Source organism: Petaurus breviceps, unplaced genomic scaffold (genome assembly GCF_028583685.1).
Source record: "Petaurus breviceps papuanus isolate PSGF00001 unplaced genomic scaffold, PetGlider_PUasm1.0 90763, whole genome shotgun sequence".
NCBI lineage: Eukaryota > Metazoa > Chordata > Mammalia > Diprotodontia > Petauridae > Petaurus > Petaurus breviceps.
Window position 1 is genome coordinate 8,957,933 of NW_027187340.1, and position 144,179 is coordinate 9,102,111.

Below are 144,179 nucleotides of genomic sequence, written 5' to 3' on the forward strand. Positions count from 1 at the left end.
CCAAATTTGAGGGCTAGAAATAATATTGTCAAAGACCTTAATGAATTATTTACAGATTCTAATTACAGATGAGCTAGGTCCCTGCTAAAATAATAGAGTCCTGACTTGCCTTTGCTTCTGAGAATGCCTAGTTTTCTTCAAAAGTCCATTCATGTACCACCTCCTCCAAAATGTCTTTTTTGATCCATATAGCTCTTATGGCCTTCACCTGTAAAATTAGTTTAAATTTCTTTTGTATGTTGTATATACTTATATTTTCCCTTGTCTTCTCTTTGGAGGCACTATTTCATTTTTGTCTTTGAGTACCCCAAAACTAGAATACCATCTGACATATTAAGGGTCCTTAAAAGTGTATGTTGATTGGACAGTTCTAATTGCTAGAAAGTTTGTCCTTGCATGAAGCTGAAATCTGACTCTGAAACTTATAGTTATGCTTCTGTGCCCCACTTTCAGCTCTTAATCCATAACCTTAATGAATCAATATCAAACTAGAAGAAGATTTCTAATTAGGTCCAAGGGTTCTGTCCTTGGTCTGGTTCCAATTTCTTATATGAATGCACATATGGTATATTTATCAAATTTGATGAAACCATAAAACTTGCAGGAGGAAATAGCTAATATGTAAGTAAGCTGGCAATCGTAATCCAAAAAGATCTTGATAGGTTAAAAGAATGATCCATATCTAATGAAATGAAATTCAAAGTAATAAGTATAAAGAACAGAGGTTAAATATATCAAGAGCACTAGTTCTTGTGAACTAGTTCATGTGAAAGAAATATAGGGATTTTAATGGGCTACCAGCTTGATAGAAACCAAAAGTGTGACATAGAAACCGAAAAAAAAAAAAACCCTCACTTAATCTTAGGTTCTAATGAATGTAAAGAAATGGCTGTCAGGGACGGCCAGGTGGCTCAGTGAGTAAGAGCACCGGCCCCAGAGTTGGGATGACCTGGGATCAAATCTGGGCTCAGATACTCAGCACCACACCCAGAAATAACTGACCGTGTAACCTTGAGCAAGTTACTTAACCCCAATTGCTTTAAAAAAAAAAAATGGCTGTGCCCTGTACTCAGGGCTGGCCAGATATCACTTGGAGAAGTGTGTTTCATTCTGGGTACTAACTTACAGGAATGACATTGACCAACTGGAATTGCTCCAGAAGAAAGCAGTCAGTGGAATCCATGCCAAATGTAAATCTCCAGGTGGGCAGGGGAGTAGAAGCAGTTCGAAGGCATAGAGCAGTAATTGCTTGAGTCACTATCAGAAAAGAGAGATAACAAGTTGCCTCCCATAGGAGTCTTTTGTATGTACAGTCAATTCCAGCTCAGGAGCCAATCAAAGAGGTATTTTCTTTACCACATGGTAATGAGACAGGAATAATCATAGAATACCTATGCTTCCACGTGGAGGATTGCATCAGGACAACCAGGCTGTACGTGCTGTTTTGGGTGGGCTGTCCTCGACCAATTTCCCAATATGGAAGATAACACGGACTATTTGAATTATATAAAACTGAAAAGTTTTTGCAGAAACAAAATCGATTTGGTTAAAGTTAGAGGGGAAATAGCTACCTGTGAATAATTATGTTAGAACATTTCTTTGCTAAAGGTCTCAAGTCAAAGACATAAGAAATTGATTAAAATATATGAGGAATAGCCATTCCTCAAGATAGCTGTTGGAAGGGATGTAGGAAGACAGACTCATTGCTCTACTGCTGATGGAGCTGTGAATTGGTCCAACTATTCTGGAAATCAATTTTGAACTTGCCCCCAAAGTCAAGAAACTATGCATAACCTCTGACCCAGCAATATCACTAAGTTCTCTATGCTTCAAAGAGATTAAGGAAATAGGAAAAAAAAAACCCACCAATATGAATGCAAATATGAGTAGCCATTCTTTTTGTTGTAGCAAAGAGTGGGAAGCTAAGGAAGTGGATATCATTTAGGGAATGGCTGAATAAGTTATAATTAAGCCATAAGAATGTAATGGAATAATATTGCACCAAATGAAATGAAGACACAGTTTCACAGAAACCTGGAAAGACGCATAGGATGAAGTGAACGGAACCAGGAGAACAATCTATATGGTAACAAGATTGTAAAGAATAACAACAACTTTGAAAAATTTAAGAATGTTGTTCAATGGAATGACCAACCCTGATTCCAGGTGTCTAATAATATAGCAAGCTACTTACATACTAATAGAAGGATGATAGGCACAAAATACATAATGAGACACGTATTTTTGAGATTGACAAACATATGGATTTATTTTCCTTGACTGTATTTTTTGTTTGAAGGATTGTGGGTTTAAAAAAAAAACTGTGGAGGAGAAGGAAGCTGGTGATAGTGTTGCCAAAAAAAAATGAAAGAAAGAGAGAAGAGGTCATGAAGGATCTTTAAAAATGCAAAGAACAAAAAAGAAATTCGAAACACAGATAAGCATTAAAGATATGAAAGTAACATGTCCAATGACTAACATGGAATATGACTGCACATGGACAACCTATTTCAAATTGCTTCCCTTCACAATGGGAGTGATGGGGAGGAAAGGAAGGAAGGGAAAGAATTTGGAACTCAAAAAAATTTTTTTAAATGGATGTTAAAAATTGTTTTTAGATATTATGGGGGAAAATAACATATTGTATGAAAGAAGAAACATGTTGAACTTATGTACTTTATTTTAAAAGAAACTATACAAAATTGAAATTCATGATTGCATGTATAATACTATGTTTATATATAATTATACATAATGTAATTTTCTGTTATATTTTATATATGGAAATATCTTTTTGTTTTTGTTCATAAAATTAAATTCAGAAAAAAAATACTCACAAGATGCAGCTATTTATGTCACGAGATTTCCACCCCCCCCCCCCAGTTAACAATTTCTCTCTGGTTTAAAGATAATTGATTTTATTTGTGCAAAAACTTTTCAATTTTATGTAATCCAAATTCTTTGTATCTCCAATCCTTAGCTCAGTGTTTTGCACATAATAAACACAATTATTTTTTTTATTTAATCATTCACAGAATAACATAATTTTAGAATAGGGGGAGACTTCAGGGATCATCTGGTCTAACTCATATGCTTAAATGAATCCCAGAACAATGCTACCAACTGTTCACCCAAATTTTACTGGAAGAAATATAGTTAGGGGAAACCTACCATCTCCCAAGATAGTCTGTTTCCATCTATTGGGAAAGTTCTGGCTATAAGGATTTTCCCCTTTTATTAAGCCTATATTTGCCTTCTTGTAACTTCTATGCATTCCTCTGAATTTTGTCTTCTGGGGCCAAACAGAAAATCTGCATCAGCCTTTCAAGCTTTCTCCTCTCCAGGCTTAACATCTCATTTGTTTCAACTAATCCTCATACGTCATGAACTTGGGGGCCCTAAGAGAACTGCCCTGGGTACCACTGGTGGGACTAGGTGGTGTTGACAGAAGCAGCAGAAGTTTCAGGAGTACTAAAGTCAGAAATAGTAAGGGGACCAGGAAACTGGTCAAAAAGAGACTAGAAGGGACTACTGTGCTAAAACTAGATGCAGGATCAGATGCTATTTAGCAGCTCCATTACCTATACCCACTTCTAGGTCATAGTTAAAGGGCAGAGCACTGTTGGTCAAGATAGAGTGGAAGCCCTGAGGGACAATATCACTTCTGATACCAAGGGATCAGGGAACCTGAGGAACAGTATTGTTTCCAGTCTCAAAGGTGGAAGGACCCTGAAGAGCAGCATCAGTTGAAATCCCAAGGTATCAGAGGCCCTACCTGGGTAAGGACAGGAGTGTAGACCAAGAGAATAGTGACCACATCTCTCCCCAGATCACACCACCCTGGAATCAATGAAAACTTCCAGACTCCCAATACTGACTCTGAAAAGAAAAGTGGGAAAAAAAAACTTGAAGCCTGAAACAGTATGCCTCCCTGACCCACAAGCCCAGAGCGGAGCCCAATATTAAGTTCCAGATCAAGAAAGAGAGTAGGAAAATGAGCAAGCAACAACAATAAAATAAGCTGACCACAACATGATGACAAGGAAGATAAAAACACTAACTTAGAAGATCATGAAGTCAAAATAGGCACAAGCAAAGTCTCAAAGAAAAGTGCGAATTGGATAAAAGCCCAACATTAATTTCTGTAAGAGTTAAAAACTGATTTTCAAAATCAAATAAGAGCTGTAGAGGAAAAATTGGGTAAGGAAATGAAAGCAAAGGGAGAAAATTATGAAAAGGCAATTAACAGCTTGGTAGAAGAGGCACAAATAATACTGAAGGAAGTAACACTTTTAAAAAAAGAATTGGCCAAATGGAAAAAGAGATACAAAAATTCACTGAAGAAAATAATTACTTAAAAATTAGAATTGGGCAAGTGGAAGATAACTCCACAAGACAGCAAGAAACAATAAAAAAAGTCAAAAGAATTTTAAAAAATGGAAGCCATGATCAAAGACAGAGCCTAGACATTATATTTCAAGAAATTATCAAGGAAAACCACCCCAATATCCTACAACCAGAGAATAAAATAGAAATGGAAAGAATTCTTAGATCACCATCCGAAAGAGATCCCCAAATGAAAACTCCCATAAATATTATAACCAAATTCCAGAGTTCTCAAGTCAAAGAGAACATACTTCAAGCAGAAAGAAAGAAACCATTCAAATTCCATGAAACCAGTCAAGATTACACAAGATACAGCAGCTAGCACATTAAGGAAACAGAGGGCTTGAAATATGATGTTCTAGAAGGCAAAAGAGTTGGGATTATAACCAAGAATAACCTACATAGGGGGAGGAGCCAAGATAGTGGCATAGAAGCAGGAAAACTCCTTGTGCTCCCCCCATAACCACCTCAAATACCTATAAAAGATGACTCTAAACAAACTTTAGAGCTACAGAACCCACAAAGTGACAGAGAGAAACAAACCTCCTGCTGAAGACAGCCTGGAAGGCCAGCAGGAAGGGTCCATTGCAGTGTGCTGGGAGCAGATCCCAGCCACGTGTGAGCCATGGTTTTAGCCCCAGGGCAACCTGACCAGCCAAGGCTGGTGGGACTTTGGGAGAGTGGATCACCAGCAGCTGTGGCAGTTTCCAGAATTATCAACCCATAAATGCCAAAGACAAAATGAGAGGTCAGTGGACTTTGGGAAGAGGGGGTCCAGGAGTGCGGTACAGCCTCTGCCCCCAGAGGGAAAAGCGGGTGAGGCAAGGTGGCTGTGCAGCCGCCACTGCATGGCTGTGTCAGAGCTCCTGGCCTGCAGATTGTAGGGGGACCAAGCGACCATTCTGAGGGGTAATCGCTCTTGCTTTAACCTGCTTGGATCTGGAGTGCTGTCTAGGGTAGAGGTCCTAGGTTGGGTGACTAAGTGCCAGAGCTGGTGGGAGGCATCAGAGAGGGCAGCCAACTAATAGCTCCAGCATCTGTGAAAACCCCAGCGATTTGGGACAAAGCTCTCCTCTCTAGAAGCAGAGTTCTACTGTGGCAAAAAGCTCAAGAGTCAAGTAATTGAGAGGCACCATAAGCAAGCAAAGGAAGCAAAGCAAGCACAGCAATCCGACTTTGGATTCCTTTTTTGGGGACAAAGAGGATCAAAACATGGAACAGGAGGAAGAAAATGAAGTGAGAACTGCTGCACCAAAAGCTTCCAAGAAAAATAAGAACAACTTACAGGCAATAGAGGAGCCTAAGGATTTTGAAAACCAAATAAGAGAAATGGGAGAAAAATTGGGAAGAGAAATGAGAATGATGCAAGAAAACCATGAAAAGAGAGTCAACAGGGGCGGCCAGGTAGCACAGTGAGTAAGAGCACCGGCTCCAGTGTTGAGAAGACCTGGAGATCAAATCCCGGGCTCAGACACTTAGCACCCACCCAGAAACACCTGGCCATGTAACCTTGAGCAAGTTACTTAACCCCAATTGCTTAAAAAAAAAAGAGAGAGTCAACAACCTGACTGAAGAACACAACACCTTAAAAAATAGACTAATTCAAATGGCAAAAGAGGCACAAAAAGCCAATGAGGAGAAGAATGCTTCAAAAAGTCAAATTTGCTTGATGGAAAAAGAATCTGAAAAGCTCACAGAAGACAAAAATTACTTCAGAATTAGATTGGAACAAATGGAAGCTAGTGACTTTATGAGAAATCAAGATACTATTAAACAGATTCAAACAAATGAAAAAGTAGAAGGCAATGTGAAATATCTCATTGGAAAAACCACTGACCTGGAAAATAGATCCAGGAGAGATAATTTAAAAACTGTTGGACTACCTGAAAGCCATGATCAAAAAAAGAACTTTGAAATCATCTTTCAAGAAATTCCCAAGGAAAATTGCCCTGATGTTTTAGAACCAGAGGGCAAAATAGAGGTTGAAAGAATACACCAATCACTTCCTGAAAAAGATCCCAAAAAGAAAACTCCTAGGAATATTATAGCCAGGTTCCAGAGTTCCCAGATCAAGGAGAAAATATTACAAGCAGCCAAAAAGAAACAATTTGAATATTATGGAAATACAATCAGGATAACACAGGATCCAGCAGCTTCTATGTTGAAGGATTGAAGGGCTTGGAATACGATATCCTGGAGGTGAAAGGATCTGGGATTAAAATCAAGAATCACCTACCCAGCAAATCTGAGTATCATGTTTCAGAGGAAAATATGGTCATTCAGTGAAATAGAGGACTCTCAAGCATTCTTGATGAAAAAACCAGAGTTCGATAGCAAATGTGACATTCAGATACAAGAAGCAAGAGAAGGTAAATAGGGAAAAGAAATCATAAGGAACTTATCAAAGTTGAACTATTTACATTCCTACATGGAAAAACGATAATTGTTGACTTATGAAACTTTTCTCAGTATGAGAATAGTTGAAGCGAATATAAATGTGTGTATATATGTGTGTGTGTACATACATATGTCTATATAAGGAGGGTATATGGGCATATGAATACATATGTGAGTATGTGTATATATGTGAATAGGTATACATAGACAGAGGACACAGGACCAATTTAATAGGAAGGGATGATACTTAAAAGGTGAAATTAAGAGGTGAGAGAGGCATATAACGAGAGGAGAATGGGGTAAATTATCCCTTACGGAAGAGGAAAGGGAAAACTGTTACAATGGAGGGGAAGGCAAAAGAGAATGGGTCAACCTTATTCTCATTGAATTTGACTTTGGGAGGGAATGGCATATACACCAAATAGGGTATCTTGCCATACAGGAGAGTGGAGGGAAGGGGATGAGAGGGGAGATGATGGAGGGGAGGGCATGTTGGGGGGAAGAGGGAAGTTGGAAGCACACACTTTTGTAAAGGGACAGGGTCAAAGTAGAGAACAGAATAGTTGGGGGTGAGATAGGATGGAGGAAAATATAGTGAAACTTTTACAATATATGCATTGTGGAAATGTTTTGCATAGCTACACATGTACAACCTTTATTGAATTACTTATCTTCCCAGTAAGGGTGGGTGATGAGGGAGGAAGGGAAATAATCTAGAATTCAAAGTTTTAAAATCAAATGTTTTAAAAATATATTATTATTATTTTATATGCATCTAGGAAATAAGATATACAGGCACTGGGGTATAGAGATCCATCTTGCCCTACTGTAGAGGGAGTATAGGGGGAGGGTACAGGAGAGAGCAGATTGGGGGAGGGAGTATACAGTGGGATCACTGTTTTGGGGTGGTGGGTTGGGGAAAGATGGGGAGAAAATTTGTAACTCAAAATCTTGTGGAAATGAATGATGTAAACTAAAAATAAACAAAATTTAATGAAAAAAAGAGAATAACCTACCCAGCAAAACTGAGTATAATCCTTCAAGGGAAAAAAAATGAATGTTTAATAAAACAGAGGACTTTCAAGCATCTCTGATGAAAGAAACAGAGCTGCCCAGACAAAAATAGGGATTATATGAACATGATTACAAAACACTTTTTACATAGAAAAAGACATCTAAACAATTGGAGAAATATTAATTGCTCATGGATAGACTGAGCCAACGTGATAAAAATGATAATCCTCCCTAAGTTAATTTACTTATTCAGTTCCATACCAAACAAACTACCAAAAAGTTGTTTTATAGAGAAAAAAATAGTAAAAATTAATCTGGAAAAACAAAATACCGAGAACATCAAGGGACACAATGAAAAGATATGTTAAGGAAGGTAGCCTAGCAGTTACAGATTTTAAACTATATTCCAAAGTAGTAATCATCAGAACAATCTGGTACTGGCTAAGAAATAGAGAGGTAGATCAGTGGAATAGATTAGTTATACAATACACAATAGTCAATGATCATAGTAATCTAGTGTTTGATAAACCCAAAGATTCAAGTTTTGAGGGTAAGAACTCAACATCTGACTTAAATTGTTGGGGAAACTGGAAAGCAGTTTGGCAGAAATTAGGCATAGACCAACATCTCATATTATATACAAAAATAAGATCAAAGTGGATAAATGATTTTAACATAAAGTGTGATATTATAATTAAATTAGGGGAGCATGGAAAAAAATGTACCAATCAGTTCTAAGGATAAGGGAAGGATTTGTGACCAAAGAAGAGAGAGACAATCAAGTGAAGTGAAATGGATAATTCTGATTATATGAAATTAAAAAGGTTTTTTTTTTTGCTTTTTTGGAGGAGAGAGGGCAGGGCAATTGGGGTTAAGTGACTTGCCCAAGGTTACACAGCTAGTAAGTGTGTCAAGTGTCTGAGGTTGGATTTGAACTCAGGTCCTCCTGACTCCAGGGCCAGTGCACTCACTGCACTACCTAGCCACCCCAAAGTTTTTTTTTAATATAGATAAAACTAATGCAACCAAAATTAGAAAGAAAACAGGAAATAGGAAATTTTCTTTTTCAGCAGTTCTCAGATGAAGGCCTCATTTCTCAAATACAGAGGGAACTAAACCAAACTTACAAAAATAAGCACCATTTTCCATTTGAAAAGTAGTCAAAGATACAAACAGGGAGTTTCTAGAAGAAGAAATCAAAGATACCAATAGTCACATTAAAAATGCCCCAAATCACTATTGATTACAGAAATGCAAAATCAAAACTGTGAGGTACCACCTCACACTTATCAGATTGGTTAACATGACAGAAAAAGAAAATGACAACTTCTGGAGGGGATGTGGAAAAATTGAGTCACTAATGCATTGTTGGTAGAGTTGTGAACTAGTCCAAACATTCTGTAGAACAATTTGGAACTACTCCCCAAGGACTCTAAATCTGTGCATACCCTTTGACATAGCAATACCACCACTAGGCCTGTATCCAAAGAAATCAAAGAAAAGGGAAAATGACTATTTTTACAAAAATATTTACAGCAGACTTTTTGTGGTAGCAAAGAATTGGAAATTGAGGCTCAGGATACCCATCATTTGGGCAAAATGGTTGAGCAAGCTATCATAAATGATCATTATGGTATGCTATTGTATTATAAGAAATGATGAGGATGGTTTTACAAAAACCTGAGAAGACTTATATGAACTCATGCAAAGTGAAGTGAGTAGAACCAGGAGAACACCACACAGAGTAACAGCAATAGCATATGGATGATCAACTGTGAAAGCCTTAGGTACTCTGATCAACACAATGATCCAAGATGATTCCAAGCACACATGATGAAAAATGCTGTCTACCCCCAGAGAGAAAAATGATGAACAGATTGAATGTGGCTAAAATGGAACTATATTATGCATGTATAATATAGATGCATGGAAATATAACATGCATGTCTTCACATGTATCAAATTGCTTGCCTTCTCAAGAACAGGAGGACAGGAGAGAGGGAAATAATTTGGAATTCAAAATTTTTAAAAATGAAAATTTTTTTACATGTATTTGGAAAATAGTTAATGAAATAAAGAAAAAATGATTTTTTAAAAATAGTGCCTAGAACTGAAGATAATACTTCAAATGTATTTTTTTTCAGCTGCACCGTAGAGAAGACTGTCAGAACAAAAATAGAGCTTCATCAGAGAACATTTATTAAGTGCCTAATTGTATATTATACAGATTTAGGTGCTGAACAATGAAAACTACAGTGATTATTAGGGAACATGTTTGTTTACCGTTAATAAGCGAACAGTAATACTAACTGTGCTTCAGTTCCTAAATAAGCCCACAGGCACAGATAAACACAACAGATCTCCTTTCCATATCCTAAGTACCTACTATGTGCCAGGCACTGTAGTAAATGCTTTATAAATATCTCATTTGATCTTCACAACAATTATGTGAGATATTATTATCTCCATTTTACAGCTAAGGAAACTGAGGCACAGATTGATTTACCCAGGGTCATTCTTCTAAGTAAGCATCTGAATATAGATTTCAATTTAGGTCTTCCTCACTTTGCCCAGCACCCTGTACACTATGTAACCATATATCCTGGAATTTATATTTATAATATGGAAATTTATATACCCCAATCTGGGCTTCTCATTTTATTCATGTACAGATCTCCTGGTGTAAGCAGCCACTCAACCAATTCAGATTGGCAACTCGTCTATAATTTATAGTCTTAGAGAGTTGTCTGGGACACTGAGAGATTAAATGACTTCCTCATAGTCAAAGAACTGGTAGGCATTAGAGGCAGGTTTTAAACTCATAGCTTCCTGAATTTAAGGCTATTCCTCCATTCATTGATCCATGCTTACATTTTGAAGTCTATGACCTTAGAATTCACATGCACATAACATCCCAAACATGTGAAAGTTAGTTCACTTTTCCTGGGATGGAACCACAACAGCTCAATTTTTAGATTTATTCATTCATATTTATTAAGAACCTATTACATATCAAACACTGTGAAAAAGTAAGATAGATAAAATACATTCCTCATGGAATTTAAATTTAGCAAGGAATTGGAAGGAACCTCAGAAGTTACCCAAACCAAAACCCTTACTTTGTAGATGAGGAAACTGAGAGGTGTGAATTCAAGTTACTTGTTCAAGGTCACAGAGGTATCAGAGGATGGATATGAACCCAGGACTTTTACTCCAGAGCCAATGTTCTTTCCACTGATTTACTGTTGTTCAATTGTGTTGGACTTTTCGTGACCCATTTGGGATTTTCTTGCCAAAGATACTGGTTTGCCATTTCCTTCTCCAGCTCATTTTATAGATGAGGACACTGAGGCAAACAGGGTTAATTGACTTGCCCAGGGTCACACAGCTAGTAAGTGTCTGAGGCCAGATTTGAGCTCAGATCCTTATGATCCCAGGGCTGGCACTCTATTCACTGTACTCCCTAGCTGCCCTTCTTTCCATTGTAATTATTTGGGGGACATGTTAAATTTGGTGGGACTTGAAAGTAAAAATATCAAGTGACAAGTTAGAGATTCAAGCCTAGAACCCTGTGGTTGAAGTGACTAACCCAATTTAAGAAACAGAATTTGAACAAGCCATAAATGATCCTCCAAAGGGAAAAAAGGCAGAACCTGGACCAAATGGATATACAAGCATATTCAATGAAATATTCAAAGAACAAATAATTTCAATACTACAAAAGCTATTTGAAAAATATTGGAAAAGAAGGGGTCCTATACAATTCCTTCTATGAGAATGACATGGTCTTGATACCTAATCCAAAGAGAACCAAGAGACAGAAACCTATAAATATCCCTAATGAATATCAGTGTAAAAATTATGAATATAATTTTAGCAAGGAGATGATAACATAACACAAAGATTATAGTCTATGATAAACTTAGTTTTATATAAGGAATTATAGATTGGTTAAACATTAAGAAAACTATAAACATAACTGACCACATTTTTTTTAAAGACTACCAGTAAAAAAAAATAAAATAAAATACAAAAGACCAGCAACAAAATCATATGACCATTTCAATAAAGAAAAGCTTTTGACAAATCAAAGCACCAATTCCTATTAAAAAAAATAAGAATAAATTATAGGAATAAACAGAACTTTCCTCAATATGTTAAGTATTATCTATCTATCTAAAAAAGAACAGTCAGCATTTTCTGTCACAGAGATAAATTAATGTTCTTTCCAATAAGATTGCGTTGAAGCAAGAATGTGATCAGTTAGTTGACAGTGAAAAGAGTGCTGGGCCTAGAGTCGGGAAGACTCATCTTCATGAGTTCAAATCTGGCCTCAGACACATCCTAGTTGTGGGAACCTGGACAAATCACTTAACCCTGTTTGCCTCAGTTCCTCATCTGTAAAATGAGCTGGAGAAGGAAATGACAAACCCAGTGTTTTTGCTAAGAAAATAGAATGTTGCTCAGTCATTTCAGTCATGTCCAATTCTCCATGAGATTTGGACACAACTGAAATGACTGAACTGAACAACATTCCAAGCATGGAGGACAGTCAGGGAAATGCCAGAAGTCAAGAGATAGATTGCCTTCTGTGAGGAAAAAGAAGGAGCCCAATATCACTGGATCAACAAGTATGAGGGGTATAAGGCAAAAGAAGACTGGTGGGAAGGGGAGGCCATATTTAATCCTAAAGATGACAGGGAGCCCCCTGGGCATATTGAGTTGATAGGTGACATGATTGGACTTGGGCTTTAGGAAAATCAGAAACCTGAGAGAAGAATGGATTGGAGTAGGGAGAGACTTGTGATAGGCAACATCCAATTTAAGAAATACAGCTGTGAGGTGATGGTGATGAAGGCCTGCACTAGGGTGATAGGATGATGGCAGTATCAGAGAAGAAAAGGACGTGTATGTGAGAGATGTTAAAAAGTAAAAATCAAGAGACCTTGGCAATATATTGGATTAGGTGGTGGTGGTAAGTCAAGGATGACACCTAGATTCCAAGCCTAGAAGGGTGCTGGTGCCCTCAGGAGTAGTAAGGAGTTTGGAAGAAGGGAAAGGCTTCAAGAGAAAGATAATAAGCTCAGTTTTGGACATGGTGACTTTAAAATGTCTACAGGAAATTCAGTTCAACAAGCATTTGTAGATTTAAGACTGGTGACCAAAAGGTCAGGGCTGAATAAGCAGATTTGAGAAGCATCAACACAGAAATGATAACTGAATCCATGGCATCTAATGAGATCACTAAATGAAACCGTATGAAGGCGGAAAAGTAACGGTGAAATGTAAAGTTGAAACAAAACTATGCTTCAGCTGAATGCAAAACAAAACAAAAAAATAATGATTATTTCGGATATGGCAATAGTAAATATAGTCTTAATTAAAAGAGATGAAGGAAATTACCTTTTGCTGAAAGGTAAGCTAGACAATGAACTGATTTCAATCTATAACATATATGCATTCAATAGCATATTTCTAAGTATTTACAGGAAAAGTTCAGTGAATTACAAGGAGAAATAGACCATGAAACTATAATAGTAGGGAACTTTTACTCCTCTCAGTCCTACACAAATCTAACAAAAAAAAAAAGAAAAAATTAAGAACCTGAATACAATTTTAGAAATATTAGGTATGATTATCCTCTGGTGATTCCTGAATGGTAAGAGAAGATTATACATATTTTTCAGTACTTTAATTTAAATAAATCATGTATGAGGATGTAAAAACATTAGAAAACATGAAGAAAAGTAGAAATATTATAACATTTCCTGACCACAATGCAATAAAAATTAAAGAGCTGCTGGGGGAAAAAAGTACTAAAAAGCAACTGGAGGCTTTATAACTTCAAATTTGTGGCCCAAAGAACAAATTATAGCACGATTATTTCATTAAATATGACAAGACAATATATGAACATTTGTGGGATGCAGACAAAGCAGTCCTTAAAGGAAAACGTATCTCTAAATATTTTTATTAACAAAAAAGGGAAATAAAGCTAAATGAATTAAGAATGCAACTGAAATCCTAGAAAAATCAATAAATTAAAACTCCCAATTAAACTAGACCAAAACAGAAATTGAGAAACAAAAGAGATGAAATTGAAAACATTCTATATCTTCTTCAATCCTGCCAGATGAATCCTTTTTATTCATAGATAAATTTACAGGTGAGAGCTGGCTGTAACATATAATCAAGAAACTTGATGAAAAGGAATATTTAAGAACTGTTTGACAACAAGAGATAGATTGGTCACATGGCAAGAGAAAAGTATGAGAGACTGCCCAAATGTTCCACTGGTAACCTTAGCAGGGTTGGGTGAAATCTAGGAAGTCCTTCAGGATGCTGAATTGGCCTACTGCAGTGAATTTTTAGTGGACATAGGGGAAAAAAAGGTGCATACAATAAGCAGCCATGGATAGGTTGAAATTGGCATTATTGGAGAACCCCTGAATAGAGATCACAGATAAACTTGAACATTCATAGATCTGGTCATCTCCTTCCTTTCCTTAGAAGATCTCAAGGTATCAAGTTCAAACTCCTTTGACTGCCATTCAGTCTTCCATAATCTGGCATCAGTCTGCCATTCCAGAATTATCTATTATTCTGCACACCTACCTTCCAATCCCAATAGGTCATGCTTGAGTAAAAGTGAACAACTTAGCTCTTTTATCTTTGTTCTTATTGTTCTCCGTGTTTAAAATGACCTTTCTACTCTTCTTCCCATAAAATTCTGACTAGTCTTTTTAAACTCAAATACAACTTCTCTTTGAAGCTTCCCTGATCTCCCATCAGTTACTTTTGCTTTCTCAGGTCTCAAACCTTTCTTTGCTCCTCTCTGATACATATAATTTATGTTTATATATTTATAATTTATGCAAACTTACATAATTATTTGTGCAGGTATGGCAACCCTCTCTCACCCTCCCTCCTGCAAAAAGTGAACTCTATGAGAGCAGGGACTGCATCATGTGATTTTTCGTTAATCTCCCTTGATGTGCAGGTAAACACCAAAGATGTGTTGAATCATATGGGACTGTTGAAATACTAGAGAATCAGACATATTTAACTTGAGACTACTAAAACCTTCTCTAGGGCAGAACTACTCATTTGAATTTGAATGTTTGAAAATATCAAATACATAGCTTTGGTCACAAATATGGTACTATGGAATTTTTACATATGGGAATCAAAAGTTTGAATAGTTATCTTTATAAAAACTTGTTTCCAGGAGAAATTATTTATTTTTAATCAATAAACATAGCTTCTTTCACAAAATTTGCATGCTATTAGCCAAGAGTAAATGAGAGTCATCATATTATAGTACTGTTCAGCCAAGAGATTTGAATCTTCCCACTGAACTTCATGTATTCTTAACCTGGGTCTGTGAAACATGTGTTATATTATGTACATACATTATATTTCAATATTAATTTGTTTTGTAATCTTACGTATTTTATGCATTTAAAACCTTAGCAAGAAGAGATCCAGCAACTAGCCTGCCAAAGTTCGTAACACAAAAAAAGGTTTAGAAATCCTGCACTAGAGAATGTAATCCTCAGTTCTGCAAAAGCATAATTTCCCTCCAGATTGACTTTAATCCATCTCATAACTCTACCTAGATGTTGGTGGTTCCTAGAGTTGTGCATTCTCTAAAATATTTCCTGAGTCTCACAGTTACCTTGCCTTCTCTTGGTGGAGGGGGAATGTGGGAGGATGAAAGAATAGTACAATGAAAATTGGCATCAATAAACTCAGGACAACATTATCTCTTACTGGGTTGCTAGGAAAGCCTGAAGGAAACAACTGTTAGGTGCTTTAGTGAGGAATGTAATCTCAAATCTTACTAAAAAAAAGTTGACCATGTAATACATCACATTTATATGTGGCAATGTCTAATGTTCTCAAAATACATGACACTTCAAATTATATGATGAAATTACACTGCCTGAGACTGAAGCTGTTTAGTTTTCCCATCTGCTCACCAGTTCAACTCCTTACTTACTCCATCAGAGAACATGGAGGCCACAACACCCTGGAATCAGATTAAAATGTAACTGGGAATTAACAAAATAAACAAAAATGCAATTAAACTTAGGTAATACTACATTTTGATACCGTCAATGTGTGGCTCACAGGGATGCTTACGTATGGATTAATCACCCCATTTCTATTTGAGTCTGACACCACCGTTCTATAGAATCTCTTATATAATAAAATTCATACCTTTCTGGATGAGTATTCAAGTGTTTTGTTGGACTACAAGCTGTGCTTAGGCAAGAGTAAATGGGGTGGTGAATGTAAATAAAGGATTCAATTAAAGTTGGAACTTAATAGCAAGACTGACCTTTAGCAAACTATTTGGGTAATTCATCTAAGATAATTAAAAAAAAAATGGCTAATACTATTGCTTTGACAGATATTTCCATCTGAAGACACTGTATTTCAAATATTTCACAGCAAACATATAGATCCATTTTTAACATTTAGAGACATTATCTTGCCCAAAGTTAAACTAAGAGAAGGAGATTGGTTATAATTTTTAGTACATGTCCCCTCAAATTTTGATTTTGATCATGCTGGTTAAATACAATGAATAAGCAAACTAAATTGTTCATTTCTCTTTGGAAAATAACATCATCAAATGCTGATTATTAAAATCCTTCACTGACCTAATTCTGTATTATGCATTAGTTCTGTGGCTCCTCTTAAAAATATTAACATTTTAACCACTTATACATGAGAAGTCTAATAAAGGTAAGCTTCAATTATTGATCTGTATATGTCTATTCATCCCTGCTAGATTGTGAGCTCAGAGGGATTTACACAAATACTGACAGCTTTTAAATCAGTGTCACGTCCAAAAAAGATGGTATTTTATTTATATCTTGTTATTTCTTTTCCAATTCTCTCAGTACCTAACCTAACACAGGTGATTAACAGGGGTTTACTGAATGAAAGTAATTCTCATTGAGATATGTTAAAAATTTATGTAGGAGCTTGTGTGTGTTTCTCACAAAAAGCTTTCCAAATATAGGCATTTCATTTTAGTAGAAAGGAATTTATCTGTAAAATACAGGAAGAACTTTATTGAAGGCCTTTTAATTTGGCTTACTATCCAAGGATGTTATGTATGCTTGTGCCAAGCTTTAGAAGGGCCCGAAAGAGATGATTTAGTCTAACTTTGTAATCCTAAAATTACACTGAGGGCCAGAATATTAAATAACTTACCCTTCCCAGACTAGTGCTTTTTTCACTGTATATATCATATACCACTGCTGAGCCCTTCACTTCAAACATTTTTTGAAAGTTAATGTGTCTTAGTATTAACATAAATGTGATAGTCTGTGATATATCTTCTTTAAAACATTAATATTGAATTATGGTATTCTTTACTTTAGGTTGAAAGGGCTCTTATACCCCTCCTCTCCATTCTGTAAATTCATCACTACTATTTGCATTTGTTTGCATTAAGGAAATACCTGCAGATATGCTAGATAGCATGGTCAATTTTTACACTGGATGAACCTGGAGATTTTGGTAGGTTTAGTTTTTACTTTACTATGTTAGAATCACAATGTCTTGAGCTCTCAATATAAGTGGGTACCTTACTTTTATTATACTCAATATTTTTTAAAAAGACTGTATTTTCATCTTCTTGGGTTGGTCTGGGTGCAGTTATATCTGGCTTTAGGGGGTTGAGCCAAAACAATTTAAGTTCCTTCCAGACTTATTAGTCTATATACACTAATATCCCAACTGAATAGATGACTAAAATCACATTAACCAAAAGATTACTTTGACACTGTTAACTCATCTTTAGTCATGTGTTTTTTTAGGCTCAGGTTTTAGAACAAAAGTCAGAAATTTGAATCACTGCCTACTAAAGACAAAATATTAAGAGATTTTGAAACCAAATCCATTGATTAAAATGAGTTTCATTCCCTTGAGATAACCAACAGAAAATAAGTCAGAACATCTGGCTTCAGGGCAGCCAGGTGGAGCAGTGAATAGAGTACCAGCCCTGGAGTCAGGAAGATCTGAGTTCAAATGTGGCCTCAGACACTTAACACTTATTAGCCATTGTGACCTTGGGCTAATCACTTAACTCCAATTGCCCTGCCTTCTCCCCTCCAAAAAGGAAAACAAAACAAACCCAAAACAAAACAAAAACCCAACAAACCAAACAGAAAATCTGGCTTCTCAGAGGAAATATTTTATTTTAAAAAATATAAAAAATAAGTCGATGTATTTCAAATGGTGGGAATTACAATGATGAAAACCTTTAAAATTATCCACACAAAACAATCTGAATAACTTCACAGTTATGGTGTTCAAATTTCTCACAACTACATGTCCTTTCACAATGACATATTAATCCCAATTAAAAATAAATATATTACCTTGCTGTAATAATATTTGGTAAGACTTAAAGAATGATGTTTTAGAAAACTTAAATCCAGCTAGAAGATATGTTATTGGTAAAGCAAATAAGGTCATAACTGATATATAATGTAACATGAGGATCATTGAAAGATAACATTCACCTAAACAAAATACTCCTGGGATGGGGAAAAACTGTGCTTGCCTATATTTGTACGAGATGTAATATGCAACTTGTAATTAAGTTTCTAACTTGTAAAAACTGCCCAAAAAACCCCAAAAAACAAAAAAATCCCCCAATGAATAAATTCATATTATTATGTCCTCAGACCATCAGAAAATATTTACAGAAAAATAATTTTGTTACTGATAAATACACTGATTCAATGGGAATCTGACAATTTTCTTCACAAAATATAAGCAAGCATTATGTTCTTCTTTTAAACGAAAATGTTCTCTTCAAATATGTTTAACGGGAGGGGGGAGGAAGGTTTTCTGGGGGATTGGAGAGGAAAAAAAACTGATTATAAAACATCTTTCACTGAAAACCTCTTAAAAATGTATAATACAAACCAGTACTTTATACAAAGGTTCTTTCAAGTTCAGCAATAAATGTAAAAAAATTCAGTTTAGACTGAATGTAAGGCATTTATTTCAATGTTATTTTCGCCTTGCTGGAGAGTTTTCTCTTCGCTGGTCATGATTCCTCTTTGACTCTCGGGACTGCTCAGAACGTCTGCTGTGTTTTTCAGATTCCTTTTCTGTACCATTCCAGTGTCGATTTTCCTCTTCTCTGGGGTTTGGATGGCTTCTATTCCTTTCTCTTGACTTTGATCTCTCTTTCCTCCTATGATTCTCACTGTCTTTGTTTCGGTGCTTTTCTCTTTCATTTTCAGAAAAAGAATTTCTTCTTTCTCCTCTCCTCTTCTTGGTATCACCAGATTTATTTTCTGGTACTATGTATTTATCATGATCTCTGTCCTTTAAAACCCTATAATTGTTTCGTTCTATAGTAGCATCTCTATCACAGGCAGGTTTTGATGAGTTCTCTCTCCAATCTGAATCTCTTAAATTTCGGTCTGCATTTTTTTCTGATCTTCTCTCTTCTTCAGTTCTTGTCTCCTGCTGTCTTTTTTCCATTTTATTTTCCATGTGTTTCTTTTCATTTGCTTTCTTTTTCTTAACTGTTTTATCTGTTTCCTTGTTTTTCTTTTTTCTTTGTTCTTTTTTCCTTTTATCTTTATCTAAAAGTGAAAGTACATATAATTAACATTTATTTTAATCTAATTTCTTAATTTATGATAATACATAAATACATAACTATTCAAAGCTTGCTAACAGAGTAAAATTTCATTAACCTCAGGTGAATTAGAAGGAAAACCAAGTTTAACTGAGGAAAAACCAAATTATTTTGTAAGTAATGTGTGTGTCACACCAATCCTCTTTGTTTTGTTTCTTATAGATAAACTAGAGGGAAATATGGAGGATTTTATACCATTGATGAGACTTCTATGCATTCCTTTACAACTGTTTTTCCAAAATGGAATTGTGCCTGAAAGGTAAAAGAAAGACCCACATATGTTTCATTCTCTCCTCAGTGATAAGGAATCTATACTGTGCTAGATCTGCCAGGACTCAAAATAAGTGAAGGTCACAAAGAGAGCAATATTTTTGGAAGATGTGGGGGATGGAATGATATATTAAACTGTTTGCTATATTCCTCTAATCAAGTAAATATTCATGAAGTGCTTACTATGTGCCAGGCACTGCACTAGCAAGTGGGGACACACAGACAAAATGAAAAACTCATTTTGGCCCTCAAGGAACTCATATTTAACTAAAGATTCTATTATTTTTCACTTTAGAATTTTTTGTCCTACTCTTTCTCTTTCTTTTTTGAGACTGTGTCTCCTTAACTTGACCAAGCTAATGATCGGCACAGGAGCTCTGACCTGCTCTTCTGCCTCTTTTAGTGTAGACACATGATTGGCTTTAGCCCTCCTGCACTTCAGAACCCCTGAGCTCAAGTTATGCACCAGCTTCTGACTCCCCAGATGAGGGATCACAGGTATAATGCCATGATATCCAGCCACAGATGATTTTTAAAAGTCCACAACAGAGTCTTATAGGGAGGTTTGAGAGTTGCAAATTAGTTTACATTCTGATGAGAAGTAGTTCTCACAAGTAGACATATAGAACAATGATAAGAACATCTCTCATTTTAGGGCCTTGATGTGTTTCTGTTAAGTGAACCAGAACGTTACTAGCAGAGTCGCAAAAAAAAAAAAATTTTTTTCCTTCTAATTAAGATCCTTAAAATGGAGCAGCAACAGCTTTGTTTTCATGTACTATCAGAGCAGCATTAACTATACTGATGAAATAGAACATTAAGCTCAATTGAAATATAAAACCATAATTATTAATAAGCATTTGCTTTCTGAAAAAACAGCTCAAAATAACTTAGACCATTAATAAATAGTAAGTCATGAAAATAAACATGTTTATGTCAAATTTTAGCCATGACCCAATATTTCACCTTTTTTGCTGTGCTTCTCTAGTTTGGGTACATAAAACAAAGTACACTGGTGAGATGAACAAAATTATTCTCTTTACAGTACTGGCTCATACACAGCCAAATGAAAATATGGTAGAAAAATATCTTAAGTAAAAATACTGCTACTCCATACCCACCTTCATCATTCCCTTCCCAATGCTTGCCCCAGCAGACTGCAGGATCAGTCAGCTTGTCACTAAGGACTCACCTCTCTGGTTCTTATCACGCAGCTCAGTCGTGCTGCAGCTGTCCGTGCAGAAGCCATCTGGCCCTCGGCTGAACCAACGTCTCTCTGACCCTGATACACCATGCCCTCACCTTGTGCCTTACTATCATCAGCCCTCTGACTGTACAAGATAAACAATGACTTCAGGTACTGCCAACCTTATAAGGCTGCAACAGTTTCACCATGATGACGTTATGCCATATGCATAATTCACCTTGCCTATATAATGCTTACTGACTTATTAACAAAAATTTACTGTTGAAATCATATAATAAATCAAATTAATTTTGAATCAGCAAGCTTCCTTACTACAGAAGTTCATGCTGTGTTATCATCTGGTCCCAAAACAGACTCTTGAAAGAACAAGTTTTTTTTAGAGTCAGATTAGGTGCAAACATTAAATGACCACTATTTATCATATGTCATGTCAAAAACAGGCTTTTCATCAGAAAATAAAACATCTTTTCTCAAAAATATAATGGGCCCCTATACTCCTGACTGTCATATTGCTTGCTCACATCTGAAAATGAGTACAACTTTTCAGGAGCTAAGAAACATCAAGGCCACCTATCTGATTGGGTGTCGCATGGCCAAATAATGCAACGCCTCCCAGTCCACTGGACTAAAAGAACAGGCTATAATCCATGGGTATGGTAACCTAAGAAGTTGCAAAGGGAAATGACGCAAGGTGCAAACAACAGCAGCGCTCCTGGGAGAACTCAGGCTACGCCTGCTTCACACAATGCAAGCCTAAGAACCTTTGAACAGTTTCTCCTACGCCCAAAGGGACAATGATAAGGAGTGGGTGTGGACCCAGAAGCCCCTGGATCATAAACGTCACGGCACTTCAGAACCTCAAGGAAACTTTTTTTTCAACAAAATATAATCACAAACTAGCCTTTCTCCAGAACTGATAGTATTCTCTCCTTCAGGAAATCATTTTGTAACCATTTTATATTTAATATTCTATCTACCGGTTGTGTCCCCTCAAAGAGTGCAAGCTCCCTGCGGGCTACGGCAGTCTCATTTTTGTTCCTGTATCTTCAGCAACTAGTACAATGTGGTCTGGAAACAAATAATGGCTGGATGATTTATTCTCTTAAACAAAGTAAACGACAGCCTTACAAATATTATATAGGGAAAGACCAAACCCTGAAATAACCCTACTTCACACAAAACATCATGAGTACACATGGGATAGAAGGGGGAAGGTCAACTTCATATATTTGTTTCCAATACCTGAGTCAGAGCTCCGGCCACTTGTGGACGAGGACTCACTGCCACTGGATGAGTCTGAGCTGCTATCGCTGCTGTCAGAATCAGAGTCTGAGGAGTCAGAGTCGGAAGAAGAAGAGGAGGAAGAGGAGGAATCTGATGACTCAACATCCTGTTTCTTTGCTATGACGATCTTGGGTGCATTTTTTAGATGTTCTCGTAATTCATCCCTAGCCAACAAGAAAACTTCATTTAGGCTTTTTTTTTTTTTCCAAAAACAAGTACTGGTTAATTTTAACTTTAAAGAAAATACAATTAAAATGTAACAGAATTTCAGAAAGAAAGAAATGTCTTACGTTAAGCCTCCAAGACCTATGGAAGTAAAGAAGTTGATGGCAAACCGAGTGTTTCTTGGATTATCACGGGGTAGTAATCCTTCAAAAAATGGCTGCAATGTTCTAATAAAGATAAGAATCAGAACAGAAACTTAATGTAGCATATAAATTGAATATTGAAATACAAAATTCTTACAGAAATCTTCTGAAAATGTATTGAACATTTTAAAGTAGTAGTACATATACCACAACCAAGTAAGTCATTTCCTCAGCTGTATATTAGACTATGTTTGCATGAAACCAGCAACAGCAAATCATCACATGACAGGCTTGATTGTGAGACAGTATGGTATACTGAAAAGAGAATTCAACTTTCTCTTGTGGAGTCACAAGGTAATTTCAGCTGAACTCCATATTACCTGTGTGACCCTGAACAAATCATATAATACTCTATAAGCCTTTGTTTCTTCATCTGCAAAATGGGCTAAGCATTTAACACTACTACCTACATCACAAGGTTGCTGTGAGGAGCAAATCATGGGTGTGAAGCTGCTTTGTAACCATAAAGAGATATAGAGGTTGTCATTGTAGTTTTAAAGTTTAATTAGTTCAGAAGCATAAATGTTACACACTTACAAAGCAATAACATATGCAATGTTCCTTAAAATTTTAAATACTGATACGTCTCTTATTAAAACCAACATAACCACAGGGTTGCACTAGAACTGCTCCAGTCTTCAAACTCTGTATGTTCACCAGTTGATGCTCAGTGACAAAAAGGTTTGTATCTGTTATCCTAGTCTTAAGATCATCCTAAGAATGAAGTTTTGATGCATACATGACAGTTTTGATGTTACGAAAAAGTCTAATGGATCAAAGTGACCAGGCAAGATGAATTTTAATGATATGTTAGTCTGAGAAAGAGTCCTCCAGAAACTGTTGCACAACTGCATAATCATGGGGTGTATGCTTGTTAAAATTAAAACTTTATAATTTAAAATTTACCAAGCTAAATAAGTTTAAGAGAAATTTAAAAATTTAAACTTTCTAATAAAAATTTTTTTCATTTGTAGCTGTTATAATTCTAAAGTTATAAAAGATTAAAACTGCACTAAGACTTTTGGAACATGCTGGATAAATGAAAGTTTATAATAATCATGTAACAGTGATAGCATGTAGTATACAAAGGCTTTAAATCTTCCTACTAGGAAATGACTAATAATGAACAATTATAAAAAACTCCAGTGAAGGGTAAATTATAAAACAATTCTTAACTGCTAGTTAACAGAAAACTATGAAAATCTTAGAAGAGAAACATCCCATCAGTACAACATAAATGTAACTTTAAACTAGTATATTATATCTGTATATATGGACTTAAAACTATTAAATACTTGTCTTAATATTTAATGAAGCCTAAAAGCAAAAGTACTATTGTGGGGCATGGATATAAAGTTCTTTATCTGTCAAAGTATCAATTAATTTCCATCAAATTCTTTTTTTTTCTTTTTGGAGGGGGGAAGTAGGGAAATTGGGGTTAAGTGACTTGCCCAAGGTCACACAGCTTGTATGTCAAGTGTCTGAGGCTGGATTTGAACTCAGGTCCTCCTGACTCCAGGACCTGTGCTCTATTCACTTCACCACCCAGCTGCCCCAATTTCCACCAAATTCTTACAAGGAATTGTTTTAGTATTTTAATTCCAGATGAAAGTCATATACCTATCAATGCCCATAAACTCAAAAGAGAAATGGTATTACCTTAATCAATCATTTTTTACAAAATGCTCAAAACTTGTCACAATTAAAATATTATATGGATTTCAAGGGACCAGTGAGTGAATCATTTATTTGACCTTATTTAATAAAATGAAATTCCAGTATAATAAAGTATGGACAAGCTTTTGAGACTATGATGGGCATGCTCCATACGTGTACATAGAAACCAGGTATATATGAAAAAGAAGAGCAAAAACACCGAGGTCAAAATATAAATAAATAAGTAAAAAGTTCAACTTAAAGAAATAGAGTGAACCCATGTAGGCAGAATGAATTTAGTGTTCTTCCAATTTTGTTGACTTTGATTCGACTCATTAATATAGGCTATCTATTCTAAGTCATGGCTTTTAGGATTTCAAAGACATATCTAAGTGAACTTGCTATTCACGTTTCTACAATTGGGCTTTATTATGGGTGGGGAATAGGAGGCTGAGGGGCAGATGTACAAAAGGTAGGATCCCAACAGTGATAAAGAAGAATAAATAATAAAATCATTCTCTTACTCATCTTTCAGTCTTGCATTAAGCTTAGGAAGTCCCATATATTCACAAAGTTCTTGAAAAAATATTTTGACAAAAATTCTGCTGGAAGATGTAGTAGTTTCTTCACTCAATGTTATACATTCAAGAACCTGGAAATGAGAAAAAAAAAGCAGAAAATTTTACTTTAGTTTTCAAAAGATGGAAACAAAGGAAACATGAGATTCAGGTCTGACTAGATGGTCTAGAGACTGTTTCTATTTCTAAGATTCTATAATCTATACTTACAAGTGATATTAAAAATCATATTAAATATTTACCTTACATCAGAAAGTCTTTGACTAGAACTCCCTGACTTTTATACACATGACCATTTGGCTAAGTTTAAAAGTTTAAAAGAATATTTCTCTGAACTAGTTTTTAAAACACAAAGGAGATCCTATAATTGGCTCATTTTCTTCCTTGAAGAAGACAACTAGAAGTACCATGGAAGGGGACTCAGGACATCTGGGCCTGGCTCTGCTAACTGAAATGATGTGTGACCAAAAGGTTTCACAATCTTCCAAGCTTCAGTTTTTTAATCTGTCAAATGAAGGGTTCAGGCCAATGGCCTCAAAAGTTGATGTTGGTTCTAACATTCTCTAATTTTTAACACACTTTTATATCATGACATTGTTTTTTTCATTATATGACGATGAATCAGGAATTATTAACTCCTAAAAACTTAGGAGATTTACAAAAAACAGTATAAATATGCATATGGATGTGTATAGTATAGGACTAATGCAGTACACAGGAATAATCAGAACTCTTTAGCAATATGTGGCAAACATTCAAATAAGACTATAAAATCAATAAAAGTGAGGATAAGGTGAACAAGAAGCTATTAACAATACCAGTGTTGAGGGGCAGCTAGGTGGCACTGTGAGTAGAGCACCAGCCCTAGAGTCAGGAGGACCTGAGTTCAAATCTGGCCTAACAATCTTAACACTTACTAGCTGTGTGACCTTGGGCAAGTGTAATGGGAATGTAAATTAGTAAGATCTTCCCTGCCCCTAGGCTAAAGTGCACCTGAAGCCTGGGGTGGGAGGCTTGTTTTTCAGTAGATACTTTTTGATTATAAGGTTGTTACATTCTCTGAGCCAGGAGAAGGCTATATAAGCCCTGATGTGAGGCTTTGTTTTGGGGCTCACTTTGAGAAGTGTTCTGTGATTTGATATGGATTCTGGGAAGCCGTTGTTGAGAGCCCCCCCTCGGCTTTGAAAAACACAGATGTTGAAACCCATATGTTGATTTGGTATAGATGTAATGGTTGGACAGTTTGGAAATCTGTCTACTTGATCTGTTTCTGTCTTGATAATTCTGTCTATATATTCTGAAGTTCAGGGTGCTGACCTTTTTCCCCTGAACTAGGTAAATGATATATATCTGACTGATTAAAGTAAGCTTGTTAACCCATTTTGAGTTGCTTTCCTCTATCAAAGCAGATCCAAGAACCTGTGTTAGCAGCCACCCTGGGGACGCTGGGATGCTTGCTGCTACAGCAAGTCACTTAACCCCAAATGCCTGCCTTCCAACATCCAAAAAGACCTGCCCCTCCCCCCCAAAAAAGGGGAGAATACCAGTGTCGGGAACAATCCCTTGCTGCATGAAGGAATAAGATTTTACTAGAAATTAAAATAAAGGCACAGGTCCCAATATATGCATAGCTTGTACTCAAAAATTAGTCTGATGTATTAGCCTATAGAAACTATGTGATAAATGGGTGTTACAATTCAAAGCATAAAAGTCTATTTAGCTGCATGTTTGAGGATGCCTATTATTTTCAACACTGTTTCTATGGAAAAATGGAGTTCCAACTCAAGACAGGAACCTATCTCTTCCTATTTCATATTATACTGACCCCAATCATGGCAGCAGCAGAAAAATAAGGGGGCTAAGTAACTCATTCAACTATTTCTATCAACCTAAAAAATGACACTTTAAGTGAGTTGCTTCCCAGGTGATCTGCACTGAGAAATATAGGGTTGTTACTGCCCTGCTGGAATCAGGAGTTCAACATGCCAGGTATCACCCACTTTACACAGTAAACAAAAAGTTTTTTACACTAAATAGGTCCGTAGGTTGTAAAGTCTAAAAAATGGCAAGATATTTAAATTTTTTTAAAAATAAATTTACAGATTACAATGTATTGATAGTTTACTTAGAGATCTATGTAGAACATTTTTAGCTTTTTATGACCAGTGTAATGGAGAGAAGATAGTCTCCTAAAGACATCCTTAGAGCCACTGTCAGAATATCTGTCATATAAAGACCCCTGGAATGATGCTGGAAGGTATGGTACTTAATGTTAACTACTCGGTTTTTCAGAACTTTTCTTGTGAGAAAAATGCTTATAGTAGAACTTCCAATAGTAATAAGGTACAAACCTCATTTGAAAGTTTATTTCCTCAAAAGTAAAATTATGGCTAGATTTTTAAATTTTAAGAATAATAAAGAATTTGGGAGAAAACTAGGATGCAGGTCTCATTACTCACACTCCATGGAAGTGAATCAGTATATAAGAGATGAGCAAACATCTTGGCAACATTTCGCAATTTGTTTGTTTCCAAGCGATGTATGGTATCATATTGTTCCTTGAAAATACCTTCAAAGGATTCCATGTATTCCTTTTTCAGCATGCAGAAACGCTGAAGAATAAAAATGAGAATAAGTACTGAGTACAACTCCCCGAACCTAACAAATTAAAATACACATTTTCTACATCAAAGGATTTATGCACATATATGTTGATATGGAATATCTGACAGATGTAGGTAAATAACAATGAAACCTCACTGAACTGCAATAAGTTGTTTTACAGAAGAGGTAAAAAACATGTGGCCCTTACTGACCTAGAGCTTACATATATGCTAAAATAAAGCTATATCTGCAAAATATTATAGATACAGGTGAAGTACAAAGAAGCAACACTGCAGAAGGAGTTGAGCCTAGAAGATGAATGAGTACAGGTTTTAGTATTATTATTTCCTGGCCCCTTGACTATGTTGCCTGACATGAGGAACTGAGGGAAAACCAAACCAAACCTATACTTAATTAGGATAGGAAAATTGCCAGGAAGATGTAGAAATTTCCGGAAGCCTGGGAAGGATGGTGCACTGTGTCGCAATGTCAGGGTGTTCCAAGCAACGGGGTGATACATAGTGTACAGTTAGGATTGGGACTTGGAAAATGTTACAAGTGACAGTAAAATTTATACTAGCTTTGAACTTTTTTTTCCCTCATTATAACAAAGTAGTGGCTAGTCCATAATATTCATGAAAAAAACAACAAACTAGCTGTATTCTGTTATGACTCAGTATGAAATGTGAAACTCACCCCTGCCAACAAGCCAAAAAATTTCTCATATGTCCTCTGTTGGGCACAGCAGTCAAGTATCATGTTGCAAAGTTCTTTCTATTCAGAGGAAATAAAAAAAAAATTAATGCAATTATTACTCTCAAGAAAAGCTTGCATCCACATAGCATATAAATCTATCCAAATATTGGACACTTTCAACAAGTGTGACAAAACAGTTTTGTCACATGACGACAAATTGAAACTATCAAATGAACCACAATAAACCCAGTTTTTAAAGAATTAGGGGATGAATTTTCACAAAGTTTTGTATTTTTTTTCTTTTTGTAGGATTTCCTTCAACAAACATCTATCAGGCATTGGGCTAGGCCCTGGAAATACAAAGACAAAAACTGAAAATACTTTTCCTCAAGGAGTTTACATACTATTGGAATGGGAGAGGATATTGATGGAAGGGGAGTAAAGAAAAGGAAGATAGGTCTGGAGAAATAACACTTACAAAGAAAATTAAATACAAAATATATACAAAGTAATTTCTGGGGGGATGATACTTAGATATGGGGAGGGATCAGAATGGGTTTCCTTCTGCATGAAGTGACACCTTAAAGTGAGCCTAGAGAAAGTCATGGATTCCATGAAAAGGCATGTGAGGAGTGTGTCCCAGATATGGGGGTTGGGAGCAGTTTGGAGGAGGTAGAATTTTACATTTAGAGAACAGCAAAAAGGTCAGTTTAGCTGGAATGTAAAATGTATGAAGGAGAGTAATATACAATAAGTCTGAGTAAAGCAGCATGGAGTCAAATTATGAAGTTTAAGATGTCCAACAGGCAGCTGATGATATAGGACTGGAGCCTGAGAAACTGGAGCTGGATACATAGAGCTAAGAGTTGGCAAAGAGATGATGGTTAATCCCACTGGGACAGATGAAGCCAAATGCTAAGGCAGAGGGTGTAAAGAAAGGAGAAGCAGGCATAGGATAGAGCCCCAGCGGCATACCATGTAGAGAGCGAGAGATATGGAACAGAACCCAGCCAAGGGCACTGAGAAGCAGCAAGTAAACAGATGGGAGCAGTCAGGAGACAGTACTGTTGCAAAAACCCAGGGAGGAGAATTCCTAGCAGGACAGAGTGGTTTACAGAAGAGCAATACATTTGACAATGATTTGACAATTCTAACCTTGGAGAGAGCAGTTTCAGTTGAGGGATGAGGTTAGAAGACAGATTACAAGGGGTGGAGAAGTAAGTGGGAGGTGAGAAGAAGGATGCAAGGAATGTAAATAGAGATTGTTTATCTGTGAATCATAAACTTAAAAAAAATTTTTTTGGTAACCACATTTTAATATAGTTTGCTTTCTTGGTAATCCTATGTATTTCATTTTATGCACTTAAGTACTATTTTGAGAAACGGTCATTAGGTTTCACCAGAATGCCAGAAGTCCATGATACACATAGTAAAGAATACTTTTTCTAGGCTGTGAAAGGGAGCAGGGGCACAGGAACCCAGAAGTGGGTTGGGATGAGAGATGGGAGAGATCTAGGCATATCTGTAAGTGGTAGGAGACAGCTGATAACTGGAGTTCGCAAAGAGAAGAGTCAGCTTTTTCTCCAAGACTGAGGAATGAGGCAGCAACAATATTGTTTCATACTGATTTGAGGAAAGATGGCCTCAATTTTTTTCAATGGTATGAGTTAAGGTTCCCTCATACATTCAAAACAATTCAAAGGATCAAGTTTACATATACATTCTATTTGCTACATTAAGGGATACAAGGTACAATTTACAGATTTACTATAAAAGGACTACCTCTTTAATTTTTTTTTTGTTTTTGCTTTTTGGAGGGCAACTGGGGTTAAGTGACTTGCCCAAGGTCACAAGGCTAGTTTTGTGTGTGTGTGTGTGTGTGTGTGTGTGTGTGTGTGTGTGTGTGTGTGTGTGTGTGTGTTGTGTCTGGGGCCACATTTGAACTCATGTCCTCCTCACTCCAGGGTGGGTGCTCTATTCATTGCGCCACCTAGTCACCCCTCCCTCTTTAATTTTAATTAACAATTAAGAGAATGTTACTTATAATGCAGAAGACATTTAAAAATGGATAATCCTGAAATAAACTAGTTGAATACAGATTCATTAAATCCACCAGCTTTTCCTCAGTCCTCTATTTCGTTGCACTCTCTCCAGTACTGGTCACTGTCTGATGGTTCCTTCTCAGTCTTCTTTGACAGATTGTCATCCATATACCAGTCCCTAAGGGCAGGAAGCTGTTCTCTCCAAAGGTATCAACGATCTCTTGAATTGCCAAATCTAATGGCCTTTTTTTCAATCCTCATCCCTCTTGCCCTCTCTGTAGCCCTTGACATTGATCACCCTCTTCTCCATCATAATCTCTTTTCTCTAGATTTTTGTGACCCTGACCACTCTCTCAAATTGTTAACTGCTGTTAATTGTGGAAGATCCTCACAGCTGTCCTGATCCCTCTTCTTGGGTTGATGATCTCATTAGCTCCTTTGGTTCAATTAATCATCTCTATGCTGATGATTCTGAAATCAATTTATCTAGCCCTAACTTTTCTGCTAACTTTTAGCCTCCCATTCATAACTGCATATTGGATATCTGGAAATGGATGTCCTGTAGATATCCTAAACTCAAAATATCCAAAAATAAGCTTATTATCTTTCCCCCTAAATACTCTCTTCTTCCCAACTTCTCTCTTACTGTCCAAGGCACTATCATCCTCCCAGTCACCCAGGCTCATACACCACAGATATCACCCTTGACACTTCACTCTCATTCCTGCCTCTCAATATGTTGCTAAGTTCTATTGATTCTACCTCCAAAATAACTCATGTACGTACTCTTACATCTCCTCTGACATTGCTGGTGCAAGCTTTTATCACCTTAGGCCTAGACTACTGCAGTAGCATTCTGGCTGGTCTCCCTGAATTAAGTCTGACTCCAGTCTGTCCTTCATGCAGCTGTCAAAGTGACTTTCCTAAAGCACAGGTTTGACTACCTCATATCCCTACTACTCAATAAACTGCAATGGTTCCCTACTATCTCCCGGGTCAAATATACCCTGCTCCTTGGCATTTAAAACCCTTCATAACCTGTGCTATCTTTGTAGGCTGATTTCACAGTATTCCTCATCTTTATGCTCTTTATGTTCCAGTCAGATAGACCAATCTTTAAATGGTATTCTACCATCTGTCTCTGTCTTTAAATAAGCTGTCCTCCATAAGTGCAGTATTCTTTCTTTTCATATACTATGCCTCTTGAACTCCACAGCTCCCTTAAAGACTGAGGTCAAGTACATGAGGCTTTTTCTGATCCCAAATAGTCTCTTCCCATCTTTATGAAATTACTTTTTGTATATTTTGCATGTGGGTATATATTTATGCATTCTATCACCCCAGAAGAATGTCAAGTACTTGTTTCTCTCTTGTCTCTGTACCTTCAGTAACTAGGATAGTGCACTGGCCAAAGTAGGTACTTCATAAATGCTCATCTAATGATTGATTTTGGAGCAATAAATGATATTGCCCATATACTGAAGAACTTCAGAGACTTTTCAAAAAAATTAAATAAAAAATGATTTTCAATTAACAACAAAAAAACCATCCTTTTTTTTTTCTCTTAGCCCCCAAATTGGGGAAAAAGAAGAAAAGTAAAATCTTGTTTAAAATGTTCATAGTAAAGCAGAACAAATTTCTGCACTGGCATTATTTAAAAAGCACATGTCTCAATCTGCATCCTGGGTCCATCAACTCTCAGTCTGCAGGCAGGCAACATGCTTCGTGATTTGCCCTCTGGAATTCTGCTTCTTCACTGTGCTGATCAGAGTAAAGTCTTTCTAAGCTGCTCATTTTTGCAATGTTCTTATTGTATAAATCACTTTCCTGGTTCCACCCATTCCCCTCTGAATCAGTTTATACACATTTTCCTAGGTTTCTCTGAATGTGTCCCTCTTATCATTTTCTTAGTATATAATAGCATTACATTATTTTTATATACCACAATTTATCTAGCCAGTTCCTACTTGATAGGCATTCTCTTAGTTCTCAGTTATTTACCAACATATCTCCCAACAATTTCTCTAGCATTTACTCTGTTTTTGATATTCTTACCCAAATGGTTCAATATGAGGTAAAACCTCAAAGTTTTAACTTTAATTTCTTTTATTAGTGATTTGGAGCAATGTCTCATGGCTCTTGAGCTGGAAACGTTTTTCTTTCAAAAACTGGTTAGTATTCTTTGACTAGTTAAACACATAGCAATGGTTCTTGTTCTAATATATATGTATCAATTCCCTATTTATCTCAGACTTTTATAAAACCAAGATATTTGATGGGAAGATTTTTTTGTTGCTTGACAATCTTTTTTTCTTATTCTACATGTTCTATTCATGTAAATGTTTTTTTAATTATCTATTTTGGCTTCTGTGATCTTTGTCCTTTGTTTGAATACCATAGGTTTAAAAAAAGACCTCAGAAATTATAAATAGCTAAGTGAAAAGATTCTTCAAATCACTAATAGAGAAATGCAAATTAAAACAGTTCTGAAGTTCCATCTTATATACCATTAGATTGACAAAGCTGACAAGAAGTTAAATGAAAAATATTGGAGGGGATGAGGTAAAATAAGCACACCTATACACTGTTGGTAGAACTATGAATTGATCCAGTCAGTCTGGAAAGCAATTTGGAATCATGCTCAAAAAGTAACTAAAACTTTTTTGATCCAGTAGCACAACTAAAAAGGATCATACATACAGATACAGCCATTCTTTTTTTTTCTTTTTTCTGGTGGTAAACAACCCAGAACTAAGGGGAAGTAAAGGAAATCAAAGACAAGAAGAAGAATCTTATATGTGCCAAAACCAAACAGCGATACTGTTTATGAAAGCAAAAAACTAGAAACAAAATAAAAGTCCAAGTACTGGGGAATGGCTGATAAATGGATATAATGGGCCACTGCAAGAAATTATAACTTTGAAGATTTCAGCGAAACACAGGAAGCAAAGGCTCAATGAACACTTAATGGGTGTGTTACAGTAGGAATTCTTTTTTCAGGCAAGGGTTGGATTACTTGGCCGCTAAAGTTTCTTTCAACTCTGAAATTCTTTATTCTGGGAAGACTTATATGATGTGACATATATTGAAGTAAGCTGAACAAAGAGAACAATATGCTTACCATGGACTGAACAGAACCAGGTACTGTTGAATCATTTAAAAAAAAAGGAAGGAAAAGTTACAACCTCTTAGTTTCCCCAACTATACAATTAGAGAATGAAGATATTCTCTTCTAGTTCTAAATCCTAACAATCATAGAGTCATTCATCTTGGGTCTGTGTGGTCATTGTGTGAAGGATATTTCTGAGTTAATGTTTGATTTATTATCAGATATTTGGATAAATGAATTTCCCCATTTTTGGTGAACAATTTGCAAATTTTTTCTCTTAGCTAATTTTTTTTCCAAAAGCAATCTACAAATATTTTAATTTTGCGTGTTTAATAAATTGTCTCCCACTTCACAAAAGATAAAAAAAAAACAATCTGAATGAGTGATATACTGATATCCCCAACATAACTAAATGAATGAGATATTAAAATGAAACAAAGGATTTCAATAAGTTGGGCTGATTTTCTTTCAAGAATTTATGGAAACAGATGGTTAAGAACAGCACAAAACGAGGAAACATTGAGTTGTAAATCTGCAGCAGGGAAAGAGTACCCATAGATCCAAAGTACTAGGTGCTCAATATTCACCCCTGATTTCAGGGAAAGATATATCTATGACTGTATAAGTTTTGGGGTATAGTCTGCCATGGTTCACTACAGGTCAAACTATCTAAAAGTATGTTGGACTGTTAGAATGTTTAAGTGAAACAATTTTTTGGGGGGGTGGGCAGGGAAGGTGGCAGGGGAGGAAGGATTCAAATAAGTTTAATATATAGCCCCTAACTTGCATACATTTACAACCTAATTATCAATCAGGGGACTGATTTAACATATAGTACTTGAAAGTCTTGCCTCACAGAAAGTACATGTTTTGATTAAAAATGATTTTAACATTTTAGCATTTTGTTAAAAGCAAATCTTTGAAGAACAGCAGAAAGATTCTGATCACATAGTATATTAAATTTAAAATTTGTAAATGTATGAAAAAATATACTAAAACTACTCCAATCTAGTGTTAAATCAGAAAAGTATCAAAACTTAAGAGTCATAGCTTTTCTGAGCACTTCCATATTACATTATGTTGATGTATTAAAATGCATACTAGCTTTTTATGCCTCTTTCTTAAAGAGTAATACTGTAGTTAATTAGGTTTTAAACAATGAAATTCGTTAAAATGCTGATACCACTGCTAACAAAATCAGCTGTACTTGCAGCAAAACAAATTACTTTCTCCCCTCCGCCACCCCCCCCATCTAAATGCAATTACAGCACTTCTATCCCCTGTGGTTTTACAATAATTAAATATTTTAACATTTTAATTAAATATGACAATGATTTTTAGGAGAGTATCTCAAATAACTATATGCATGAAAAAAGATTTACTCAGAAAGACATTCTTGCAAATGTTATCAAGAGATTGAGGTGAGTTCTAGAATAACTATCCTCTGGATTAAAAATTAAAGTTTACAATGCTTTAATTATATTTTTTTAGTGATGCGACAAGTTCACATAGTAATTTTGTCTTCAATTATAATTTTAAAGGTTAATTCACTAATATATTTGCTTCCAATGACAATACTTGCAGTAAAAATCAAGGGACAAATATGGAGCTTTACATTCCATTATGTAGCCACTAGTTTCAGTAAGAGAGAAAAAATATTTTGTTTATTTGAATATCTTTTAACTTTCAAAAGCAAGATTCTTTGCTCAGAATTATCTGACATTTTTCTCTTAATTATTTTAACCAACTAAGAACAAAGAAGGAAGCAAAAGAGTCATTCTGTACATAATTTTAATGTCCATGATCTTATGTGACATATCTAACATGACATATCTAACAACTTGGAAGAAAAGATGGTAGGGACTAATAAAAGCAAATATCTTGCTAATAACAAGTAGTGGCTTTTAGCCTGACATCCAGGGAGGAAACAAGAGAACTCTAAAAGAGAAGATGTTGTAGGTTCCTTTCAAGATGGATCACACTCCTCTACAAATCTCAGGGTCCTGAGAGCACCACTGTATGATCTTGAGTCAATAAGAAAAGTTTATATTTAAGAAGGCAGATATCTTGCGGTTTGGAAATACGGACATGTATGTGCACACGCATGCACGCACACACACAATTTGAGGGGTTTTTTTTCCATTAAGGATTATTAAAATTTAAATATTTCTGCTTAAATGATCTAGAAATTCCACTTGGAATATATTCTCTGGTGATGCTGGATAAATGAATGTTTCTTTCCTATAAATATACTCTACATTTTAAAACACAAAAATCCATTTCAATACATAATCAAAAATAATTTGAAGTTATATTTCCACTGGCAAGGAAAAAAAGGTTTGAGACTATCTGGATAAATGCTTTTTTTTAAGATAAGTGCCAACTTTTCTGGGTGAGGAAGACATTTTAATAGGATATTTGAGTCTAAAACAACATCAAAGTAAAGATTTAGGATTGTTCAATCTGAGAGGAAGGGTTATAGACACCCCAGCTCTTCAAGGGTAGGGCCCTTTAATCAAAGAAAAACACACCCAAATGCCAGGACCAAACAAGCCCAAGAGAGATGTTCCATGTCTGTTCGCGTTCTCTTTGCCTCAAGCAACAGAAAGATCAGCACTTGTCAGGCTACTTCTGTGATATGGATTCAGCCATTCTTATTTTTGATAATATACTAAGTTCACTTGAACTATGTGTTCCTTTTTTTTTTTTTAACTACATTTTTACCTACCAAGAGACAGTACTCTATCTTGCAGGCCATCTAGTACTTGTTATACTTTCCTAATCTTTTCTCAAGAAGTTTTAATACATTGATAACATCAATTTCATTTTTCAAAAGGTAGAAAAAATAAGGAAATTGCTATTTTGGAACTATCCCAAAAAAGAAAGAAGTTGTTTGATAAATATAAATAGGAGGAACATTTGAGAGACAATGACAGTGTGACCTCAGAGTGGGCTTAGTGGATTCTTGGCTCTGGCATTTACTACTTGTGTGACATTGGGATATTTTACTACTAGTCTGACCACTTCGGTCAATTTCAGTTTCCTTATTTGTAAAACAAGAGGATTGGATTAGGTAGTTTCTAAGGTCTCTTTCAGTTTCAAATTCTATGAGCCTATGATCCTAAGAAAGTAATTCTAGCGGCAGCTAAGTGTCTCAGTGAGTAAGAGCGCTGGCCCCAGAGTCAGGAGAACCCGAATTTGGTTCTGGCCTCAGACACTTAACCCCCACACACCCCCCCCACCCCACCCCCACCCACACACCCACACACACAAAACTGGCCGTGTAACCTAGGGCAAGTTACTTAACCTCATTAATCCCATTAACCAATTGTGTTTTAAAAAAAAAAGTAATTCTGATTCTATAGCCACAAATTACTTATGTGAGGAAGGAAAGGGAGCTTTCTTCTTATAAGCTCCAATTTTTAATAGAACATATTCACTGTTCCACAATAATTAGTGGTCAAAAGATGATTTGCAAAAATTATCAACAACCACTTGAAAGACTGCTCTGTTACTATTAATGAGAGAAAGATAAATAAATTAAAATAACTCTGGGGTTTCATCCCATCAAATTGGGGAAAAAAAATTACAAGAAGCAGAAATAGATAATGCTGGAGAGGCTATAGGAAAAGAAGGATGCTACCGCTGCTGGGGGAACTGGGAGGTGGTACAATTACTCTTTTTGGAATTAGGCAAGAAAAAGTCACTATATCCTTTCTCTGGGTTGGGCCCAGAGATTTTATTGTGGAGTACTGATCCCAACGAGGGAAAGGCAGGAAGAAAGGTCCTAGAATACTAAGATAATACCTGTAATTTTTGTGTTAGTAAAAAACTAAAACAAAGTGCAATGGTAAAAGATACTGTTGCATATGAAAAGCAACGATATTATTGCATTTTAAAGAATAGTCAATTTGTGGAACTGAAACATTAGAACTTATGAACTAATAAAGGAATGACAGATGCAGATCAGGTAAATAATATACACAATGACAATAATATTATAAACAAACACTAAAATGAACCTGAATTCTATAAAACTGTTATGATTAACTCTGAATCTGGAGAAGATATAAGGAAATTTAACTCCCTCAATTCTTTTGGAGAGGTGGGAAACTATGGATGACGAAGATTCCGTACACTGTCAGATGTGGAAGCAAGGCCTATCAATTGTTTTTGCTTTCTTTATATTTGTTACAAGGGCAAGTTCTTTTGGAATTGTCTATGAAGAGAAATACAGAAATTACTGTGATGTAAAAATAATAAGCATCAATAAAACTTTTAAAAATTAAACTATAGGGACAGCTAGGTGGCACAGTGAGTAAAGCGCCGGCCCCAGAGTCAGGAGGACCCGAGTTCGGTTCTGGCCTCAGACACTTAACACCCACACCAAAAAAAAACTAGCCTTGTGACCTTGGGCAAGTTACTTAACCCCAATTGCCCTCCAAAAGGCAAAAAAAAAAAATTAAATTATAATTCTAAATTGGAATTTGATTATTATTCTTGACTTAGTAGTATTTGAAAATCTTCACTCAATCCATATAATCTTTTCCTTTGGGAAAAAAAAAAAAGAACATGGTGGGTAAAATATTATAGATTTCATTCCTCTCTACAATCTGTCAGAATGCTTTCCAAGTCTTCCTTTAGTAAACTCAATATTAGCAACTGAAATTGCTCAGCAGAAGAAAATTAAAAGCAAAGAAAATTTAAAAAGAACATCTTTCTTATGAAGGCAGTAAATATCCAAGTAATTTTTTGAAATGCTTGTGACAACACTGCCTTACACATAATAGGAATCCACTCTACACAAACACACACACACACACACACACAGACACAACTGTACTTCCTTTTAAATGTTTTAATATGTTTAGTTTTCCTATGGTAGTTGACTAAGAAATATAAAACCAGTCCTGTGACCATCAATTAAATGTATAGCTATACATACCATTTCTGTGGCCAGCTAATAGTAAACAAAGAACTTATTCAGAGCATTGCTCCACAGATGAGTGAGTTCACCTGATTCTCAGGTAGTTTCATATCATCGTAAGTGATGATGCATACACTAACAAAAGGTATATAGCCTTGCCTTATATGATTTCGAATATTACAAATTCATATGGCACAAAGAGCACTGAATTTAGAGTGAGATAACCTGGAATCTAATCCTGCCTTATTCTGAAGTGAACTTGGGCAAATCAATTAAATTCTAAGGGTCTCATTTTCCTCATTTGTAAAATAAGGGAGTTGGGCTAATTCATTTCTAGGGACCATTCCAGCTATTAATCTATGATTCTATGTACCTATGAATTTAGGGTACAAATTCAGATCAGAGAGAGGCAAATATAATTTTTTTTTCTACTTTACACTATGAATAATAGTGACCCACAAGCCACAGAATTATATATCATGTTACATAATAGAAGATACATAGATGAGACATGTTTAAGTCAAGTGTAATTTTAAAATAGCATTAAGAATTAGTTTCTCAAAAATCATTACTTTTTGCATGTATATCATATGTAGTCTACAAAGACCTACAAGGTAATGTATGGCACTCCTTACTGAGATGAAGTAAATTCTGAGCAGAGCTGAAGTATGAAAGATTCCCTGTGCATGCTGAGACCCTCAAGGTGCTCCTGCTTGTGGATGACACTGTGCTGAATGCAAAAAGCTCCAGAACAATGAAGAACCTGGAAAAGATCTATATAACCACTCATAGGAACTTTGCCTGTTTATTTATAGAGGAAACACCAAGGGGTATCTATAGAGGAAAGACCAAGGGGCTGAAAAATGTCTATTGCCAGATTTCAATATACATCCCTGATGAACATCCTAGAGAGTATCTATATTTGGGATAGACAGTGAGATGAAAAGTAACCTGGGCCCTGAGTTGAAGAGGAGAAGGAGAATAGGTTGGATTGCTTTTGGGAAACTGCAAAGCTCCTTTAGAGATTCCGAACTTCCCATGAAATTGAAAGTTTGTCTTTTATTATTAACATTTTATCTAGAGATGGAATATAAGTGTCTTGAAAGTATCAAAGAAAGGTGAAAGCAGGCTGTAAGATAAGCAATGAGGAACTTCAAAGAAAAATAGTAGTAAAATATATACTCAAGGAATTGTATGACAGGAAGAGAAGACAGGCTGCTCACATCACAAGAATAGTGACAAGTAGTGCGTCAGGTTCCACTGATACAACTGCAATATCAAGAACAATCAAATAAGGTCTCCAGAATGTTGGGTGAACCCCCAATGGCAAACTCATAGGAGAGCATTGTAATGCCAATTCAATATTCACAGTGCCCGCGGTCACTATACCATGTTTCCCCGATAATAAGACACTGTCTTATTAAATTTTTTGGAAAGAAAAACACCAAAGGGCTTATTTTCAGGGGAGGGCTTATGTTGTCCTGCCTCAGCTCTCCTCCGCGGCACTTCTCTCAATGGCGCCAGCAAGCAAATCACTGGGGAAGAACAGAATGACGCGCTCACTGCTGCAGCTATGATTGGATGCAGCTCGGAGCACGGCGTGCGTTTCACCCGGGGGGGGGGGGGACGGTGCATACAGAGGGTACCTTAATGTAGCGTGTAGCGCAGGGGATAACCTTCACTACAGTAGCAATCTCAATAGGGCTTATTTTCGGGGGAGGGCTTATTTTAGAGGAATCTTACACAGTAAGGGGAGGGCTTATTTTCGGGATAGGTCTTATTATCGGGGAAACATGGTAAATATACTTGCACAGTGCTCAATCACAAAATATAACAAACTCCCCATATAGAAGACAGAAGCAAAACATTTATTCAGATACCAAAAAACCAAATCCCAACACCAGAAAACCTAATCCATCACAGCAACATAGAAGTTAATGCACCACAACAGAGCACAGAGCCAAATCATCCTTTAGCCTTCCCACAAACTAACACAAGGCCAATATTTACTCACAAGCCTATTTGTCTCCCTCAGAAGCATCCTCTCCTCCTAATCTCTAGCTGTTGCGACTCCCGGCTTCCTGTGGACTCTGCTCCACCCTTCGGCAAACTCCTCCTACCACAGGCTCCATGTGATTACATTCAGCCTATTAGCAGGCAGAGTATATTTTCAAAGCAGGGAAGGTCTTCTAATTCCCTTAGACTTATAATGGGGCAGGAAAGATCTTCAAATTCCCATGACCATTACAAGCATGAAAATGATTCACAGTGGAAGAACAGGCACAAATGGGTTCTATCTCTATCATGGGTCGGAATTTCCAAACTGATGAGACCACATCCATTTCAGTATTTGTCTATGATATGTGGGAATGTACATAGCGATTTTCTTAGCTTTTACTTTTTCTTATAATTACATTTGAAAAAATTTAAATATATCACAGGAATTGAAAGAAAAATAGGCAGATGGTGTAGCACTGTAATAATGAACTTGTTAGTGACTCTTTACAGAAATCAATAAACTTTTCTGTACCTCCATTTTTGTATGTATAAGGTAATGGTAATTTTTGCCATTTACCTCACTTATAAAGATATAATGAGAAATTATTTGTTAGAAAGGATGTCAAAGGCCATTAGTCCAACTGTACCAAAACAAGAATATCTTCTATCATATACACCAATAACCAACCAGCTTTTTCTTAAATCCAGTGAGTCTGTTACCTCCTATAGCAGATGATAAAATTTTTGAACAGCTTATTATTATAGTTTTCCCTTGATGCAAACCTAAATTTCTACCTTTGCAACTTTCCCCCACTATCTTAAATTGTGGGAAAATGTCAATTGTCATGAATTATTTTAGAAGAGAAATCCAATAATAGTCAGTATTTCTATCAAATCCTATTTTCATTTTGAATTATTCAAAATGAGATGCAAATATATGCTATGCGCTTTAAGCTTATTGCACTGAAATATATCTTGTAGAAAAAGTAAAACCTCTATATTCACTTTCTAACTCAGGCCATTAAAAAGCAAGCGTGATATTTATGTTCTCAGTTGCTAGCAACAGATTTAATGTCTCCATAAACAGGTATTGTATACCTTCTTTCACAGATCATTGTTCAATGATCCTTTTTTTCCTAGGACATTATGTTTTCCTAAGAAAGCCACTTGGTAATGGAATAACAAACAACTATTACCAAGGATAATACAGTTTTGGCTACCAAAAAAATGATTTTAAAAGTAAAACAAAATACCTTTCAAATTTGCTAAATTACATTAAAATCTTGGTTTATGTTAAAAGGATTACAAGACTCAAAATTCAGCTTATAACTGTCTGTACTTTGCATATTCATTGTCGTCCAATTTGACTTCACTCAACTGAAAATGCTGTATCCAAGTCATCAAAGATGTTTTATGTGACAATCTTGAAATAAGTATCACTTTTATCACCTTTTGCACTGCCTAGCTAACACAATGCTAAACACCATGACACTGTAACAAACTATAACCAAGATAATCAATGCCTACTAAATATGTCTAAGTGTCATCCATGACACACAGATCCTGTGTAATTGTTGTCCATGTCCTCCTATAAATTCTCAACAAAGGAAATTTTAAGAAAGTTACTTCCTTTCTTTTTAAAAAAAATTGAGTATTTTATTTTCCCCAATTACACACAAAAACAAATTTTAACACTCATTTTTAAAACTCTAATTTTAAAATTCTCTTCCTTCTTCCCTCCCCGCCTCTCCCCATTGAGAAGCAATTCAATATAGGTTATACACATGTAGTCATGAAAAGCATTTTCATAAATCATGTTGTGAAAAAAAATGGACAAAAAAACACTTCAAGAAAAATAAAATATAAAAAATAAAAAAGTATGCTTCAAACTACTTAAACTCCTTCAGAGTTGTCCTGTATTATTGTATTGCTGAGAATAGCTGTCATTCACTGCTGATCATCTTACACTATTGCAGTTAGTTACTTTGTAAATAGTACATTTCACTTTGTATCAGCTCATTTAATTCTTTCCAGGTTTTTCTGAGAGAATCCCGTCCATCATCAGTACTATTCCATCACAATCACATATCACAATTCGTTCGGCCATTCCCCATTTGATGGGCATCCCCTCAAGTTCTAATTCTTTGCCCCTAGAAAAGGGCTGCTAAAAATATTTTTGTACATATAGGTCCTTTTCTTTTTTTTTTTTTTTGTCTCTTGTTGGGTACAGACTTAGTAGTATAGCCCTTGGGGCACAGTTATATACCACTCTACAGAATGGTTGAATGGATTTACAACTCCATCAACAATTCATGAATATCTCATTTTTGCCACATCCCCCCCAACATTTGTCATTTTCTTTTTTTGACCTAGTAACCAATCAAATACGTATGAGGTAGTACCTCAGAATTGTTTTAATATGCATTTCTCCAATCAACAGTGAGCTAGAGCATTTTTTCATATGGCCATAGATAGATTTGATTACTTCACCTGAAAACTTCTTATCTTTTGATTATTTATCAATTGGGGAATAACTCTTATTTTTATAAACTGAGTTCTCTAAATGTTTGAGAAATGAGACCTTTATCAATGAAATTTGCTTCAAATTTGTTTTCAGTTGCTATTAACTATATTTCCCTCCATCCTATCTCACCCCATTTATTGTATTCTCTCTCTCCTCTCACTGTGTCCCTCCTCAAAAGTGGTTTGTTTTTTTTCTGACTAACTCCTCCCCAATATGCCCTCCCTTCTATCACCCCCTTCTCGTTCCCCTCCCCTCCTACTTTCCTGTAGGGTAAGGTAGATTTCTATACTCTATTAAGTATGCATATTATTCCCAATTTGAGCCAATTCTGATGAGAGTAAGGTTCACTCCCTTCCCCCCTCTTCCCCTCCACTGTAAGATTTTTCCCCTCTTTTATATGAGATAATTTATCCCATTCTACCTCTCCCGTTCCCTTTCTCCCAGTAGATTCCTCTCTCAATTTTATTTTTTTAGCTATCATTCTTTTATATTCAACTCAAACTTGTGCCTTCTGTCTAAATATTAATCTTTCCAACTGCTGTTATAATGAGAAAGTTTTTCTGAGTTACAAGTTATCATATTCCCATGTAGGAATGTAAACAGTTTAACCTTATTACAAGTCCCTTATGATCTCCCTTTCCTGTTTACCTTTCTATGCTTCTTTTGAATCTTCTATTTGAAAGTCAAATTTTCTATTCAGCTCTGGTCTTTTCATCAGGAATGTGCGAAAGTCCTCTATTTCACTGAATATCTATTTTCTCCATTATACTCAGTACTGCTGAGTAGGTGATTCTTGGTTGTAATCCTAGCTCCTTTATCCTTCAGAATATCATATTCCACTATCTAATCCTTCCATGTAGAAGCTCCTAAATCTCCTCTTATCCTGACTGTGACTCCACAATATTTGAATTGTTTCTTTCTGGCTACCTGCAATATTTTCTCCTTTACTTCAGAATTCTGATTTGGCTATAATATTCCTAGGAGTTTTCATTTTGGGATCTCTTTCAGGAAGTGATTGGTGGAGAAAATTTAATCACTGGTTCTAGACTATCAGGGCAGTCTTCCTTAAAAGATATTTTTTTTGATCATGGCTTTCCAGTAGTTCAATAATTTTGAAATGATCTCTCTGGATCTATTTTTTTCCAGGTCAATTGTTTTCCAATGAGATATTTCACATTGTCTTCTATTTTTATTCTTTTGGTTTTGTCTTATAGTTTCTTGTTTCTCATAGAGTCATTCATTTCCTTTTGCTACATTCTAATTTTTAAGAAATTATTTCCTTCAGTGAGCTTTTATACTTCCTTTTCCATTTGGCCAGTTCTACTTTTTAAGGAATTTTCTTCTTTAGTGAAATTTTTGTGTATCTTTTTCCATTTGGCCAATTCTGCTTTTCAAGGCATTCTTCTCTCCATTGGCTTTCTGTATCTCGTTTACTATTTGTCCTAGTCAGTTTTTTAAGCTGCTATTTTCTTCAATATTTTTTTTAGTCTCTTTTAGTAAGCTGTTGACTTTAAAAAAAAATTCTTATTTCTCTTTCCATTTTTTCTCCACCTCTCTTACTCAATTTTCAAAATCCTTTTTAAGCTCTTCCACGATCTGAGACTAATTCATATTTTTCTTGGAGGCTTTGGGTGTAGGAGCTTTGACTTTATAATCTTTTTCTGAGTGTGTGTTTTGATCTTCCTTGTCTAAACAGCACCTGATGCACCATAGCTGCTTTGGCTTACTCACTTGCTTGACTGAACAAGGGTCCACTGATATCTGAGCAATTTCTTCAAGATCTGAGTCTCCTGAAATTGCAGATATTAATGCAACATCTAGCTTGTCTGTCCATTTATTCAACTGTCCACCTTCTCTAGTCATACATGTTTCTAATAGTATCCTTTCTTCTATTTCAGCCATAAAATCCTTGGTTGGCCTTATAACACACCTACTCACACCTCTCCACTGTCTTTTAAGGTGACCTGCAATTTTAATACTTTGGAAACATAGTTAACTCATGAAGCACAGGATGAAATGTCATGAGAAGGATGTTGTTTTAAAAATAGCCTTTGTTTTAGGTAGATATTGAGGTCATTAAAAATATTATATAATTTTTCAAATGTAATTCACTCTCCTATTCAATTCTGGCCTTGTTTCATTTTTTATCTGCAGAGTCTGTTAAATATAATGTAAGCTGAGCACTAGGTGTTCTTTATCACTACATTTTTCCTATTTGGATAATTAGGCCAAACTCTTTGCAGGGGCCTAATATGAATCTCATTTAGAAGGCTCTGAAATATTACAGGACTTGATGTAATCAGAATAACATGATACATATACATAAACATTTAGAGGGCCTCACTATCTACATGGACTCTCTCTTCAATGTGGATTCTGCCCTGAACATCCATCATGATAGTAACAAACACCTTTGGGGAATACAGCTTTCACTGTTATAAGCCTTCCTTTGTATTAGTGATAAGACAATCATAAAACAAAATAATCGGTTTCATTTTTCAAGGAACCTAATAACATAATTATGCTATATTCATGGAGATATCTTGTCTAAGGGGATTTAAAGTAACATTTTGCTCCACTAAATAAAATGCTGCCCCTCACTTTAAATAGTCAACAAACAATAACCACACTGAGAATCCTATTTTTTCTACACCAGTCAATTGTAGAATTGTAAAGAAGTGACCACACTAAAACATTGTTTGTGAAAGCTTGCATGTTCCCTTTTTATACTTTCATCAATGATAGCCTCAATACAAGTGTAGATTGTTCTCATAAAGATTTTGTAGAGATGAGAGGACCTGATAGGTCAGTAGTTATTCATATTCTCATGGCTATCTTTTTTGGTTATCAGCAAGCCCCTGATTATTTCTAAGCATCTGGTATTCTCCCAGTTTTCAGATAACCTAAAGATCTATGTCTCAACTTCATCAAAACCGTAGAGTTCAAGTATATTTTCCCATTTTTGTTTTCTTTAGAGTCATTTCTTCTTCATATAGCACACTGGAGACTGTGCTATTAGAGTGCAAAGTGGTAGCTTCAGTGTAGTTGTTATTTGTAAAAATGTTGATAGATCTTTTTCCATTTTTCATGTTTGTTGACCTCTCTAAAGCTTCATCTTTAAAGGTCCTCTGAATGACTGTGTTTATTTGAGGCTCTGGCCAACTGTTTATAAATATGTCTTTCCCCCTTTCTTCTGCTTGTTACTGCTTATAACCTTCCACCAAACCAAGCTGCCTTTGTCTACCATTTCTTTCTGTGAGGCAAGAAGATTGGCTATTTCATGGCTAAGGAGATTTCAAGGATTTTTTTTTGGTCTCCTTTCTGTAGTGATTTAAATAGACTAAATTTCAATTCTTTTAAGCATCAACATACCTTGTTTAAATAGGAAAAAGGAGTAGTCTCAATGTTATGTAATGCTTTCTCATTTTAATTCTTTCTTCTCATGATACTTATTTTGATCTCTAATACAGTAAGATGATCATCTTAGACATCACTCAGACAACTTATTTAGAAATGACTACCACATTGATAACTGCTTTTTTTCCTGTTAGAATCAGTTTCATTTTTGGTAATAACTTGGGGCTTGCCACATCCAGTGTCTCCCAGTTGTCTTAGTGAATAAAGAATTCATGAAATGCAGGCATGAGGTTCTCTTCTAGCTTACAAGCCTTTGCCCTTTCTCATTTCTTACTCCCAAACCACATTTTACAAAATGCTTTGCTATCCTCCCTGATGCCTTTCTCGCAAAGTCACCAAGAGCTAAAATATATGCTGATTTAGTTTGTAGGTTCTCACAAAGTTCTTTGTGGACTACCTCTATTTTCTTCTCATCTGCATCATTTAGATGTTGGTAACAACTAACAATCCCTGCAATTATCATCATGGTGGTCTTCTGCAAAATAGCACAGCACTATGAGATGAACAAGTGTCCCATGAAATGATGTTTGTTATCTCTGTTTTTATATAGAACCAACTGTTTTACTTGTCTTTCCAAGGAGAACCTATAAAAAAATTAATTTGTTGATTTTCAAGTCGTTTTTGTCATTTACAGTGAGAATGTAAATACTGATACAATTTAGTATCCATGGTTGTATGTCCATTTATTAGTCTCTGAACATGGAGATTACACTCAGAGTAACAAAAGCTAAATTAACATTTATAAATAGTTTAAAAATCTGTATGGTTCTTAGCACTCTTTGCCTCCTGCAGAAGAGAAAGGTGATTGCACAAGATGGAATGAGAGCTTTTATTTTTCTCCATTTCATGGGTTTACCATGGGCAAAGAAATCTTTTTTTTTTTGCCTTTTCATTCCTACCACCACCTATTACAACGACTGGCATGTAGTAGGCACTTAACTGCCTGCTAACTTAACTGACTGAAATAGCTAGCCTACCAACAAAAATACAGTCTAAATAACTCTTCTTAAAGAAACTCTTCATGATATACAGGCATAATGTTTCTGTACAGTTTACAAACTTTTACTTCTCCCAAACTAATAATTAACAATAAAAAGATAACTTTTTCTTTTGATTAACCATATGAAATGTAGTTTTAAATAAAAGAGTAAGTAAAACAAAAGTCTGGGTTATGAAATTAATTCACTCTTTTCCTTGCTACTTTGGATTAATAAAAAATAGAAGACAGTAGCTCTCCTGATTTATTAATTTCCCAATAATCTCTCAAGTTACAATTAATTAGTCCAAATAAGGAAAATATCTTATGAGTAAATTAGAATCTAATGCACTTAAAGGTTGAATGGGTCACCAGTTCAGTAGTCTTTATTAATTCATCTTTTGTCTTAACTGAAAACCTTATCAGTCACCCAGAGTTGCCTAGTGTTTTTTCTCTCTCAGCTCTGTTCCCAATGGCTCTGTGAACCGTAACTCAGTAACTAAGTAATCTTTCCCATCCATGAAATTCTCCTATTACTTTGTATTTGTCTCATGGCATTTCCATGCGTTATTTTGAATGTATCATCTCCTTTATTAGATTGCAAACTCCAGAATTTGGGATTATGATCCATAAAATGGGATTTGGAGCTGGAAGGAACGCCAGAGATAATCTAGCACAATTTCTTCATTCTATAAATGGGGAAAACTGAGTCTCTCAGAGGTGAAGTAACTTGTTCATGACCACACTTGCAGGAAGTATCAGAGGCAGGATTTTAACACAAATCTGGTTCTAAATTCAGTGATAATGCTCCATGATGCTGGCTCAAAATGCTTTATCTGTTCACAAAAGTATCTGATACAGTGCCTTTCACAAGAAATACTTGTTAAATGAATTAATGATGGTTATATTACTCCTAACAAAAATTCAAATGATATTTTGTGGTACCTTCTAGCTCTAACATATGATTCGATAATGAAACTTTAAAAGAGATGAACAATTTAAAAGTCTCTTTGGAAAATAAAACAAAAGCTATTTAATTCATGCTTTCCTTAAAATATTGTATAAAAACTGCCTAAATAAAAAGTGATACCTGGAAAGCTCTCTGATCCAAATAAAAAGAGATAGGTAGAAAACAACAGAATGAGTAGAGTAGTATACCTACTTCAAAGAAGGCTGAAAGAACCCAGATTCATGTAAGTCTTGAAACACAAATGAAAATAATGCATTGTCAAAATTACATTATGTTCTATGAAAACCAAAACCTAAACACAAGGGAAAAGACTATCTATTCAAACTTTGTAAAAGTACAGTGTAATACATTCAAATGTATTCTAGTACTCAATATGAAATTATGAAAACCAAGATAATCAGTTATCTCATTACTTATCTAACTAAAGTACAGTAGCAATTTAATAATGTAAAGAATCCTAACAAAAAAACAAAACAATCAAAACAACACACAAGCATTTAACACATTTGCAAAACACAATGAAGTCACTAAACAAATATTTATTGATCACTGGTTTGCTCTCAACACTGACATTATGCAATGACAATTAGCTTTTAAAGTACTGTCAAACTGAGACACTCCATTAAATTTCTACTCCTAATTCCAAGGCACAGCAGCATCCATGGGTTCTCAGAGGTTAGAGAATGGGTCTTCAAGAGTACAAATTTTAGGGGTGGCCAGGTAGCACAGCGAGTAAGAGCACCGGCCCCAGTGTTGGGATGACCTGGGGATAGAATCCAGGCTCAGATACTTACCCAGGCTCTTAGCACCTACCCAAAAACACCTGGCTGTGTAACCTTGAGCAAGTTACTTAACCCCAATTGCTTTAAAAAAAAAGAGTACAAATTTTAGCAGGCCCTAACAATCTAGAAAGGCTTCCTGTAGGGTCCTAGTGACAGACTGTAAAATCTCATTCTAAAGAAGGTTCATTAAAAGGTTGGTTACATCACCTAAACTTTTCAGTCAAAGCAACTCCTGAAGACCATCAACTATATCATAAAAAAGTCAACATCTGTAGCAGGTGAAGGGTAGAGTCAAACTAAAAATCAAAGGGCCCTGAAGTCACTGAAACAAAACCAAACAAACTGAAACCTCCCACACTTTAAAGTAAGATAAAGCCTGGGTGTCATTCAGGAAGAGGGAGCTTACACCAGCATGGAGGCTGGGAACACTGTGTATTTATTATCATTGTTATGATGGACTTTCCTCCTCCATACAAAGATCTAAGACTAATATAAGAAGAAAATTCCTAGGAGCTGAGCCCTGGCTTTGGGATGCCTTAAGGTTATCTACAAATAGCTTGAGGATTATAACAAAATTAAGAAAGAATTTTCAAAATAAATTTTAATTCACAACAAACATCAGTATGTGTACATACATACATACATACATACATACACACACACACACACACACAGAAAATTAGTCAGTCAGCTAACATTTATAAAAAGCCTGCTATGTGCCAGGCACTGGGCTCAGTGCTGGAGATACAAAGAAAGGCAAATGACAGTTTTTGACGTCAGAAAAAGCTTCTTGTAGGAGGTAGAACTTTAGCTTGGAGTTGAAGGAGTCAGGGACTCCAGAAAGCAGAGGTGAGACATAGGGAACAGAGAAAATGCCTAGAGTTGGAAAATGAATTGGCCTGTTTGAGTAGTGGCAAGGAGGCCAGTATCATTAAATTTAAAATAAAATTTAAAACTTGAAATCATACCATTCTGGTGTCTCTCTTTCTCCTCACCTCTCCTCTGCTCTCTCCAAGTCCTGCCATACTGACCCTAGGCAAGTCACTTAACCTTGGTGACAACTCTCTTAAGTTGCAAAAAATGTGCTGACTTGCACAGGTAGGGTGAGTTTTACTGTTTTATTTATTTACTTATGGGAGATCTTTCTAGCAATGAAATCAAAGATCCAGTCTGAGCTATCTCTATGAAATATGAAAACAAAATCCAAAGTTTCTGTTTTCCTAAAACTGAGCAAGATCATTTCAATTATTTGTAAATAAATAGCTATTATGCCCACTCCAAGAGTCTCCATCAAGATATTTAAGGAAAACACTTTAGTTTTTAAACCTTCTTCTACGTAGCCTCACAGATTTCATAGCAAATGGGATACTCAGTAGTCTAGGCAACAGCTCTGAACGTCCGGCCTTCTTGAACTGACGGGGCCAGCAGAGCTCCACTCTTCACAGCACTTTACTCTGAAGTAGCAGTGGCTTCATGACATGTCTCTGACTTTTGCTTGTACTAGAATCATTTTATGAAGAGAATTTCATTTCTTAGAATTTCCCCTTCCTTAATTCCTACTAGGGTCTCCAGCCATAAAAACCATACCTATAACTTTCCTAATTTTTTTGAAATTCATTTTTATAAAACCTAGGGTATCACCAATAATGTCTCATCATATTGTCAAACTTCAGAATAATATGGTCATTTTTTCCAAAGGTTTCTGTACCTTCCACATAAAAAAATCAGTTGATTTTTTATTTTTCAGAATCAAGTCCAAAATGACAGTTCACTCTGTTGTTTCATTTAAACATTCTGAAAGATAAATTTATTAGCAAAGCAAGACAAGAATACATCAGATACTTTAAGCAGAATGTACTTCCAACAAAGATCAGACTCACTGACACTACTAAAACTGACATCTAGCAAGTCTGTAATCATTACAATGTTAGGAGAACATAATCAATATCCTCCACTAAGCCTGGCAATGTGAAACAGACTTCCACGATGCTTCTCTTTTTTTATCTTAGCTGAGATATTCTTTATACACTCCTAAGTTTATGGATTTCAGTATAACTTCTTCATGTAGAGAGCTACTCTTCAACCCTCTCCTATAACATATATTTTATATATAAATTTATGTAAAATGTATTTAAACAAGCTATGTAGATATGAAACATATCCAAACCCTTAAAGCTTAGAGTTTGAAGAGCATTACAGGCTCTTATTCCATACCATCCATCCATCTAGCTATCTATCCATCTATCTATCTGTGGTACAGAATGGGAATCTATAGTGCTCTTTGAACTACTAAGCTCTAAAGGTTTGGATATGTTTTGGTATCTAGTTATATTCAATAAATATATTCAAATATAATATGTAAAAATATCTCTATATTCATTTACATTATATACTATATATAAATATTATATAAATAACTTAACAATCATATATAGATAAACAGATCTATCAGTCTTACCTGGGGTAGAATGGAATCCTATAATGTTCTTCAAACTATTAAGTTCTGAGGGTTTGAATGTTTCTAATCTAGTTATATTCAATAAATATATTCAACACATATATATGTATATATAAAATCTCCTTTCTATCTTCAACTGAGAATTAGTGGGTACCATCTTCACTTTTTCTATGTGACAAATCATCTTTCTTATTATCTAGTTTTGCCATTTCATCAGGGACAGTTTTCTCTATCACCTCCTCAATTTAACAGCTAAGCTCATTTTCCTTATTCTAAGATTACTAGGCTTTTAGATCCAGAGAATGCTGTAAAAGTATAGCATATATATATTTCAACATAGCAGTCGATAACATTTTGTGTTTCAGAGATATATTGGATGATTTATACCAAAGTTTAGGTAGGTTTGGAAATGGTTAAATAGAACTAATCACAAGACTACTGACTAATGAATGAACATCATCCTAAAATGGGGTCTCTAGTGAAATGAACTATCCTTGCTTTCATTATATTTAATACTTTTATCAGTTATTTGAAGAAGAAAGTAACAGGCTTTGAAATTTTAGGTGATAGAGATGGAAAGGTTGGGTAACATGATGAATTTGTATTTGAAAAAACCTTTTAATAGCTAGTGTGGGTCTTCTGCTCATATCACTGCTCCAGCATTTCAACTGTTAAAAATCTGATTCATTCTTAAAATTCAGTACAAGTCACAACTCAAAAAAAATGTCTTCATGGACAACTGTGCTCAATTTCTTCCTTCTTTGAAAGCATGCACTTTATAATTTTGCAAAAGACAGGGTGCCAGACTTGGTATAAAGAATAATTTGATTGAAATCCCACCTGTGACACAAAGCTGTGTGAACCTAGGCAGATCACATGATCCCTATGGGGCTGTTTCCTCATCTTTAAATGTGGATGATACTGGTGGTATCCACTTCAAAAAAGAAACTGATGCTGTAAGGCTTAAATGACATCATCTCAAAAGCATCATCTCCCAAGGTATGGAATGGGAACCTATAATACTCTTCAAACTATAAATTCCGAAGGTTTGGATATACTTCATATCTAGCTATATTCAATAAATATACCCAACACTTGTAGTCTAAAGGAGACTACAGACCAGAGATAGAGTAATTTCAGGCAGCTAGGTGGTGCAGTGAATAGGGCGCCGGCCATGGATTCAGGAGGACCCAAGTTCAAATCTGGCCTCAGAAACTTAACACAAAAACTAGCCATGTGACCTCAGGCAAGTCACTTAACCCCCACTGCCCTACCTTCCCTCTTCCAAAAAGCAAAAAAAAAAAAAAGAAAGAAATTTCCTTTTTAATGACTTTAGTCTAAAGAAATAATAGCCAAGAGAAATGAGTTACAGATATCTATGACTTTTCTTATACCATCATCTATAGCTTTTTCCTCCAATAAACTTCTGATTTCATCAATATAAGCATACCTCCTATTCATGTAAACCACAACATTTTCTGTGTCTTAATATATGATTTTTATGAGTGGGTATGGCCCCACCATATTTTTTCATTTTAGTGGAAGGTTGAAATTCTGGTGATAAACTTCTCGAAAAACAATGAGGTCAGTTCTTAGATGACAGCCTATTACTGGATCCAAACTAAGTCATGGAGTCTTCAGCCAGAACTCAAGACTACCTAACTATTGCCTTTGAGAACCCTGGGGTCACTATAAATAGAGAAAAAACCCAAAACTTTGGTGGGTTGACTTGTTAAGACTACTATTCCCAAGAGGAACTAGATACCCAAATTGTAATAAAAATATTGCTAAAGATTGACATATTAATTTAATGAACAATTATTTAACTTTTCAAATGCAAAGAACCATACTAAACATAAAACAAAAAACAGAAAATGTGTTCTCTACCCTCTAAGAACTTTCAGTCAAGTTGGGGAGACTAAAAATAAACATCAAACAACAAGAAGCACACTAGTTAATTTAATTCCACAATCAATTCCCTTGTCAGACTGGGAACTATTTGATATTTTGATAATGAGAAAAAATTTTGGCATAAGCACCTGGAAATGAAGGCAAAACAGTAGGTATTTTTTTCTGTTCTACAGTTACAATGTAATATAATAGCAAGACCCTGTGATCTTTGCTATTTGCATTACAAAGGAATATAAAAAAGTCAACACAGAAATCAAGTTCACCAAAGTATTTAAAAAATAACTAAATTCACATCTAATCTTTCAAAAACATTTATATATGAAAACTCCAAATGTGATGTGCTTTTCCCTTTACCCATGAACAGGTTAATATGTAGGATGGGCAGTGTTAAACAACAATGCAAGGATCTGTGATTTAAATCATTAAAGCAAAGAAAAACAATACCTGAAAAATGTTTATGATGGAACTATTTAGTCCTTACTATATAATATTCTCAGATCACAAAAGCTAACTTTGCTAAACATCAAATTGTAGTCTTCCTTGTAGAAATGACAAATTATCTTACTGTTTGGCTGTCGGGGAACTCCATTTTCAGCAATTTGTGAGCGCATTCTTCAAAATCTAAACTGTAGACAAAAAAATGGCATATTTTAGACATGGAAATTGTAGAATTCGTTTAAACAACAGCATGACTGAAGGTACAGAACTTCCATTCACTGTTAATCTGGTTTGATTATATTTTTGTGCAATTTCAGTAGTCTGATATTATTGGAAGGAAAAATAAATGATTTATCAGATGCCTATCATAGTAAAGACAATAATTAATATTATCTCACATAATTTTCAATGTAAGGTCTTTGCATTTTAACTGTATCTTTAAGCATAAGTACTTTAACTTGTTTTGATTCTTCCAGATATTTATTCTGTTCATTGTCTTTAGCTCCAAATTGATATAATAAATGGGAGTGGATTTCAAGCTGACTTCCCTAGTGAGAAAAAATAATTTTGAAAATACAAAAGAATTACAAAATAAACACTAGAAAAATAATTATATGTGTTTGTAGGCATGTTATATGTTCTGAAGAATTTCTCAAACTTTCTAACTAAATAATCCAGGAATTCAGTCCAAAAAATTTGTTTAAACATGAAGCCTTTAAGACATCAGACTCTTAGGCCATGGACTTCAAAATATGGTGTCTTATGATTTCTCAAGTAAACCAGTTTTTCACATGGCTAGTCATGTTCTAATCTAGAAGAGCCTAAAGAATAAGAGTTTAAAAGTGTTCACTTAAATAAAATTAAGAAAAATGAAATACAAGCACAAGATAGAAACAGAAAGAAAACATGATGAAAAGTTTTAAAGTTAATGTTAATATTTGAGGGAAAATATTTAAGTCCTATATCATAAAAATATTTAATTCAGTAAGATATTCAAGTGACATCAACAAGGATTTATTAAGCACCTATTACATACCAGGTACTGTGCTAAGCATTAGCAAAACAAAAAGGGGCAAAAATAGTCCTTTCTCTCAGGAAGCTCACAGGTTACATGGCCCAACCTCTAATTTTACAGCCCAGACAGATCACATAACCTGCTCTAGGTTCAAACTGGCATTAAGTAATGGAACCAGGAATTCAAGTGCTGTGGTTCCAGGTTCACTGCTCTTTCCTTACACCTAATCAATACTAGAAAACTTAACTTTCATTTAAGAATAGTGTTAACACTTTGATGTGCTTCTACAAGAGGTACGTTTCTATATTCTCATTCTACTTAAATTGAGAATCGAAACTATAAAATATTCAACAAAAATTCAATAGTCATATCTTATTGTGAGACTCACCTATGTTTTCACGTCCCACCTTTAAGTGCCAATTACTATTAATTGACACAAGACAACTCAACACTAGGGTAGAATTTTAGAAAACAATGGATCAAAATAGGCACAATGAAGAAACTCCATCTACCCAAATAAACCATTAACCTTTATAGCTATGATCTACACAAAAATAGCTTGCAATGGTAAAGTCAATTTTGAAGAGATAATTTTCACAAAAAAATACAGAAACATAATAATATTTGTAAATGGAGATAGTGCAAGCATTTCTCTCTCTTAATTTTCTTTAAAAAAAAAAAACAAGTTTTAGTTTATAGGGAAAATCTAAATTCTAAAAAACAGGTCAGGTAGTTGATGGAGAAAGTAATTAATATCCCATTTTCCTCATTAAATTTTATTATTTTCCTTCATGGTGTAAGTGAAACATCACGGAGAAAGCCAGCTGCATGAAAGGCTTATTTTTCTTGTTCATAATTTTATTTATATAAAGTACGTGGTCATTTTCCCACACATGACGCCATTTTGAAGTTATACTTATTGTTCTATTAAGTATTTTTAAATTTGAAAAAAATTAGACACTTATAAAGATCAGCTCCTAAGCATAAGCTTTCAATTTTCCAATAGCTCCTGTAAAATAAATTTTACTATTGGTTCAAAATTATGAAAGTGAATTATTTTTAACAGCAAATTTTTAAATAAAACCACACTTATGTGTCTTAACATCTCAGGTTTTGTGTTGGAAAGAAATAGATGCATTAATCTTAGAATAAATCATCAGTGGTAGAAGACTGGGTAAAGAAAGAGCATATGTCTACTACAGCAAGTACTGGTAAAAACTGATTTGGCTGCATACACATACTCAAAAAAATTAAAATCAGTGGAAAAATAGCAGTCCTACCTACTAACAAATCTAAAGCTTAAAGTAAAAAAGGAATCTAAACCATACAAAGTCCTTTGAGATTTGAATAAAGGCCAAACCAAGCAGAACTAAACCAAAACCACAAAGAAACTTAACACTATTTGCAAAGGATAAGTTAATCCTTGAGGGAGAAAAAACTTGTTCATCAGCCAAAATTATTCATGTTGTCCCAACAAGAGTGGAGGAATAAGGTAGTAGTGAGACAAGTCTTAATAGGTCAATATTAAAGACAAGAGATGGAAAAAGTTATTTAACTCAGATACTTTGCAGAAGTTGTTAAAAGATCACCTAATAAAGTTGGGTTTAATTTGTTTAAAATGCCCCATAGGCTACCCACCTCCTTATAAAGAAGAAAGGGACTCATTGGGCAGAATAAAACATACATTTAGGATATGATCATTGAAGAAATTTGCTTTGCCTGACAAAAAACTAAAGGTTTTGTCATTCTCTTTTGTTGTTGAGGATGGGAAGGGGAAGAAAATTAATTGTTAATATTTTTAATAAATTAATTTTTAAAAATGTAATTTCTTACAAGCGATCTTCAGTTTGGTACAATAAAAACACTACCTTTATCTACTGTTACTCCCAAAGAAATATCACAGGTCTCTTAACAATGCCTTTCAGGCTTCCATCTCTCAACAAATTCAAACTGCCTATGGCAGTAGCCAAATTCAATCCGACTGACTGATTAAACTACAAAAGCTAGATGTTAGGAATAAAAAGATAAAAGAAAATAACCTCTATACTCCCAAAAGTTGACAAACTAGCAGGAGACTTAAGGCATACCAAAATGCCTTTAGGTGGGAGTCATATCCTGATGTCATGTCCTAGGCTATTCATTAAAAGGTATAGATATTTAAGTGGTTCAGGGGCCTGAGGTTCAGCTGTTGATATTTCTTCTTGGTCAATAAGATTGTTGTTTCTTCTTGTTTAGAAAAGGTCCAGTAACATCATGGGGTGACGTCTTGACTTGCCCATGAATGGGATTTAAGTAAGGCAGAGTTGCACAAGGTCATCAGTCTCACTTTCTTCCAGTCATCAATATTCAGCTGTGAGACAAAAGTCAAGATGACAGGAGATAACCCAGGAGACAATGGATGACCAATGTATCTTTGATGCCTGACCAATCTCAGAGTGCTCCACAGTACCTGCTGCAGTCACCATCATGGCCACTGGAACAAACTCTTCTCATGTGCCCATTCTGCCAGAGAAAGTCTTCACACGTTTGGGGCACACACCCCTAACACACCAATGGGGTTGAAGCCTGTTGGTTACCCTCAGCCTGTCTGCTGAGAAGGTTTTAATTTTATCAGGATGTGGCTGTTACCCGTGCTATGGTTTCTTGAAGCCACAGGTGAGAGTTGAGAGTAAAAAACAGTCAAGGAAAAAGGGAAGTCAGACTTCTGATGAAGACCAGCAACATGACCAACAGTGGAACAGGAACCATACTACCAATGGACATCCATTTCTCGTTCTGAATGTTCTTCCTCTGCTCTAAGTAAGGCTCCTTTTGTTGACTGTTAGATGGACAACAAATGTTGCATTTTGTTCAATTTTAAACCTTTGTCAGATATGGATCTACCTAGTCAGTGCTGGTTTAATATAGGGCTATAATAAAACTAAGACATTAAATGCAATTGAGAAGACTATATGGAATGTTATGAGTAATTCAAAAAGGAATCAGAGAAGGTTTCACGAAGGAAGAAGTATTTAAGAAGTATTTCCTTGAAAAAGGAAAATATTTAATGGGCAGAAAAGAACATTTGGAATAATGAGAGATGATAATCTGTGTCGTATGTTTTAGGAAAGTAAAAGAAGAGGATAGAGAAAATTAAGACATCCAACTTAGCAAAAAAAAAGGCTCAGTGCCTTGGAGAGACATTTCAGTGGAGTCATCATGATGGAAGCCGGGAAATAAGGAGTTAAGGGAAGAGCAGATGGAAAGGAATGGTGGTAGCACATATAGCCTATAATCTGCTCTTTCTAGGACTCTGGCAGTAAAGGGTAATAGTTGGATTGGGGGAGGAGGGTATTGAGGAGGCAGGTATGGGGGAAAAGAAGAAGGTCAAAGTTAAAAGTTGTTTTTTTATTTTTAAATAGATATGTGAAGTCTGAGCTTGGTTAAAAACCAGGAGGTTTAGGAGACAGAAGTTGAGGTAGCACCTGTCAAATGCCAAGATCCTCTTATTAAATTACAAGAGTGTCAGGTGGCTAAAAGGTAAACAAACAACCATTAAAAGTGGGAAAAGCATGAGTGTAGCTTGGGCCCCAAGTGGTACTTGGGTCCCAACTGGCACAGGATGAAGGAGACTGTGATCTAGAGCAGAGATCTCTAAAATGTTGGCCCTCATACAAAAAGTTTTTGCAACCTGATGACTGATATTGGGGAGGGAGATGGAAAAAGGGAAATTATATTTATAATATCAGTTATTATATAGCATTATATTAGCCCTATTATAATACTATTTATTCATTATCCTTCATTTTCACTAAAACACTTTAATTTCATATCATAAAGAAGAGGTTTTCTAAATTCTTGAAGAAAATTATTGACAATAAATTGCTATCTCTGGAATGTCCAATCCAAAGGAAGGAAAGCATAGGTCCAGCAATGGACTATGTTTGTCATTCAAGGACTAATACAGCAAAATTTGGAAGGTTATCACCAGAAGGTTGGTCAACCAAGTGATGGATTTTTTTGGCAGGGTGAGGGTCTGCAAAGCGATTATGAAGATAGTTTATTAAGGTGTGGGAGTGATTATGATCTGCACGGATGGCAGAAATAAAGTGAATTTTGTACCATTTGAAGTACTGAAGAAATGATTTATTTTATTTAGCTTATTAAGAAAATATGTACATTCTCAATGGAAAAAAAAAAAAAACAGAAGGCACTCCCATAATAGTAATAGGGATTAATTTATAAGAAGTTAGTAGAAATTGATATTTGATCAACAGAAAAGGCCAAAATGGAATGTCAGTCTATTATCTTAGGATGTCATTTATCCATTAAAAACGTCTAATTTTCTATGATAACTTAGTTTGAAAAGAATGAAGTATTAATAGCTATTTTTTTCTCTTGAGAGAGGTGAAGAAATTGTCAAGTCCAAACCAAAAAATTCCCAACCAATATTTTGCTCTTTAACTTTCTTGCATTGGAGGATGAATCTAAAGCCAAGAAAATTTTCAGACAGACTGAAAACAAGATGACTCCCACTTATGAATCATAGCTATTACATCATACCAAGTGGAAATATACAAAACCTAAACCTAGTAACAAAACAAATCTGTGAAAACATTCTGCCTCCAGTATAAAATGTAAACACTACATCCACCATCTCAATAGGTTTCTTCACATTCAAAACAACAGATGTATTAATTATTTAACATTTTCATGTATTTCTCTTCATAATTAAACTCAATGACTTCTAGTTTAAAAGGAATTGCTTTGTTTTCAAAATGTAGTTATTGACTTTTCTTAACCTCACTTTGAAGGATCTTTAAAATTTGCCTGAGGACTTCTTTCTAGTATTATTCATATTTCTATGCAGATAGAGATCTCTTCCCATCTGCATTGCAAGACATAATATGAAACTGTTAGCAGAGAACAACTCTTTTGCTTAGAACCAGAATTTAGAAGCCAAACAAGCAAAATAAATCATTAAATTTCTATCACATCACTAGACTGTAGGTGAAATGAGTAGCAGCTCTCAAGATTTTGTTCATGATTTATATTTAACTGCAAGAGAATAAGATGCTTAACAGCATTTTATTATAAAACAAAGACGATTTAAAAAAAAACCCAGGCTGTATAGGGCTTTCAAAATATACAGGTAGGAGCTTACCTTGACTGAATAGCAAGATAAATTGTACGACGAAATGACACCAGATTGATTTCTGTTTTGTCATGGATAGTCACTTTTTGTCCTGGAAGAAAACAGCAAAATTTAGAAAACATCAAAGTAAGTGTGAAACAAATGCAAATAAACTTTTACATAATTATACTTTAAAAACATCAAATCAGACAGATTTTTGCAAATTAATTTTCTCAGTTGCAAGATAGGTGGACAGTCCAAGTCCTAGTCAATAACATTACTGAGCTATTAGGGTACTACCTAGCATGTTCTGCTACACTAGGAGAATTAACTTATACCTTTAAGAACAAGCCCATGGTACCAATCTAAGTGTGATTTTTTAAAAGAAAAAAAAATGAAGTGAGTTGTAGTCTTAGTAGGCAACACTGCTTCAAAAAGTTTCTGAGCCAAACTACGAAAACTCCCTGCTCCCTATGTAAACTCTCCATTTATAGAAAGGACTTCATGTTGCTATCTGATACAATAACATTTCAAGAATTCATTCATTTATGGGTGAACTACTAACTTTCTGAGAATAAATGACTCACCACAACAGATCAATATAAAATCTGAAGTACATGCAAATGTGAATCTTAGCCATAATGAGTCTCTCTAATTCATGAAAACCTTGGTCATATTTATTTTTAAGTTCTAAAATGAAGCCAAGTAAGTAAAAGCATAAATATCAACCTTCCCTTAAAAAAAAATTAACAGGCTTATTGTTAATTACATAAGTACCATTTTTTTCTTAAACACTACTGAAATAACTTGGGAAAAAATGTTTACCTTCCTCGTCTTCATCGCCCTCTTCTTCTTCCTCCTCATCTTCTTCACTACTTCCAGCATCTTGGTCTGTGTTTGAATCACTGTCACCTTCATCAAGAATTTCTAGAAAAAATAAAGTAGGTAATAAAATCAAAGCAAAATATAAAGGTTACACGACACCCGTATCACTTTTTGAAAACAGTATGTCTGGTTCACTCTGTGCTTCTGGGCAGTAGGAGAGCACCAACCCTTAAATACACATGAGCCAACTGGTAGCGCTCTCCTAGAAAAAAAAATATCATTATCCTTTTGCCAAAGAAAGCTAGGTGGTCATGACACAAAAACTGGACAAGCAGAATGAGGAGAAGAATTAGCTGGCAGCTTTTCAGAGCACAATGCGAAAGATTTTAGGCTAGAAACTGGCATATTTTGAGAGGCAGAGTTATATTTATTTCAGCATAAGAAGGACAGTTTTCAACTAGGAAAGGCCAGGGTAGGGAAGAGAAAGAAGAAGATAAATAAGGCTGCTAAGAATTCCAGGGTTCTCAAAAGAATTTTATAGAACAAAAAAAAAGGGTTTAAAAAAATCTCATTATCCTTTTTTTATCCATTTCATGCTATATATAGACATTAAATGGTGAACATCAAAATCAGTAATATAGCCCATCTAATGAGTGATCAAATGTAAAACAAAGAGTAGCAGAAACTTTATTTTGAAAAAGTACCATTTGTTTTATTAGTCTTGTAGGACTTGTACTAGCTTAAAACCCATGGAACTTCTGGGATTCTAAAGTCATTTGTCTGATGATATTGTCCATAATAAGGTCAGTGAGTTTTTCATATCTTTTAAAATCTTTAATTTCAATAGCATGGGTAAAACTCTTCCACATCTTAGTCAATGTGATTTATAACTACTGTGCCCTCACATCACCTGTCAACCAAGCTTACCTAGGCTTCTCTCAAATAGCAACCTTCTAGTGATGAGGGTCTATGAACTTATCAAGGCTGGTATTTGGACAAAAGGCACACAGTCTGGTGGTGAACCTATACTTAAGGCCTTTCTAGTTTAGAAGGGCCTGCATCATCTTATATTTGATTGGCAAAATCTTCAGGAACCAAATGTCACTTTCATGCCATGATGAGGCAATCAGAGCTTTGAAGTCAAAACAATGCAAAAGGATCATATTCAATTAATTCCTGCTTTTATATAGATTTACAAATCCAAATTTTTACCTGGAGGCTTCCAAATAAATTTCCTAGGCAGAAGCATTACCTAACAGGAGAAGAGAATGATGCTATTTCAGTGGTGTACTAGCAACAAAATTTGTCACAGTTGTGAGGAAAATAATAAGCATCCAAGAAAGTCAGTCAATAAACAATAAATAAGTGCCCTCTATATACCAGGCACTATGCTAAGCCCTGGGGATACAAAGAAAGATAACATAGTCCTTGCTCTCAAGGAGTAGATAGTCTAATAGGGGAGAACTGCAAACAAGCTACAGAGAGGGTAAAGAGAAAATAATCAATAGAGAGAAGGCACAAAATGAAAGGGATTAGGAATGGCTTCAAGTAGAAGGTAGGATTTTAGCTGGAACTTAAAGGAAGCCAGGAAAGTAGAAGGTGGAGATGAAGAAAGAGAACATTCCAGATATGGGGGGACAGTGGTTGTAAATGACCTGAGTCAGGCAATGGAGTGTCATCAATATCAGAGGTGGGGGTGGGGTGGGGGTGAGGGTGGAAGAGGAACTTTAGTGTACAAAGACAATGAGAGATAAGTTATGAAGGGCTTTGAATGTCAAAGAGGGGTCTTGTATGTGATCCTGGAAGATATCTGATAGTGAGTCACTGTATCAGCAAGCACCCCAGCATACCGAGGGTGGCTGCCAACACAGGTTGTTAGATCTGCTTTTCTAAAGGAAAGTAACTCAAAATGGGTTAACGATCTTGCTTTAATCAATCAAACATATCATTTACCTAGTTCAGGGGAAGAAGTCAGCATGCCAAACTTCAGAGTATTACAGAGGTTACAAGCAAACAGAAACATTTCAAGCAGACAACTGTCCAACCATAACATCCATACCTAGTCAGTCATCAGACAGGGAAGAATCAACACCTGGGTTTTTCAAAGCTGGGGGGATCTCAATGGCTGCCCAGAGTCTCATCTGGTCAAACATTACACAACACTTCTCAAAGTGAGACCCAAAACAAAGCCTCACATCAGGGATTATATAGCCTTCTCCTGGCTCAGAGAATGTAACAACCCTCTTGACCCACTGCCTGATCACTAAGTATCTCCTGAAAAACAAGCCTCCCACCACAGGCTCCAGGTGCACTTAAGCCTATCAAATGCCCTAGGGGCAGGGAAGATCTTACACAATACAATCTTAGAAAGATGGCAACAACATAAATTTACATTCCCATTACAGTCACTGAAGTTGTATGTGGGGGGGGGGGGGAGAACAATATGGTCAGGCACTTCAGGAGGATCATTTTGACAGCTGAGTGAATGATGGACTGGAATGATGGACTTGAGGCAGGCAAAGCAACCAGCAGATTACCTAAAAGGTCCAAGAGTGAGGTGATAAGGCCTGTACCAGGGTAGTAGCAGTGTCAGAGAAGAGAATGGGGCTTATATGAGAGATGTTACAAGTTAAAATAGACACTGGCAACAAACTGGATATGGGGAGCAAGAGAAAGTGAGCAGTTGAGGATTCCTTGACACCTACCCTAGGTTGTGAGCCCGGGAGACTGGGGGGATGCTGGCATCGTCAAAGGTATTAAGGAAATTGGCAACAGGTTTAGGGGGAAAGATAATTTCATTTTGGACATTTTGAGTTTAAGATGTCTATGGTATATCCGGTTTGAGATGTCCAAGAGGCAATTGGAGACAACAGACTAGAGGTCAACAAAAAGGTTAGGGCTCTTTAGGTAGATTTGAGATTTATCATCACAGAGATAATAATGGAATCCATGGGAACTGATGAGATCAACATGAAACAATATAGGGGGAAGAAAAGAATAGGGCCCAGGACTGAGTCCTGTGGGATACTTACAGTTAACAGGAATGACCTGGATGAAAAAAGATTTAGTAAAGGTGTGGTAAGAAAGGTAGAAGAGGGGTGGCTAGGTGGCACAGTGAATAGAGCACCAGCCCTGGAGTTAGGAGGACCTGAGTTCAAATCCGGCCTCAGACACTTAACACAAAACTAGCCATGTGACCTTGGGCAAGTCACTTAACCCCAAATGCCCTCCAAAAAGCAAAACAAAACAAAACAACAAAAAAAAGAAAGGTAGAAGAGAACCAGGAGAGAGCAATGTCATGAAAACCTGAAGAAAACAAAGTATCTAACAGAAAAGAGTGATAAAGAGTGTCAAAGGTTACAGAGAGGTCAAGAAGAATGAGAACTGAGTAAAGGCCATTATATTTGGCAATTAAATGATGATTTAGCAACTTTGGAGGGAAGAATTTTGACTGAGTGATGAGATCAGAAGCCAGTCTGTAGAGAGTCAAGAAAGTGAAGAGAATACCTTGTTTCCCAAATGCTGCCAGACACAAAGCAAAGAAAATACAGCTCATTAGGTAGCCCCATGTTACTAACCTGTCCTTTTTGGTACCAGCCCCCCACAATTAAAAATATTTTTGAAAGAATAAAAGTCAAAGAAACTCCAGTGGGTATTTCTATCAGTTTCTCTTGACCTACAGCAAATTCTGCTTAACTGTGAAAGCTAATTAAATTTCATTTTAATTAACTGGATAATTTTTTAAAATGAGAGATTACATTTCTAGCTATTGGCATATTGCCAAGACCCTTGAGGATGGAAGAATAGCGGGGGGTGGGGAGGGGAAGGAAGATGGGACTTCTAATTTCTCCAGCAACAAGTGCTAACTTCACAAAAGGAAAAAGAGCTAACTCAGCTAAAATTTCCAGCTATGTTAATAACCTAAGGGAATAAACTTGTAACTACAATTAAAATTTCTTTAATTTTGATTCCCCAAACCAAAATAACGAATTTGGATAAAAGAAACAAACAAATGGTTTGGGTTTTCTATTAATCAGCAGACATTTATTATGTATCTACAATTCATTCTACTTGAAGTTATAACAAAAAGACACTTCAAGTGGCTTTCATTCTAGGTACAGACAATATTGAGATATAAGAAAATAGGGAACAATTCAAGATGATATATGATGGTTGAATTGTGTAATACAGACTTTTAGTGCTATAAAGTGCATTTTAGAGGGTCAGAGCAAGACAGCCTGAGCAAATGCTTAGGGACGCATAAATGAAATAAATGGTCAGAAGGCAGGACGTGCTAGAGTAGAAGGGCTGAGGAAGAGAGAAATATCTAAGAGTCCAATTGTATCCAGTAGGAGGAGGGATATCAACTGAATTTAGAATGCCTAAAGTTAGTGAAATCAGGTAACTGTTGAGTAATCACAGTATGAAATGATGAGAATGATTTCTGAAGCCATTTTGAGGGAACAGTTGACAGGACTGGGAAAACAGACTGGATTTAGGTGATTAAGGAGAGATAACAGTCAAAGATAAATCTGAGATTTTTTGGCCTTGACATTTGAAGCACTTTGGGTGGTCAAAAGGAGTAAAGAGGATGGATGAGGAGCAAATTAGACAATCTCTAAGGTATTTTATCACTCTAAATCCTCTATTACAACAAGAATGGGGAACTTGGGAAAGGAAGCTGATCTGAGGTCAAAGTTGATGAATTCAACTTTAGACAGTTTAATTTGATATAGTTATAGGATATCTGAGGTGAAATGTTCAAAAGAGAGATGGAAATACAGAAGTCACCAAGGTAAAGGTAGAGGCTGGAGATGAAGATGTGGATATCATCATCACTTGCATTTGACTATGTGGCTGATAAAAACAAAAGAGGTAACCACTATTTTTTTTAAAAGTAAATATATAAAAAAACAAATGTGATATTATAGATGACAACATCATAGAGTCAGAACTTGAAGGACCTCAGACGTCTAAGTTCCTCAATGTGCAGATGAGGAAACAGAGGACTAAAGAGGAAAAGTTTGAGGTTACACAAGAGATTTTATGAGTATCAGAAATGGAATTTGAACCTCGGTCCTCTGATTCAAAATCCAGCACTCTGTTCACTGTACCATACTGTCTCCTGCAAAGTCAAATGCTGGCTCAGAAGACTACCATGTTAAATTCTCAGTCTCCTTGCTGGTTCATCATCCCTATCATGCTCTTAACTCTGGGCATACCCTAAAGCTGTGTTTAGTCCTTCTCATCTCATCCCTCTCTAAATGTTCTCACTCAAGTAACCTTGGTAGCTCCTATATATATATAGATATATATATGTATATATATATATATGTATGTATGTATATGTGTATATATTATGTTATATATAATTTATATATTATATATATAAAATCCTATAATTAAATATTATATGTATGTCTCCACCTGTAATTTTTCTCCTGAGCTATAGCCCTGTATCAACAACTACTTACTGGTCATTTAAAATTTGAGGTCCCATAAACATCACCAACTCAACAAGTTCAAAATGGAGCCTATTATTTTTCCCTCAAGCCACCTTGCTGAAATCTCTCTTTTTCTCTTCCTCCTCCCCATCAAGGACATCAACCTCCTTGTCACTTAGGTTTGTAACCTCACTGTTATCCTTTCCTCAGTCTTACTCAACCTACAAATGAAGTCAGTTGCCATTTCTTCTTCCACAACTCTTAGAGCTAGCCAAATTTGCGTATTCATGACCATCACCAGGCTCTTAGCTTTTCTTACTACAATAACCTGCTAATCTGTCTTCCTACCGCTGAGTCTCCCTCCTCTCAAATCAATCATTCACAGAGCTGCCCACGCAATTTTCCTAAAGCACAGGTCTTACTATGTGATTTTCCAACTCAGTAAAATCTAGCAGCTTCCTATTATAATATATAAACTTCTCTATTTGGCATTTATAGCGTGGTCCTAATCTTATTTTACATTACTCCCTTCCCCGGTTTTATATTCCTGCTAAACTGGCCTTCTTGCTATTCTTAACAGATGATATTGAACTTTTAATTCTGTGTCTTTAACACTGGCATCTTTATGTCTAAAGGATACTTCCTGCTCACCTCTGCCTCTTAGAATCCCCTATTTTCTTCAAGATTTAACTCAAGTACCACCTTCTGTATCCTGCATAGTAATTTTTCTAAGGCCACAATTCCCTGAATCTTAGTGTCTTCTCTCCCCAAATTACTTTGCATTCATATACATATATGTGCGTGTGTATACACACGCACATATATTCTCTATATACTTATTTATGGACATGTTTTTTCAAAAACAATGAAAGCATGTTGAACACGGGTTATTTCATTTGTTATCATATTCCCAGAGCCTAGCGTGAAGTCTGATACACATTAGGTGCTTATTAAATCCATACTTATGCTGGTTGATTGGATACAGGATTTTCAATTCAATTAGGAATATGCCCCAGTTCCTAAACAGTTCTATTTTTTAAAAATTCTTGAGCTTTTAGACAATGGGCACAATTCTTATGGATTAAATATAAGATAATCACAAAAATACTCCATAAAAATTTAAAATTACAGTTGTGTGGGTTTTTTTAAACTTGACAATCAGTTTAAATAAAATTCTATTTACCTTTCTTAATAGTTTTGTATTTCTCTTCATTTTCCATAAAATTAGGATCCAGCTTGAAGACATCTTTTAAAATAGAAAAAAAACAGTGTATTTTAAAATCACAATAACACTCATGATATTTATACTTAACTCCAAATAGTTTGGCATGGTTTTCTTCTATGTCTGACTTACTAAGCACATCCTCTGGATTATAGTCATCTTCCAATGGAAGCATATGAGTGAACTGGTCTTCTTCCTCTACTAGATCAAGTCCTTCCAGAATAACAGGATGATCCTTGAATCCATCCTTACGTACTGCAAACATCACTTCAATCATATACTGAACTCGTTTGTCAATTTCAGATTCATGGAGAATGTTGCGAAGGCGTTCAAATATAGCTATAATTAAAAAGAAAAAAGTTATATGAATAAAAGGCTCATATTCAACCAAAACCTAAATTCTACAGTAAAGAATATACTTACCATTAATTCCCCTAGGTGAGACTTCTGTTAATTTTAGGCCACACTCTTTAAGAAATCCAATTGCAACTTCAACGCTATCATCTGTTGGTCTTTCAAGGAGTAAAGTAAGCATCTCTAAACATAAAACTTCATGTGCCTATAAGAGAGGGATGCAATATGATTAAAAGAACATATTTTTGGATAATTATTAATAAAATACTTTAAGCTATATAATGCGAATGAAAATTTCTTGTGATGGCAATGCTAGGCTATAAGCCAATAAGCTCTATTACTAGCTACAGATTATATGACAACGTTATCTCAATTAGACAGCAAATTTATTTCTTCCACTTCTATTTTCCACTTTTGTACATCTAAGATCTGTTTTGGGAAGGGAAAATGATTCAAGGATGACCTTAAGTTAATGAATTAACTAATTAATTAAGTTAATGAATTCTCTCAAAATTGTTCAAATGTTAACTCAGACTAAATAGAGGGACTAGTTGACTATGACTTGTTCTATCCACACTTGCTGTACACCAAGTTCCTTCTACCAGGCCCAACCCTGCATCTGGAGTCTTATTCCAATTTGGGAATTCCTCAGTGGATATAAAGCCTCTGCTCCTGAGACCTCTCCCTCTAACTTCTCCCAAGACATCTACTAGAAAAGTGCCTCAATCCAGCCTAGACTAATTCTGATCCAGGATGCACTCCAGACTTCCTACACAATGAAGGGAGGGACAAATTTTTGTCTTCCCTACTTTCCTTTTCTGCCTTTTTTCTGATGTTGACTTTGCCATTAGAATGAAAGCTCTTAGAGGGCAGGGGATGTTTTTCTCTCTATTTGTATTTTTATATTCCCAGCACAGTGTCTGGCATACTGTAGTTGCTGTTCAGTCATTCAGACCTGTCTGACTCTGACCCATTATGGACCACAGCAGGCTAATACTGTCCATGGGATTTTCCTGGCAAAGATACTGGGAGTAGTTTACCACATCCTTCTCCAGTTGATTAAGGCACACAGAAGTTAGATGACTTGCCCAGAGTCACAAGCTACTAAGTGTTTGAGGTTCAAATTTGAACTCAGGTCTTCTTAACTTAGGCCCAGTACTCTATCCAATGATGGACAGCTGCCTCTGATATAGTAAGTGCTTAACAAATAGCTGAATGGCTGACCAATGGCATCATTTTAGGACTATTCTCTTCATATTTAGTCAGATAAATGCTATATTTTACCATCTTTAATCTATAATATAAAATTTAATATTCAAGTTAAGAGCACTTTTAATAATTTTGGATTAGGAATATGTTGTTTTATATAATTTTCTCTGATTAAAGCATATATATCTAATAATTCAACTTTTAATATCTCTCATTATATGAATTCTAATGTATCAAAGAATCCATAAGTTTTTGGTAAAGTGAAAAAAAAAAACCCATTTAACGCTATAAAAATGAACTAAATTATCAATTGCAAAAAATAAAATCAAGAGCCATGTTTAAAGTTTCATTTTGATAATACCATGAATAATTTATAAGCAAATTAAGAATAGAATAATTATATTAGGAAAATTCATCATAAAAACAGTATGTCTTATAATGGAGCCAAAAGATTTAGACAATCCTCTCTAAAAATCACTCATATATTACAAGAAGGAAAAGATGTTTAAATTTCATAATAAGTAACACCAAAAATGAAAACAAAATAAAATAATAATCTCATGTCTATGACAGAAAAATGATTCCACTCCACACAGAAGCAGAGACATAAAATATACTGTTAACTTTTTGGCAAAAGTCCTAAAAATATTTTAAATTAGCTTTATACTATTCACTACAGTGTTTGCAAACAAAAGTTGTGCAATTTTGCATTGTCTTGGTATATGTAAAATCAATTGTCTCTGGTCTTATAAAAAAGGTTTATTTGTTACTCCCATGGTGGTTAGGGAAGTGGCACTCAATTATTTTTTTAAGAGTAAGAGTGAATCCCTACAGTTAAAAGAAATTAGAGAAAGTGACAATGAAACCCTGGCACTTAGTAACCTTAAACAAAGTTCATTTTCATTTATTATTTCTCTCAACCTAGAAATTACAACAGATATGAAAAGGAAGCTTTAAAGTAAGGTCAATATCAATTTTGTTACTTGCCAAGATTATAAACTTTAGGGGAAAATTTTAATTTTAGGGGAAATTATATTTTTAAAAATATAATTTTTAAAATTTAAAATAAAATAAAATTTTAGGGGAAAAAAAACTATTGAATAAGGAAATATGTTTGACTTTGAGCCAAATGAATTAAAAAGTAGCACATCGAAATGAAAATATATTTATCAATAGAGATAATACTGATTTCTTCTATTTGTTTAAAACTAATAACCTGAAGGCAAAGATACAGATATTAGAAATGACATTGCTTACTATGTTCCCATAATTAGGGTCTAATGAACAAATAAATGGGAAAGTTTCCAATTTTAGTCTCAAGATAAAAAAATTAATGAAATTACACTATTTGAAAGCATAGTAATTTGAAAAGAGAGTTGGCTGGTAATATAATATACAAATGTAAAAAAACCCTATATATTTCTTTATTAAATTATATTAGAAGTGTTCATTATAGTTATTAACTAAAATATTGAAGAAGAAAAAGAAAATCAAGTGTTGCATATCACAAGAAAAAAGCAAGAACAAAGGACATGTTATAGGGCTGGGCTCCCTATTTTATAGAATAGGCCGAAATTTCAAGTAAGTACTTACCACATTCTGGTTAATAAGGTGTGCAACGAATTTTGAAGCGGTTAGACAAAGTTGCTGCAAAACGAAGCAAAAGAAAGAGTTACGTGGTGAACTTGACTTCCTGAATCTTAAATATCTTTATTAAGTTGCAGAATCTATAGCATTTTAATAATTTTGTAATTAGTATGAAAAAACTTATTTTTTCAAGTAGGGAAATAAGTACATAAAGTTTTTTTAAAAGTATCTCAGCATGAAAACCATTGGCATATAAAGAATAAGTTGGAAGCATTAGTGGTACTAACTCATTGTGATTTATCATTGGAAAAATACTACAGAATTAAAAGAATTTAAGTATTTTCACCCTTCCTTTTTATTGTAGTATAATATCAGATCTGTACCATCTAGCAGTCCGTACCATTACAGCATTTAGAATGAAAAGTCCATTACATACCTTATCATTTCTTCGATAGCCTTTCCGAAAATTCAGAATTAGCCTCTTGAGGATCAGTTCTCCAATGTTTGGGAACTTTGAGTTGATAATTGCCACAAGAGCTGCATAGACATGGGTAAAGATTGGAGATGCACTCTGTGCTTGCAAAACAGATCGAGACAGCAATCCCCTGTGGTTTTTTTTAAAAAGAAAAATACACCAAAACTTTTTAAATAAAAAATTTATCAAAACCTACTACAATCTTTCCAAAGGAAAAAAATACCTTTACCAGGAATTCTAATGCAGTAACATTATTTTCTCCTGTAAGTAGCTGTGAGAACCAAATAAAGACTAAAATTTTCAGCACTTTTAATAAATACATGCTAGGGTGTCTTTACAACCCCAAATTAACCCTACCCCTCCAACCCTAGGAGTAAGCTGTTGACAGAGTTTGTGTCTTTCAGCTATTTCTTTTAATTCATGACCTCTGGCATTCTGAAAGAATTCAGAAGTAAAAAATTTATAAAGAAAAGAACATCTGAGTAAAACATTACAAAAAAGACTCAAAGATAAACAAACTAGCTTCAAAAATACTGCTTTTAAAATTGTTGCTGTTCAGTTGTTTCAGTTGTGTTTGACTCTTCAGAACCCCATTTGGTGTTTTCTTGGCAAAGATACTGGAGTGGTTTGCTATTTCTTTCTCCAGCTCTTTTTACAGATGGGGAAACTGAGGCAAACAGGATTAAATTATTTGCTCAAGATCAGACAGCTGGTAAATGTCTTCTGCCAGGTTTGAACTTAGAAGATGATTCTTCTTGACTCCAGGCACAGAACCCTATCCATTGTGCCACCTAGATGCCATTCGCAACAGACATTAGCTACACCACTTATATATAATGTATCTATGGCACGAATGCTAAAGGCAGACTAAGAAAAGATTTTCTATGAAACATAGCCTACCATCACCATAAGGGAGGCACTGGAGATAAATAAAAAATCCCTCTCCCATATTATGTCAGTTCTTATTTTCCTTCACCAACCCTCCTGCAAACCAATACCCTAATAGTTACCTGCAGTTGTCAAAGCCTCCAATTTCAGCACTGTGAAATGGTCTGCCTGACCCCCTGATTTATATTAACTTTTCACCCTCACCTCCCTGCTCCTCAATCAAAATTCCTCAGTCTTGCGTAACTAAACTAAAAAAGTTAAACACTAAATTACTGTTGTTGTTTGTCCTTCATTCTCAAAGACGACCATGGCATCAGGAAGGTGATGCCATGACTTGCAAGTGAACTGTATTTCAGTGAGGGAGGGCTGTGCAAAATCATTTTTTCCTCTGAAGATATCTGAGTCCAGTGGCAAGATAAAAATCAGGATGACTGGAGATGACCTCATGTAGTAAGCGACCTTGGACTTTTTAACCTAAGGTTTTTCACAGGTCTCAGTTTGACTGAAGGCAACATCCATTCACTGAGTAAGGCTAGGTAAGAAATGAGACAAAGAATGACCTCTTTTACCTAATGGAGGAAAAAAAATCAATCCAGGAGGTAAAGACCCTTTCTGGTCAAAACAGAAACAACTGCTATTTACATTTACTCTGAAATGGCCCAAACTATAACCACTAATTGGGGCTTTGGCTGGGACCTATTGTTGACCAATCAATGAGAGCCACAGTGAATTGGGTTTAAGGTATGGTCCTTAAGAAAGAAATCTAACCCATAAACACCAAAATGTCTAGCAAGGTTTCAGTGATGGAACCCTTAGATAAAGGTATGTCAACGTGGACAGAGGGAGACGAAGGAGGAGAGGAGAGAACAAATAAGTTAATACTACAGTGTGAATGTCCAACAGAATTAAACCTTCAAGGAAAGTATTTGTCATATCCAAGCCTCCCTCCTCCCAAGTACATGGCAAGGTCTTTCCTTTTTCTTTCTCTTTTTTAACCACCAGTACATAATATCACATATCAATACTTAATAAATATGTGTTGAAATAAGCGAATGGGGTAGATAGTACTTTAAAACTGTAAAGCATCAAAGAACTATATAAAGTTGTATTATTTCTGTTGTTCTCTTACCCCCATAAGGTACATCATATCCCACTTTTTAAAATGTTTCTCACTTTCTAAATTCTCAGCCCATTAATTAATTTATTTTTAAAAGGCTATTGAAATAAGGTTAAAAGTTTGACTAGTATAAGATATTGGGTATAAGAAATAATAATAGGATAACAAGTTCTACTGAGAACAGTTAAGCATGGATGGGCACACATGTTTCATGATGATCTATTAAAATCTAAGTTAGACAGTCTATAGTTTAGTAAAGAATTTGTATGAATTGAATATAGATACATACCACTGAAAAAATGGCATAAAATTACAAAGATCACTATCTATATTTTAAAACAGTAATGTTTGTTTTTGCCATTGATGCTGGGTTACTTTTTAAAAGTAATGTGAAATGAAGTAATTGATACTTACCTTCCCCTAACTATGTTTTCTTGCAGGAGTTCTTGAATGATAATCCCTATGTTAGAAATGTTCACTTTATTGATAAGACCATTGATTGACTTCTTCAAGGCCTCCCAGCTCATCCTTTGGTATGCTAAGCTATAAGAAATTTAACAATTGGTAAATCTAAGGATGTTATTACCACCTTCTAAATATACTCATAGATAATGCCAAGTTAGAGATATAAAAATTATTCCAACAATAGTGCTTTTTAAAAATTTCCATTTTACCATATGCATCTTTAAAGCACACAATTCATTATACTATGACCATAGAAATAAATGCCTAACTTCCCAAATTAAAAAATTCCTCTGTTTTTCTGTACATATTCAAATTACAAAACTGATACTTAAACCAGTCATGCTACGGTAAAACTAATACTTTCCTATACTAAAAAAAGGATGCAAATCTTTCCATAGCATGGTAAAATAATGGTGAAGGACTGTAATTTCTTCTTAGATATAATTAAAATTTTCATAAAGAATTCACTTCCTTTAAAAAAAATTTTTTTGCCCCCAATGACATGTAAAAACAATTTTTAACATTTTTTTTTAAAGTTCTGAGTTCCAAGTTCTATCCTCCCACCCCTCTCTGCAATAGCAAGTAATCTGATACAGGCTATGCATGCACAATCATGTAAAACATTTCCATATTAGTCATTCTGTGCAAGAAAACTAGAACAAAAAAACCCATTTCTTAGAGCTTAATGTGTGAATGTTCTTTTGCATTTCATCTCTTCATTCAGCAATCCAACATTGCTGTGTAGATAAACTAGACTTTTTCCCCCCAATAAAAGCAAACAACTATTTTGCCAATTACAAGATAAAATGAAAAGTGAAACTTATATTGTACATCTTATTTACAATGAGGAAGCACTGAAGGAACATAAGCACATCACGTAAATAAACTAGAAATAAAATGAAGCCAGTAGAAGGGCTTAAGAGATAGTAAGTTCTCCCTTACTAGAGATTTTCAAGCAATTGCTAGATGACCCTTTTTATGAGGTATGTTATAGCAGACAATTTTGTACGTGTATGGCTGTACCAGACGGCTTCTATAGTGCCTTATAGAATGGACAATCTATGATTCTGTGATACTTGCATAAATTCATGTCTAAAAGACTAGATGTTATTTAATTTCTTCTTGGCCTTTAGAGAGAATTATACCAACCAGTCCAGAAAGATAAATATCTTCTCTATAAAAAAATAATTAACTGCTACTTTAGACAAATCACTTAATGTCTTCTGTAAAATTGAGAGGGCTGGCTTCTAATAACTTATGATCTTATACATATCCTTCCATATGAAATGTGTTGTATGGTTAAACGAATGTGTCAATAAGATCTTCCCTGAACATAATTTGAATTTCTTCCCTGAATTACTAAAATGAAATTATCAAAAGCTTAATAAAAAGTCAAAATTCCATCTACTTGATTATTAAATAACAAAGCATATAATAATAATAACAATAACAATAATAACAAATATTTACAAAGTATTTACAAAGCATTTTACGTTACTCACTTAATCTTCACAGCAATCCTATGAGGTAGAAGTTATTATTTATCCCCATTTTACAGAGGAGGAAAATGAGGCTGAGAGTCAAGTGACTTGCCCAGGGTCATGAAGCTAATTAAGCATCTTAAGCAGAATTTGAACTCAGGTTTTTCTGACTCCAAGTCTAGTGCTCTATCTACTGTTTCAAACTTCTATCTCTATTCTGTTTAAAAAGAGGTTTTAGTAGCTGGAAATTATTACTAGAGTAACTGAAATTCTGCACAAAAATGGTAACAAAACTGATAGCTCCTGGAAATAAGAAAAAATAAAGGCAAGGAAAGACCGATTACATATTCTGGGGAACTCCATTTGAACTGGCTGTCCTCAACAATGTTCTAATTTGAGAGTGGCTAGGTGGCACAGTGAATAGAGCACCAGCCCCAGCGTCAGGAGGACCTGGGTTTGGATCTGGCCTCAGACACTTAACACACACACAAAAAACCTAGCCGTGTGACCTTGGGCAAGTCACAACCCCAATTGCCCTCCAAAAAGCAAAAACAAAACAAAACAATGTTCTAATTTTATAATGCTCTGGTTTTATGATGCCATGAAAGGATGGGAAAAAACAGAAGATGGCAAGTAAGATATGAGCACTACACTGGTGTACATGTAGATACTGCTTTATAACACTGGCAAGGTCACACCTTCAGACATCAAAGCAATAGCCTTTTCTGCACAAATATAAGATCTCTGCTAAGTACCAACCATTTGACTTGTTCAACCAATTGACTTCATTTCTCTGGGCCCCTTTCCTCATTTATAAATTATGGGCACTGGACTAGATGGCCACTAAGACCTCTTACTCCTAATGATCTTTTGTGACCTTTGGTTATACAGGCTGCTTTACCTTACTTCCAGGAGTGTGAAGCTCATTACTTTATCAGGATTCCTGTCCTGCTATTTTATACCTGTCAATAAGTTCTTCTCCTATTAAGCTCAAATCTACCTCTCCATCACTTCTATCTAGTTCTAGTTCTGCCAAACAGAAAGAGTACAAGACTCTTTCTTAGTCCATACAGCCCCCCTTCACATGTGCAAAGTTTCCTAGCTCCCTTTAATCTTATCTTTTCCAGGCTAAACAGTCCCAATTTCTTCAACCATTTTTCACATTAACAGTTTCCAGACCCCTGACCATTCTGGCAACTCTCTTAAGGAACACTCCAGTTGGTCAAGTGTTCCTTTTAAACTGTGAGTGACACCTAAAATTAATCTATGAACTAACACTGATAGAGTTGAGTTAATTTCCTGTTCCTCTACAGGCTTGTCTAAAGAATCTCACAATGGAGTAACGTGAGAAAATCCATGTTTTAAGGGAATTACTTAATGAAAACAGTCTTATTTCAGGAGCATTATTTTGATAACGTGGAGGGGAGGGGGGGATATAGACTGTAGGAGAGTAAAGCAGAGATTAGAAGCAAAGGGATAGTAACCTGGTCCTGAGGTGATAAAAGATCTGCACTAAATTGGTGGCAGGAAAAATAGAGATAAAGATGAATTTGCCACATCTCAATTAATGTAATGTTTTTCACATGACAGGCTCTTAATAAATGCTAAATAAATGTTAAATAATCAATAAAACCTGGTGGCAATGGGGTCAAGAAAAATCAAAGCTTGTTCTTGGTCAACATTTCCATGAAGGATTTTTTCCTTGTTTAGAAGCACACTATAACTACTTTGTTGAACTGAATGCTTACAAAATCTGTGGGCACACACAGGATTCCAAGGGATAGCTAATATGAGAAATAAAAGAATTAAGATTCAAAATGATGTTCATAGGCTAGAACACCAAGTCCAAACTATCAAATAGGGACAAATCTAATGACAAAAAAAGAGATTCCTATAAACAAACTAAGAAAAAAACATACAACAAAAACCAGCAAGCCTGGTAGATGTAAAGGAAAGGAGCAGAGATACATGTGACAGCAGCTATAACAAAAAAGAAAATCTGTGTATTCATAACTGCTCAATTTTAATAGCAAAAAAAAAAAAAAAAGGAAATACCCTATATTTCCCACAACTGAGGAATGGCTGAATAAATTATGGTATATTAATATAATGAAATATTATGTTGCCATAAAAGTTACAAATGTGAAACCTTCAAAAAAAGTATAAAGATATGCATAAGGTAATACAGAGTAAAACCATTAGAATCAAAAGTGTAAACATACTGACTGAAACTATATGGAAAAAAAAACAATGGAAGGAAAATCTGATCCCAGATGGCAGAATTTTGGACAAGCCTTGATGAAAATAAACCAAAGCCTCTTACTCACTTGGCTTTTTTTGCAAATTCTCTTGATTCTACCTGGTTAAAGAATAGTTTTGGTTAAGTTCTTTGATCATTCTTTTGTACATATATTTGACTGCTTTCCTTTGTTGAATACTCAGCTTGAAAAAAAAAAAAGAACTTTCTAGAAATCAAAGCTGTCCAACAATGGATCTTACAGTAGTAAAAAAGCAGCAACCTCTCTCCTCGTCACTCCAGCAGAGTCTAAAAGTCTATCAAGTCTGGCTAAGCAGAAGCCTGGACTGAATAACCTCTAAGGTTCCTACTCATTATGCTTTTGGTCCATCTAGTTGTATCGATCTGTGAGTGGGCTATGTGTATGATTCTATTCCAGTGAGCTAACTTCTACCTTCTTTCCCCTTCCATTTGTATAGAGATCAGATAGGACAAGATCTAAATGTTTTACTAAAAAGTCAGATTTCTATTGGGTTGGAATATTTTCTCTTTCAACACTAAAAAAAAAATCTGCAATTCTAATTAGAATGTGAATGCTTATACAGGTTGCCTTCAAAATTCAGATTATTTTCCCAAAAGCTCACAACCACTTGTAGTAGATATGGATATAGCAACTGAATACTTACCAAAGAATGAATGGATAATAAAACTACAAAAAGCAGAAGCCATATAATCATTGCTCAAATTATCTGTTACTTTCTTAAAGAGAAGGGGAGTGATGGGATGGGTCAATGTCAATCTTCTAATGGAGCAAAAAGCAGCAAAGGAAGTTCTCTAAGAATCATCACCATTTCTTTCCAAAAATCCATTTGTACCTATCTGATGTCTACGAACTCTCACATACCAAGTACTAGATCCTTTACCTTTCACAGAAGAGTATCATTATCTAACTGGACATCTAGTAATGCTAAGTACCTGTTTTTATCTGTAATCTGTTCTTGCATCATCCGGAGTTTTGCTGGAGGAATGTAAGCGCCACCTGTGCGAGTGAGGAGTGGATCCACGTCGTCTTTCTTCTTCTTTGTCGGGGGTTCATCCTGAGCAGATGAGCTCTGAGTTGCTGCTCTTTCTGTACTCCTGCCTGGTGAAGGAGATTTTCTGTACCTTCTCCGATCAGAATCTCTTTCTCTCTCTCTTTCCCTGCGTTTTTCTCTATCCCTCCCTCTATTGTGGATGAAGAAAAACAGAAGGAAGAAAAAAAAATCTAAATTCACTTCATTCAGTAATTACAACACACAAAACATTATTTAAATTGCTACATGGGGCAAGACATAAGAAACAATATAACATAGCTCCTATTCTCAGAAAACTAAGAACCTGGTTGAAGAGACAACCATACAAAAAAACAAGGGTTAAAGAAAAACACAAGAGACAACATAATGTGCTGCTGCACATGATTAGGTGCCAAGCAAGGAGTGCACCTGGGTGGCTATGAGTTTGAAGAGGACAGGCATTTCTGAACACAAGTTGGAGAAGAATAGCATTAACAAAAAGGAATCAGAATTGCATATTCTTGGGAAAGTAAGAAGATTAGTATGTGTAGAATAAAGGATCTGTGAAGAACATTAGTAGGGGAGAACTTTGTAAAAGTAGGTTGGAAGTAAGTTATGAGGGGCGGCTAGGTGGTGCAGTGAGTAAAGCGCCAGCCCTGGAGACAGGAGAACCCTAGCTCAGTTCCAGCCTCAGACACTTAACACAAAAAAACCTAGCCATGTAACCTTGGGCAGGTTACTGACCCCCAATTACCCTCCAAAAGGCAAAAAAAAAAAAAGAAGAAGTTATGAACTCTTCAAAACCAGTCTGGGGAGATTGGGCCTTTTTCCTAGACTACTGACAAAACCTCCCGGTTGATTTCCCTGCTTCAGTTTCTCCTCCCCCGCTCAAATCCATCTTCCTCACACCAAAGGTTTAGTCACAATGTCCCTGGAAGCTCTGCTAGATCTCTGCAGGCTTCCTCTATGCGACACTTAAAAGCCCTTCCCAATCTGGTTTTGTCTTTCCCAGCTCACCACATGTAACTCCCCTTCACGTACTCCACTTGCAGCCAGACAAGCTTACCTGTTGCTTTTGGTTATGATCTTCATCTCCCAAGTTTACATCTGACAGCTAGGACTGCCCCCCATATCTAGGACGGACTTGACCCTCACTTCCATGTTTAACAATTCCTATTTTCCTGAGGGATTCGTCTCATACGCTACTTCATAAAAAGAGATCAAACCTAAGTGCCCTCCTACTAGTGTTCTCAAAAGCCTACCCCTGACTCTCCTAACCCAGATACAAAGTATGCTCCTTGAAGGTAACAAGTGCTTCATTTGTGTCTTCCTTCCTCCAGAATACAGCTCAGTGCTGGCACACAGTAAACTAACGAATGACTGTATATGGTAGGTGATAGGGTGAGTCATAGGTGTTTTTAGCAGGACAAAGGTGTGATGAAGCAGGTATTTTTTTAAAAAATGAATATAGTGTAAGGTATGTATACGCACTGAAACAGCCCAGGAAACACTTCTGGAAGCAATCTAAATATGAGGTTGTCACTTTAAGTTATAATTTAATTCAACAAACACTTATTAAACGTTTTCTAGAGGCATAAAAAGACAAAAACAAAACAGCTCCTGTGTCAAGGAATTTACATGTTATACAAATAGGTAAATATAAAGCAATTTTAAAAGAAGAAAGCACAAACAGCTGGAGGATAATGAAGAGTTTTACTGAAAAGGTGATGTATAAGCAAAGCTTGAAAGGAAGTTAGGATTCTGAAGGCAATGTGCTACAGTGAAGAAAGCTGATTTTGGAGTCAGGTACACCCAGATTCAAGAGCTTGATAGCCTATGTATGTATGGTTCAGTCTCTTTTTGAAAACTGGAAGCAAATTTGTTCCTCACCGTTTCTCTGGCCCCTTTCTCTTCTGTTCTAACTTTCCCCCCCACACTGAAGAAGAAAGGTGTTTAATAAAAATCTATTTCATGCTACACTGCATGCACTAAGTTTACTCTCAACATGGTATACAACTTTAAAGAAGCTAATTCTAGATTTCTGATAAGAAAATTCAAATGCCAATTCAATTTTTCCATAATACTAACCGCGATTCCATGGTACTATCATTTGAATGTCCTCGTCCTGAATATTCTTGATCTGACCTGCTGTGATCTCTGTCTCGGGGGGATCGTTCCTGTTCTTCATATCTAAGAAATCCAATGAAAAAGCAAGAATGATAAGATATAAAGTAATATGGTATTAAATACTGACTGCTGAGAATCCTACCCGTTAGCATCAAATAATCAAATCCGTTTTGATCACATCTAGAAGACCACAAGTAGGGTAGGTTTGACCGCATCATCTTCCCCATTCAATAAAGTCCAGTGGCTCCCTTTCATTTCTAGATCAAATATAAAATCCTCTTAGTGTCATTCAAAACCTTTTATAATCTGCTCCCTCCTCTACTTTTTAAATCTTCTTGTACCTTACTCTCTGCCACATCTTCTTTGATGTAGTGACACAGGTCTCCTGGATGTTCTATGGACAAGACACCCCATCTCTCAGCTCCAGGCATCTTCTCTACCTATCCCTCACGCATGGAATTTTCTCCCTCCTCACCTTTGCCTTCTGGCTTCAAGTTCCACCTAAAATTCCATCTTCTCCAGGAAGTCTTTCCCAACCCCTCTTAATTCTAATGTCTTTCCTCTTTTAATTATCTCCTATTTCCCCTGCATTTAGCTTGTTTGTACATATTTGTTTGCTCATTATCTCCCCAGGGACTGTCTCTGGCCTCATTTGGTTTCCCCAGCACTTAGCACAGTGCCTGGAACATAGTAGGTTAATAAATGCCTACTTGACTGACTGGCTATTGCTGAAAAATATTGGCAGTTAAATCTGCAAGGGCTCATCCACCGAGCCTTAAAAGTTTTATATCCATGATTACAGGTTCAAAAATCAAGTGCTAGAAGGGATCTCATGAGCCCTCTTGCTCTACCCTCTCATTTTACATATGAGGCAGCTGAGACCCAGGAAGGTAAATCTATTGCCCAAAGCCACACATCTTCACAAGTCTTAGTGAATCACATTCAAGGTTTTGGTCCCGGTTGAATTTGCCTTTGGTTGGATATGCACAGCTCAATTTTCAATCTGAGAAGGCACTATGCTAAAGAGGTTCCACCAACCCTTAATGGTTTATTTCGTATCTAGTTGCCAGCAAAAAAGTTTAGGTGAAAGGTGAATTTTTCAATTTTAAAAGAACAAAAAAAAAGGAAAAGAAGGAGCAAGTTGTTTCTAATGGTTTATTCCCTAATTCTCTTTGCCCAATCCAACATAAACAAAATCATGACCTAATTTCAGTGTGGTTATCCAACTCATTAGCTTAAATAATCTAAATACTATATTATGAAACTGTGTTATACAGTTTTAGAAAAGATGGATATTGGGGTACTCAGCTTTGATCTTATAATGATGACAGTGGTAGGTTACTCAACTGGGAAAAGAGTTACTTTTATACACTTCACTTTTTAAAAAATGTATTTTTTTTCACTAGAATTTTAAAATAAGAAAATCTCAAATATTTAGTTGATATGCAAAATATTACCATTTACCTAATAATTACAAATCATAATTTCACATGAAATCAATCAATAAACATTGATTAAGCACCTACTATGTACCACAGAATATGTTTAGTGCCAGAGATACAAAAAAAGAGACAAAAAACAGTCTCTGTCCTCAAGGAGCTTACAATCTAACGGGGGAAACAACATGCAAACTAATAAATACAAAGCAAGCAATATATAGGATGAATAGGAAATAATTAACAGATGGAAGGCACTGGGATTAAGAGGGATAAGAGAGGTTTTATAGAAGGTAAAATTTCAGTTGGGCCTTAAAAGAAGCCAGGGAGGTCAGTAGTTGGAGCATAGGACTGAGAACATTCCAGGCAGGAGGGACGCTCAGTTCATAAGACCAGTTCATCTTAAGAGTCCCTTTATATGGGTTTAGTTATGGAAATACCTGAGGACTTTCTAGAAGGCAGTTACACATCTCAGTTGGTTAGAGACCATGGGACTTGCAGATAATACACTGTGAAACTGGAGTCTATTTCTAACATTTCTAAATTGTAGATCTGAACTGCATTTGGAACATAAAGTTTATACCTATCTTCTGGAGAAGAACTCCTCTGAGAAAGCTCTCTTCTTTCATGACCAGAATTATGCTTTAAGGAGAAAAAGGAAAAACAAAAACAAAACACATAAGAATTGTTTCAAGATACATTTTTAGCCTAGTACTGAATAAATGTCACCTAGAAATTATTTTTATGTAACTAGGAGTATGTTTGTTAAAATAAATTCTAGGCAATGAAATATATTTGGGTAAAAAAGGAATACTACAGAAACACCTTGGTCACTTGCATGTCATTTTTAACTTATGCAAATATTCTCATGTTACTTACAACATGAAGCTTCTGTGCTCAAAGCCTGCACCAAAATAAAGACATTCAAAGCTGAACTCTGCTAGGTTCAAGAGTCACTTTTGCTGAAATCTGCTATCCATTATAACATCTCTGTGTTTTCTCATTGAAAAGTCATCGCAAATCACTAAAACCCAAAGTAAACATTAAAGGGCTAGAAAAATTATGGGCCAGAACAGATGTGGGACAGCTCTTAAATCTGAAAACAGAAGCTATATACATACAGCTGTGCTAACATGGATAAGAAGAAAGAGAATCAACTATACTTAAATGTTGCTAGCTGGAAAACTATGAGGATCTCCAATAACATAGGCAAGTAAGACTGTGCCAACAAAATGGTTCCCAATTATATAACATCAAATACATCAATAATTTTAGAATCTAGCCTATCCACTTTTGCAATTTTCCTGATAGAAAGCAAGAAAAACAATGAGATATACTAACTCTCTTAGCAATGTGACTTGACTCTCTTAGCAACTTCCCAACCAGGGATTATTATGAAAACATTTGCAGACATCAAACTACACATGACCGTCTATTTTGGTTTATTAGACCTATCTTTAATGCTGATATTATAGATTTTTAAATCACGATTAAAATTCTGATAGAAGTAGGAAATTTAATTTCTGTAAAATAGTTGAAAAGAAAATTAAAAAAAAAACCTGTGTTAACTAAATTTAAGTGACATATAGTCTTTAGCCAAACTTTTCAATCACGTACCTGGAGGAAAAGAGGTTTATTATACAATTGGCTTGTGCACTTATCTGCATGTATGACTTTTTTATATAAACGTACTTGGAAAAAAATTTTTATTCATTAGGGTCAAATAAATGATATCTCCTTTTATAATTTTATATTTTCTGGTGAATAGCAGGAACAAATCAATACATTTACTAATATAGTTTTAGACAGTATTAAAGAACTTAATAATTTTATCTTTTCATATCTTTGCATAGTAAACCTACGGGTATATATATGTAGACCAATTATTGTATATATCTATTTAGACAAAATCTGCAGCTTAAGATACATAATTATTTTGATTGTCACTGCTCTCCAAATTTTAAGCATAGTTTAAAAGCCAAGGTTAATACAGAAAAAAGATTTTTAAATAGTCATTCAGTATGCCTAATACTTTAGGCTACATTTGTCCATAAAGTGAAGCATAATCACACAAGTAAGCATGTGACAGACTTTTAAAAGATCTAATATAGTTCTAATAAGACTGGTTAAATCACACTAATGACCAAAATAATGGGGTACAAAAGAGTTCATTATGCTACCAGTATATTGGCTTACTAATACTTATTATGTACAAATTCAATTCAGTTCAACAAGTATTTGCTGAGTACTAATAAGGTATAGGCAATGGGAAAACAAGGCAAAACCAATGTAGTCCTTTCCCTCATGGAGATTATTAGGTATATGAGGGGCAGGGAAAGAAAAATAAGGTAGAGAGCCTAGCCTCAATCAATCAACGAGCATTTATTAAGAGCCTACTAATTGTCAGGTCCTATGCAAGGCTCAGAGATAGAAAGATGAAAAAATGACACAATCTCTGGCATCCAAGAGCTCACAACTTAATTGGTGGATATTTTGCCCACAAATTGGTAAGAAAGGCATGATGAGACAAATAAAAGGTCCAAACAAAGTACCCTTGAGAAATTTAAGGGAAGAGTGATAATATTTTTAGCCATGGGGATTAGCAAGGGCAGGTAGGCTGAATGAACATGAATAATTTTTTAATGTAACTCCCAAAGTCACTGAGACATCATATGTACATAGCTTCTACAGATACTTGTGAAGGAACAAATGTTGCTTCAGAGAACTGCCCAACTTCCTCTCAAGATCTCTTTTCCAAGACTTGTTAAGATTTTGATTCCATCTAATAGAAAGTTTTTTTGGTCTTTTCATGCCTCTTAAACTTCTTGGAGCAGTAAGCAGAAGCCAAGATTTGTGAAACCATGAACTGGGAGAACTTCTCATATCTGATATCTACGATTTAGAACCAGGAGCCCTCAGGGACCATCTAGTCCAACTCCCTCATTTTATCTATAATGAATGTGAAGCCCAGGGTGGCCAGGTAACTTGTCCATGTAAAAAGCAGCAACAAAGGGGATAAAAACCTGGATTGCTGGAGTGCCACACCTTGTACCACATGCCTCTTGCAAAGTGCAGACATTAAGAGAATGTATCAGAGAGAGAGTACACTTTTACAAGTCTTCAAATATTGTTATGGTTTCTCTAAGGTAAAAGATTGTTTTTGTGTTTTCCTACTATAAATATTCTAAAAGTCACCTTTTTTCCTAATTCTTGACGAACAACTATAGTACTGACAAATGCTTTTCCTTCATCCAATGCCATTTTAAAATAGTACTTTTCTCTTTATCTTACCTAATGGAAACCTAAAAATACTTACTTTCACATGGGCCACGCTACTTTTCATTTTCTGTTGTTTATTTCTGTCTGTAGTAGTCTGTAAGCAGTCCACTAACTGCTCCAAATTGGCATAAAGAATTTGATAGTATGAATTCCTTGGTAATCAGTTTTTCCCTCCTGAATGAAGAAATTTCATCTATAAAACACACACACACAAAATCAAAAGTCCACTTTTGTCAACAGAAGTGAAAAAATGTGTTTTAAATAGCACATGATATATTAATTCAACACAGTAGAGACTTGGCACTTTCTCACAAGATAATACAAAAGATAACATAAAAGGTCCAATTTATACAACAATAAAATAAAAAAGAAATACCCTGTGGAGTTTCATATCCATAATAGATAAATAAATGTTAAACAACAAAGATAAAAATAATAGAAAGAATGATAAATTTTCATTTTCTGTTCCTTCCAGGGGACCAGCAGAAACAAAAAAAATGGTAAGAAATGAGGCAGAAGTTTACATGGGCAGCATGATGACTGCAAGAGTGGTCAAGCAAGTAGCATCAGTGGGCAGAAAGAATTCTGGGGAGACACTAGGTCTAATGGCAATTGCTCACCAAAGTCTAAAGACAAATAATAAGGACTTTAACACTAAAATTTCTTCATCTGATGATTTAGAAAAAAAAATTTGCCTAACTTTATCATTTTAAATTTCTTACTCAAACTCACACCAATATAAGAGCTGCAACATCACTGCACACCTTATCACTTGAAAGTGAGCTGAGGACTCAATTGTTTGACAAGAATTCCATAAAAAAATAAATGACAGAATCCCCAAAGTTCTCCACTTTCACTTAGCATAGTGATGGCTTGCTGAAATAAGTGTATCCCATTTAACTGCAGAAGAATAGAAAAGTAAATGTATTGTGGTTCATTTGAAGGAATACAGACCTACAAATCGGAGGAACCAATCGACTCTCCTACTCCCTTAGTCCATGTCCTGGGCAGGAATTTAATTTCACAAAGTTCCTATTTCTTCATCTATAAAATGAGCAGGTTAAATGGCAGGATCTTCAAATGCTGCCTGATATTTACTACATGACCCTGGGAAAGTCATTAATTGTCCCTCAGTCTCAGTTTCAACTTCAGCATCAAATATAAAATCTTTTGTGCTTAAATATTTTATGAGTATACCTTATAGCATATTATCTGTAGCTATTAGCTAGAAATGTTCAAGAATTTGCAAACTTCACTTTAATGACTGAGATATTTTATCACTTAGTTTTGATGATTGAGGTTTAAAGAATCTGATCATATTTCTCTAATATGCATATATTCTAAGTCATATGCACTTTGTGATGCTGTGACATTTGCCTCCACACTGTTCCTCCACAAGCCTCTCCATCTCCCAATTCAGGGCATTTTCCCTCAAGTCTGGTATGCTCTCCCTCCTCATCCCTATTTCCTGGCTTCCCTGGCTTCCTTCAAGTCTTCAGTCTGGGCCTCTCCTTATATAAGGTCATTAATTAGTTCCTCCCCTTCAAGGAGTTCACAAGTTCTGCTTCTCAACAAAGACTTGATACAATCATGGGCAAGAACTGAAACAAGGTGTTAATTACTTCTTTGCTTGCCATTACACTACCCTAAAGAAACTCAAGATCTAATGGAGGAGACAAAATGAAAACAATTATATACAAAGAGGATATATAGAGGATAAATTGAAGCTGGTCACAGAAGTGAGGCTCTGGGATTAAGGGCACCAGGAAAAGCTTCTTGAAGCAGGTACAAGGAGCAGCCAATTTCATACAAAGCGTCCCAACCTTCCACTACTGAGACACAACCTGTACTTAGTTAAATAAATTCAAGGTACCCAGAGGCAGGAAAGCACCCTGGCCATTGGGGGTGGGGGAAACCATCCTGGATTCTGAGCACAAAAGGACCTTTAGAGGCCATCAAATCCAACTCAAGTCATTTTACAGATGAGGAAAATGAAGCAAGAGGATCACAGAAGTAATAAGTGGTAGGGGATTAGGAAAGGCTTTGGAGAAAGAACCTGCAATGAATATTTCTGAAAGAAGCTAAGGATTCTAAGAGGTGGTGAGGTAGTAATACATTCAGGTACTGAGGCCAGCCTCTGTAAAACATGGAGATAAGGGAGGAAACGCCAGTTGTAGGGAAATTTGGCTGGCATGGTGTATAAAGAGAGCAATGTGACATAAATTTGGAAAGGTGATTTGAAGCCTGATTGAGGAGGGCTTTAAGCACCAAAGTGAAGTCTGTATTTTATCTTAGAGGCTGGCAGCTAGGTTAGGTAGAGTGTGCATAGAGCATTAGACATATCATTGGGAAGAATTCAAATTCTGCCTCTGACACACAAAAAGTAATTTTAGGCAAATCAGTTTATCTTCCGGTTCCTCCCTTTCTTCATCAGTGAAATAGGCATAATAATAGTACCTATCTCTCAGGGTTGAGGTGAAGAACAAATAAGTTAACATATAAGTGCTTTGCAAACACTAAAGGGACATACAAATGCTCATTATTATAGAGGAGAGGGATCATATTGGCAGAGTCAAGCCTTAGGAAGAACAGAAAAAAAAAACATCCAAGATAATGGAGAGAGAACACTTTTAAATGCAAGTGGGGCTCAATTGTATTTTAATACTTTGTCAAATTGTTCTCACACATTACATTTATCTTCAGAAGAAAGGGAAGAGAATAGTGGGGTGGTCTGTCATCATACATAATAGTCTTAAACACAATGTTTCTGAAGCAGCAAGTAATGATAAAACTATTTTCGTGTATATGATTAGGTCAAAACTTTCTGGTTCATTTGAGTAGCAACAATGTACCACAGATCTCTGGCTAATTTACTAAATACAGCAAGTAATAATGTAAAATAATGTAAAAATATAGCAAGTAAAAATGTATTGGCAAATACTATTTGAGATCATTACACATTCACTGCACTAAGAGGAATAATCAATGATGAAAAGGTTGTGGAAAGAAAGACACACAAATACATAGCTGGAGGAGTTGGAATCAGTATAATTATTCTGGAAAACAATTTGGAATTATGCAAATGAAGTGGCTAAAATGTCCATAATCCTTGAACCTGAGATTCTGCTTCCAGGAATATACTCCAAGAGAACTGACCAAAAAAAAGTCTCCATATACACCAAATTTATAGCATCACTTTTCCTGGTAGAAACCGTTATCCTGTGCAGGAGAAAAAAAAACTGGAAAGAGAGTGGATGTCCATCATTATCTTTTGAGGAATGACAAAACAGTGTGCATGAATGTAATGGAATACTAACGTCCTTTAAGAAATTATGTATATGATAAATACAGAAAAGCAGTAAGGACTTCCATGAATTGATACAAAATGAAGTAAGCAGAGCCACATTGATCAAATATACACAATGACTACATGTCATTGGAAAAAACTGCCACCATGAACCAACTGAAACCAAGTATGAAAAAACAATCTTGGCCCCAAAGAAAAGATAAGGTTCCTGTTCCTTTGAAGGGGATGGTTGGGTGGGTAAAAAAGTATAAAATACAGAACATAATGTTCAGATTTGGGGAATGTCTTGGTCAATTTTAGCGTTAGCCTATTTTTTTTTACTCTTCCCCTTGGGTAGAGGAGTAATATTGTCAGGTTCACGATTTAGGTTTATCAGTTTAATTCCCTATAGCTAAAGGCATTTATTTGAGACCCCTGTGTCTAGCACCTTCTAGGCAATTAAAAAACAAAACAAAATGAACCTGGAGGACTTAGTCCCTGCCTTTATGAATTTACAGAATTATTACAGTAAATCAAGAAACCATTTTTCCTGGCACCCTCCAGCTTCTATAATAATAAAGCTATTTCTGTTATTTTATCTTTCAAAGAATCTTGTATAATTCCAACATGCATAGGAGATTATATTATTGGAGAAGAACCTTTAATACAGTATTTTGCTCTAAGTCAAATGCCTTTTTATAGACAGTAAGTAGAATGGGATTTTGTATTCCCTTTATTGTTTGCTAAATTATGTGATAGTATGTAAAATGTGGTCTAGATAACTATTAACTTCAAAGGTGGTATTAAACAGAAGCATATTCAACAAAGGTTTTGTTGAGGAGATCCAGTGCTGAGACCAGATTAAAGGGAATGACCTACAGACAGTAAAGGTCCTCCAGATGTCTGTTTATACATGGTGATGTATCAATTACATAAAGCCCTAGAGCATCTTGGAGGCTTCTAAGTGAAATCTGTAATCATTCAGAAGCTCTCAGTGGTGTCTACAAAGGAAAAAAGAAATGGATGAAGAATGTCTTGGTCCACATAATGATATCCACAACCTACAGCATGATGTGCATGGACACCACAAATGGACAGTAAGTCCGACCAAGGATTGAAAAGGAAAATAAATTGCTGTTAAATAATTACAAAAATATGTATTTTGACACTGACAATTTGGAGAAATGGGAACAGGAATGGATAGTGAAAAGTATGTTAGAGAATATCAATCAGAAGTAAAAAGAACATCTAGAGACAGAAATTTCATACCTATAAACAGGTGCCCCCAAAATTTGAGTGCAGTTTTAAGCTTTGATGGCTTAAAACTGCACTCAGATTCTAGAAACACCATGGATCTAAGTTCAAATAGTATCTCTGCTGATTACTTCGGATGAGACCTTAGACCAATTTCTGAACCTCCCTGGGCCTCAGCATCCTCACCTAACAAAATAAAAGGGTTGGATTATAAGGTTACTGAGGTCCCTTCCATCTCCAGAACAATGAATTTCTGATCCTATAAACAGACATTAACTCATTAACTAATGTGGAAGTCATTCCTGAATCAGCTCTCTGTATGTGGTCAAACCAATGGTTTGTTAGAATAAAGATCAAAATGAACACAGATCTAGAAAAATAAAAAAGAGAAACCAGTATCACATGTAACTATAACTCCAACTTGACCTATTTAAAAAAATTTTTAGTGCTGAAACATGTAATATGGACATATGAAGGAAACTCGCAACATCTTTATTCTATATCCCCTTCTGCCCCCTCAAAGTCACACTCCTAGTTCAGTCTTTTACTTCTCTCTCCAATAGTTTTTGTGTTGGGTCTCCCTAACTTCCATCATTCCCCATACCATCTTCCACGCATCAGCTGAGGTGATTTTTCTAAATCATAGATAGGTCTCTCCTACTCAAGGAGCTACATTGGCTCCCTATGACCTCCAGGATCAAATTTAAGATCTCTGTTTGGCATTTAAAGCTCTTCATAATTGGGCCTCTTATTATCTTTCCAGTCTCTTTATACCTTAGTTCTCACCAAACACTCTAGGATAGAACTATACTGACTTGCATTTCCTGGAACGTGATATTTCACCTATCTCTATGCCTCTGCATGGGCTGTCAACCATGTCTGGACCATTATGTTCCCCTTCCATTTAGTTTCCCAGAATTCTTTCAAGATTCAGCTCAACTCATTATCTTTTTCCTCAAACATCCCTTCTTTCAAACTTCTTTATTACTGCTAAGGTTACTGCCATCCTCCCAGAATCCCAACCCCAATGTCATCCTCAACTTCTTACTTTCTCACTCCCTATATCCAATCTATTGCAAAGGTCTATCGATTTTTTCTTCCTAACATTTTTCACATATGCCCCCTTCTCTCCTCTGACACTGCCACCACCCAGGTGCAGGCCCTTATCATCTCACACCTGGTTACTACAGTAGCCTGCTGGTTGGTCTGTCTACCTGAAGTCTCTCTTCAGTCCATCCTCCACAAAAAAATCTTCCAAAAAAAAAAAAACAAACCCACCCCTCCTCCCACTTTAATAAACTGTAAAGGCTTCCTATTTCCTTCGTGGTCATGTAGAATATACTGTTCCGTGTTAAAGCCCATCATAACCCATCCTCTCTCCCCACCTTTCGTTCTTCTTACACCTTAACACCCCCTCCCACCCCATGCACTGAGATGCAGCTAACCCGGACCTCCTCAAGGCCTCAACTGTTCCTCAACAAGACACTCCCATCTCCTAAACAATTAGGGGTTTTTCACTGACTTGTTCCCCTTTGCCTGGAATGCTCTCCCTCCTCAAATTTGCTTCCTGGCTTCCCTGAAGACCCAGCTAAAATTCCACCTTTTGAAGAAAACTTTTCGCAGTCCCTTTTCATTCAAGAGCCTTCCCTCTGTGCATTATTTCCAATTTGTCTTGTACATAGCTTGTTTATACAGTTGTTTGCATGTTAATTCTCCCACTAGATTCTAAGTTCCTTGAGGGCAGGGACAGTCTTTTGCCTTTCTTTGTATCTTCAGTGCTTAGGATATATTAGGCACTAAATTATTAAATGAGTATTGATTATTTACTGATTTTCTGCAGGTCACCTATTCTGGTCCTCCCAGTAGGCAATGCCAGTGCATATTTTTTCACATGCTGTCTTCCCCACTTGGAATGTACACTCTCTCAGAGTAGGGACTATTTTTTTAACCTTTCCTTGTATCCCTAGTACTTAGCACAGTGCTGGCACATAATTAGGTGCTTAATAAAAGCTTGCTGATTAAATGACTGAAAAAACAAGCTGCCATGAGAAGACCAAAAAAATCCTTTAAAAAGCACCTTATTTAGCAAATATATGACTTCCTCACCAGCAGAAATAAAGTTGCTAACAGCAAAAATAGTTTAGAATATTTGTTAGATATTAGGGAAAGAAAAAAGAGAAATGATAGAGGGTAAAACCAGTTTAAAGAAAGCTGGGTGAGAGACTGAACTAAGCAAAATTGTATCTAGGACATTTAAGAAGTTAAATGGAGGAAGAGTTGAAAGTTGAAAAAGAAATGGAAAGATTAAAAAACTAAGGATCCACTGGAAAACTTGAAGCCAGTTGATGTGAGTTCCTTCTCCTCCTTTCTTCTGGTTTCTACAAATATGCTTATGTCCCCCTCATCCTTAAAAAAAATCTTCACTTGATCCATCTGTCTATTCCTTGTATCCAGAAAGGATATGGCTAAAACTCCATGAGAAAGCCGAATGTCATTGCTGCCTCTGTTTCCTCTTCGTTCACTCTCAAACTCTTTGTAATCTGGTTTCTAACTTTATCATCCAACAGATGATATCACTCACTATCTTTGAAGTTATCAATGATCACTAAATTGATAAACCCAAGGGACTTTTCTCAATCCTGCACCTCTCTGTAGTCTTTGACACATTCACCCTGTAATCCTGGATACTGACTTCTCTTGGTTTTTGTGACAATATACTGTCCTTGTTCTTTTATCTATCTGACCAATTCTTCTCAAACTCCCTTGATACATTTTCATCCAAGTGATGCAAGTAAATATGCCCCTCCCCCCTCCAAGGGTCTATGCTGGACCCTCTTCTCCATTTAAACTTTTGTGGAGATCTCACTCCATGGATTCAAACACCATCTCTACAAATAATTCCTACATCTGTTTATTCAGCCAAAACCTCCTGGCTTTCCCTCAGGCATCTCAAACTCAATACATCTAAAACTGAACTCGTTATTTCTCCCCCTAACCCTTCTCCTCTTCTGAACTTCCCTGTGGAGGGCACTATCATCCATCCACCCTCTCAGTTACTGGGGATCATTGATGAGGTATGAGCTCTGGGAGCCCCCTTGACCTCTCCTTGAGTCTCCAGGTGGCCTCCAGATTTCCCACTCTTCCTTAATCACTCATTGACCTCATTAACTCCTCCTGAAGACCCTCTCCAAACTCCTCCTCTAGACCACCCCTAGATTCCTCCCACAGCCTTCTGTATATAAGACCCCATCTTGTCTCCATGTTTGTGAGAGTGCCACAGAATAGTGAGAGCGCCATAGAATGACCTAGCACAGACTTACTCTGTGTCTAATGCAAGCAAACTTTTAATAAACTTTACTTTTCTTTGGCTGAGAGAAGACCTGAGTCAAATTCATTCCGCAGGATCCGGAGTGTTGGTATCGTGTTCGTATCTCTCCTCCCTTCTATTACTCACACAGCCACTACCTTGATTTAAGCGATCATCAGCTTATGCCTAGGTAAGAGCCTAGTTGGTCTTCAAGTTTCTCCCCCCTCCATCCTACACTGAGTTGCCGAAATTTCAATTTGGATTTTTCTTAAGCACTGCTGTGATCCTACTCAATAACTCTAGTGGCTCCCTATCACAGCCAGAATCAAATATGAAAGCCTCTTTGGCTTTCAAAGCCGTTTACAACCAGCCCTCCTTTTACCTTTCTAGGCTTCTTACATTTTATTTACTTCCATACTCTACAATCTAGCAACACTGGCCTTCTTGCTGTTCCTTGAACAAGACATTCCATTTCCCAACTCCATGCCTTTTCACTGATTACCCTTCATGAATGGATATTCCCCCTCCCCACTTCCTCATGGTTTCCTCCAAGACTCAGCTCAAATTCCATCTTCTGCAGGAGGCCTTTCCTAAGGTCTCCTACCCAAGCTTCCCCCCACCTCCCCTTGCTCTCCTCTTCCTTCTGACATTACTTTCCATTTACACTAAATATATTTTGCTTTTGTATCACACATGAGAATATCCTTGAGGGCAGGATCCATGTTTTTGCCTTTCTATTTATTCCCAGCTGTAATTGCTTAACATATGCTTGACTGATTCCTTTTCCAATCTTGACGCTATATTAAAAAGCTAAACTACATATCCTCTACTTTTGAATACCTATCCCCTAGTCCCACCTCCTCTCAACCTGTTTTCCCTAAACCTCAAACCCAGGTTACCCCTAACATCTACCTTCTCTATTATTATTCATATCCTGTTCAATCGTGCTGAGGAAGTCACATAACCAAGCTGGAACCTAATCTTACCTGGTCCTTAATCCAGCAAGGTAATCCTTTTGGCCCTTCTTTAACAGATTATCCAGTCCTCCAAAATTGCTCTTACAAAAAGTTCTTACCTCTTTTACCATTTCCTCCTCACTCCAGAGAAGCCAAAGGCTGTTCTCTTTTGTTATTATAGAAAATTAAGACTATTCACCATGAACTCTCTCTTCTCTAGGTCAATACCCCTTCTTTCCTCCTTTGTTATGATCTCTAAAAGAGACCCTTCTGCTGTGTCCTGGATCCTATAACCTCCAGGTCTCTCTAGAAGTTTGCCCTTGCAATTATACACTGTAATTTTCAATTTCTTCTAATCTACTGGCTTCTTCTTTGCTGTATTCAAACATGCCAAAATATTCCAGAACCTTCAAAACCCTTTACTTGACCTTTTTATGCATTTAAACTATTGACCCCTTGCTTTTCGCTTTCATAAACTCCTAGAAAAAGCTTTCTGTGTTCATCACCTCCACTTGCACCTAACTCTTGAAATCTGGATTCCAAATTCATCACCTTACTTAAATTAACTGCTTTCTCAGGTCTGATAGTTCTACTTCGTGGTTTCCTTTGCTTGATCATCATCAACCCCACAGCCTAGACCTGTATGAATATACCAAAAGGCTCTGTCCTGAGTCCTCTTCTCTCCAGGTGACCACAATCAGCTCACTTGGGTTCACCTATCATCTTTCTGAAGATGATTTCCAGATACCTGTATGTCCAGTCCTAGTCTCTCTCCAGAGCACCAATCTCCCATCACCAACTGCTTGTTAGGACATTTCCAACTGGATGTCCCATAAGCATTTGAAATCCAAACTACCTAGAATAAAACTCATTATCTATACCCTCAAAGCCTCTCCCTAATTCCCTTGTTTTGTTGCTGCCAACATCATCTAGCCTTCCAAACATCCAGGTTCACAAACTCAGTTATCTCGGGTCTTCTCCTCCCTCACCCCTCTCATCCAGTAGCCAAATCTTGTCCATTTGTACATCTCTTGTTTTTGTCCCCTTCTTAATAGTCACAAGTTGAAACTTAATAGTCACTTAGTTGAAACTCTCTCCAACTCTGTCTTGTCCCTCCTCCTTTAAGTGAAATAATGAATAAAGGGTTTGTGCAAGCCCCCAATTAAATAAGCTCTCTATCAGCAGGTACCTTGTCTCAGCTGCCTTATATCCAATCCTTCCTCGTACAGTAAAGAAAGAGACAAAGGTGGGAAAGAGGAGAGAGTAGGATGAGAAAAGAGGAAGAAAGCAAAGAGACTTGGGGAGAGAGGTGGAGGAGAGCAGAGGATGGGGAGAGGAGACAGGGAAAGGAGGGAAGACAAGAAGAGAATAGGAAGGGGGAGGGGAGGAGAGGAGGGAGGGGGAGGGGAAAGTTAACATGGGGGAGAGGAAAAAGAAAGGGGGAAAAGGGAAAAGAGGAATGGGTGTACAAGGTAAAGGGGGGGGGGGGGGATGGACTAGGAGGGAAATAATTAAGTGCCTCAGCGCAGTGCATTAAGCAAACGTCTAAGAAACGTCGATGGAGGCTCAAGCTGGGGCGGCCGCACCTCTAACTGCCCTGAGCCCCTGAGCCCCCGATCCCTCCTAGCGGAGGCAGGGGGACGTTGGCCAGAGCCGACAGTGACCCTTCCACTCCGCCCCGGGCGCGTCCCCGCCGAGCCGCAGAAGCAGACCCCAGCCCCACACGTCGAGGAACGGCGGCTCTGCCCGAGCCTCCTTTGAACAACAAAGCAGCCTCGGTCGGAGGCCACGCTCCCCGCTTCACCAGCCCCCACCGCCGCCCAGCCGCACGCCCACTCTGCTCCTCCATTCCTCCCAAGGCGTTCTGTAAATACCTGGAGCTCCACTGCGCCGCCATAATGCTGGAAGACGCAACTTCCGGTTCCTCTGGCCTTCCTGGTGAATGGGTGGATGTAGAGAGGAAGTGAGTGATAATTGATTTCAAAACCTGGATCTGGAGTAGCCGTCGGTATTTTCAGAGGTGGATTTTTTCTTTTTTCTTGTTTTAAAATAATTCCAAATATCGATATCAATCTACAGAAGCAGGCTCCTCCCAAGCCACCGAACTTTCTACCTTACCAAGATGGTCACTAGGTAAGGGTTCAAAGAAACTACAAGTTCCGGCATACAGCAAAGTAGAGGGGCGAATTCGCGCAGTGCGTACTGGACGATGTAGTACGGCTGGGCCGCAATGCTCTCTGGGAATCGTAGTTTTCCTTGTTATCTCTAGATGGCTGTCCGAAAGAAGAACTGTGGTGCTCCACTTCAAAGCTATCTTTCTGGTTGAGAGGGTTGATAGTCTTTGGATACTCCTCCAGGAAAACCCTGGAAATGCCTAACCGCGTATTTGTTCCTTATGCCTTTCCTAGTTAGAAAGCCTGTAAAGCTTCAGGACCGACTTCAACCATGCAAGAACACGTGACAAAATGTTACTGAGGCTTCACTAACTGGCTGCCTGTATTACTGTCTCTACTAGGTTTGACTTGAAGTATTGAAGGTTTGTTCAAATCCTACCTCTGACTTTACTAGGTGGGCGACCCTGGACATGCTACTTACTTTAACCTTTACTTCCTGAAAAGTGGGAACAGCAGTCTTAGTGCTTTTCTCAGATGAGATCATGTAAGTAAAGTGCTTTGCAAATTTGAAAGTTACAATTTAAACAGAAAACCCTGGTTTTTTTGTGTGTAAAAAGAAATCTGTTCAAGGGTAATAGTGAATGAAAGGGGAAGCAGCATCTTGAGATCTCAGATTATACTATAAGGTAGTAATCATCAAAATACATTTGATACTAGTTAAAATAGAAAACTCAGTGGAAAAACTAGATAAGGACGAATCTGAAATTAATTAATTTGGAATAGTAACTGATAGAAACCCAAACTAGTTACTATTCAGAACTGGAAACTAGTTTGGCCGAAATTCAATTTAAACCAAGATCTTACAAAATATTACAAAATAAGCTCAATATACATACCAACCTAAATGTTAAAACTCTCTCTCTCTCCCCCTCTCTCCCCCTCTCCCCCTCTCCCTCCCTCTCCTTCCCTCCCTCCCTCTCTCTCTCCCTCTCTCTTCCCCCTCTCTCCCCCCTCTTTTCCTCTCCCACTCTCCTACACACCAAAACACCCCTAGAAGAACAGAACTTCCATGGCTGCGAGAAGAATTCTGAACCAAGGGATAAAAATGTTCTTAAAAGATGAAATTGAGATTATTTTGATTATATAATATTGAAAAGCTTTTGCACTAACAAATCAATGCAATGAGATTAACAAAGAAGTTTTTGTTTGGGTAAAAATCTCTGCCTCTAATATTTGTGATCAAGATGCAGCATTCAAGATATATAGGAAGCAAACACAAATATTTGAGACCTAGCTATAATTCCCCAATAAATAAGTGGTCAATGGATAAGAACAAAAAATTTCAGAGGAATTGCAAGTTATTGAACATATGAAATGTTAATTCACATCACTAATAATAAATTCATATCCAAACAGTCCAGTTTCACCTCATACCCAACAAATTGTCAAAGATGACAAAAGATAAGTATAGATAATGTTGAAGAGGCTATGAAAAGATAATACACCAGGGCAGCTAGGAGGTGAGCACCGGCTCTGAAGTCAGGAGGGCCTGAGTTCATATCCAGACTCAGACACAACACAAAAACTAGCCATGTGACCTTAACTTCACCTCACTTGCCCTACCTTCCCCCCTCCAAAAAAGCAAAAAAAAAAAAGATAATACACCAACATACTGTTAGATGTTAGAATCCAACCATTTGGGAAAGCAATTTGGTATTATGTTTAAAAAGTAACTCAATATACATAACAAGGATATATTACTGCTAGACATGTCCACAAGAAAATAAAGGATAGAAAAAATTTCCCATACATATCAAATTAACATGTTTTGTAGTAGCAAAAAACTGGCAACAAAGTAGTTGTCCAATTAGTGAATGGCTACACAAGCTATATATTAATGTAGTGGAAGTAAAATATTATTTTGTACAAGAAATACTGAATATAAAGAATTAAAAGAAACATGGGAAGACTGACAATGCAAAATAAAGTAAACAGAAGTAAAGAAAAAACTATAGCAATATAAATGAAAAGAACAACAAAAAAGAAAAACTGGTATAATGACCAAACTTGACCTTAGAGAAGAATTTTAAAAATGTAGTTCCTTAGCTTCCTTGTAGAGGTCAGGGACCAATTGTTGTAGAAGATTGTACATTCTTGCATTCTGGGTCAATGTCTTGGTTAATTGTTGAACTCCTTTTTCTCTTTTTTAAGATTCTTTAAGATTAGGTGGGTTGGATCAGTGAGTGGGGGTAAAGGATATACTCAGAGAAGAAGATGATAGAATATAAGAATAATGATCATAATAGCTGGCATTGATGTAATACTTTATAAATATTATCTTATTTGATGTTCACAACAACCCTGAGAAGTAGTATTATCATCCCCATTAAATTATATTTATAGATTCCACCTGCTATTAATTTTTTGAAACACATATAAGTATGTTGTGATGCCCCAAGACACGGCTTCTGGTTGTTAAAAATTTTTGGTTGGGGTCGGCTAAGTGGCACAGTGAACAGAGCATCGGCCCTGGATTCAGAAGGACCTGAGTTTAAATACGGCCTCAGATGCTTGACACACTAGCCATGTGAATTTGGGCAAGTCACTTAACCCCAATTGCCCTCAAAAAAAAAAAACCTTTTTGGTCATAGGTTGGCTCCCCAAAAGCTTCTGTCCCTTTTTCTCTCTTTCAGTCTCTGTCTCTCTTCTTTCCTTTGGTAAGTACTATCACCACCCCCTCTTTTTATCTTGGGTTCCTTTCAACCAGATCTACCAAGGAAGGGGATGCTGGTTTCCAGTTTCTTTCTTTTCATCCTGTCCTTGAAATAAACATTTTCCTTATTTTATTGAAGAAACTAAAGAAGTTTTTATTTTATTTTATTTTGCTTTTTGGAGGGGGAGGGCAGGGCAATTGGGGTTAAGTGACTTGCCCAAGGTCACATGGCTAGTGAGTGTTAAGTGTCTGAGGTCAGATTTGAGCTCAGGTCCTCCTGACTCTAGGGCCTGTGCTCTATTCACTGTGTCACCTAGCCTCCCCTAAAGGAGTTTTAAAATTTAAAAAAAAAAGTAAAAGTTGCAAAGTTTTAACATTCATTAACCTTAATAGGAGTAGCTAGTCCTGGCACTTTGTAAAAATGCAAATTGATCTGGGCATTTTTTTCCTCAGCTCTTCTGCAGTTTATTGACCCCATTCTTTTAATTTTCATCTCAGTCAATCATGAAGAAGGATTCTAGCTATTTTAAAGAAAATTATTATTTTTAAATGCTATTTTCCTGTACAACCCCTAATAACTATTATCAGGAAGTAGAAAGAAATCTCACTTGAGGTCCCTTCTCTCCATTTAGTAACAGACTTTGTTATATTCAGTAATGGTACAATGGGGAACAGAGCCACTAAGGGGTGACCTTCAGTTTATTCAGAGACACAAGGAGGTACACTAAGCTCTTAAAGAGAGACTCTAGTCTAAACTAACAGTCTACATATGAGTATTCTCCCTCACCACCAACATTTCATGTGTCAAAATCACATAGGCTCATAGTTTAAGAGCTAGATGGGACCCTGGAGGTCATTTAGTTCAATCATCTCATTTTATAGGCAGAGGCCCAGAGGGATTAAGTAAATTGCTAAAAGTCACAGAGGTAGTAAGTGGCAGAACTGTGATCATCTTGGGTCATTTGCTCAGACGTACGTATAGATTCACACAAATTCACAAACACACACACATATCCACCTTTGGTATTCATCTATCATTCAACTCTCACCCGTGGCTCAGAAAAGCTTTAGCATGCTCAGCAGTGACAGCAGGGTAAAATCGCCTTGGCAGAGAAGTTAAGGGTAACCAATAGGCTTCAATCCTTTCAGTGAGTTAGGGGGATGTTAAGCATGTGAAGACTTCCTCCAACAGAAGGGGAGAATGGGAACAGTGTGTTCCAGCAGCCTTGAAGGTGACTGAAGCACATGCTATGGAGCTCTTAGAACTTGGTCAAGCATCAAAGACACCAAGGTCATTCACTGTATTTCTGGGCCGTCACCAGTTTCCTTGACTTTTGTTTTACCACTGGACATTGATGACTCTGGAAGAGAGTGAGTGAGGCTGATGATTTTGTACAACCCTGCCTCACTTAAATCCAATTCACAGGCAAGGTGAGACATCACCACATGATGTCATTGGTCCTCTTTGAAAATGAAGGATTAGCGATAACAACTATATGTATGTATGTATGTATGTATACACACACCTATATATGCATATATACTTGCATATATTGTAGTTCATTTAATATGTGGAATTCTGTTCTATATTTTGAAAACTTTATGTTTGCCTTTTGTAGTTTCATTCTGTATGTAGAGGTGTATCATTATAGATAAGTCCAGTGAATGGATTGCTGGACTGTGTAACACAATATTAGGAGACAGGAAATAGTTCAAAATACTAATTTGATAATAAATGCCTTCATATTCTAAGGATGTTGCACTCTTAGGTGGAATTGATGAAGTATGATATAAGGGATATCAGCAGTATGTATCTACATCTTTTTGTCCCACTCTCTACCATCTTATTAATTTTTTCTCTTTCTCCTGCCTATCACTTTACTTTTTCATTATTAGCATCATCTATGGGTTAGGTAACAAAGGCAACAATAGTTACCAACAGAAAGCATGAAGTTGAAGTGCATATATTATTCACACTTCCACCCCTTAAAACTGATATTCTATCAGGCAGGTGTAATGTAATGCCAAGTAAAGGCAACTTCCCAAGGTTCAAAATAACAGCATAGGTGCTCTCCATTTTATTCAGTGAAAAATTAAGAACAGAGAAGATCAAAATATGACATCATTCAAAATACAGCATTTACTAAGTGTGATTCAATAATCTCCAAGTACTACCTGATTTAATCAAGTACTACCCCACCCCAGGACATTACATTGTTTTAATCAATCACAAAGTCCCTCTTCTAAATACTACTCCACCCCTAGGCTGTACCTTCATTTAGTCCATCACAAAGCCCCTGTTCTCAAATGGAGATTAGTTTCCAATCATAAGTAAAGTACATTCCTTTGTTCAATCACAGAGCACAAAAAGGTCAAAAGTTCCCCACCCTCAGATCACAATTGAATCTACCCCAGAGTTACAACAAACTTAAGCACAGAACTTAATACCCAAATGGAGGTCTTTTCTTTATCTTGACAAGAGGCAAATTCTCAGCAATCTTTGTTCCTGGGGAGACAAAGCTTAGCAAGGCCACAAGATACATTGCCAGTCTCTTCATTAATTCATTCTCTGTCTGCAGAACAGTCACAGGACCCCTGAAAACATTAGCAAAACCCTCTTCCAGGATTTCTGTAAACATACAACAAGAAAATCCTTCTTCAGGGTGTCAGAACCAACAGCAAGGTTCCAAGAATTCTGCAACAACAGCACTGTCCTTCACCAGTGGACAGAATTCACTCTCTGTCTGTAGAACAGTCTCAGGAGCTCTGAACCTACAGCAAGGTTCCCAAACTTCTGCAACAACAGGACTGTCTTTCACCAGTGGACAAATCTGGCAAAACAACATCAAAACAGACAGACAAAGTACCAGCAAAACAGCCATGTCTTCTCAGTCCTTGGCAGCTCTGGGTGGCAGCTCTCAAAGTCCTGGGCAATTCAAAGTGGCCCTCAGCAATCCTCTCAGTCTCTCTCTGCCTCCAAAGGTGCTGCTTCCAAAAAAAGTTCTTCTGCCTCTCTCTTGTGTCTCTCCAAATTGATGTCACCAGCTCCTTCCAAATTCAGCCCTCTCTTTTCATGTCAACAAGCCCATCCCACAAGTGGGATTAACAAGCTCTGGGTTTTTACACAATCAAACCCAAAACCAAGGCAATACAGGGGGATCTTTATATTCCATTACTATTACAGCAGGTATTTGGTAGTGGCTTGATGAATACTGAGAAAATAGAGGGACTTACCTAGAGAGTACAAATATTAGAGATGAACACCTGGTAAGATATAAGGTGTCCAAAAGGTAAAGGGAGAAGTTGAAACAAATTTAAATTACTTCAGAATTTACTTATGACATGCCCTGCATAGGATTTATATAAATTCAGTTCAATAAGCATGTAACAAGTACCTACTATTTTCAAAGCCTTGTGATAATGCTTGGTATTCAAAACCAAAAAGTGAGAAATTGTTCCTTTCCTCAAGAAACCTACCCTCTATTTTTTTTTATATTTCAAATTTAATATGGTAGAATCAGTGCTACTCCATTTGTCTTTCCTCTGCTGAACTTTGATCTGCTCTCCTCTTTTTGCTTTTAATGATTCTTTGATGCCCTATTCTTTATTTCCTTTTTTAAAATTTCACTATCATTACCCTCTAATCTTTACCTATATTTCCCCGAAAAACAAAGAAACAAACAAAATAGTCCTGCATTATAACAAGAGTAGTTACATAAAACAAATCTATACATTGACCATATCAGAAGATGTATGTTTTATTCTCCATCTCTAGTCCATCATTTCTCTGTAAAGAGTTGGGATGGCATATTTCATCTTCAGTCCTCTGGAGTAATAGTGTAGGGTTAGTGGAATATAAGATCTTCCCCGTCCGTTAAAAAGCCTATGTGACCACATGTATTCCCTTATTTCCATGGAAGAGGGGCTGTGTTCACAGGTCTAAAGGTACTCAGGTATTTCAGTCATGAATGTCTTGCTGCTTTGAGCTCCAGCCCAGTACACAGCTGTGAAACATCCTGAGTCACATAGAGCCCTGGCTTGAGCCAGACGTGCTCTGGGCCACATGGATTCAATTAAGTGCTAAGGCACATATATTTTCAAGCTTTTTAGTGCTAAGCCAGTCAGGTGCTGAGTCTTTGAAAACTACATATTTCTCCTGAGGTCTTTGTTATTTGCTCAGAGGAGACTAGGTAGCCGTGTTAAGGGGCCCCCTGGCTTTGTGAACCCAGATGTTGGTGCTTCCTGATCTGGTGGTTATGTATCTATTACTTTGTTTAGACATCTAGAGCCCTGTCTATTGAATTCTTTCTTGGATACTCACTTCTTTCTCTTTATCTGTCTGCATTGTTTAATTAAAATAAGATTTTTGACCCCTTTGAAGCTGTCTTTCCTTTAGAAAAGCAGATCAAAGAACCTGTTCTAGTAATCCTTCTGTGTGCTGGTGTTATTGGTCTTACATCTCTACATCAGCTGCAAGTATCATTCATGATACAAGTGGATGGCCATAATATTGAAAAAAGTTCTTCAGTTTTTCATAGTTGATTTCTTTTACATTGTTGTAATCACCATATAATTGTACTTCTTGTTTTGCTTATGTCAGTTTCTCTCAGGTCATATAAAGCTAGGTTTTTCTGACTCTGTTTTACATTTACATACCATAATTCATTTAGCCATTCACCAATTGATAGACACCCACTTTGATTTCAATTCTTTGCTACAACAAAATTTGCAACTTCCTACCTATCTATTTATACCATTTCTTTTGATTTCTTTGGTAATAATTTGATATTAATATCACTGCTACAAAGTTATGCAGTTTAGTGACTTTTTGAATACAGTTCAAAATTGCTTTTGGTTGGACTGCTTTACCTTTCCACCAAAAATCTATTCCTGTGCTTTTTCTCTCATACCTCCTTCAGCAATTGTCATTTTACTTTTATAGCATCTTTGCCAATTTTGATGAGGTCAAGCTGTAACCTCACAGTGGTTTTAATTTCTGTTTTTCTTGATATTAGGTGTATTTATAGCATTTTTTCATATGGATGTGATAGCTTGCTTTTCTTCATTTGAGAATTGCCTGCTCACTTCCTAGGGCTATTTATAAACTAGGGATTCATCTCTCTTTATCTTGTTAACATTATTCAGTCTTAAAAATGAGATCATGTTAAATGAACTACAAATAACTAATAACTAAAAAGCAAAATATATATTAACACAAGGAGTTACTGGACAAAATCAGGAATTATATAAAGTAAGAAAAAGATCATAATAAAAGAGTATCAAGTTCACTTTCTTTTCCCAGGTTTTGAAAAGCAACATCAGTGAATCAATTGATAAAACATTTATTAAGGGTTCACTAGGTGCTAAGTACTTAGGATGGTTGTTTTTTGTCTTTCATTCTCAAAGAGGACCAATATCACTATGCTAAAGTCAAGTTTCAATGTGTCCACCTGTGGCTGATCAGACCAATAGGTCAGGCATAAATAGTCCATGTGAACATTTGGGGTGGAATCTCCAAATTTGTGCATCCTTTGTTTCCTTTGAGCTGCTTCAATTCTGTTTTGCTCATAGAGAACATCTGATGTGGGCACTCCATGCTGAGCAGTTGTAATGGCAAGCAAAGAAGTACTTAGCGCTATTTAATTATTTAGCACCTTGTTTCAGTTCAAGTTTCTTTTGAGTCTTACCCTTGATTATATCAAGTATTTGTTAAGAAGTGAACTTGTGAAACCCACAGTAGGAAGAACTTGCTGATGCAACAGGAAGGGGTGGAACAGGGAGGAGCTAATAACAATATATAAGGAGAAGCCCAAGCTGAGAGAGAGCAGAACTGAGAAGGGGAATGTTTGTGGAGGCCAGCATTTGTTTGTCTGTTCTGTCTGTGTTGATTTTTGTTTGTGATGCTTTATACAGAAGCCCTGGCACCTTACTGGAAGTCCTGAAAGAGGATTTTCTTGTTGTCTGTTTACAGAAGTCCTGGAGGAGGGTTTCAGAGGTCCTGGGACCATACTGATGATGTGTGTTGAGTTCTCAGACCTTGTTGGTGGGTCTGTGTTGATTTCACAGGCAAATAGTGAATTGATGATGGTGCCAGCAATGTGCATGAATGTTATTGTGGCTCTGTTAAACTTTGTCTTCCCAGAAACAGAAACCGTGAAGGACTTGAGGTGGACTGGACACTGTGAGCTTCAATATAGAACTGGACGAGGAGCTGGATGAGTTGCTGAGAGCTGCCTACCTGTGAATCCAGGTGACAATTGGGTAGATTCAGGCAGGAACTGGACCTATGGAAGAGGAACCATGGAATCTGGGAGCCAGCCTCAAGTCAAGATGAAAAGACCTCTCCTTGGGTACTTAATGCTGACTGAGAAGATCACGATTTACTGTGGCCTAGGGATGGGAGAACTTTGTACTCTGCATCTTGTACCTCTTAAGGATGCTAATATGGAAGATACTGTCAGGGATTGTTGGGGATGTAAAGATGAATAAATCATGGTCCACAGTTTGCTAGAGGTTACCATCTAATTGAATGTATCTTAACCAAGATTGCATGAATGTATCTTAACTCATTTTTCAGAATACAAATGTGTCAATACCAAGTCTTAAACCCATTTCACTCTGAACCTCTTGCAAATTGGACAATAGATCCCTGGCCTCTTAGCACAGAGTGAATATAAATACTAAATAGTAACTGTTTTTCTTTTGTCTAGGAAGCCTAAGAGCCTCCTCCTCCCAGGTTGATTTTTTTTCTCTCTTGATTTAAGGGACCATACCCTTGATTAACTTTTTAAAGAGGCCTATTCACTGAATGGGCCTTACCTCACTCAAAGTGAGAACCTGAAAATACCTTAGCCTACAAGGACCAGGGTCTCCCAATGCATCCTGGGCTATCTCTAGTCATCCTGATGAATATCTGGCCACTGGACCCAGATGGCTCTGGAAGTGAAAGTGAGACTGGTGACCTTGAACAGCTCTCCCTCACTAAAATCAAAGTCAACTGATAGTCAAGTCATCATTTCCCTGGTGTCATGGTCCTCTTCGATAACAAAGGACACACAACAGCAACACTAATGGGCAAGAGATTCACAAACCTTCACATTACAATACTGTATTACTGCAAAACTACTCTAGGCAAAACCCTGTCCTAGAAATCTTTATAGCATACCAATATAAAAACTCAGAAAGAAGAAGATTACTTCAACAAGAACTTAAAGGGAATAAAAACACTAACTGTATACTACAGAGCCCCTTGGCATTCATATGTAAGATTTATTCCTTCTTAGTTACATGATTTATTTTTAACCAACAGGCGACCATGATGCCAGCTTTTAGTTATACTAAAGTGTACACAATAGAAAAAGAACTCTACTTCAAGAGTTGTGGTGACCAGAGAAGAACTTTTGCTTCCTTAATTTTATGGATAAAATTAACATAGTTCTACTATTGTCAGGTCATTTAAGGAAGAACACTTTTATGCCAGGAATTCATCTTGGTTCAGATCTGCAGTTCCTAGAAAATAGTAACGTAGTTAGGTTTTGTTTTTGCTGTTAATATTTTCTATTTTTTTTCTTGTTTTTAAGACAGGAGGTACAAGGAGCAACATTCAAAATGCAATTTTTTAGTTTATTTTTTTAAACTCTGTATGTCTAGAGATAATTACAGGTTTTCAAGAGGTGATCGATGAATTCTTTCAATTTCTATTTTGCCCTCTGATTCTAAAATCAGGGCAATTTTCCTTGAGAATTTCTTGAAGAGTGATTTCTAGGTTCTTTTTTTGAGCATGGCTTTCAGGTAGTCCAATAATTTTTAAATTATCTCTTCTGGAGCTATTTTCCAGGTCAGTAGTTTTTCCAGTGAGATATTTCACATTGCCTTCTATTTTTTCATTTGTTTGGATCTGTTTAATATTATCTTGATTTCTCATAAAGTCATTAGCTTCCATTTGCTCCAATCTAATTCTGAAAGAATGATTCTCTTCAGTGAGCTTTTGAGATTCTTTTTCCATCTGGCAAATTCGGCTTCTTAAAGCATTCTTCTCCTCATTGGCTTTTTGGGCCTCTTTTGCCATTTGAGTTAATCAATTTTTTAAGGTGTTATTTTCTCCAGTCATGTTTTTGACTCTCTTTTCATGATTTTCTTGCATCATTCTTATTTCTCTTCCCAATTTTTCCTCCACTTCTCTTACCTGATTTTCAAAACCCTTCTTGAGCTCCTCCATGGCCTGTAATCAATTAATATTTTTCTTGGAAGCTTTTGATGCAGGAGTTCTGACTTCCCTGTCTTCCTCCTGTTACATGCTTTGATCCTTTTTGTCCCCAAAAAAGGAATCTAAGGTTTGATTGCTGCACTTACTTTGCTTCCTCTGCTTGCTCATGTTGCCACTCAGTACTTGACTTTTAAGCTCTTTGCCACAGTAGAACTCTGCTTCCAGAGAGGAGAGCTTTGTCCCAGATTTCTGGGGTTTTCTCAGCTGCTAGAGCTATTATGTTGGGTGCCCTCTCTGCTGCTCCCAAAAGCTCTGGATCACTGGTCACATACCTCAGGACCACCACCCAAGACTGTGATCTAGATCCAGGCAGGTTAAAGAAAGAGTGATTACCCTCAGGATGTTTGCTTGGTTCCCCCTGCAATCTGCAGGCCAGGAGCTCTGAAGCAGCCATGTGGTGGCAGCTGAAGGGCCATCATGCCTCGGCTACTTTGCACTCCCAGCGCAGAGACTGGATATCGCTCTGTCTTCCCCGCCCCCCCCCCCAGTTCCAACAAAGTTCCACACTGACCTTTTACTTTGTCTTTGGAATTTATGGGTTGATAATTCTGGAAACCACCACAGCTGCTAGTGATCCACTCTCCAAAAGTCTGCTCCAGCCACTGCTGGTTGGGGCCGCCCTGAGGCTAAAACCACAGGTTTACATGGGGCTGGGCTCAGCTCCCAGCATGCTGCAATGGGCCCTTCCTGTCCACCTGCCAGACTGTCTTCAGTGGGAGGTTTGTTTCTCTCTGTTACTTTGTGGGTTCTGAAGCTCTAACATTTGTTTAGAGTCATATTTTATAGGTATTTGAGGTGGTTATGGGGGGAGCTCATGGAGTTTTCTTGCTTCTATAACACCACCTTGGCTCCATCCCCCTGTGATAGTAATGGAATATAAAGATCCCCCTGTATTGTCTTGGTTTTCAAATTGATTGTGTTAAAACCCAGAGCTTGTTAATCCCACCTGTGGGATGGACTTGTTGATGTGAAAAGAAAGTCCTGAACTGGGAGGAGCTGGTGACGTAGATTTGGAGAGACACAAGAGGGAGGCAGAAGAACTTTTTGGAAGCAGCACCTCGTGGAGGCAGAGAGAGACTGAGAGAATTGCTGGGGGCCACTTTGAATCGCCCTGGACTTTTGAGACCTGTCCCCGGAGCTGCCAAGGACTGAGGAGACATGGCTGTTTTGCTCGTACTTTGTCTGTCTGTTTTGATGTTGTTTTGCCAGATTTGTCCACTGGTGAAAGACAGCCCTTTTGTTGAAGAAGTCTTGGAACCTGGCTGTTGGCTAAGAGCTCCTGAGACTGTCCTGCAGACAGAGAATGAATACTGTCCACTGGTGAAGGACAGTGCTGTTGTTGCAGGGGTCTGGAGACTGTCCTGCAGACAGAATGAATACTGTCCACTGGTGAAGGACAGTGCTGTTGTTGCAGGGGTCTGGGAACCTTTCTGTTGGTTCAGAAGCCCTGAAGAAGGATTTTCTTGTTGTATGTTTACAGAAATCCTGGGAGAGGGTTTTGCTAATGTTTTCAGGGGTTCTAGGACTGTTCTACAGAGGATGAATTAATGAAGGGTCTGGCAATGTATCTTGTGGCCTTGCTAAGCCTTGTCCCCCCAGGAACTAAGATTGCTGAGAACTTGCCTCTTGTCAAGATGAAGAAAAGACCTCCATTTGGGTATTAAGTGCTGTGCTTAAACTTGATGTAACTGTGGGGTAGATTCAATTGTGATCCAGGGGTGGGGAACTTTTGACCTTCTTGTGTTCTATGGTTGAACAAATGAATGTACTTTACTTAGATTGGAAACTAATCTCCATTTGAGAAGAGGGGCTTTGTGGTGGACTAAATGAAGGTACAGCCTAGGGGTGGAGTAGTATTTAGAACAGGGACTTTGTAATTGATTGAATGATTGGAAGGTCCTGGGGTGGGGTAGTACTTGGAGATTATTTAATCACACTTAGTAAATGCTGTATTTTGAATGATGTCATGTTTTGACATTCTCTGTTCTTGGTTTGTCACTGAATAAAATGGAGAGCACCTATGCTGGTATTTTGAACCTTGGGGAGTTGCCTTTGCTTGGTATTACATTACACACCCCCCCCCCAACAATTAGAGGTTTTCAAACTGGAAAGAACTTTTGAGGGCCAATCCATTCGTTTGGTTGTTGAGGAACATGAACATTTAAGAGACTTTCTAAAGGTTACACAACTAAGTAATGGAAGAACCAAGAAAGAAATCTAATGCCCTTTTGGTGCCATGTCAGTAACTCAGTAGAACTTATACTGGTTGAATATGAAGTGATATGTTGATTGATGAGAAATAACCTTGTTAGCCCATTTCCTCAAACAATTTGCTTTAAACATCCTAAGTAGATGACATCATCCTATCAATTTAATTGTTTGCTTAAATGTGATGAGGTATGATGGTGATAATTAAGATAAGGTTCATATTAAAGCATCTTTAAACTCCACTGAGATAAAAGTACTCCATTGTCAGAAATAATAGTGTTTAAAAATCCATGTTATTACAAAAAAAAAACAACAACCATATAAAAACTGACGCAAAACTATACAAAGGTTAAAATGAGATTAATATAATAATAAGACATGTTGAGAAGTCCATAGATATAAACAAGTTCTTTTCCTCAATGGTTCTACAAAATCAGTAATGTACTTTTTTTTTAACATAGCTTCTTGATGGCTTCACATGGAAAAGAATATGATAGGTAATGTCGAATAACCTGACATGTGTTATATTCCCTTAAGTTTTGACAATCAATTCCCTTTGATCAGACATAATTTCTGGTCAATGATTTGATTTAAATAATTCCTGGCTATACTGTATATAGCATGAACAAGATAACTTTTTTTTAAGCAATTGGGGTTAAGTAACTTGCTTAAGGTTACACAGCCAGGTGTTTTTGGATGGGTGCTAAGTGTCTGAACCAAGATTCGATCCCCAGGTCATTCCGACACTGGGGCCGGTGCTCTTACTCATTGTGCTACCTGGCCGCCCCTAAGATAACTCACTTTTGAAGTAACAAGATGATTCATTGTGGGGTAATGCATGCTAATGACTTATGGAATCACTTAAATTCCTCAGACAAAATTTTTTAACTGACCAATCTTGCCACAACCAATTTCACTAGAATGTTCCGTCATCCTTTCAGATTAAACAAATAGAATTAAACTGGAACTCTGATACTAATTCTCAAAAGTTCTCCTGACTTCTCTCTTTTTGCAATAATGTTAATAACAATAATAATAATCAACAATTATTAATCACCTACTCTGTGTCAGGGACTATGCTACTCACTGGGTATATAAAAAACAATAAAGACAATATTAAAACAGTACCTCTTCTCGGAGAGTTTATTTTTTAGCCATGAGAAATAACAGGGATATATGTGTTTATATACTTTGAATATACATATACACATATGTATATAAAATACTTTGTATGTGTATGTATACATATACAAAACATTTAAATACTTTGTATAGGCATATATATGCAATATAGGTATAACCCTGTGTTGGTTTTATAAATATTTTATAGACACACATATAAATATTCTGTATATACATATATCTATATATAATTTATATTTGCACACTGATTATATAAGTTTATATTCATATACATACAAATTATATATGTGTATACATGTATATACAAAATTTTACAAAAGTGATGTGGGATGATTGGAGTGGGGGAAGGCGAAGGCACTTGGCAACTGAGTGGGAGTGGGAGGAGTGGAAGAGATCAGGAAAGACTTCATATTGCAGATGGAACTTGGACTGAGCTATGAAGAAAACTGAGTATCTTAAGAAATTAAAAATAAGGAAGGAGTGCATTTCAGTCATGGATGTTGTTGAAGGTAAGGACTCAAAGGTGGGGGAATGTATTGTTGCATATGAGAACCAGTAAGAAGGCCAGTTTGGCTGAATTGAATAGAATTTGTACATGAAGGTAAATTGGAGGTGAATTGTGAGAGATTTTTGAAACTGATGAGTCAATATTTGAATTTAAGGCAATTAAAAGCCACTCTTGTTGCTGTTCATCCTTTGTTCTCAGAAAATACCCATGTCATCATAAGAGTGATATCTTGACTTGCTTGTGAGTTAGATTAAAGTGAGGCAGAGTTGAGGAAAGTTATCAGCCTCATCTCTCTTCCAGAGTCTTTGAAGTCCAGTGGCAAGACAAAAATCAAGATGATGGTCTGGCCTGGGATATAGTAAGTGACCTTGGCCTTTCCATTGGAGCCTACTGGGAGGGGGAGTGACATGCATAGTCAGACTTGTTCTTTAGGAACCTCATTTTGGCAACTATGTAGATGAATTGAGATGGGGAGAGACATGAGGCTAAAAAACCAAAAGCTGGATACTAAAGTAGTCTAGGCAAGAAATACTGAGGGCCTGCAGTAGGGTGATGGCTGTGTGAATAGAGAAGAGAGGATATATGTATGTGAGAGATGCTACAGAGATCTGACAACTGATTAGATATTTCAGGTGAATGAGAGTGAGAAGTTAAGAATTATACTAAGGCTGTGAACCCAGGTGACTAGAAGGATGGTATTGCCCTCCACAGTAGTAAGGAAGTTCAAAAAAGAATTGGATCTTGGGGAAAAGATAATGAATTCTGTTTTGGGCACAGTGAGTTTGAGATGCCTGTGAGATATTCAATTTGAAATGTCCTGTAGGTAGTTGGTGATGACATGATGAAGCTTAGGACAGAGATCAAAACTGGATATATAGATCTGGGAAGCAATTGCATAGAGATGATAATTAAGTCTGTGTGAACTAATGAAGTTACTGAGTGAAGGAGTACAGAGATGGAAGAGAATAGGGCCTGGCCAAAAGCTGGCCAGGTGGCTCAGCGAGTAAGAGCACCAGCCCCAGTGTCAGGATGACCTGGGGATAGAATCCGGGCTCAGATACTTAGTACCACACCCAGAAATAACTGGCCGTCTAACCTTGAGCAAGTTACTTAACCCCAATTGCTTTAAAAAAAAAAAAGTGTCAAATGCAACAGAAAGACCAAAGAATAAGAGAATTTAGAAGAGATCAATAGATATTATGGAGAGATCATTGGTTAACTGGAGAGAATGATTTTAGTTGAGTTGTGAGGTAGGAAGCCAGATTGCTTGAAGTTAAGAAAAGGAAAGCAGAGAAAATTGAGGGAATATCTATAGATGGCTTTTTACAGTAGATGTGACTGAGAAAGTGAGGAGATACAAGAGATGCAGGATAGTGGTTATCAGGAATATGAGGATAACTAATGAGAGCTTTGTTTCATTTTATTTTTTTTTTAGTATGAGAGAAACAGGCATGTTTGTAGGCAGCAAAGAAGGAACTGGTAGATAGGAAGAGGTTGAATATTAAAGAGATAGAGGGAATGATTGGGTAATCTTCTAGAGAAGATGATAGGGAATGGGATCAAGGGATGCTTCTAGAGGGGTGGACCTTGTTGAGAAAAGAAGAGAATGAGCATTTATTAAGCAGTTACTTTGTGCCAGGGTCTGCTAAACACTATAGATATCTGATGTAATATGCATCAGAAATGGTGTAAAAGAAGAAATGGTATGTGTGTGTGTGGGTGTATCCTCAGATTTTGAGATGAGCAGTTGTAAAGTAATAAGGAAAGGCAAGGGGATTCTTATAAGATAATCTTGATTTTTTTTAAGAAGTAAAGTATGACACAAAGGCCTCAGATGAAAGGGTAGAGGGAGAGGATGCAATAGGAAGCTTGAAGAAGGAAGGTTTGGAACATCTGCTTTGGTGAGTGGGATAGACAATTAAGGATAATGAAAGGATTGCCTTGCTGCAGTGAGAGCCCAATTGAGATTAGATAACCTAAATCTGTCATGCAGCTAGTTCCAAGATTTTCTAAAGTAGCACTTGAGAACATGTGGTAGAGGTGAACAGTTATAGTAATCCAGGGTTGGATTTTGGTGAGGCATGAGTTATGAGGCACTGATTGGAGAAGAGAGGAAAATGAAAAGTTGAACAGGTTGCCTAAGGAGTTACCATTGGGAAGAGAGAAGTGCATAATCAGAGCAGAGTGATATCCTGACAAAATATTGAGTGGGGTTGAGGGGAGGAGGGAAGATGGGGAGGACTGAAGATCAAGGTCAGCTCAGACAATAAGTTTGAGAGAAATGAGATAAAGGAAGGAATGATAGGAAATTTTGATAAGATAAAAGGCCATCTTTTTCATATAGCTATGGTGGAGTGGAGGAGTAGGTCAGAGGAATTACATATATTGAAGAACTGGGAGGTTAAGACATTTGATAGAACATTGGTATGTATTAGATATGGACTGAATATGAATACTTTAATTGTATACCAGCATTATAACAAAACTAGGAAAAGATCTTCCTAGTTATAGGCAAAACTCCCTATTTGTTAATGGCACCCTAAACTCCAAGTCACACAACAAATTGCAGACCACTTCCACCTGCTCTGCCCTCTCCTCTGTGCATCCAGTAAAATTCTATTATTCTTCAAAACTAAGCTAAAATTCATCCTACTTAAAGCTTTATTTCACTCCAACAATTACCCACTGAACTCAGAAATTACTGAATGTACCATTCATGTGTTAATAATATGTTTTCTCATAAATTATTTTTGTATCTGTTATTTAATTTAGCAGTTGTTATTTAAATTTTCACTTTTAAGTAACTCCCTTTTCCCAAACTAGATTATAGGCTGTTAAGCACAATTTTTTCTTACGTTTGTATCCCGTGTAGGACCCCCCCACACAGTTGGTGTTTAGAATAATGAATCAGAATAATGAAGAAGGTCCACAGAAAGTTTGGTGTGGGCCCCAACTAATTCAAAGTATCTCAAAAGCATTTATAGAAAAAATTTTGGAAGAACAGCTAATAGTGGAGCAGATGTTTCAGCTTTTTATACAGTATAATTTTCATCATCACCAAGAGTGTATTAAATTATTTTGGCCAACTTTCCAATACCCAATGGGAAAAATGAAGAAGAGGAAATGATACTTAGGAAAATAAAGTTGGGAAGAGTGACCAGTCAGACCAAGTACACAAAGAAGAGATCCATGCTGAAAACAATACTTTCAAAAATCTTAGATGCTGTTGCCAAAAAGACAATCAAGAGAGCAACAGTAAGAGCTGACCCATGTGCCTACTTTCTCATCTTACAGTGTTTTAGAGAATGCTTTCATGTGAAAAGAATTCTTGATAGAAAAATGAGAACAACTAGCGGACTTTGTAGATCATTTCCTAAAGCAGGCCATATCCCCACAATCACAACTGACTAAAAGTTATAAAGAACTCGAGATCCTGTTATTCATATTTGTTGATAATGAAAAAAACATTTGACTTGGTATAGAGCAAAACACAGCCTTAAAGACTCTTCTCTGAGATGAATTGGGAGGAAACTCCATCTATTCTTCATTTTGCTCCTTCTCAAGTCACCTCCATAAACCCTTTAGTGCTAGAACCAAGAACCAGGAACCATGGTCAAATAAATTCTGCCACTGCTCCTGGGTATGGTTTACTAATTTATTTTTCTATGACTCAACACACTGCCCCAGTAACTCTCCAGATCAAAATACTTCTTTCTTGCAACTCATTTCCCTGTATATATTTGTCTGCCCTTATTAGAATGTAAGCTCTTTGCAGGCAGAGAATTTTTTTTTTTTTACAATTCTTGGTACATAATAATTGCTTAATAGATTTTTTTTAATCATTCAATCACAAAAAATAACTTCACTCCTAAACACAGATTAGATTAAATAAAATCTGAGATTAAGGGGCCACTAAAATATGATGAGGGCAATATTGAAGAAATGGAGGGCATTGAAAAACTTCAAGAACTTTACCTTAACCTACAATTTCAGACCCTCCATAACTAGGCCTCAATGTACTTTTGAACCTTATTTTATATTACTTATATGTATAAAAAATGAAAATATAGTTTGACTTTTTCTTCAAATGGATAATTTAAGGATATCTTGAGCAGGTCTACATACTCAATTTATCTGTATGTATGTAGAATACTTTATTTTCTAGTTAATCAGAACTACTAGATGTTCCCCCAAACTCTGCAATCTATCTCTTGCTTTTGATTTTATATGGGCTTTCCCTCAAGCCTGGACTCTCTCCTCATGTCTAACTCCCAGCACCATTATGTTCCTTTAGAGCACAGGTTGGGTAACACCTCCTTCATAAAGCCTTCAATGATTCCCTCAGTTTTAGCTTTGTACCTACCCTTTTTCAAATGACATTGTTTACTTCCCTGTGCACAGATCGTAAGGTTTTTTTGAGAGGAAGGACTATTTCATCTTTGATTTTGCATTTCTGGAGCCTAGCATAGTACTTGGCACACAATAGATGTCTAATGAATGTTAGTTGAATAGAATTGATTAGTGTGACTGTTTTTATTCCTCTTTTACACACGGGGAACCTGTGGCCTCTGAGGTCATACAATTGCCAAGTGGCAGAATTGGAAGTAGAACCAGGCCCTCTGACTCCATACCTAGCACTATTTTCACTATGTCAAGCTTTCCCCAATTACCCTTTATAAAAGGTACATAGTATACACAGTTGATTTTTAATTAATAAAGGACTCTCAAACATTGGGTGTGGCTGAAAGCCTAGAAAAACCTGCCATTGGCTATATCTATGTAATAAAAATTAAGAGTTTTTTTTAAAGCAATTGGGGTTAAGTAACTTGCTCAAGGTTACACTGCCAGTTATTTTATGTGGGTGCCAAGTATCTGAGGCCAGAACTGATCCCGAGTCTCCCAACACCAGGGCTGGCGCTCTTACTCACTGTGCTACCTGGCTGCCCCGAGAGTTTTAAATAAAGAATGTTTGGAGGTATGATCAATAGAAGAAAATTCTAAAGACTGATGATAGATTATCTTAGGAAGGGAAAAAAAGTAAAGTATTTTTTTTTTCTTAGACTATGTGAGTGTAGGCACTGCCTTTCTGAAAGAGGTAGAGCTTAAACCTCTGGGCTTTAAGCTAAAAAGAAATGGTAGAGCCCATTCTTCATCTTAAAGGGAAGGCATAACACCTCATCTGAAGCAGGAGACTAAAAGCAGAGGGAAGAGGGAAACTCCACTCTTACTCTACAGAACCACCTGACAATGAATAGCACTAGAACAGGTCACCCACTCAGTGAGGGGGAGAAAATATGAATAATAACTATATTCACTAAGGTTTATAGAGGACAAACTGGAAATAATCAACAGAGGAAAGGCCCCAAGCATTAAGGTAGATTGGGAAAGGCTTCCTGTAGAAGGTGGGATATCAGCTGGGACTTGAAGGAAGCCAGGAGTCAGAGATGGGGAAAGAGACCATTCCAAGAATGAGGGATAGCCAGTGAAAATGCCTAGAGTCAGAAGATGGAGTTGAATGCTTAACAAATATTTATCCACTGACTGAATAAGAGTCTACAGTATAGTAGAGACTATAATCAATTTCTAAATCCCCAGAAGAGACTATAGATCTAACATGCTATAAGAGACCAAGGAATGACAGGCCTAGTAGGGGGTACCATGATAACATCATCAAGGGTAACCCAACTGTACATATTTCCTTGCCCAAAGTACTCCTCACATGTACTCTTTTCTCTCAGTGTTCCCTAAATATTTCCACTTTTCCACGGCTAGTCTGTGTATTTGTGCTAGAATGTGCCTCAGATTTATGGGACACATATGCAGTAAGCTACTTCATCAAATGCTTTCTTTGAACTAATTCTATCTTCTGGCCAACTAAAAAAATCAGAATTGTCAGTGGGGAGTTATGAACCATAGTTTTGGTGAATGTGGACACATGGAATACCTTGAACATGGTCTGGTTGGTTTTGGAGAAACCATGTATGAATTGAAGGGTGCCCCTTGGTTCTCCACAAGGAAATGAACATTTTTTCCCTTAAATATGAATGCCCAATTAGCTGCTTCATTAGATCTCCAACCTCACTGACAGTTTTTGATGTCATATGATTAAAGACTTTAACAACCAAGGAAGACTTTTATAGAATTCATTTGGCATGTTAACACAAGACTATTTTTCTTTAGTTCTTTTTTCCCTTTTTTCTGGATGACCTAGTCTGGAAAAAAATATTAAAGCATTCTGTGTCCTTGGGCTTCAACATCTTGTTGAAGTTAAGCAGGGGCTATAGCTAGCTGTATTGCCAACCAAAGAAGAGTATTGAGGCAGTTCAGTAGTATTTTCAGGCAAAAACTAATTTTTTCCCCTCAGATAGGCAGATAGGCCATCAAAGAATGAATGAATGAAAGTTTGAACTTATCAGATAAAGTATCTCCTCCTCCTTCTCCCTCTCCTCCCTTTCCCTTTCCCTCTCCCCCCTTTGACTGCACATTTCTGCAGGCCTAGCTGGAGAACATTTTGTACTTCTGCATGGCTCTGCTTCCTTTTCAGTATAGGTGTAGAGAGCCACAGTTCAAATTTATAGTTCTGCTTGGCAGACTTCCTCAATCATTTTTAACTTGGTTGGCAAAGCTGTTTTCTGACACCAAAATTGTGTAATCATGTCATTCACAGCAATTCCTTCTATTTTGGAAAAAAAATGAAAATGTAGTTTGACTTTTTCTTTAAATGAATAATTTAAGGATTTCTTGAACAGGCCTACATTCTCAATTCATCTGAATATATGTATGCATGCACATGCAGAAATGTTTATGGGCATGTGTATGTGTGTGTGTGTGTGTGTATGTGTGAACAAGCATTTATTAAGTTTATAGTATGTGCCGGGTACTATACTTCATGCTGAAGATACAAAGACACAAAATGAAGAAGTCACTGATTTTCAAGGAGCTTCAATTTTATTGAGGAGATGACACAAACATGTATAAGAATATATGGAATAAATACAGAATGTATACAAAGGAGAGGGACCATACTAGCAGGTTGGAGAATCAGAAAGGGAGAAATAAGAAGAATTCAGGGAAAAGGAGAAGGAAGTTGAGCTGATTCTTAGAGCAAAGGATTCTCTGAGGCAGAAGTGAGGAAGGAGAGCAATTTAGGTATGTAGGTCCAATGGGAAGGAACAGAGGTAAGAAATAGAGTGTTGTGCATAAAGAACAGCATAAAGGACAAAATTGCTGGCCTTTAAAGAATCAGAGGTATCTAATACATACACAGATGCTAAATATTTTCTGAAAATTCCCTTTAAGGATCAAAAAATGAGGATATGGAAGCTTATCCCCTTTATCTAATATATGTAAATATCTGTAATAACTCAAAACCATTATAAGGAACACAAACACGACCCAGTTGTTAAACAACACTTAATAGAAGTTAAAGTTAAAATTAAAACCCTTAAGAGAGCTTTAGTGGGGGTGGCCAGGTAGCACAGCAAGAGCACTAGCTCCAGTGTCGGGATGACCTGGGGATCGAATCCAGGCTCGGACACTTAGCACCCACCCAGAAACACCTGGCCGTGTAACCTTGAGGAAGTTACTTAACCCAGGTTGCTTTAAAAAAAAAAAGAGAGAGAGCTTTAGTGGAATTTATTGGCAGTCAGTAGACACAGGGCTGCAAGTCCCAAATCAGATTCTACTCCCCACCCCACGCCCCAGGATTTGGGCACAAGCAACCATCATTCTACTGGGAAAATAAATATCCAACATAAAGTGGATGAACTTGGATATCTTCATAGAATTGTGTTTGCTAGTATGTAGGGGAATAAGGTAGAGTAATCCATCTTATTTTACAGGAAACCTTGTCTATTATTATTATTAGCCTTTTGGAGGGCAATTGGGGTTAAGTAACTTGCCCAAGGTTACACAGCTAGTTTTTGTGTGGGTGTTAAATGTCTGAGGCTGGAACCAAACTCGAGTCCTCCTGACTCTGGGGCCAGTGCTTTACTCACTGCACCACCTAGCCACTCTTTTTTGTAAGAATTTTAACCATTTAGTCTAACCCACTCATTTCATTTATTTATTTTTGATTTTTGGAGGGCAATTGGGATTAAGTGACTTGCCTAAAGTCACACAGCTAGTGTGTCAAGTGAACCTTGTCTATTATTCTATGGCCTATTACATATGCTTCCCAAAACATTCCCAATTAGGGTTTTCAGGTTTTTGTTGTTGCTCTTCTGGAGAACTGTTGAATTATACTGTCATTGTGGAGGAATCTCATTGTGAAAACTCCTTCCATGAATTTTGGTTCTACACTCTTGATTGAGGATTTGGTTCAGATCTTTATCACTTAGTAATTGGCTAAATCTAAGAAACTGGAAACTGGGTGGAACCAAGCTTGGGCAAAGCCCTTTCCAGGATGAAGACACTATTCTTGTGGGAGGTTGAAAGGAAGGAAAGTTAGTGATCTCTCTTGACCTTGTAGTTACACCTCATATATGGATTTCCCTAGGTAGGGATCAGGAAGAAATTAGTTAGATATTCTCATATAACCTTAGAAACCACCAAGATTAATCTGAATAGACTACTTTTGTATATGCTTCTGATTACTTGTGCTTTTTTGTATTTTTAAAATATGCTCTTTTCTTTTATAATCAAATTCTGCAAAAAAAAATGCACCTATTTTTCATTGTATATGTCAAAGAGGAAAAGGAAGGGAAGGGAGCAGATGCTTGGAGCTATAAGCATCTCAGTGTGGCGGTGATTTGGGGAACAGGAATATCAATCAAAGTGTAGTAGAATGTTGACCTTTACTCAGCTCAGAGCTTTGAGCCAAGGACTCATACATTTAGAAATTTTAGAGAGAAAATCATGGCTGGAATGGTAATTCCCAAGTGTTGAGTGTGAAGGAAGGGGTTGGGAACTAATAGTACTGCAAGAAAATTCCAAACCATTGTCAAGCATCTTTCATATCATCTATGGAAACTGTCACTAGACACACAGCTTAACAAATGATTTGTAAATGTATTGGTGATAAGACAAAGAGGTTGCCTAAAGCTTATCAGGAAGTCCATACATTCCCCCATCACACCCCCAAAATCTTATCAAAAAGGCACAATCTAAAATATAATCCCACTAAACAAATTATTTGCAATATATTTATCACAAAGCAATCATTTAAAGACAGAGAAGCTTTTGGTGATTGGAGTCAGTCAGTCAATCAACATGTACTGTGTGCCATACACTGTGTTAAGTACTGGGGATACAAAGAAAGATAAAAACATGCTCTGTATCGAAGCAACAAGTATACAATTGTGCACATGTAAGCTATATAGGGCAAATCTGAGGTCATCTCAAAGAGAAGGTGGGGGGAAGGGGAAGGGAGAGAGAGGAGAAGAAAACTAGGAAAGGCTTTCTTGCAAAAGGTAAGATTGAAATTGAATCTTGAAGGAAGCCAGGTATAGGGTACAGCCAGTGCAAAGGCATGAAACTGGACAATGGAGGGTCATACATGAGGAACAGTCTGTGTTACTGAATTGAATACTTGGAAGGGAATGAAGTATAAGAGAACTGGGAAAACACGAAGGGTGCCAGGTTATAAAGGGCTTTAAAAACCAAACAGAAGATTTTTACGTTTGATCCTGAAGTAATAGACCCGAAGAAGGAAATGGCAAACTACTCTAGTATCTTTGCCAAGAAAATCCCAAAAGGGGTCATGAAGAATCACACATGACAAAAAATACTCAACCGCAACAACAAAGTAACGGTGATGAAATGGTTAGACTTCCCCATTAGGGAGATCCCATTGGTATCTGGGTGTAGGATGGATTGGAGTGGGGATATTTTTGTGGCAGGCAGATGAATTAGAAGGCTATTTCAGTAGTTCAGATGTGAGGTAATAAGCACCTAAACAAGGGTGATGGCTGTGTGAATGTAGAAAAGGAGATATATAGGAGAAATATTTTGAAGGCAGAAACGACAAGATCTGGGAAAATATTGGATATGAGATATAAGCTCAAATTAAAACATAAGTGGGAAGATTGTGCTACCCTCAGTAGTAATAGGGAATCTGGGTAGAGGGGAGGATTTTGGGAGAAAGATAATATGTGCCTTTTTGGTCATTTTGTGTTTGAAATGTCTATTGGACATCCATTTTGAGATGTCTAATTGAGTTGTAGAGGTGAGATAGGAGGTTAGGAGAGACATTAGAATTGGATAAAGAGATCTGAAGATAATTTACATAGAAAAAATAATTGAAGTTGATTAGGTCACCAAGAAGGATGGTGTATAGAGAAAAGAGAAGAGGGCCCAGGACAGAGCCTTAGGGGATAACCTCAGTTAGTGGGTGTGACCTGGAGGAAAATTCTGCAGTTACATAGTAAATTTCTGAGGCAAAATTTAAACCTAGATCTTCCTGATATCAAGTCCAGCATTCTATTCATTGGGATATTTAGCTTTCATTGAAAGCCATGTGTGTGTATGTGTGTGTGTGTGTGTGTGTGTGTGTGTATGTGTGTGTGGTGTATCATTGTATTATGATCTCTGGAAAGAAGTATAACTCAGGTGTGGACCATCTTGCCTCTGCTTCCCCATATTGCTGTTCTCTCCTTCTCTCTTCTTCCCTCTTTCCTATTCCTCTCTTTCTGGGCTTGTTTCCCTTCATCTTGCTCCCATTTTTGGCACATTGGGTTTCCATAAGAGGAGGTGATTTTTATAACTACTACCCTCATGGTTAGGAGTATCATTTATTGTTGGGAATTGCTACTAACCATGTAGTTCCTGTGCCCCTATCTATGTGTTTCCCATTAACAAACCAACTACAATGACTCTATTACTTCAAACCAGAGCATTTATTAAAAATGAAAAGCAAGAGTAATAAATAAGATTTCACCCAATATACCTGGGCACACTTTACCATCAACATACATAGTAACTGTGGGGAAGAACAGGCACAAACTTAAAATACAATGGTAGTGAGTTACGCGTGTAGAGAATACGCATGACCTGGAAACTCAATTCTGAAACTTGGGTCAGTCCTCAATATCCTTTCCCTTTCTTGAATATTGTCTTTGCAAAGTTCACTAATGGGTGTGGTATCTGTATAAGATAAGTGGCTCTAGGGGCAGCCAGGTAGCACAGTGAGTAAGAGCGCTGGCCCCAGAGTCGGGATGACCTGGGGATCGAGTCTGGGCTCAGATACTTAGCACCACACCCAGAAATAACTGGCCGTGTAACCTTAAGCAAGTTACTTAACCCCAATTGCTTAGGGGCAGCCAGGTAGCACAGTGAGTAAGAGCGCTGGCCCCAGAGTTGGGATGACCTGGGGATCGAGTCTGGGCTCAGATACTTAGCACCACACCCAGAAATAACTGGCTGTGTAACTTTGAGCAAGTTACTTAACCCCAATTGCTTAAAAATAAAAAAGATAAGTGGCTCTGTTGCTAAACTAGACTGTTATAGACCTATTCTGAATAATATTTCTGCTCCCACACAGATATTGCCTCAGTTGGATGAGTTGACCTACTTTGCTTTTCCAGTCATATCTGATTCTTCATGACCCCATTTCTTGGCAAAGATGCTGGAGTGGTTTGCCATTTCCTTCCCCAGTTCATTTTACAGATGAGGAAACTGAGGCAGAAGGGTTAAGTACCTTGCCCATGGTCACATGGCTAGTAAGTGTTTGAAGCCAGATTTGAACTCAGGAAACTGTCTTCCTGGCTCCTGGCCCAGCACTCTACCCATTGCATCATCTAGCTGCCCACATCTACTTTGCTTTTCCACTGCTACTCAATTATAAGACTCCGTTTATCTAGGCTTGCTCCTTTATGGCGATTGCAGTTTCAAACATTTCCTGCTTCAAGGTCAGTTAATCCTCAGCTGTGATAGTGTTATGCTCTTTTAGAAAAGGCAGGTCCCTTCCTTTAGGATTGACAGAAACATCTCCAGTTCTACACCTTCAGTTATGCTTTGTACTTCTTCTCTCCTATCCAGGTAGTAGGTGGTAGTGCAGACATAAACACAGGGTCTCTTATGCCAACCAACTCTTCTCCCTTCACATAGCCCTGGGTGTTTTCTCTAATCAACTCTTCCTGTTTATAGAAAGCCTATGGAATTCTATATTCTAGCCTATGGAAAGTAATTAAATCCTCTTTGCTAATGAAGTCATATCCAGGCAATGTACATTTGCCTAATAATCACAAAATATTTCTGAGGTCCATGGTTCCACAATGACTATTTCCACAATTCTCTAGTTGGTAATATGCAAATGAACAACTGTATCATAGAATAGGGAAGAAGACCTTACCCTGGGCTAATGCATTATCTCTACTGCTGCTTTCTTGATTTATTTTTTTTATAATAAAAGTGAGTAGAATCAGTCCTTGTCATTGGGGAGAAAAAGATAAGTGGAAGTAAACTCAAAGGTACTTTAAAAATGAAATATCAACCAAGGCTAACCATACACAGCGATATAAACACAAATGGTGAAATTAGGGGTTAGTATTATAGAATTACTAAGGTCCTATATAATCTTAAAATTCCATGACTTATAAAAGGAGTGATCATGCAGCATAGATTTAGAGCTGGCAGGAACCTTTCTAATATTAAACTTTAATTTTACAGTTAAGGAAACAGTTAAGGAAACATGGAAGGCCACAGAAGTTAAGGACTTACCCATGGTCACAGAGATAGTCATTGACAGAACCATAATTCAAACCTAGGTCCTCTGATTCCAAACTCAGCACTTTTTCCATTGTGCCACAATATTTTGCAAAGACACCCTAAAGGAGATTGCTGATACTTCTAAATCCATATTTTGGAGGAAATGATTAGTGATAAATTTTGGGGGGAGGATACCCTAGGCGCAGGAAATGGTAGGAATAAAGGCACAGAAGTTAATATAGCCCATCCTTTAAAACATTTTGTAAGTAATGCAATTCATGGTTCTCTTATTAACATGGTGTTCTTTCTAGTTCTTAGAAAAAGAAGTTACTAATTCGTGGGCATCTGTTTTATAATGGGAGCTAAGAGACTTGTGGGTATAACAACAGGTGATCCAAGATGTTTATAAGATAAATAAATTGGTAAAGCAGGACTGTAGCAGCAAATAAACAGAAGGAACTAAAGCAGACAATTTTCCTCAGAGAAATAGTTCTGATTTCATTAGAATAGCTGTATTATCATTAATAGCTAACAAACCACTAACACCTCAGACCCTAACAAATACTTCATTATTAAGATTATAGAACAGTTTGAGCTGTTTCTTAGATGATGCCTGTGGCTATAATACAGTTTAGTCTATATCACATCAAGAAGGGCTTACCAGAGTTAGAAAAAGCCCAGAAGAGGACAATTAAAATTACTTAAGGGGATAAAGGGCTTAAGAATGAGGCACAACTAAGAAAACTGGGACTTTTTATATATAGGTTGTAGTTCAGGTACTTCCATTGTATGACTTTGGGGGTAAAACACAATCTCTTTGGGTTTTCTTATTGAAAACACAAGAAGACTGGATAGCATCCATCAAACTCTATTTTATGAACCTCTAGGCTTCTGTGAAGCAATCCAAAGGGCTGCACAGAGAAAAAAGAAGTGTAATGATTAACAAGCACACACAACAAATCCATCTATTGTGTTGTTTGCTTTTGTATTCAGATAGTATTGCTGGAATTACAGTGATCCTTTGGGGTGAGGAACACATGTGCTGCAGCAACTGGTGCCTGGGCACTCAGTGCCACCACAGGGCTCTAATGCCTCTTTTAGTTGCATGGCATAGGAGTTTGTCTAAAAGTGGGAGGCTCATTAGCCAAGCTGTTCAGGACTATCTTGGACTTTCAACATCTGGCACATCACCAGGAGCTATCATGCAAGAGTGCCAACACTTCAACATTTTTTATGCCTTAGTCCATTCCCTTTGACTTAAAATGTTTGATAATTATAGTGGGTTGAAGAAATAATTATTTTATTGAATTTTTATAATTTAGTAATTTGATTAGCATGGAATTAAAAGTATAAATTAATTTTGATAGTATTGCCATTTTTATTATATTGACATGGCCTAGTCATGAGCACTGACTATTTCTCCTCCTATTTAGGGTGCTCTTTAAATCTTTAAGGAGTGCTCTGTAATTGAATCTATATGAATCTTTTCTGTGCTTTGGGAGATTGATCCCTAGACATTTTATGTATTTCTGTAGTTTTTTAGAATGGGATTCCCCTGCCTCTTATTGCTTCTTGTTTTTTTTAATTATTATACAGAAATGTTGCTGATTTTTGTGAGTTTATTTTTCAGCTTATAACATTTTTGAAGCTATTAATTGTCACAATTAGCATATTTGCTCATTCCCTAGCTTTTCCAAGTATACCACCATATCATCAGCAAATAGAGATAGTTTTATCTTCTTTTTATCTTTATGCCTCTAATTTCTTTATCTTCTCTTATTGCTGTTAATATTCCCAGAAATATATAAAATAATAATGTTCTACTCCTGTATTTATTAGAAAAGGTTCTGGTGTATCCACATTGTATATGCTATTTACCTTTGGATTTAGATAGTTGTTTTTAGGATATTAAAGAAAAATCTATGCTTATGCTTTGTAGGTTTTTGTTTTGTTTTTAAGCAAAAATAAGTGCTGTGTAAAATACTTTCACTGCATCTATTGCATTATCTACATCTATCCCACTTGGTCATAATGCATGATTTCTTAGATAAATTTCTGTAATTTGACAGGATTTTGTTTAACATTTTTGAGCCAATATTTGTTAATGACCATGTGGGTCAGGTATTTGGGTTGGCTAGTGCAGCCTTGCTGCTGAGAGGCATGCTGGGTGATGGGGAAGAAGTGTTGCTTGAGCTCAGGGTTAGTATTAGTTCATGTTTTTCTTTTTAACATACGTGTGTGTGTGTGTGTGTGTGTGTTCTGGTTGTCCTAGACTCTGGAGATAGCTGTAGTTATTTTATCTTTGACACATAATTTTTGTTTTGGAGAGGTATGAGGGGTCATGAGGATCAGAGAAAATATCTAGTTCTCTATCTGTTTGGTCATATGACCCAGAAATATTGCATTGTATTTGAGAGATTTTGTCTGGCTCTGGTTTTCTGCAAAGAAATACCTGGATATTATTAATTCTGTTAAAAGAGAATTGAACCTACTGTGTATTTATGTTTAACTTTGCAGGACAAGTTTTCCTTGTATACAATCAATTTCCCTTTGCCTTTTGGTATATCATTTCAGCTTTTCTTTTTATTTTCATTTTTGGTAAAACATGCTGTTTGATTTGGAGTAGAGTCACATGGGATGTAAACTATCTTTTCCTGTCTACTTGTAATATTTTATCTTTGAACCTGGTAGGTCTAGAGTTTTCTGAGTTCAATATGGGGCTCATTTATGCTGGCATCCAGGGGATTCTATTGATCTGCACTTTACCCTCTAGTTTCAATACTTCTAGACACCTTCATTTTATAGTTTCCTTTTCTTGTACCCAAATTCCTTCCTTCAAACTCCACCTTTTTACCATTTTCTCTGGTTTCTACCCCTAACACTTTATCCATTTACCTGTTCAAATTCACTTCTGCCGGGGCAACTAGGTGGCACACTGAGTATAGCACTGGCCCTGGAGTCAGGAGGACCTGAGTTCAAATCCGGCCCCTCAGACACTTAACACAAATACTAGCTGTGTGACCTTGGGCAAGTCACTTAACCCCAATTGCCCTCCAAATTGCAAAAAAAAAATTCACTTCTGCCTACCCATTAAACCCCATTTTGTGACCAATGATACATAAGATCATATGATTTGGGGTTCGAAGATAACATACCCATTATAAAGTTGCAAAGTGGATCTGATGAGCAGATGCTGATACATTCAGCCACTGTTAGACTTTATCATACTCACCTTGCTTTCTGCAAGTCACTTAAACTCTGTGAGTCTCAGATTTTTTGTATGTAAAATAAGTAAGTTGGTCTTGACTGCTTTTGAAGTTCCCTTGATCTAAATCTGTGGTCCCTTTCTTTTTTTTTTTAAATTAATTCTTTAATTTATTAATTTGTTTGTTTCCTTTTAATTTACAGGATTCAATTCCACAATTCCTTGAATTTCACATTTTGTCCCCCTCCCTCCCCTCCCCCCCATGGCGTCTTATAATCAAGTATAGGATCTGTAGATACTTTCACATTATACAATGGTCAGGTTATAAGGATGGATTGTACCAGCTGGGATGAAAAATGGTATAGAGGACATAAAATCAAATAAGAGAACAAAAAAGATCAGGTATTTTGCTTCCACCTGGATATAAATTTAGTTCTTTCTCTGGATGCACGTTTTTCTCTCCATCATGCATCTTTTGGGATTGACTTATATCCCTGCATTGTTGAAAAGAGTCCAGTCTATCAAAGTTGGTTATCACACATATGTTGTGTCCGTAATTGTGTATAAATTCCTCCTGGTTCTACTCTTCTCACTCAGCATCAGTTCTTTTAAGCCTCTCCGGGTAAATATGAAGACCGCCTGCTCCCCGTTTCTTATAGCGCAATAATATTCCATAACATGCATATACCACAACTTGTTCAGCCATTCCCCAATTGATGGACACCCCCTTAATTTCCAATTCTTTGCCACAACAAAAAGAGCTGCTATAAACATTTTTGTACATATGGGTCTTTCTCCCATTTCTATGATCTCTTTGGGATATAACCCTAGGAGTGGTATTGCTGGATAAAAGGGTATGAAAGTATTTATAGCCCTTTGGGCATAGTTCCAGATTGCTCTCCAGAAAGGCTGGATCAGTTCACAGCTCCACCAACAATGCATTAGTGTTCCAGTTTGCCCACATCCTCTCCAGCATTTGTCATTTTCCTGTTTTGTCATCTTAGCCAATCTGACTGGTGAGATGTGATACCTCAGAGTTGTTTTGATTTGCATTTCTCTAATCAATAGTGAATTAGAGCATTTCTTCATGTGCTTATAGATAGCTTTAATTTCTTTCTCTGAAAACTGCCTGTTCATATCCTTTGACCATTTATCAATTGGGGAATGACTTGTATTCTTATAAATTTGACGCAGTTTTCTGTATATTTTAGAGATGAGTCCTTTGTCAGAGACATAGGTTGTAAAGATTCTTTCCCAATTTCCCACCTCCCTCTTAATCTTGGTTACATTGGCTTTATTTGTACAGAAACTTTTCAATTTCATGTAGTCAAAATTATCCATTTTACATTTTATAATGTTCTCTAATTCCTGTTTTGTCATAAAATCATTCCCTCTCCACAAGTCTGATAGGTAATCTATTCTTTGTTTTAGCAGACTGCTTACCGTATCAACCTTTATACCTAGATCATGAACCCATTTAGACTTGATTTTGGTATATGGTGTTAGATAATGGTCTATGTCCAGTTTCTGCCATACTATATTCCAGTTTTTCCAGCAGTTTTTGTCAAATAGTGAGTTCTTATCCAAAAAACCAGGGTCTGGGGGTTTATCATTACTGTAGTCGTTGACTTCTGAATCTCATGTGCCTAATCTATTCCATTGATCCACTCCTCTATTCCTAAGCCAGTACCAAGTAGTTTTGATGACTGCTGCTTTATAGTACAGATTGAAATCTGGTAAAGCTAGTCCAACTTCCCTAGCATTTTTTTTTCATTAATTCCCTTGATATTCTGGACCGTTAATTCTTCCAGATGAATTTTGTTACTATTTTTTCTAACTCTATAAAGTAGTTTTTTGGTAAATTAATTGGTATGGCACTAAATATATAATTTAATTTAGGTAAAATTGTCATTTTTATTATATTAGCTCGACCCAGCCATGAGCAATTGATATTTTTCCAATTAGTTAGATCTGACTTTATTTGTGTGAAAAGTGTTTTGTAGTTATGATCATACAGGTCCTGGGTTTGTTTTGGCAGGTAGATTCCCAAATATTTTATAATGTCTACAGTAACTTTAAATGGGATTTCTCTTTCTACTTCTTGCTGTTGAATTTCATTGGAAATATATAGGAATGCCGAGGATTTATGTGGGTTTATTTTATATCCTGCAACTTTGCCAAATTTATTTATTGTCTCAAGCAGTTTTTTACTTGATTCTCTAGGATTCTCTAAGTATATCATCATATCATCTGCGAAGAGTGATAGCTTGGTCTCTTCTTTGCCTAACTTGATTCCTTTGATTTCTTTTTCTTCTCTAATTGCTACTGCTAACATTTCTAGTACCAGATTGAATAAGAGGGGTGATAGTGGACACCCTTGTTTCACCCCTGATCTTATGGGAAATGCTTCCAGTTTCTCCCCATTACATATAATACTTGCTGATGGCTTTAAATAGATGCTACCTATTATTTTAAGGAAGGCTCCATTTATTCCTATACTTTCTAATGTTTTTAATAGGAATGGATGTTGTATTTTGTCAAAAGCCTTTTCTGCATCTATTGAGATGATCATGTGGTTTCTGCTAGTTTTATTGTTGATATGATCAATTATACTGATGGTTTTCCTAATATTAAACCATCCTTGCATTCCTGGAATAAATCCTACCTGATCAAAGTGTATTATTCTTGAGATAAGTTGCTGTAGTCTTTTGGCTAGTATTTTATTTAGAATTTTTGCATCTATATTCATGAGGGAGATTGGTCTATAATTTTCTTTCTCTGTTTTATCTCTTCCTGATTTAGGTATCAGTACCATATTTGTGTCATAAAAAGAATTTGGTAGGACTCCTTCTTCACTAATTTTCCCAAATAATTTGTAGAGTATTGGAATCAATTGTTCTTTAAATGTTTGATAGAATTCACTAGTGAATCCATCTGGGCCTGGAGATTTTTTCCTAGGGAGGTGACTGATGGCTTGTTCAATTTCTTTTTCTGAGATGGGATTATTTAAGTAATTTACTTCCTCTTCAGTTAATCTGGGCAATTTGTATGTTTCTAAATATTCATCCATTTCCCTAAGATTGTCAAATTTATGTGCATACAATTGGGAAAAATAATTCCTAATTATTGTTTTGATTTCCTCTTCATTGGAGGTAGATTCACCCTTTTCATTTTTGATACTCATAATTTTGTTTTCTTCTTTCTTTTTTTTTTAATCATATTGACTAAGGGTCTATCAATTTTGTTGGTTTTTTCATAAAACCAGCTCTTGGTTTTATTTATTAGTTCAATAGTTTTCTTGATTTCAATTTTATTAATCTCTCCTTTAGTCTTCAATATTTCTAGTTTAGTATTTAATTGGGGATTTTGAATTTGTTCTTTTTCTAGGTTTTTTAATTGCATGCCCAATTCGTTGAGCTCCCTTTTCTCTAATTTAATCACGTATGCACTCAGGGATATAAAACTTCCCCTAAGAACTGCCTTTAATGTATCCCACAGATTTTGGTATGTTGTCTCATTATTATCATTCTCTTGAATGAAATTACTGATTGTTTCTATAATTTCTTGTTTGCCCCACTCATTCTTTAGGATCAAATTGTTTAATTTCCAGTTAGTTTTTAGTCTGTCTTTCCCTGGTCCTTTATTGCATATAATTTTTATTGCATCATGATCTGAGAACGATGTGTTTAATATTTCTGCCTTACTGCATAGAATTGTGAGGTTTTTATGCCCTAGAACATGGTCAATTTTTGAATATGTGCCATGAACCGCTGAGAAGAAAGTATATTCCTTTTTATCCCCATTCAGTTTTCTCCAGAGATCTATCATACCTATCCTCTCTAAAATCCTGTTCACCTCCTTAACTTCTTTCTTGTTTATTTTGAGGTTGGATTTATCAAGTTTAGATAGGGGGAGATTAAGGTCTCCCACTAGTATAGTTTTGCTATCTATTTCTTCCTCTAATTCCTTTACCTTCACCTCTAGGAATTTGGATGCTACACCACTTGGTGCATATATGTTAAGTAGTGATATTGCTTCATTCTCGATGGTGCCTTTTAACAGGATATAGTTTCCTTCCTTATCTCTTTTAATTAGGTCAATTTTTGCATTTGCTTTATCTGAGATAAGGATTGCTACCCCTGCTTTTTTTACTTTAGCTGAGGCATGATATATTTTACTCCAACCTTTTACCTTTACCTTGTGTGTGTTCCTCTGTTTCAAATGTGTTTCTTGTAAACAGCATATTGTAGGATTATGATTTCTAATCCATTCTGCTATCCATCTCCATTTTATAGGAGAGTTCATTCCATTCACATTTACAGTTATGATTGTTATCTGTTTCTTTCCCCTCATCCTATTCCTGCCCCTGTTAATGTTCGTATTTTCTCTCCCTTCTCCCTTCCCCCCCTTAATAGTTTTCCTTTTGACCACCACCTCCCTCAGTGTTCCCTTTTTGGCCCCCCTCCCTTTTCCTCCCCTTTTCCTCTTACTACTTCCCTCCCTACAAACCACTCCCACCCCCCTTTTGTAACCCTTTCCCCCTCCTACTACCTGTAGGATATTGTTATACTTAATGAGGTATGCTATTTTTACTTCGCATCAAGAATGACAGGAATAGATCTCATGCGAAGCTCCTCTCCCTCCCCTCTTTCCCTCTAAAATGATGTGTGTTCTCCTTGTTTACCTTTCTAAGTCACTGTTGCTTCTCATAATTGGAGGTTGAATTTTCCATTGAGTTCTGGCTTTTTTATTAAGAAGGTCTGGAACTCTGTTATATCATTGAATGACCATCTCTTTGCCTGGAAGAATATGCTCAGTCTCGCTGGGTATGTGATCCTTGGTTGTAATCCGAACTGTTTCGCCTTCCTGAAAATAGTATTCCACTGCCTCCGATCTTTCAGTGTGGAGGCTGACAAATCCTGTGCAATCCTCACTGTGGACCCTCGATATTTGAATTGTTTCTTTCTGGCCGCTTGAAGTATTTTCTCTTTTATCTGGTAGTTCTGGAGTTTGGCCACAACATTTCGAGGATTTTTCAGTTTGGGATCTCTTACAGCAGGTGTCCGGTGGATTCTGTCGATTTCTATTTTCCCCTCAGGTTCTAGTATCTCAAGGCAGTTTTCCTTAACGAGCTCTTGGAGAATGTTGTCCAGGCTCATTTTTTCATCATAATTTTCTGGTAGGCCTATGATTCTCAGATTATCTCTCCTGGATCTGTTTTCCAGGTCAGTTATTTTTTCTTTGAGGTATTTTACCTCTTTTTCTAATTTTTCATTTTTGTTGTTTTGCTTGGCTAATTCTTGGTTCCTCATAGAGTTATTTGTTTCCATTTGTTTAATTCTGGTTTTTAGCAAATCATTTTCCTTGGTTAATTTTTGAAGCTCCTTTTCCATATCATACACTTTTCTTTTTAGAGAGATGTTTTCCTCATTATAATGTTTTTCGAATTCTGCTATTTTCGTTTTGAGAGAATGATTCATTTTGTCTTCTATCTCTCTCATTTTGCTTTCAAAGTTCCTTTTGATCTCATCTAGGAGAGCCTTCTGTGCTTGGGATCCATTCCCTGTTGAAGTCTCAGCTATGGGTGTGGAGTCCACATTGTCTCCCTCTGAGGTTGGTTCCTCCCTCTGAGGATAGTAGGACTCCAGAGTCTTTGTCTTTGTAGTCTGCTTTCTACCCATTTTGAGGCAGTGTCCTAGCCACACCCTTCCCCTAGGATCCCAAGCCTTTACTGTAGAGGGTTTTGCCCTGGGGCAAGAGTGTACTATATTTTCAGGGTTAGAGGGGGGGTTTGGAGCAAGTGGGGTTCACTCTGTCATCCTTGTCTTTGGAGGTCCTGAAAGGGGCTTTTTTTTTTTTTTTAAGATTTCTGGGCTATGAAGTGGTAGCCCCAGGAGTGTTTGCTGTCCAGTATAGGGGCCCCTGTATTTGCTTCTTACCTTGCTCTTTCCAGTCCCAGCCCTTTGATGATAGGCCTGGTAGTGGACCTTGTGGTTGGTGGGAAGACTTGCTGTAGCAGCAAGCACCCCAAGCGCGTTCTCAGGGTTTGCAGCTACCACAGGTTCTTGGATCTGCTTTGTTAAAGGAAAGCAACTCAAAATGGGTTAACAAGCTTACTTTAATCAGTCAGACATATATCGTTTACCTTGTTCAGGAGAAAAGGTCAGCACCCTGAACCTCAAAGTATACAGGCATAATTATCAAGACAGAAACATCAAGTAGACAGATTTCCAAACTGTCCAACCATTACATCCATACCCAGTCAACATCTGGGTTTCCACATTCTGGGTTTTTCAAAGCCGGGGGACTCTCAACAACGGCTTCCCAGAATTCAGATCAAATCACAGAACATTTCTCAAAGTGAGTCCCCAAAACAAAGCTACACATCAGGGCTTATATAGCCTTCTCCTGGCTCAGAGAATGTAACAACCTTATTGACCCACTGGCCAATCAAAAAGTATCTACTGAAAAACAAGCCTCCCACCCCAGGCTTCAGGTGCACTTTAGCCTAGGGGCAGGGAAGATCTTTAAAATTTACATTCGCATTACACTTGCCCTCCGAGTTGATCAGGCCCCTTCCAGGCCTGCATCGGACAACCGCGCCACGCCTTCCTGCACAGGCCGCTGCGCCTTCCCAGGCTGCGCCCGCCGCTCTGCCACTGCCGGGCCTTCCCAGGCTGCCCCCGCCATGCTGCAGCCGCCGTGCCTTACGGCTTGCGTCCCCTGCGTCGCTGCCGCGCGCCTTCCCAGCCTCAAACCTCTCACTTTGTCCTTTGTGTCTGTGTGTTGATAAATCTGGAAACCGCCCCAGCTGCTGCTGATCTGGAGTCCCTCTGGCCAGTGGCTGGTCAGGCCCGCCCTGGGGCTAAAGCCTCGGTGTGGGACTGGACTCGGCTCCCAGAGCGCTGCGCTGGCCGATTCCTGCCGGCCTGCCGGGCTGTCCTCGCCGGGAGGTTAGCTCCTCTGTGTCATTATGTGGGTTCTGCAGCTCCAAAGTGTGTTTAGAGTCCCCTTTTTACATGGATTGGGGAGGGTGGAAGCCGGAGCCGGAAGGTCTTGCTTCTACTCCGCCATCTTGGCTCCTTCCCCCCTGTGGTCCCTTTCAATTGTAAACTGATCTAGGATGGGGGGAGGGGTGGCAGAAGATGGGAATAAGCATTTACATAGTGTCTATTATGTGCCAGGCACTGTGCTAAACACTTTTTACAAATATAATCACATCTGATTCTCATAACAACCATGGGAAGTAGTTGCTATTATTATTCCTATTTTACAGTGAGGAAAACTGAGGCAAAGATGTTGCTCAGGGTCACATAGCTAGTATGAGTCTGAGGTCAAATTTGAACTCAGGTCTTCTTGACTCTAGGTCCAACACTGACTGTATCCACAATGCCAACAACTGCTTCATGATGAAGTGTCACATTCTCATTGTTCCTTTCCACTGGTTCCATGGAAGAATAGGGAGTAAAGCCATCACAATTTTTGGAGGATCTCCTTTTCATGGTCTACTTTGCAGGTTCTCAAAGTATGGTCCAGGCACCCTGGGTAGTTCCCAAGACCCTTTCAGGGAATTTGTGAGACCAAATCTTTTATAATAATACTAAGATGTTTTATTTTCTAATATGGTAAATATTAATAGATATAACCCACATTTTAAAAGAGCTCCTTGGAGGGATCTTCAATAATTTTATTTATTTTTAAAATCCTCCCTCAATTTATTAAATTATGTTTAGTCTTCAACATTCACTTCCATAAGTTTTAAATTTTCTCTTTTTCCCTCAACCCTCCCTCTCCAAGACAACTTGCAATCTGATATGGGCTATACACATACATTCCTATTAAACACATTTACACATTAGTCATGTTGTATAGAAGAATTATAACAAGTGGGAAAAACCATGAGAAAGAAAACAAAACAAAACAAAACAAAAAACAAAGTAGTCTGCTTCACTCTCCATTCTGTCTCCATTGTTCTTTCTCTGGATGTGACTGGCATTTTCCATCATGTATCCTTTGGAATTATTTTAGGTCCTTGCCTTGCTGAGAAGGGCTAAGTCTGTCAAAATCAGTTCTTGCACACTGTGGCTTTTACTATGTAAAATGTTCTCCTGGTTCTCTCCCCTCACTCAGCATCAGTTCATATAAGTCTTTCCAGGTTTCTCTAAAGTCCATCTGTTCATCATTTCTTATAGCACAATAGTATACCATTTCATTCATATACCACAATTTGTTTAGTCATTCTCCACTTGATGGCATCCCCTTGATTTGCAGTTCTTGTCAACCACAAAGAGAACTGTTATAAACATTTTTGTACATATGGATACTTTTCCCATTTATATTATCTCTTTGGGATACAGTCCTAGAAGTAGTATTGCTGGATCAAAGGGTATGCACATTTTTAGAGCCCTTTGGGCATAGTTCCAAATTGCTCTCCAGAATGATTGGATCAGTTCACAGCTCCAGCAACAATGAATTAGTGTTCCAACATTCCCACATCCTCCCCAACATTGATCATTTTCCTGTTTTGCCCTGTTAGCCAATCAGATAGGTGTGATGTGGTACCTCAGAGTTGTTTTGATTTGCATCTCTCTAATCAATAGAGATTTAGAGCATTTTTATATGACTATAGATAACTAATTTCTTCCCCTGAAAACTGCTCATCCATATCCTTTGACCATTTATCAATTGAGAAATGACTTGTATTCCTGTAAATTTGACTCAGTTCTCTATATATTTTAGAAATGAGGCCTTTATCAGAGACACTACCTGTAAAAATTCTTTCCCAGTTTTCTGCTTTCCTCCTAATCTTGGTTGCATTGGCTTTGTTTGTACAAAAACTTTTCAATTTAATGTAATCAAAATTATCCATTTTGCATTTCATAATGTTGTCTATCTCTTGTTTGGTCATGAATTCCTCCATTTTTCATAAATCTGACAGATAAACTATTCCTTGCTCTCCTAATTTGTTTATAGTATCAACCTTTATATCTAGATCATGAACCCATTTGGACTTTATTCTGGTACATGGTGTCAGACATTGTTCTATGCCCAGTTTCTATTCTACTATTTTCTGGTTTTCCCAGCAGTTTTTGTTAAACAGTGAGTTCTTATCCCAGAAGCTGGAGTCTTTGGGTTTATCAAACAGTAGATTGCTATAATCATTGACTACTGCGTCTTGTGTACCTAACCTATTCCATTGAGCTACCCCCTCTGTTTCTTAGCCTTTACCATCTTCAATAATTTTAAAGGGTAAAAAGAGCCCATGATACTAAAAAAATGCTAATAATTAATGAATTTAAAATAGAAGCACAAGGATTAAAAAGGTTTGCTCATTTCGAGGTTCTTTTTCAAGAGCAGGTCAAAGGAACTCCAGCATTCTTCAAGATCACAGATTCATAGGATTTAGAACTGCAAGGAACCTTAGAAACCCATCTAGTTCAGCTACCTCATTTTATAGGGGAAATGAGGTCTGGGAAAGCTAAGTGACTTATCTAAACTCACAGAGATAATAAGGAGCAGAGGAGAGATTCAAGTTCCTTTGACTCAAAAATGCCAATTATTTTGTGTATTCCTTACATATGACACTTCATTCCCATTTTTGTTCCTTTGCATTGACTCTCCGATTCTTGGAATGTAATCTTCCATTATATCTACCTCTTAAAGTCTCAAACAGTATTTTATAGTAAAGACACTAAAGGTACTGTATAAGTTAATGTTTTCATTTTGAATATTGTTTTATTATCAGCTTAAATACCCAAAAAGAATATTTCCATATCTATAACAGAACAAAAAAGAGGATTAAATATGAACCTGTGAATCTCCTTTTCATATCACTTAATCTTTTAAATAAATTAATAATAATTCCACATATACTTTTGGATCTATCTTTTTTTTAATCTCTGCTTCTTTCTGAACTTTCTTTGTCTTTCTATGGCCTTATTTTGTGGTCATCTTGAAAACTAGTCCCTGTCCCCTATCTCCAGAGGATTATATTCAGCTTTGCAGGGTAATTTATGCATAATTGTGAGCCAATATATTCTGCTTTTTAGAATACTATATTTCAAAATCTTTTCTCATTTGCAGTAGAAACTGCCAGATCTTCTTTGACCCTCACTGTGATTGTTTAATAATTGAATTTCTTTCTGGATCCTTGTATTTGCCCTTAGACTTGGAAGTTCCGGATTTTGACTATGGTATTCCTGGGACTTTTCCAGTAGGGATTTCTTTGTGAATGTGATTGGTGGATTTGTTCTATCTTTACTACAGAAAGGTCTTTAAAGCTTTCTAGACTTAAGTTTTACTCATCTGTAAAAGATTAGGTTTGAAGTCAGGACACTTCCAGGTATAAAAGTCTATGATTAATTTTATTAATAATTAAATTCAATCCAACAAATGTTAATTAAGCACCCACTTTATATGGTGTAAGGCTTTGTTGTTATTGCTTATTTGTTTCAGTCTGACTCCTTGTAACCCCATTTGGGGTTTTCCGCTAGCTGCTGAGGAAATGAAACAAAATACAGCCCCCAAATTCAAGAAGCTTTCAGCCAAATCAGAATGGGCTGAGAGAATAGAACACACACACACACACACACACACACACACACACTTATATGTACATGAAAAAGATACTGTTAAATGTAATCTAACCAAAGAGATTCAGAAAATTTGAAGAGGGGCGGTTATCACTTTCAATTCCAAGGGGTCCAGGAAAGAAATGTAAATCAGGGAAGGCTTCATGGAGGAGGGCACACATAAAATGAATCTTGAAAGAAAGAAGGAAACAATGTTAGTACACAGGAATATATTCTATGTATGGGGAGATGAGGGAGTATAAGACAAGAGTGGAGTCTGATGGTTCAGTTTGACTGGAAGGAAGATTGTGTGAAGGAGAATAGTATGGAATAAAGCTTGAAAAGCAAGAACCAGACAGGAGAGGTTAAGTGCTGAGTTGAGGGATTTTTCCTTTATTGAGATAGGTAATTGAGAAACGTGGGAGAATTATATTGGGGGAATTATGTTGTCAAACCTGTATATTTGGAAAATCATTTTTATAATACTTAAAAAGGCAGATTTGGAAGGGGAGAGGCTGGCATTAGGGAGACCAGGTAGGATGCTATTATATAATAGCTTGGGGCAAAGATGATAACGGTCTGAATCAAGGTAGTAGCAGTACGTGGGTAAGAGAGATAAAATTTTGTAGAGGTAGCATAGACACAACTTGACAATTGATAGATGAGGAAGACAGGAAGAATCAGAGGCAACAATTGGATACAAAGGGAAAAGTCTTTTTAAAAAAGACCCTTTCAGACATATAGAATTCACTTATGTTTTTATAACAGGTTTTCTTTGGGTAGAGTCAAAATGGTGGAGTAACTTGCTTGAGCTCTCCACCAAACTCCTCCAAATACCTGTAAAAATGATACTAAGCAAATTCTAGAGCTACAGAACCCACAAAATGACAGAGTGAAGGAAATCTCCAGTCCAAGACAACCTGGAAGATTGACAGAAAGGGTATATTGCACCAGGCTGGGAGCAGAGCACAGTCTGGCATGGACCACACCAGCATAGGCAGGGCTGATATGGGCTTCAGGGGACTGAATCACTGGCAGCTATGGCAGTTTCCAGGGTTCTCAACCCACAAATGCCAAAGACAGCATAGAAGGTCAGTGGTAAAACTCTGTGAAAGAGGAGTGTAGTCCAGCTGGGGTCTGGCCCCAGCTCTGGGATGGCAGAGGTGGCAGTGGCAGCAGCAGCAGCAGTGGCTGCTTCCAGAGCTCTGGGTCCACAGATGGTGGGGGACTGAGTAACTGATACAAAACCCCTGAAACCTGGGACAGTACACCTATCCCCATTCTCAACCCCCCTGGAAGCAGAGTCCTACCTTGACAGAGAGTTAGAAAAGCAAGTGTTTGACTGGAAAAATGAGCAAAGAACATAAAATGTCAAACTACAGAATCTTACTTTGCTGACAAGGAAGATCAAAACATACAACCAGAAGACAACAAAGTCAAAGTTCCTACATCCAAAACTTCCAAGAAAAATATGAATTGGTCATAGGCCATGGAAGAGCTCAAAGAGGATTTTGAAAGTCAAGTAAGAGAAGTAGAGGAAAAATTGGGAAGAGAAATGAGAGTGATGTAAGAGAGTTATGGAAAATGAGTCAGCAACTTGCTAAAGGAGACCCCAAAAAAATACTGAAGAAAATAATACCTTAAAAATTAGAGTAACCAGGGCAGCTAGGTGGTGCAAGGAGTAAGAGCACTGGCCCTGTAGTTGGGAGGACCTGGGATCAGTTCCAGCCTCAGATACTTAACACCCACACAAAAAAACTGCCTGTGTAACTTTAGGCAAGTTACTTAACCCCAATTGCTTAAAATAAATTAGAGTAACCCAAATGTCAAAAGAGGTCCAAAAAGCCAATGAGGAGAAGAATGCCTTAAAAAGTAGAATTGGTCAAATGGAAAAGGAGCTCCAATCAGAATAACACAAGATCTAGCAGCCTGTACATTAAGGGATCAAAGGGCTTGGAATATGATATTCTTGATGTCAGAGGAGCTAGGATTAAAACCAAGAATCACCTACCCAGCAAAACTGTGTATAATCCTTCAGGGGAAAAATGGATATTCAGTGAAACAGAGGACTTTCAAGCTTCCTTGATGAAAAGAACAGAGCTGAATAGAAATTTTGACTTTCAAATATAAGACACAGGAGAAGCATGAAAAGGTAAATAGATAGAGAAATTATAAGGGACTTATTAAATCAAATTGTTTATATTCTTACATGGAAAGATAATATTTGTAACTCATGAGATCTTTCTGAGTTTTAGGGTAGTTGGAGGAAATATTTATATGTATGTATATGTACATATATAGATTAGGTAGATAGATAGATAGAGGGCACAGGGTGATTTGAATATGAGGGGATGCTATCTAAAAAATAAAATTAGGGGTGAGAGAAGAGTATGTTGGGAGAAGGAGAAAGGGAGAGATAGAATGGTGTAAATTATATCACATAAAAGAGGCAAGAAAAAGGTTTTACAATGGAAGGGAAAAGGGGGGAGGTGAGAGGGAATAAGTGAACCTTACTCTCTCCAGATTTGACTTAAGGGGGGAATAACATACACATTCAATTGGGTATCTGTACTGGTAATAGGATTTGAAGATCTTCCATGCCCCTTGAACTTGTTGATATAACAGGAAGGGGTGGAACAGGAAGGAGCCCAAGCTGAGAGAGGCCAGAACTTCTGGGAGCCAGCACCTGGAGGCTGGGCTGCCACTGCTGGAGAGAGAGAAATGAGAACTGAGGACTGAAGTGAGAACTGAAAACTCCTGAGAAATGAGAAGAGAGGAGAACTGGGAGGAAGCAGACTGTAGTGCTGGTACTTTATCTGTCTGTTTTGATGTTACTTGGTCAGATTCATCTGCTGATGGAAGATGTTGTGTTGTTGCAGAAGTTCTGGGACCTTGTTATTGGTTCAGAACCCCCGAAAGAGGATTTTCTTGTTGTATGTTTACAGATATCCTGGAGGAGGGTCTTGTTGATGTTTTCAGGGGTCCTGGGACTGTACTGATGATTTATCCTGATTCCTTAGACATTGTTGGTTAGATCTAGGTTGGTTTCACAGGCAGAGAGTGAATTGATGAGGACTCTGGAAATGTGCATGTTTGTTATTGTGGCTTTGTTAAGCTTTGTCTTCCCAGGAACAGAAACTGCTAAGAACTTGCCTTGGGTCAAGATGAAGAAAAGACCTCTCCTTAGGTATTGAATGCTGTGATGATATTGTAACCTAGTTGTGACCTAGGGGTGAATGGCCTTTGTGCTTTCCACTGTCCCTTGAGAGGGTGCTTGGCAGTGACTGATGTTATTGTGATTCAGTTGTGATCCAGGGGTGGAAAACTTTTGACCTTTGTACTTTGTGACTGACTAAATGAATGTACTTTGTTTATGACTATAAACTAATCTCCAATTGAGGACTTACTAAATGATTGAGTTATTCTGTATTTTGATTTTCTCTTTTCTGTGAACGTTTTGCCTTAATCTGTCACTGAATAAATATAGAGTTTACTATGCTTGTAATCAGAACCTTGAAGCTGCTTGTGCTTGGTATTTTTTTTAAGCAATTGGGATTAAGTAACTTGCTCAAGGTTACACAGCCAGGTGTTTCTGGGTGTGTGCTAAGTGTCTGAGCCCGGATTCAATCCTAGGTCATCCCGACTCTGGGACCGGTGCTCTTACTCACTGTGCTACCTGGCCGCCCCATTGTACTTGGTATTTTACCCTACATGAAAAGTAAGGGGGAAGGGGATAAGAGGGAGTGGAAGATAGAAGGGAGGGCAGATTGTGGGAGGACAGTCAGAAGCAAACACTTTTGAAAGGTACAGGGTCAAAAAAAATAGAATAAGTGGGGGCAGCATAGGATGGAGGGAAATATAGTCTTTCACAACATGACTATTATGGAAGTGTTTTGTATAACTACATATGTATAACCTATATTGAATTGCTTGCCTTCTCAATGAGGGTGGGTGGGATGGGAAGAAGGGATAGAATTTGGAACTCAAAGTTTTAAAAACAAATGTTAAAATTTGTTTTTACATGCACCTGGGAAATGATAGACAGGCAATGGGGTATAGAAATCTGTCTTGCCCCATAAGAAAGTAAGGGGTAAGTGGGTAAAAGGGGAGTGTGATGAAAGGGAGGGCAGACTGGGGGATGGGGTAATCAGTATGTATACTATCTTGTGGAGGGGGAGGGGAGAGGTAGGGAGAAAATTTGTAACTCAAAATCTTGTAGAAATGAATATTGAAAAGTAAAAAATCAATTAATTAATTAATAAAAGAAAAAGAACAGCTTTTTCTATTACCTACTTCTATGGAAATAGAAGTGATCAATATGTGAAATCATTTACATCCTGAGTCACTTCAGGGGGCCTAGAATCATCTGAGGTGATTCAGACAGACTTGTAGTATCTTAGTCCCTTTGCCTTGGCACATTGGGACCACACTAGAATTATGAGTATCTGTATGGTCCAGTTATATCCCAAGACATAGAAAGTCCTTTTTTTTTTCCCCAGGAGATTTTAATGCTTTCGAAATAAACCAAAGCACTATCCAACCCTTAGGGTCTCACATTGAACTCAAATTTCTAAAGTAATTGTACCGGTCTTCAAAGTATTTATTAACTGACTTCCCTCTAGAGCTATATAAATAGTTGAAGTGCCTATGTAAAGTGATGTTAAGGAGAAACTAATGTTCTAGGTCCAATCCCAAAAGAAGGAAATCTGTGACACTCAGGGTGAATGTTCTATGGTACCCTCAAGTCTGGGGATATTAATTTTAAGTGATTCTGAAGAGTAGGATAGAGGAAAAATGCAGAGTTCATTTTGGTTATTAAAAATGATGAATGACTTGCTATTTGTTGTTGTCATGGAATGACATAATTTGGGGAAGTTTTTTCCAGGGCAACCAAACAGTGTTATTTAAAAATAAATAAGTAAATCAATAAAATTAATGACTTGCATGATCTGTAAATTGATGATGTCACCAGGGCAGGACTGGCCCCAAAGTTGGCAAAAGTCATTTTTGGCACCTTCTCAGTGCCCTGTTTTGAACCCATATTATCCTTAACACACTGCATTTCTACCATCCCCACCCCATACCAGCCCTGATCCCCAACACTCAGCGTCCTTCTGTTGCTTCCCAACTACTCAAGACCCTGCTTGATTGGTAGAGCTCTGTTTCTTGAACTCTGCTTGATCCCTTTCCCCTTGTCAAAACATGCTTGTTCTACAGCCCATTTTTTATAGGGCTATTCTAGGTCATCAATTAAGTTAATTTACACTAATGAGTTAATGGTTAATGATAGCTAATATGTCTTCCTCTTGGGGGTACTTCCACCTTCATAAATAGCTTCTGGAGACCATAGAGCCTTAAACAGAAGGGATGAATCACTGTGGCAGGTTGACAAGAAATATATTTTTGCATAGCAGGGAGTAATTTCTAAAGAGTTGACTAACTGTCTTCTCAACGTGGCATTTAGAAAATTTTCATACCATATTCTTCTAGATAATGGAAGAATGCTATAGTGGAAAGAACATCAGTCTGGTAGCTGCAGGATTTTGGCATCTGACTTAAAGTAGATTTCAGTATTCTTACTGATGACTTCGATGAAGGTATAGATGGCATGCTTTTCCAAGTCATGACTGATATGACACTTTTAGGTATAGCTAATTAACTGGGTGACAGAATTAGCACTAATTAGCTGGAACAATGAACCTAATTTTATAAGACAAAATGTCACATATAAAGAAAGCTCCTTGTATTTAGATAAAAAAGAAAACTCAATAATAACAATCATGTAAGTACAGGAGGAAAGACATACGATTAGACAGTGGTTCATATGAACATGGCCTGGAGGTTTTAGTTAACTACAATATCAATGTAAGTCAACAGTATGAAGTGCTAGTTACAAAAACTAATTAGATATTAGTCTATACAATGAAAATATAGTCTACATATCAAGGGAAATATAAGTTGTACTGTACTTTGCAGTGGTCAAACAAGCTTGGATTATTATGTTTAGTCATTGGTGTCATGTTTTGAGAGACTGAGAAACAGGATAAGTAAGGAGAGTAAATAGGATAATGCAGGGACTTGAAATTATATTATATAATAAATTAATGCACTAGAGCTGTGTCACTTAAAGGAGACTTGGGGAAAGTTGAGGGAGATTATGATCATTGACTTTTAATATATTAAGGGATGCCATGTTGGAGATTAAATTTATTATATTTGGTTTCACAGGCAAAAGTCATGCAAGAAAGAATTTCCTAACAATTATAGCTGCTCAGAGTTGAAAGGGACTATTATTGCAGGATTATCAGACTAATTCAAAGGGTTAGAGATATGACTAAGATCTCCCACCTTTTGTGCCATTCCATGCATGTAATTCAACAAGCATGTAAGTGCCTATAATGTGTAAGGCACTGCTATTTGGCAGAGTGTTGGGCATTGCCATCTAAGGCTAGTAGACCACGCCTAATCCCTTTCCCATAAAACAAACCTTCAGATGCTTGAGAGTTATGTTTTCCTCTAAATGTTTCTTTTTTCTTCTCTGGGCTAAATATCTCCAATTCCGTTAACCAATTATTATGTGTCATGATTTTGGGAGCTTCCATAATTCTGAACATCCTACAGTTTATGAATGTCCTCCTTAAAATGTGTTCAGAACTAAACATATTATTCCAGATTTGGTGTGAATAAGTATTTAAACATTATCATATCACTCTTTGGGGAATTTATATGTTTATTAATTAGCCTATGATTGCATTAGTTTTTTGGGTTGCTCTCTTTTGCTGTTGACCCATATTGAATTTACCATTCACTAAATCCAAGAGTTTATTTTTTAAGTAAGTCAGTCAACTAGAACTTCTTTCATTCAGAATAACTACTTCCTACCCGTGCCTCAGTAGATCCATGACTTCATCAAAATGACTTCTCCTTCCAAGGATACACACCACACCTTCTCCTCTAATGCAATTCTTACTCATTTCTTCCCATAA

At 36.7% G+C, this 144,179-nt stretch overlaps 1 protein-coding gene across 1 annotated transcript; it reads right to left on the bottom strand.

Annotated features, from left to right (window-relative positions):
* Positions 1 to 17,994: 17,994 nt before the first annotated feature.
* Positions 17,995 to 95,953, bottom strand: CWC22 (CWC22 spliceosome associated protein homolog). Its single transcript, XM_069068561.1, has 20 exons — positions 95,695 to 95,953; positions 85,055 to 85,210; positions 82,322 to 82,380; positions 80,264 to 80,365; positions 78,099 to 78,347; positions 73,356 to 73,484; positions 70,898 to 71,066; positions 70,468 to 70,521; positions 67,735 to 67,870; positions 67,444 to 67,650; positions 67,273 to 67,335; positions 60,646 to 60,747; positions 59,851 to 59,932; positions 53,820 to 53,880; positions 28,141 to 28,218; positions 27,300 to 27,452; positions 24,787 to 24,914; positions 22,529 to 22,630; positions 22,197 to 22,402; positions 17,995 to 19,421 (listed from the first exon to the last, which is right to left on the bottom strand). Exons 2-20 carry the CDS (start codon positions 85,079 to 85,081, stop codon positions 18,838 to 18,840), a joined length of 2,691 nt encoding a protein of 896 aa, XP_068924662.1. The 5' UTR covers positions 85,082 to 85,210; positions 95,695 to 95,953; the 3' UTR covers positions 17,995 to 18,837.
* Positions 95,954 to 144,179: the final 48,226 nt, after the last annotated feature.

Bases quoted from the DNA above. Each gene is read 5' to 3' on its own strand.
- CWC22 (XM_069068561.1), bottom strand. From the start codon at position 85,081: ATGAAAAGTAGCGTGGCCCATGTGAAA. The intron at 71,067-73,355 runs GTAAGTATCAAT...AAAAAACCACAG, and splicing joins GAAAACATAGTTAGGGGAAG to GGGATTGCTGTCTCGATCTG. The intron at 59,933-60,645 runs GTAAACATTTTT...GTTTTCTTCCAG, and splicing joins GGGCGATGAAGACGAGGAAG to GACAAAAAGTGACTATCCAT.